The 124,749-nt window shown below is 41.0% G+C and overlaps 2 protein-coding genes across 4 annotated transcripts; one reads left to right on the forward strand and one right to left on the reverse strand.

The window, feature by feature from the left end:
* The first annotated feature begins 26,165 nt into the window (after positions 1-26,165).
* Positions 26,166-91,470, forward strand: LOC103462179 (semaphorin-4B-like). 3 transcript variants are annotated; one of them, XM_017304108.2, is made up of 15 exons: positions 26,166-26,797; positions 53,499-53,927; positions 68,599-68,759; positions 69,473-69,535; positions 70,817-70,915; positions 73,824-73,935; positions 75,037-75,153; positions 75,606-75,763; positions 80,862-81,043; positions 81,682-81,832; positions 83,327-83,537; positions 83,641-83,756; positions 84,493-84,650; positions 85,349-85,440; positions 86,137-91,470. In XM_017304108.2, exons 2-15 carry the CDS (start codon positions 53,807-53,809, stop codon positions 86,910-86,912), a joined length of 2,517 nt encoding a protein of 838 aa, XP_017159597.1. In that variant the 5' UTR covers positions 26,166-26,797; positions 53,499-53,806; the 3' UTR covers positions 86,913-91,470. The 3 variants fall into 3 exon arrangements, with proteins under 3 accessions (XP_017159597.1, XP_017159598.1, XP_008403023.1); XM_017304109.2 differs by lacking the exon at positions 26,166-26,797 and adding an exon at positions 26,847-27,086; XM_008404801.3 differs by lacking the exon at positions 26,166-26,797 and adding an exon at positions 36,692-37,073.
* A 3,520-nt stretch (positions 91,471-94,990) lies between these two features.
* On the reverse strand, positions 94,991-97,179 carry LOC103462178 (small EDRK-rich factor 2-like). Its single transcript, XM_008404800.3, has 3 exons — positions 97,022-97,179; positions 96,179-96,287; positions 94,991-95,424 (listed from the first exon to the last, which is right to left on the reverse strand). Exons 1-3 carry the CDS (start codon positions 97,026-97,028, stop codon positions 95,352-95,354), a joined length of 189 nt encoding a protein of 62 aa, XP_008403022.1. The 5' UTR covers positions 97,029-97,179; the 3' UTR covers positions 94,991-95,351.
* Positions 97,180-124,749: the final 27,570 nt, after the last annotated feature.

The raw sequence follows: 124,749 nt of genomic DNA on the forward strand, positions 1-124,749 counted from the left end.
TTATATGTAATTATTATTATTTTCCTTTGTTAGCTATACTTCAAAAGTTATTTTTTACTGTTTTACTGCGTTTCAATAAAAGTTTTCCAGTTGTAGTCAAAGTAATAGCATTCAGTTCATTATTATTATATATATTATACATTTATACATATAAATGTGGTAAATGTCATGACCAATGGTTGGATTATATGTACTAAGTGTCATTCAATGGTAATCAGTGATTTAATTTAAAAAAAAATTCCCAGTATTGATGTGAAAAACACTTTTGGCACAGTTTGAAGACATTTTTGGATAAATGACCTCTCCACCTGGGACATTTCTCAGAAAAACATTTATGAAACACTATATTTTTCAACTGAGTGAGTTCAAATTTGGTGAACTTTTACCCAACATGTAAATCTAAAAGTCTAAACTACTTTTTTGTGTGAAAAATAATATTTTAGTGATGTTTTGCAATGTTTATTTATAACAACATTTTTGTGAGGTAGAAAAATGCTACATTTATTGTATTTAATTCAGGCAGGGTAGACACCAGGAAATCATTCTTTGATGTCTTATCTTTACAGAGGTACCAAAAGTTTGCACTTTAATCTGATAACTGTGAGGCTATCAGTGATTTATTTTAGGATGTTTACAAAGCCCTTTCCACCCTTAGGGCTTAAATTTTTTTTTTATCTGCTCCTCTTGAAAATATGAACTCAGAAACTTTCAATTTCTTTCTTTCTTTCTTTCTTTCTTTCTTTCTTTCTTTCTTTCTTTCTTTCTTTCTTTCTTTCTTTCTTTCTTTCTTTCTTTCTTTCTTTCTTTCTTTCTTTCTTTCTTTCTTTCTTTCTTTCTTTCTTTCTTTCTTTCTTTCTTTCTTTCTTTCTTTCTTTCTTTCTTTCTTTCTTTAAGTCCTGTCCTGTTGTGCATACATTTTGGTGATCTATTTCATCAAATGTAACTTGCACAGTTTTACATTTGAGAGAAAAATAACATTAAACAAGTAAAAACAGGCTTTATCTATAGTGCCCAAAAATAAAAACAACTTGGATGTTTTACTCTTTTTAATGCAATGACAAATCAATCACAATCAACTAAATTTGGCTTTTTGGAAATAAACAAGAATAATAATAAAAGATAAAATCTTTCATCTTAAAGTGAAATAGTGGCAGTCAAATGAAAATAGGTAAAAGGTGTTGTATGCTCCATCATCTTTCCATTTTCAGATGGGGGATGAAGACCACACCTCTGCATTTGGTTAAAAAAAAAAACTCTGTAAAAGAACGAGCACAAAGCTTGTAGATCCAGTGGAAGGGAGGATGTGAGGGATGCACCTGTTTGGACTTTCTCTGTCCTACCCTGAAATGGGGCATTTTGTTGCCTCGGGGTGAAGAGGCCAGAACAGGTGCTGACTGTGTTTGATGTAGACGCTCCAACACGGGGAAATCCACCCATCTGTATCCATCCTGCATTTTTTTAAAACTCCCCTACTTCTTTGAATCTACAGTGAGGTTTTTTTCCCCCCAGCAGACATAAAGGATGAAAGTTTGGCACATGACAGAGAAGATGGAGACTTGAACTTTAAAGCGAGGATGTTAACCCGAGGCTGTCCTTAGCAACTATGAATTAGAGTTGCTCAGAGCTCATGGATTAGAAGTCTCTCTCGGTCAAAACGGCAATAGGGTTTGATTACAGCATGAAAAATGTAATTTTCACATGTACTCTAAGCTAAATTTAAAGGTGCAGTGTAATGTGTTTTCCAGTCACATAGTGCCATTTTTTTAGTACAATCAAATAACCATGTCACCTTCAGCTCCTGTAAAAATCCTTTTTGTACCAAATATGACTTGAAAGAATTATTACGTCCTGATTTAACATCTTGAAATTGGGCCTCTGTCTCTTTAAAAGCTCCTGCTCTTTCTGAAAATCTGCCTTCAGGAAATCATCGCTACATGGCTCCTCTATTAACCCTTTGACAACTTTTTTTTATGAGTTCCACCAGGTGTTTACTAATTGTTGCCGGCTAGTTTGAAGGAGCTGAGTGGGGGAGTTACAGGGGATGGGTGCTATGTGAGGCAGAAGCTCAAAAGCTTGGAAACTGCAGATCCATGGTTGCCATGGGAAATTCAAAATTGTCTCAAACATACAGTAAATGCATAAAAAAGTCAATGCAGCACTCCAGATATGGTTTTGACGACAGAATAACACAATAACATAATCTAAAGCTAAAAGAAAAGTTGATTTTACATAATATTATGCCATTAAACGATAAATAACACAAGATATATTAGTATATATCTATATGAAATAGCATTTATCTTCAAGAAAAATTACCTCTAAAAATTAGGTGCTATGACCAGTTATAACGATATGAAGAAATTATATTTTCACACATAAGTTACTTGGGACACCATTTCCCCCTTAAGGGGGCAGTATTACATAAACCCTAGTAAAAACGTCATTAAAGGGTTAATAAAGGAGCCATGTTGTGATGACTTCCTGAAGGTGGAGCTTCAGAAAGAGCAGAAGTTTCTTAAAGTGACATTGTCATGGCGTTAAATTACGAAGTCAAATTTCTTTTAAATCATATTTGATAAATGCAGTATAAATATATACATTTTTATAACAACTGAAGATAACATAGTTCCTTGATTGTGCTATTAAATGGCACTCTGTGCCTGAAAAATACATAATACTGCCCCTTTAAGTTGTTAAATCCCGTTTTAAACACTACATTTTGCATTTGCTCCACTTATAACTAACTGAGTGACAAACAGAAAAAAATTCACAAGGGGCAAATACATTTTGACAACATGATATGACATCACATCCTTGTCTCTTTCTCACATACCTGGAAAACAATTTGGACAACACAAAAAAACGTGCATTTATTCTTTTCAGTGGTGTGAAAAGAAATAACAGTAAAAGACTGCGTCTTGGTGGTAAAGAGTCAGTAAAGTTCCACTTACCAAGTACTGAGAGTGGATTTCCTTCTCAGACTTAATTATGTAATAAGTCAGAACAAGATGGAAACTCTCGCGAGTCACGCTCTCACTCATATAGTATATGACTGCGAAACATGTCTGTCATGTAGTTTCCCACATGCTTTCACGCACCAATTAAATCCAGCCAGTTTTATCCCGTGTTCTTCCACACATCCTGCTACCACAAAGTCACTTAAACTCTCAAAGACCTGATTGTAGTGCATCATGAGAGAGAAGTAAAAAAAAGGGAGAAAAACAAGTCCTCCAGGCCTTGTTGGTCACAATTCTCCGACTTTACTGTGTCCACTTGTTAGACTATCACTCTTCCCTCAAAGGTGCTCTGAGGTTTCTTTCCTTTCTTTTTTTTTTTTTTTTTTTTTTTTTTTTTTTTTTTAGGAGAAGTGGTTTTAGGAGAAGTGAGATGAGCATTTGATCTCAGAGGCTGTGTGAGGCTACAGTTCTTTAAAAGTCACTTTAGCTGAAGGGGAATTTGCTGGTCTAATGGGAGCGCTGCTGTTCAGGCTCTGCTTTAGGTGAGCTCTGCACACACTTACGACTATTTAACTGTTTCAAACTGTAATACAATGGGTAATGTTTACCACGTTAGCATCACAAAGCTCATCTAGCTAGTCCGTTTTACATCAGCATCAGTGCTGTCACTAAGCCAGTGAAAATGGGACAAAAAAAATCAAAATTTTCGTTATAACGGTGAAACTTTTATTAATTTTTATTAACTTAATCATTTCAGTCATAATACAGCTAATATAAGCCATGTTACAGAACAAAAAAAGACAAAAGAAAATACCTAATGCTAGAATTTAGTCATTGTTTAAAGTTATACTTAAAACTATGTTGGGTTTTAATAAAAAAATAATTGTAATATTTTAAACCCTTCAAATGTCTTTTTTATGGTATATTTGATGACATCTTGCTTGCTTTGGTGATGGTAAACGGGCAAAAGGAGAAACGCTGCGGCTGCTAAATCTTCACTCTGATTCGCCGTAGAGAGCAGGAGTTGTCAGAAATGAAAGTGGAGGGAAGTGACTGCAGAACACAGGATGTGATCAATGTCTCTGGACAAAGAGTGTGGTTAATGTCATGAATTACCTCATATCCTTCATGGGCCGGGTTGGGCTGGGCTGGGCCGGGCCCGGCGCTGATGACTCTGTCACTTCTCAGCAAGGTCAAGACTCAGCAGTGGGAGGGTGCGTTTGTTGTCCGCTCTCTTCTGGCTCTCCTCCTGCTTCTCTTTGCTTCTTCCCTCTCGGATGCGTCAGTCCATCAATGATTGATGTCTTCCCGCAGGACTTGACTCATCTTTCACCTGCAGCCCGTCTCACAGCTGCTCGGCGAGCTCGGCACCAGGCCCGCTTGCGGTCTCGCGACGTTGGAGCTGTCTGATTTCTCTTTTTTGTTGTTTTTCAGAAAGTCCAAAACCTGATTCATCTGCATCCAGTGTTTTTCTTCCTACTAAATTTCTTCCTCTGTATGCTTGTGTCTTTTGTTGCGGGGAGAGGGAAGGTTTCGGAGTGATAGATCAGTCCAGATGCTATTTTGTATGAGAATCAGTGCTTTCATTCGGTGTGCCCCACCCTTTATTGCCGTTCCCCGGAGCATGGGAATAAAAAAGCTACTTTTTAGCTGCAGAGGCTGTAATTCCATGTTGTCAGGGCCCATTGTACTGCAGAAGCTGCATCTGCTCTCGCCCTCCATTGTCTATTGTCGACGTGGGAGCAGCAGCCTCAACGGGCACAATTATGCATCTTCGCAAACAAGCGAAACTGCATTTCACTGCTACCAATGGATCAGCGTTTTCTGAAAGCCAAAGGTGAGGGAAGACTGCATAAATACGTTTATCTTCCTTAGCAACAGACCTCAGAGCTTTTCCGCTAACACTCGGTGCCCACGGTGACACATCATGGAAAACGAGCAGGTCCATATACCCTCGGCACCGGCTTAGCCGTGGCATCTCTCCGCTTGTTTGGCCTTGGCTCTTGGTTTGAAGCGGAGATTATGCTTGCAGAAGGTTTTTCTCCTTCAAGCACAACAGATCTGCATGGGTCTGCAGAGACACCAGCACAGATTCTGGATTGGACCAAAGAAGCAACAAAGAAATCATTTGGAGGACAGCAGACTGTAAAATGTTTTAGTCTGAAATGGCGAAAGATTGTCATTCCGAAACGTCTGAGCTCTGGGAAATTTAAATTTCATTATATTAAAATTTGAACGTTACACTACAGTGCCCTCTGAAGTATTAGCACCCCTTGAAATGTTTTTGCATTTACAAATTTAAGTGATGGATGAACACAGGATTTTGAAGTGGAAGGAAAAGAAACCTTTTTTTTTTTTTTTACATGTTTTTAACAAATTAAAATATGAAAAAATGTGGTATGCATGCATAAATATTTAAAGGGGCAGAATTATGTATTTTTCAGCCACATAGTGTAATTTTATAGCACTAGCAAGTAACTATTTTACCTTCAATTGTTGTAAAAATTATGTATATATCAAATATGACTTTTAAAAAATTGAGTTTGCAAGATAATGCCTTGAAATTGGGCCTCTGTCTCTTTAAAACTCCCGCTGTTTCTGAAACTCCACCTTCAGGAAGTCAACACAACATGGCTTCTCTATCAACCCTTTAACAACATTTCTACCAGCATTGCTCTGAGAAGTAGCTCATATGATGAGTTCAGCAGATGCTCAGTTCCACCAGGTGTTTGCTAATTGCTGCTGGCTAGTCTGAAGGAGCTGAGTGGGAAAGTGGAGGGCTGCTCTGTGAGGCGGAAGCTCAGAAACTTGGAAACTGCAGCTCCGAGAAGGCTGCCTTCGAAAAGATTTGTACCTCGACTACCTCATGTGTGGTGAGGTAGTTTTATTAAATTGCCTTACTATTAAACCCAACTCTAATTCTGTTTAAGTCACTCCAAGAAAGTGTCCAATTCCCGATTAAAAAGAAATACACTCAACAAACTTGAAAGTCAAGATAATTATAGAAGAATGAAGCTTTCTCAAGAATGACGTAGAATTAAAAATGTGACTTTCCTTTCTGGAACTCATCAAAAGACGCATCAGAGCTCTAAGCAGCCAGTGGTCCTGAATCCAACGCTTCCTGGAAAAATGACCCGATCCTCCCACTCCGGTCGGGAGGAAACGTTCTCCTGGGGTCGCTCTCAGTTCTCAGAAACTTGTAAGACAAACAGATAAGTGAATCGCTGCAGCACAGCTTCACGCTCCCACAGCACATGTCCTTCCAATGGGCTGTTTTCAATTCACGTTCCACCTTTAGCTTCAGAGTGTGGCTCTTCTCAGGGAATTGTGGGAAAGGAGGTGAAATGCGTCCCAAAAGATCGCTCCGACTCTCCTGTCGGCCAGTTTTACAATCTGCAGAGTCCCAGCGGACAATGTTGCAGCTGATTTTATAAGTTGTCTAAAATGTTGCAATGCCCGATGTCTGAGTGTAATATGTTTTGTGTTTGCTTTTGTTTTTCTGCCTCACTATTTGATGAAAAATTGAAAAAAAAAAAGAAGTATGACATCAGAATATGGAGCCTTCATGCCCTTTGAACTTCTTCGTATTTGGTAAAATTACAGCCTTACTTACAATTGTTGTTCAATCTTTCATCCAACAATGGAAAGAATGTGGCACAATATAGAAATAGTTTTTCTATACTGATGGAAAGTCTGATCAGCCATGGAGCTTCTTCATGTTACGGTAAGGTAAAGACACTGGCCAAGTTATCACATATTGAGATACTGACTACTCAAAACCTTTCTGCGGATTCCTTTAAAATACTTCAAAAATATACCAACAACAAAGATCTGGAGGTGAAAAACACCCTACACAGTTTGACTTTCTGTCAAAATTCCAGGTTTCTCGAGCTGAACCTTGAGTGAAAATCCCTTCCCATTAATAAAATCACAATTCAACTTCTCTATTCCTGTACCTTAAAAAAATATATACTGTGATTAATCTCACAAACAGCTTCTCTTTTTATCATTTAAAACATTGTTGGAGCATCTTGAGAAACTCGGTTGTAAAAATTCCCGGCTTTCAAAGGCCGAAGCCAGATAAACTGTCCTTCTTCATGTGTTCAGGTTTGCAGAAAGACTTTTGTTTTTTAACGTGGAAATAATGAGAACAGCTCGAAGAACGTCCACTTCCTGTCAAACACAAATTCAACACATACATTCCGTCCTGTTCCACTGAAGCATGTTTTACTGTGCTACAGTGCGGCGCTAACCAAACAATGTAGCGTTTAAAGACACATTTGGAAATTCCTGACATTGAGAAATAATATGTCTCCAGGTTCAAACTCTTTCAGTATTTTTATTTTTTATGTTTTTTGAAACAGAACATAAACACTCATTGTAAGAACTTTGCCTGAGCACATGCAATCTAGAACAGCAACAATGTTCACAATCTGTTCCCAGGAAGCTGGCCTCATCAAAGAAAAGATGGCTGACATCACAGGGATGCTTTCCGTGGCACTAACGATAACCCTTATAAAAGCTTCGTCACCCCCTCCCTTTGCTAGTATGCGTGTGTCTGTGTGTGTGTGTGTGTGTGTGTGTGTGTGGGGAGGCGATCTTCCCCTGATCTGATACATAAAGCTTGACGGTGCCTTGCAAAAAACAGGTGCTAACACATTCTTTCCACTGATTATCTGCCTCATGCCGTACTCCTATGACATGGTAACAGTTTTAACAAACATGGGGGGAAAAAAACATATTTTTGTAAAAGTTACACACTGCACCTTTAAAGGCCCAGCCCGATATTGTCCCCACAACTAAGAGAAAAAACCCTAAGCATCAATGAAATGAGGAGAACAGTGAATTCTTCGTGGTGGTTGACTAGCATCTTTCTTCTTGTTTATCAGTAAAGAGGAAGAAAATCCACAGAAGGAAAAACGAGTTCAGATTTTCCGGCACTTTTTAACCAAAGAGGAATTAATCAGCACTCAAAATTGATTCGGTCAGTCACTCACTCTCTCATTTAAAAGCGGTCGATTCGTGCCCCTCTGCAGCCCTGCTGAACTGTGTAAAGTGCTCCGCGTCTACGACAATATTAGCTGTCACCGAAAGGAATGCTTTCGTCAGCTTTCCCCCCCTCCAACGCCCCCCGTTTCCCTTATGTTCCCATCATGCCATCAGTCTTGCGAATGGCGGGCTGCCAAGCTGATTAATTGGCTGGTTGGTTGGCTGGCCGGAGTGCTTTCTGAAGAGGGACGGCGCAGGCTGCACTCGCTGTCTCTCTCAGGAATGAATGTACTGTTTAGCTGACCTCTGACCCAGGTGATCGGCCGTCCGGTGTGTTCGTGGATTGATTTAGGCCGTTGCGTCGACGAGCGTCTTAAATAACGAGGTGTTCTGCGGCTCGCTCGTCTTCCATATGTCTCCTGGAAAATGGAGATCTACGTGTTCGCGGTTTGAAATTTGACGTGGAACTGTTGTCGAATAAATGCCCAGAAAAAAAGTGTAAAACAAACTGTAGCTTTAGGCAAATGTGTTGATAAACATTTGGTTTTTCCATGAAAATAATTTGTATCTGTGAGTCTAGCAGGTCGTACGGGTGTGTAGTTAAGTTTGCTAAATGCATCTTGTATTACCATGTACTTTTCAATGACATTATTATAGCAGTTATTATTGTTATACATGCATATGTCATTTGTTGTTGTGGTTTCTCTGTTTTGTTTTGTTTTCTCTCTCTCTGCAGGTTTAGAAGCAGACCTCTAGGCTGTTGACTATCTCTTTGCTGCTTTGTCTCCTCTACTCCTGTCTCCTTTCCATTTAAACCTTTTCTCCTTTATTTTTCTCCTCTGTGTGCATTGCATTTGAAAAAAACCCAAAGCAATTTCTAGTAAAGTCTCATTCAGATATGAAATTTGGGCGTCATGGCTTTCGCCGTCAACAGTCGTCTTGACTTGCAGACGCCACCACGCTGCGGGGACACGATAAAAAAATAAAAAAAAATGTATCTGCAACACTGCATTGTTTGTTTCCTGTCACTGCAGAGGGGCACGAATCGACCTGTCACAGTTTGCTACACACTTTTTTTGCATTCATGTCAAATCTCAATAAAACGTTGAATTTCGATGATGTAGGAGGAAAAATAAAGTAAATAAATACATGCAGTATAAATATCTGCAAGGCTTCTGTTTACAAGACTTTGACTTAAACAGGAATCCCTCGCAAGCAGCATCGGCTCATCGCCTGTAGACTTTTTAAAGCGTGGAGAGGCTTCTGTTGTTTTTAAAAGATCTGTCAGCCAGATGGTAGCGGACGAAAGAAGACCCGACGGAGAAGATTACCTTGTTTTCATAAAGCCTAAACGCAGCACTTTTTCCGAATTATGATTGAATAGCTGTTTTTATTTGGCTGTCAGGATGATTTGTATCTGGAATGCAAAAAAAACCTTTTCCCCGTAGTTCAGTTTCCTTTATCAGTGGTGATTTAAACAAACAAACAAAATAATCTTCATGTCAATCTCCAAACAGCACCAGTTTTGACAAGCAATGAATCAAAAAAATGTTCATAGTCGAAGTTTATTACGAACCTCTTTCAGCATTAAGCTGTTTGTTTCCTGAGAAGCAAGAACTTCAGACTGCACCTGCTTTTTCTTCTTCTTCCTCCTCCTGCAAATCTGAAGAGGCCCTTGACCGGAGAGTCAAGGAGATCTCGTTAAGGAACGGAACATTTCGTCCCGGCAAAGTGAAAGCCAAACATTTGCGCTCTGAGAACCGTCTCCTGCAAGACAGAACCGGGCAATTAAAGCTGATGAGCTTCAGCCAACATGACAAAGTGATGACCGCTTCCCCCGCGCTGTGATTAAAGCAGAGCATGAGACAGCAGGCCCTCTTGGTCTGCTCGCATCATCGCTGTGTTGATGTTAAAGGTGAACGGGAACAAGGAGCCGTGAACAACAGCTGTGGAGATAAAAACCACATTTGCTTCAAAGCTAACAAAACTCGCTTTTTTTCCCTCTTTTGATTCCTACCACTTCTGATGGAGGAAATATGAGTTATGAACACCTTATAACAGGTAATAATATCTGTTTGTCATTACATACATTTTATGTTAAAATAATTATAACATAAATCATATTTATGTTATAATTACATGTAATTATAATTTATGTAATTACAACATGTTATAATTACATTTATGTGTAATTATAATGCATTTATAAGTGTGTTATAATTACACGTATAGTTATAGGTGTAATATAGCCATTTCCTTGAATGATGGAGCTCCTCGTTGCGTCCTGGTTGATTCTAAATTGGGCTGCCAGAATAAAATATATTCATTTTAGAGCTTTTTTTTTGCACATCTGTGACAGCACTGCTAATAAATTAAGTCAGTGTCTGAGTACCAGCGAAGAGCCTGATAATCAGAAAAGCCAGTAATACTTTATTTGAAGGGGCGTGCACATAAGACTGACACTGTCAAAAACATAACACCTGTTATGAACATGAAGGAGTCCTAATTAATATTTATGACTGCTGTCATAAAGTGTCATTCGGTAAACTTTTTTTGGTTTAGGACAGTAAAAAATAAAAATAAAAAGTCTGTGCCATCATGTAATTACGTTAGGTATAGGGTTAGAAACTAGAGATCGGGCTCAAAATGTGCATGTAGACTCAGACCTGAACATTCAGAGTCACATAAAGACAGTTACAAAGTCAGTCTTCTGTTACCTGAAGAACATTTCCAGGAATAAAATGTCTCAGTAAAATCTAGAGAAACTCGTTCATGTGTTTATCTTTAGTCACATTGATTATTGCAGTAGTGTCTTCATAGGTTATGTTCTCACTAAAACCAGGCAGATAGACCAGATCACCTGAGTTCTGAAGTCCTTCCATTGGCTCCCTGTAGCTCAGAGAACAGACTTTAAAATACTTTTGTTAGTTTATGCAGCTGTTGTTGTTGCAACCTTCCAGACAGCTCAGGTCTAAACATTATCTAGTAAATGGAACACACACACACACACACATATATATGCGCTACAGGGCTGCACAGTGGCAGTGGCGCAGTTGGTAGAGCGGTTGCCTTGCAGCAAGAAGGTTCTGGGTTCGATTCCCGATCTGGGGTCTTTCTGCATGGAGTTTGCATGTTCTGCCTGTGCATGTGTGGGTTTTCTCTGGGTACTCCAGCTTCCTCCCACAGTCCAAAAACATGGCTGTCAGGTTAATTGGTGTGAGTGTGTGTGTGCATGGTTGTTTGTCCTGTGTGTCTCTGTGTTGCCCTGTGACAGACTGGCGACCTGTCCAGCGTGTACCCCACCTTCCACCTGAAACATTAGCTGGAGATCGGCACCAGCACCTCCCAACCCCACTAGGGAGAAGGGCGTACAGAAAATGGATGGATGGACATTTGCTACATCAAATATGTTGATTTTGACAAAATCGCTGGTTTCACAATTGGTGACTGTATGATGTTGTTACAATGTAAAACACTATGAGCTGCCTTGTCGCTGAGACGCGCTGCACAAATAAACTGAATCTCATTTGTTCATCAGTCTGACGTAAACGCGATCCATATTTCTAACAACACGGTAGTGTTACAGTTTCAGAGATTTTGCCCAGCATCATGTTTTTTTTTTTCCAAAGAGAAGTAATCTCAGTCTTAGGCGACTGAAGCCTCAAGACGAATGAAAAACTAGCGAGGGGTTATCTGCTCCCTCACCTTCACTGCTAAACACTCGCTCAGAGGTTCAGCTCCATGCAGAATAAAAACGCTCACAGGAAGAGAAGAGAAGATGCTGCCTCCCGTGTGGAGGGGGGGATAAACTGGGTTAAACGTATTTTCACCGAACCCAAACACTCAGCTTCTCCTGCCTGCGAAGCACCGACAGTGGCTGCAGATTGAGCGAAGAAGATAATGCAGTTGTTATGCAAACGTAATGTCTTTCCAAAATACCACAGCATTCTCCACAGAGTCCTCCTGTTTTCCTCTACACACTTAAATGTTGTGGATCGTCAAATTAATGTAGTTGGCAGAAAAGAATTAGAGTGAAGGAAAAACAATGCAGATTTTTAAACTAATGTTTCATTAATTAAAAGGGTAGAAAAAGTCCAATCTCTAACCCACTTGAGACGATCCTCACATTGTAGACTGCACATCCTTTATGAAGTACAATGTCCCACAGGAGACAAACTATTAAAAAAAAATAAACAATCGATCATAATCAAACCTTATTGTATTTCTTTAGCTGATTTTATATATATATATATATATATATATATATATTTTTTTTTTTTTTTTTTTATTTTATTAAAATGGTAAGAAACACAAATTTTACTTGTCAAAAGCAATTATTCCACTCTGGAATCCGAAGGTGGAATAATTATCAGTTCATTTTCCAGTTAATTCCAGCTCATTTTCTCAACCTACTGGAAACAGAAATGTCTGAACCACATTAAAAGTAAGTATATTACAACAGAAACTAAATTTATCCTCCTCAGCCTATAAATTCCACCTGGTTTGCAGTACCGGACCGGATCGTTCATCCCAGATAACGGCTAACGTCGTTGACTGGAGCTGCGTTGTCACACTGTGCTGGCAACCTATTGCACTCAACACAGGACACAGCTATTTCCATTTTAAAAAAGCCCTCTTGTTGTTGAGCATGATTTTCTCTTTCAGACCAGAAAAAAAAACCCAGTTGAACCTCCGCAGAGTTCTGTTTTCACCTCCTGCTCTGCATGCAGAGTGAGGTCAGCACGGCTTCTTCTCTGTTGGAGAGTGCAGCTACTTTCCTGTTAGTGCTCGTGCGAGTGGATCACTGCTGGGGTAGAAAAGTAAAAAAGAAAAGAAAAAAGAAAAGTAGGGGGTGCATGTGCATGCACCTTTCTACTCTGCAGCACCTAGCAGTGAATCCTTCATCAGCTGCGTGAGGTGAGGACAGAAGTCGCTGTGTATCCCAGAGAGCGAGGCAGCGAGCGAGAGAGATGCCTGGCTGGCCGTAAGGTTGCCACAGCAACAGCGAACATTGCAGGCATAGTTGTGAAAAAAGAGGGGAGGCTTTGTGGTGGCGGCAGAGCGGAGGGGTTGGTCTTGGCTGATTGGGATAACGGAGACGCCAGCGGACACCTTTTGTGAATTAAGATACAAATGCTCCAGTTTGAAGGAGGGAAAAATAAAGAAACAAAAAATAGGAAAACACTAAATCAAACCACAATTAACGCTCTCTTTCTTTAGGGGACACCACATCATGAGAGCGTCAAATGTTTTTACAGTGACCAAACAACAATAAATGGCTTCTTTGATGGTTTCTTGTTTTGTTTTGTTATTTTTTCTTTCTTTCTGCATGGCGTGTTACGACCCGGGGAAAACATGCCCAAATGGCAAAGTGCATTTTCAGAAAGATGAATGAACGCGAGTATGAATGTGTGTCAAGGGCGAGAGCGTCCCTGAATGTGGTGCTGGATGGGGAATGCGTAGGAACTAAGTGGAGACACATAAGGCCCCATTTCTTTGACAACGAGTCCACAGGGAGCACCTGCAACCAGCAGCTGAAAAAAAATAAATAAATAGATCAGCTGACTCTCCTCTTTCCAGGGGACCAAAATCGCCGTCTTTGTGCAGTCCGTCGGAGACATCTGTTTCCTGTTTAACACGGTGCTTGAAAGGAAAAGCTGAGAAAGATACCAACTACAGTGCTTTGTCAAAACACATCCATCCTCTTGTTTCCTTCCAAAATCAAGTCTTGTTGCAAACTCAAACGTGTTTCGCTGGGATTTTCTAAACCAGGGGTGTCTAACTCGTTTTCAGTTTGGATTAGGCTGTACCAAGATATTTAATGTTCTCAAAGGGCCAGTTGTGCCAGAAAGTATTGATATAACCCATTAACAAATAGGCCTGTCACGATAAATGATAAATCAATTAATCGCACGATAAATTAAACACATCGACCTCATTTTAATTATCGGCTTTATCGTCTCTTCCTGCCTTTTTTCTTTCTGTTGATGACACTGAATGAAAAAGGCTCAACTCCGGTGCTCTTCACTGACCCTCCCTTCCTATTTCCTTAGTGTAATGTCCAGCGCACACTACACGTGTTGTCCGCCGATTGTCGGCCCATTTTCAAAACCTGAGAGACCACACATTAGCCGACAGAAATCCTAGGTATAACGGTTCGATCGGGTTCGTCGTGCCGTGTGGTGTCCAGCCACATGGGCACAAAATAATTTTGATATCAGGCATTAATCAAAGCTTTACTAGAATCTACCTGTGATGCATGTGGCTAGAGTCAGCGTAAAGTCCTGACTGAATGAAAATTATTGTAACTGAAAACTTACCGGGTTTATCAACTGCGGTAGCAATTTGGCTCCAACTCCTCCCCTTGTCATTTCTATATTCTATGTACCAAATGTTGAATAAATATTAATGTTGTTTCCACATATCATCTCCAATTTCCGCTGGACTTCGGGTCGCGCTGTGTCAGCTATTGGGATTCCCCTCCGTAATTTCCTCACAGAAAGCGCGGAGGAGAATCCGCGCTTTGTGATTGGCTACCTGTCACATTCAACAGGCTGCGTTGACTCTCCCAGTCGGGGAAAACCCCTGATTTAGCTCGGAGTGGCCACGACGATCTACCATAACACACCACACACTACAGGATGATCGGCTACGAAATCACTAGCGACAATCTTAGATCGGTCAACGATCTAAGATCGTCATAAGGGAAAAAATAGGGGCAAAAAAATTGTGTAGTATGAACTATTACATTAGGTAGTTGGATGTGCCCATCTTCTCTATTTAAATCTAGTGATTACTGAAGGACAATATAATACAGACTTCATAATCTGCACTCTTTTGGTTGAATGCAGTATTTATTTCCACTTTGGCTTTATGTTGTTTAGTTTTTATTCAAGTACGTTTTTTGTTAATGGAGACTGAGAATACATTAACACTGGAACTGATTTAGTTTATCGGTTCCAGTGTTATGTGTTCTTTTGAAAATAAAGTGCATCTATCCATGGCAGGAAATCGCATGCATTATTAGTCATTTCCATTAAATCAGTGTCAAAAGGTCTTGAAACAATATTATCGTTTATCGCAATAATTTTTTTAGACAATCGTCCAGCAAAATTTGTTATCGTGACAGGCCTATTAACAAACTTTAAATATTAATAAATAGCTGCTGCATTCAATAAGTACATCTTAAAGAGGCAGTGCTAGGTGTTTTTCAGGCACCTAGTGCCATTTTATAGCACAGTCAATAAATATGTGACGTTCAGTTGCTATAAAAATGCTGCATTTAAGTATTACTCAAAAAGAAATTTGACTTTGTAATTTAACGCCTCTGTCACTTTAAGAAGCTCGTCCTTTTTCTGAAACCTTCAGGAAGTCAGCACAACATGACTCCTCTATTAGCCCTCTAACAGCATTTTCCACTGAGAAGTAGCTCCTATAATGAGCTCAGCAGGTCTGCAGTGCCTCCGTGTGTTTGCTAATTCCTGCTGGCTAGTCTGAAGGAGCTGAGTGGAGGAAACTATAGGTCAGAGGAGGAGCTTTGTCTCGGCGCTCAGTTGAACCAAGTGTTTTTCAGAGCTGAATGGTCGCCATGGGAGATTACAGGATTTCTCAAACATGCATGAAAGAATCGAAGCAACAATCCAGACTAAGGAATAACATTATAATGTGACACAAAGTTAAAAAAAGCCAATTTTACATAATACTGCCCCTTTAAAATGAAATAATACTGAACATCTTTCACACTGATGTAATTTGGCAGTATACAGATAAAAACTGATTTGATTCGATTGATAAAATAGTATTTAAGCACACAATAGGTTCTTGTTTATGTGGGCCTCCGGACTCTAGGTGGCCAAATAAAAAGCACTGGGGGGCCAGATTTGGTCCCTGGGCCTTTAGTTTGACACGTGTTCTAGACCAACACAAAGTTGTACAAATAGTGCAACAAATATGATACATAATTTTGATTTGAAATGAAAAAAGAGACCCTGATCAAAGCATATTTAAAGGCCCAGTCAAAGTCCAAACCTCAATCCAGGTCAATCTGTCAGAAAACTTCAAAAAGTCAATCTGAGCAGGAGGTTTTTCACCGAGAATGAACAGCAGATCCAGGCTTGAATAACTTGGAAGGAATTGGAAAAACAACAGAGAATCCAGCAAGGATTTACCAAACAATATTCAGAATAGATTAATAAAAAAAGGTACTGAGGAACTGAGGTAAAAAAAAAAAATGGAAAGAAGCTTTTCAGTTAAAGGTGTTGGTTTATGGAAATAATAAGACAATCTAAGCCTATTTGTGCATTTAAAAGAAATGTGAAAATCATTATGATGACATAATTATGGCATTGAATAATCTGATACTTGGTTGTATATTTGAAATATATCTGTAATGTTCTTTGAGTTGAACAGCTAATATTCTCTCTGTATGGATAGAGTTGTTCTAAGCTTCTTTCTGCTCCTTTTCATAAATGATTTATTTGGCCTTTACATGAGCTACTCATATTTATTGAGTGAATGAAATAAAAAAAAAAAATTAAAATGAATGACCAAAACTTCAAGTGCTTCTGCACCAGGGAGGAGTGGAAACTGGGCGAGTAAATTAACAGAATAAATGGCAGATGTGAGACGTGATAGATGAATGACAGAGAGCAATTATAACAACACATGCCGACTCGGGATAATAATAAACATAAAATGAAGAAGTACAACTAAAAATAAATGAATGGAACTAAATAAAACAACAACACAAGAACCAGAACACAAAAGTCAAGGCAACACGGTACGTTACATTTCGAGGACAAATTCTTGTTTTTCTTTCAGATTCAACCACAATCACAACAAACATTTCCCATAATTACAAATTTAATTAGAAACAACAAAAAAAAACAAGGCCGCAAACATATCTGTAACACTTATTAAAGCCAGTGGGACTTTTTCTAATTAGTACATACCACGCTGCCATATTGATATTCCGTCCTGCAGCTCGGCCATCTGATGTCAGCAGTCCTAATTACTCCTTTAATTTCCACAGCCTGGGAACGCGGCCGCCATGTTGACTTTAGATGCGGTCGCTTCCCGTCGGAGCACGGCTGTGTTTTTGTGCGGCGTGGAAGAAGCAGCTCCACTGGGACTTGGTGGCAACATGCTGGTCAGACAGAGTTGAGGCAAGTGAAGCAGCAGAAACAGCTTCAGGCTGCTGTTTTAGCTGTTTATATATATTATATACACATGTATTTCTTTTTCTATGTAGGAAATTCTTGGTCTCAAAACTGCACCTAATATGGGTTTATGGGCTGAGAGAAAGTTAAACTGCTTCAAAACAAAACAAACAAAAAGACAGACACAGTCACAGGAGATGTTTTGCTGGCTTTCTACTTGTCTTTGTATCAAAAATGTAAAGGTAAATCTCACAAAGATTGTTTAGTACAAAGGGAAAGAGCTTGTTCTCTTGCACTACTTTTCTTTTCTGATTCAAGCCATTAGTTCTGCAGCTATTTTTTGCACCTTTTCTAAAAATCAGTACTTCAGCTTTGCTTTTATTCTGCAACCATTGTCCCAGGCGAAGCGCTTCCTGTAGCTTTCTCTTTTCTGCTTTTGTTTGGATGAGCCAATAAGCGCTGTTCTTCTAAAACTGTGTTTTTATTTTCTGTGGCGACACGCGAGAGTATTCACATCCTTCAGCTTTTTGTTGTGCTACGTCTGCAAACTTCCATGTACCTCATTAGGGTTTTATGTGATAGACCAAAACAGCCTAGTGGATAGTTATATATCCAGATTTGTGTGTGTGTGTGTGTGTGTGTGTAAAATTGTTTTTGCCCCTAATTATTCAACTGTTTGTGGAGCTAACGTCTGGAGTCATTCTGCGCCTGACTCCCAACAGCTTTACAAAGACGGTGACATTTTCTCCGTCTCTTTTCTACTGATTCGATGGCAGACGTCAGCGGACGTCAACCAGTCTACAAGTTTTGCCACAGATTCTCAATTGGATCAACGCCTGGAAATTGACTCGGCCATCTTAGAAGATCAATATGCTCTTGGTTAAAGTTTGAAGTCCGAACAACAACCCCAAACTTTCTGGTTATAACTTAACTGGAAAAAAGTTTATATGAATATTTCAATATTTCAAGGCGCTGTCCTTGTCATGTCGGTTTTAAGGTTGCGAACCCACATGCAAGAACACAGTCAGACAGAGCGAGTCAGAAACAATAATGTTTATTGAAGGATCAGGGAGCTGGTGGCGAAGCCGAATCGGCGGACCGGTTCTTCTACTGCCAACGGGAAAAAGCAGGGTTAGCGAGAACTCAGCGGAGTTTCTCCAGGAAATGACTGAGGTGAGCTTACTTGGCGTGGAGGTATTAGGGACGAAGCGGAGCGCGAGCCGAGTGTCCGTTGACGAGCGATGCTTAGCTCTGATGTCGGGCACGGCCTGGAGCCTGATCCGTCCAGGCGGTCCTCCGGGAAGTTCGGGCGTGGGCCTCCTGGCCCGTAGCGTCCCGAAGGGGAAATCCCGGGGAGGGATCGACGAGGGGAGATCACGCACACACACACAGGGAGTGGCGTCTGACCGGGAACACCGGCAGCGTCGGGAAATCACACAGGAGGGAGGTGATCCACAGCGGGGAGACAGACTTACACGAATGCGGGGGCAGCTGGTTTCCGGGAAACAACTAGAAGACGGCGGGAGAATCTGGCGAGGGAGACAACAAGGGTTAGACGAGAGTAATCACAGAAGGCCTCTTTCTGGAACGCTGGTTACCGTGGTAGGCAAACACTCAGGCGGTGAGACGGAGTGTAGCTGCTGCTTATATCGCAGGTCCACGCCCTCTAAACCAGCTGCAGGTGTGTGTCCGGGTTGAACCAGGACACTTCTCAGGGGTGGAGCATGGGTGACATCTGCTGGATGTCTAGAGAAGTGGTGGTTCCAGGGACAGGTGGAAATAAAAACTAACTAAAGGAAAACAAACTAAGAAACTAGGAAAAGGGGAGGACAAACAGACCCTGACAGTACCCCCCCCTCAACGGACGCCACCTGGCGGCCGAACAGAGGACGGGGTCTGGGAGTCCCTAAAGTCTCTAATAAGGGAGGGGTCTAAAATGAATGATCCCGGAACCCAGGAACGTTCCTCAGGACCATAACCCTCCCAGTCGACAAGGAACTGGTGACCCCGACCTCGTCGCCGAGTGGCGACAATCCGGCGGACGGAGAAGGCCGGATGGCCATCGATGACCCGGGCGGGTGGAGGGGGTTCGGCCGGAGGGCAAAGTTCACTGGAGAGCACTGGCTTAATTTGGGAAACGTGGAAGGTTGGGTGGACACGCAGAGACGGGGGAAGGCGGAGGCGTACAGCTGAGGGGCTAATGACTGCCAGCACTTCAAAGGGGCCAATGAACCTTGGAGACAACTTTCTAGACATAGACTTGAGGGGAATGTTGTGTGTGGACAACCATACCTTTTGTCCCACTATATAAGCAGGTGCAGGGGTTCTACGACGGTCAGCCAGGCGTTTATTGGTAGCGGAGGTGTTGTTGAGGGCAGTGATGGTGTCCTTCCAAATCTTATGGCTTCGTCGGATGTGGTGTTGTACCGACGTGATCGAGAGGTTCTCCTCGTCAGAGGGGAGGAGTGGTGGTTGGTAACCCAGGACCACTTCAAACGGAGAGAGACCTGTGGCTGCAGAAATGTGGCTGTTATGTGCATACTCGACCCATGGGAGGTATTGGGCCCAATCGTTGGGGTTCGTGGAGGTCAGGCATCGCAGAGTCGTCTCTAGCTCTTGGTTCATACGTTCTGTCTGGCCATTGGTTTGTGGATGGTAGCCAGAAGTGAGGGATACCTTAGCCCCCAGAGCCGAGCAGAACTGACGCCAGACCTGTGATATGAACTGGGGGCCGCGATCCGAGAGGATTTCCTGCGGGATGCCATGTAGTTTAAAGACATGTTTAATTAATAACAGGGCAGTCTGGGCAGCCGTGGGCAGCTTACGTAGGGGAACAAGGTGACATGCCTTGGAGAAACGGTCGACGATGGTGAGGATGGTGGTCATACCTTTACTGGTTGGGAGTCCGGTAACGAAATCTATGGCCACGTGGGACCAAGGGCGCTTAGGTATGGGTAGTGGTTGTAGGAGTCCTGCGGGGGTTGATTGGATGACTTGTTCCGGGCACAGATTGGGCAGGCTGAAACAAACTCCTTGACATCCTTGTGTACGGAGGCCCACCAAAACCGTCTGTTTATTAGCCCAATCGTGCGGCTAACGCCGGGGTGACCTGAGAACTTAGAATTGTGTATCCACTGGAGAAAACGGGATCGGACAGGGGACGGAACATACACCTTACCCGGTGGGCAGGACTCTGGGGCTGGTTCTGTTTGCTGAGCTTGATGGACGATGTCTTCGATCTCCCAGGTGACCATTCCCACGGTGCAACTGGGAGGCAGGATGGGAGCTGGGACCACCTCAGCGTCATCTGGGGAATAGACTCGAGATAGAGCATCGGGTTTAACATTCCTTGAACCTGGGCGAAATGTGATAGATAGGTTAAATCGAGAAAAGAACAGAGACCAACGAGACTGGCGGGGATTGGATTTCTTGGCTGCTTGTAAGTATGTCAGGTTCTTGTGATCGGTCCAGACCAGTACGGGGTGTTCGGCGCCCTCCAGCCAGTGGCGCCACTCCTCCAAGGCGAGTTTAATCGCGAGAAGCTCTCTGTCGCCCACGTCATAATTCCTCTCAGCTGGTGAGAGTCTACGGGAAAAGAAGGCGCATGGATGGAGCTTATGGTCGTGGGTAGACATCTGGGAAAGAACCGCGCCGACCCCGGTGTCGGAGGCGTCAACTTCCAGAATGAATTGCTTCTTGGGGTCAGGCTGGACCAGAATGGGAGCGTGTGCAAACCGGGACTTGAGCTCCTCGAAGGCGGCCTCCGCTTGAGGGGTCCAGACGTATTCTCTCTTGCTGGAAGTGAGAGCGGTGAGGGGTGAAGCAGTCTGACTGTAATTGCGTATGAACCTCCTGTAGAAGTTTGCAAACCCCAAAAAGCGCTGTAGTTGTTTGCGGTTTTCGGGTTTAGGCCAGTCGAGTACTGCCTTGATCTTGTCCTCGGATGCTCTAACCTGTCCCCTTTCGAGGATGTACCCTAGGAAGGTTACTGAAGGGCGGTGAAACTCACACTTTTCCGCTTTTACATACAGCTTATTCTCCAGAAGGCGTTGGAGAACCAGACGGACATGTTGTTTGTGCTCCGCGAGGGATTTGGAATATATCAGGATATCATCCAGGTAGATGAACACAAAGACATTGATGAGATCCCTCAGGATGTCGTTCACCAGGGCCTGGAAGAAAGCAGGTGCGTTAGACAACCCAAACGGCATGACCAAATATTCATAGTGGCCCATGGGGGTTTTAAACGCCGTCTTCCACTCATCACCCTCCCTTATGCGAAGGAGGTGGTAAGCGTTCCTGAGATCTAGTTTTGTGAATATGGTTGCTTCTTGGACGGGCTCAAAGGCTGAGGATAATAATGGCAACGGGTACTTATTCTTGATGGTGATCTGGTTGAGTCCACGGTAGTCAATACAGGGCCGGAGAGAGCCATCCTTTTTCCCCACGAAGAAGAACCCTGCTCCGAGGGGAGAGGATGAGGTGCGGATAATCCCTGCAGCTAGAGACTTGTTTATGTACTCCTCCATGGTTTGCCTTTCTGCTCTAGAAATGTTATATAGCTTACTGTTGGGTAATGGGGCGCCAGGCAGTAGATCGATGGCACAGTCATACGGTCTGTGGGGTGGCAGAGACAGGGCTTTGTCCTTACTGAAAACAGGAGCTAGATCATGGTACTCACGGGGAATGGAGGAGACGTCAGATGGGTCGATCTCAGCTGGCTCTGTAGGCGTAGTGACGACTGGAAAGGCGGAATGAAGGCAGGTACTGTGACACTTTGTGGACCACGACTCAATCTTGGTCTCGGCCCAGTCTATGTGCGGGTTGTGCTTGTATAACCAGTCGAAACCAAGGATGATGGAGGCACTGGCGGCAGGAAACACGAGGAAAGTAATCTCTTCTGTGTGATTACCTGAAGTGAGTAGACGCACTGGCTTGGTTTGATGGGTGATCTGTGGCAGGTTCCCTCCGTCGAGGGCTGATACCCGGAGAGGAACTGGAAGCGGCTCGATTTCAATAGACAGTTGCTCGACGATGTCTGAATTAATGAGGTTCTGTTCACACCCTGAGTCAATGAGGGCTGATAAAGAATATGGTTCGTTAATGATTATGGAGACAGGGATGATGAAGCGAGATCTTACTGCTGTAGTCTCCGGCAGTCTCCCCGTCCTTACTGCCGGACCTGCGGGTTTAAACGTATTGGACAGTTAGCGATTACATGATTGGGTTCACCACAGTAAAGGCAAAGCCGGGAGCGCATCCTCCTCTGCCGCTCCTCTGGGGTTAGCTTAGCGTGTCCCAGTTGCATGGGTTCTGGTCCTGTAGATGAGGGAAAGGTGGGTGGAGGTTGGACAGTCGACTGGTTACTGACCTGTGCGGAGCGCGGAAGGGCGGTGCGGCGGGATCGCTCACTCATCCTTGACCGAATCCGGTTGTCTAATCTTATGGCCAAGTTAATAAATTCATCCAGAGACTCTGGTTCATCTAGAGTAGCCAGTTGGTCCTTTATCTGCTCATTTAACCCATGAAAGAATGCGCTTTTAAGCGCAGCAGGGTTCCAGCCTGAAGCAGCGGCCAAGATTCTAAAATCGATGGCAAAGTCTGACAGTCTTCTGGCCTTGCTTCAATCCGTGTAGTTCACGGGAGGCTGAAGTCTTCTCAGCCTCTTGACAAAACACCTGCTGTAACTCCTTCAAAAACTCGGGGAAGGTACACCCATAGTTAGAGGCTGAAGAAAACCGGGCTTCGGCCCACTCTAGGGCTCGGCCCGTCAACAGGGATAACACGTAGGAAATCTTAGCACTGTCATGCAAAAAACTCTGCGGTGAATGATTAAAGATGATATTGCATTGGAGAATAAACCCCTTGACCTTCCGGACGTCACCTGAAAATTTCTCTGGCGCTGAGGGTCGGACGTCCGAAAACATGGAGCGGGCTGGTGGATCCGGAGCCACTGTCGGGGAAGGTTGAGAGCTGGGAGCCTGCTGAACTGAATTCCGTAGGAAAGTGGTTAATTCTGTTAGTTTATCGTTAGTCTCGGCTTGACGACTAGCTAACTCCCGTAATGCGGAGTCATGTGACTGGACTAGCGCGTGTTGTTCGGACAGCGCCCGTCTGATAGCGTCTGCTGAGGTTCCGAACTGGCCTGAGTGTTCTGTCATGTCGGTTTTAAGGTTGCGAACCCACATGCAAGAACACAGTCAGACAGAGCGAGTCAGAAACAATAATGTTTATTGAAGGATCAGGGAGCTGGTGGCGAAGCCGAATCGGCGGACCGGTTCTTCTACTGCCAACGGGAAAAAGCAGGGTTAGCGAGAACTCAGCGGAGTTTCTCCAGGAAATGACTGAGGTGAGCTTACTTGGCGTGGAGGTATTAGGGACGAAGCGGAGCGCGAGCCGAGTGTCCGTTGACGAGCGATGCTTAGCTCTGATGTCGGGCACGGCCTGGAGCCTGATCCGTCCAGGCGGTCCTCCGGGAAGTTCGGGCGTGGGCCTCCTGGCCCGTAGCGTCCCGAAGGGGAAATCCCGGGGAGGGATCGACGAGGGGAGATCACGCACACACACACAGGGAGTGGCGTCTGACCGGGAACACCGGCAGCGTCGGGAAATCACACAGGAGGGAGGTGATCCACAGCGGGGAGACAGACTTACACGAATGCGGGGGCAGCTGGTTTCCGGGAAACAACTAGAAGACGGCGGGAGAATCTGGCGAGGGAGACAACAAGGGTTAGACGAGAGTAATCACAGAAGGCCTCTTTCTGGAACGCTGGTTACCGTGGTAGGCAAACACTCAGGCGGTGAGACGGAGTGTAGCTGCTGCTTATATCGCAGGTCCACGCCCTCTAAACCAGCTGCAGGTGTGTGTCCGGGTTGAACCAGGACACTTCTCAGGGGTGGAGCATGGGTGACATCTGCTGGATGTCTAGAGAAGTGGTGGTTCCAGGGACAGGTGGAAATAAAAACTAACTAAAGGAAAACAAACTAAGAAACTAGGAAAAGGGGAGGACAAACAGACCCTGACAGTCCTTGGTTTTACATCAGATCTTCCACAATGTCCTGCTGGTTTGTGTTTCAGCCTTCAGGACTCAATATGTCCTGAAGGTTCATTTAGCTTCACTAGACGCTCCACAAAGATCCAAAACACTAAGTAAACTGCTGCGCCGATACGTCCCGTATGTCTGATCCAGCAGGCTGATATCCTGATACTTGCACTCCGATTGCATCATCCCCCCCCCCTCTCATCTCTCATTTGTAATGTTGCAATAACGAATTTGATGTCACTTTCATTCTTAAGGCACCAGAACAGGAAGTGGATCAGAACATTTTGTTTCCTAAATCATCCAACTCGACAGGACCGTTTATCTTTATCACATTTCATATTCCGTTATAAAATGATTTATTGTGGTTTCTGACGAGTGAAAGATCACAGCAATTAAGGAAAGGTAACAGAGTAGGAAGTGCTAAATCAATGATTCATGCAACACATTTCAGCAAAACAAGATATGTTTTAAAAAATGAGGAAATGCTTCATTTTAGGCTCCTCTTTGACTCGGCCATCTTAGCAGATCAATATGCTCTTGGTTAAAGTTTGAACTTCAATTCCGTTGTCTTTCTGACAATGACAATAAAATTATTCTGATTCATAATTATATTAAAATGCCAGAATTTGGTGGTATCAATATATGTTGCATCCATCCAACTGAAAAAAAGCAAAGCTGTCAGACTGGAAAATGTAAAAGTGCAGTGACTGCGTTGCATTTCACATTTCAACTAAGGGTGTTTTCACACCTGACAGTCCGGTAGACTCTGTGAGATTTGGGTCCAAAATCGCAACGTTTGTGACATTTCCAGCTGCTGCGGTTCTCTTTCGCACGACACTGTCAAACGAACCAAACTCTTTGAAAAACCTGTTCCTCCCCTCGCCTGGAGTGGCGCCACACCAAGAACGACTGAAGGAAACTACACCAAAACCTCTGAAAAAGACATGAGCCCAACTTCCTTCTTTGCAAAGTGTAAACAACAGCTGTAAAAAAAACAGATTTTAGCACTAACAAAAGAGTTTGTTTTGGTTGTATTTACCCAGAATGCCCTGTGCTTTGATCTGCTTCGTGCATTAGGAGCAGTCTCCGGTTCGGTTGGCATTCATATATGTATTCAAACCGTGCCAGAGTTCAGTTCAACCCATACCGAGACCTGTGTTTGTAAAGGACCAGAGTTACATTTTTTTGGGCAGCATCAGAGTTTGTTTGAGCATTCACACATCCCCAAACGAGTCAGACTTTCTAGGCAAACGGACTAAAGTTAAACTAAAACGGACTAAGCAGGGCTGGTGTGAATGCACCCTAAGATGTAACTGAATGTCCTTAGTTTTCTTTAGCAGGAGTCTATTGGCAGCCCACATCTTGACTTGGTGAGACATTGTACTCCAGATCAACTTGGGAGAACATTTTTTGTCCACAGATGAACCCAATGACTGTTTGAATTTGATCTAGCTATCGGGCATTGTGTCCTAACTAAAGTCCCAGCTAAAGCTTTTATTGTCATGTTAAGATGTTATTCTTACGTGGATTTTGACGTATGCTTGGACGTGCTGCAAAATAAAATACAAGGTTTAGAGTCCAACTAGTCAGAATTCACCATTCCGCCTTCTGGCCAGGCAGAGCCTATCATCGGCCGATCCAACACCCCCACACTTACCGTGACAGTAAATACGGGGAGGTTAGCGAAAGAAACAAACACACTGAAGAGCTGGAGACTAGCTTAACTTCTGAAATGTAACCAAGAGAAGTCACAAAGGAGTCTCCTTCATCCTTGTATTCCCGACATCATTTTCCCTGCTGCCTCGTTTCCTCTCGCCTGGGTTGGTACGCACAGACCAGTGATGTGAGGATATGACCCCGAGCTGTCATTGTTTTCCTGCAAACTCCTTCCCTCTCCCTCCTTGTTCGTCCTCAGGGATGTTGGGCAGCATACATCGGGTGATTTTTATTTATTTTTTAACCATAAGTGCAGGTACCGCATCTTCAATTTATTTTTTTTCTGAAAAGCCAGCAGAAAGTGTTTGGGATAACTCACCTGTAATGTGCTAACAGGCTGTCCATCACTGAGTTTTCAAAATGACAGGGGAGCCATTAGCCCGGCTCAGAGTGTGCGTAATGGGATGAAAATGGTTGGGCTTGTGATGTTTTGAGTGCGTCTTCTATCATCTTTGCACTTGAAAGATGTATGAGAACTTATTCATAGAGAGACCTTATGGTTTAGGCGCACAACACAACATGTATACCCTGGTAGTTTTTTCTTCTTTTTTTCCCCGTGCAATATTCGTAGTTTATAGGTGTGCGGATCTGAATTCATCCGGTGGGCTGCTGCATAGGGACACACACACTCACCTTCCCCCACCCGTAGCTCACCCTCTGCAAAACCTGCCATTCCCAGGTCTATGATGTAATGCTAGCACACACCCCCATCCTCTCCCTCCATCTCTCACACACTCCTCTCCTCTCCTTCCTTCCCCTTCTTTCGATTGGTTGCTTTCGTCTGCATCTGCTGGATCAGCTCTGACTCCTTTCCACACGCACACACACATTTACACATACACTAGCAAACGGGGGATTCCTCCGCCACTGCAGCCTCTGCTCAAGTCTCCACCTGGCTCTAGCAGAAGAAGAAGAAAAAAAAACACACACACACACGGTGAGTGCATCCTTCTTCCCTTTCAGACAGCAGGTGATTGTGGCTCTCAGTAAAAGACGAAAAGAAAAAGAAAAACGATGAGAAGATGCTGATTTTTTTCAAAGCGGCTGCAGCAGCCTGGGAGTTACGAAGTGGCATGAGGTGGAGGGAGGTTGGGGGGAAGCCGCTCAGTTACTACAGATACCGGTCATCTCGGCGCTCTGTGCCGTGGCAGTGCGGTGCTCGGGGTTGTTACGGCTCCGCGGATGTATCCGAGCAGGAAAGGAACGCCGGGGTGCACGTGCGTGAGGTGAGAAACTGCTTTGCTCGTTCCGGCTGAAATGGGAAGCTACAATGTCCTCCAGGGTGTTGAGTGAGGTGTCAGTCACCTTGCTGTGGAGGTAAGGAGGGGAAGAAAAGAGCTGCGGCGGCGTTAAGTTGCTTGCTGCAGTGTGTGTTTTGGACCGGCTCGGATAAATGCCCGACAGTCCCGTTACGTTGCCTGAAGAAACAGGGTGTGTACATGTGGTGTGAACCGGTGACATTTGGTCTCTCGCGCGGTTCTCTCTCTCTCTCTCTCTCTCTCTCTCTCTCTCTCTCTCTCTCTCTCTCTATTTTCTTCTTATTATGTGCGCTCCGCTCTTTTACTGTGGACTCGGTGACACTGAGCATAATAGGAAAAGTAATTCTATTATCGCCTCGGCTTTTCACTGCTGAATGACACATTAATGATAATGGAAGTGGGCGAAAGGAAATCACTGGTCCATTTCTCTCCCTCTCTCGCTCTTTCTCTCTCTGCTCACTCTGACCAATTTGAAACATTTGTGCGATGAAATGTTAATATTTTAAAACGGCGGCTCTACACTACTGCACTTGACATTTGGAAGCTCCCTTAATGATTTCATTGTAATGCTTTTCCATTTTCTTCGATTAGATTTTTTCTTTTTAAAAGTCCTACTTAGAAGTGCTTTGCAAGATTATTTATACATTAAAGCTGTTTGCATGGATTCATGTTATAAACGCAAACTTCTGTTTTTATACTTTTTTTTTTTTAACAAATTAAAGTTTGAAAATTGTGACTTGAATTTGCTCTCAGTTCTTCTGAACTGGGCCAGAGTTTAAAAAGGGCTTTCAGGGACATTTAGCCCAGGGCTTCATGTGCTTGGGGGATATTTTTTATACGATTTTATTTACAATTGCATGTTTAGCAAACAAACTCATAGAAAATTCATAGACCCATATCTAGTAAGGTATTTTAATATAGTTGGGTTATATCAAGTCGTTAAATCAATAGATTTTGAAGATTATGAACGATCTGCCAGACTGTTTAAACTAATAATTCATTCATTCGTGCCAACCGAAGTGTTTGTCTAAATGTCAATGTACTGTAATTTTCTGCAGTCACGGATTCACGTCTAAATAGTCAGATTTGATGGAGTGCTTATGTGGAACAGCGATTTTTACCCTAATGTAAAAAATCCCATAAAGTTAATGTTTTCGAACGTGGTTCCCATTTCTCACACATGATCAGGTATTTTGTTCATGTCTTCCATTTTCCATCTGACCTGTGATTACATGTGTAGTTATGTGGAGGTGTATGCGATGCACATATGCGAAAAACCATGTGAAACATGGGAATCACAAGTTTTTTTCTTTGCTTTCTTTTTATTTTTTTTCAAAATCCACATGCAAGCACACGGTTTTCACATGTGAAATTCGTGGGATTGTTCTGCAAGTGTAAGTCTTGACCCAGATTCTCAGTTGTTTGATTCTGGACTTTGATTGGACCATTATAACACATAAATATTCTTTGATCTAAACCCGGCTGGTCCTGGTTTTGGATGTGTCCATCACGCCTCATTCGAAGCTCTGTCAGGTGTCAAGCAGCAGGAAAACACACACAAACGTCCAGGACAGGGATCACTGAGGACCAGGGTTGAGTTCATGTGCCCACGTCTACATCATAGATCGTCCTGTTGGAATACACGTTTTGCGCGGCCTTGAAACAAAACTGTGTTTCCTTCAGGATTGTGCTGTATTTAGGTCACTCCACTTGCCATTAAATATATCCCCACAGTACAATATGAAGTGAAAACATCATTTCACCTCACATTATTCAGGAGCATCACAGTCAAGGTCCTGAATATGTATGCACACCACACGTTCTAGATTTGTAATCGCTAAAACAACAAATAAAGTCGTGAACGGCAGCAGCGCCAATCCACGAGACACCACCAACTCACTGGCTGCAGGCGGCACAAAAGCAAACACACATCTCACCCTCCATCATCTGCGTGCCATTTCTTTCATTACTCAATAAACCAATCAGCTCTGCTATGCCTTTCAACAAACTCGTTATTTATTGGGACAGCTGTTATAACCGTTCGCCCCCCCCCCTCTCCTTTCATTAGAGGTCTTCAGACTCAGCAGGCCTGATTTGAATAAGGCCCCTCATGAAACTGTGTGAGCAAATATGTGTGTTGATTTTATTTTTTCCAAATCAATGATTAGCACACGAAAAGACTCTTCCTGGAGGCTATTTAACTCTGACATGGACTCTGTGGGCGTAAATGGAGAGTAATTATGATTGTGGCCTCAACAAAACAAAAGCTAATAAAGCAACAGGCAATGAGGAAGAGGAGCTACATCTTCAGCTCCAATAGGCTGTTTGGGCAGCGTTTGGGCGTTTAGAGGGTTAGCGAGTGGTCATACCAAGAGTTTATTGATTTCTTGCTGTTTCAACCTCATTACATCTGACAACAGACAGCAGTGTCGCCTTTCCGCCCCACAAAACTTTAAAAGTGACTCCAGAATCTCATGTTAAACTCATTTGCTGTTGGTTTACTTGATTTTACATAAAATCTGAGCCTCGTATCTGCAGGGCTGCGTTCAGTACCCATTTCTTGCTAAATGAAATGGGGTTGGGTCTGCCCTGAAGTGATGTGAGATCCATGTTTTGGTTTGTTTTTTGTTCAAATGAACATGAACAGACTCGCTATGAAGTCTTGACAGAGTTACAAATGGAAAAGACGGATTATATTTCAAATCAGGACCCAGTCTGTGCAAGCTCTTCTTCCATATCAGCTGCTTATTTCTCCTCATTTTATCTAAAGATTTAATCGCTTCCTTCCACCTGACCTCGGCTCTGACCCTCATCAGAACATCTCCAAGAGAAAAGAACGTGCAGAGATTGCAAGGCCTCTGCGTTTGTCTGGTGCTTCCATTCCCAAGTGGCATTCTATAAAAAGTCCTTTTTCTCCGAAGCTGTTCTCGCAAATCTCATTCATCTTTGTTTTCATAAAATACTGTCAAAGGAAAAAAAAAAATCTCGACCATTCAAGTGCGCTGAGTTCCTTTTTTTTATTATTACATGACATTTAACTTTGGATGAGCTGATTGCAGATTTTCTGAAGCCGATACCCATTTTAGCCAATTTCAGTTTCTGTTTGGGAACTATAAATTACAAAACAGCTTTTAATAAACTATTTTAATGGGGGACTATGAGGGCCATTTTGTAGCTTAATCATGTTATTATTTTACCTTAAGTTGTTATAAAAATCAAATATAACTTAAAAGAAATCTTACTTCCCAATTTAATTCCTTGAAATTGGGCCGCTCTCCCTTTAAAAATGTCTGCTCCTTCTAAAACCCCGCCTTCAAGAAGTCATGACAGCATGGCTCCTCTATTAACCCTTTAACAACGTTTTTACCAGCGTTTCACTGAGAAGTAGCTCCTATAATGAGCTCAGGTGTTCCACCAGGTGTTTGCTAATTTCTGCTGGCTAGTCTGAAGGAGCTGAGTGAGGGAGATGTGGTGGAGGGCTGCTCTGTGAGGCGGAAGCTTGGAAATGGCTCAGAGGAGGAGCTGTGTCTTGAAGGCCGAGCTAGGTCCACTCAGGTGTTTTCTGTAGCTGAACGGTTGCCATGGAGATAAAAGGATTTCTTAAACATGCATGAAAGAATTAAAGCAACGCTCCAGGTGTGTTTTGATGAGGGAATAACATTAAAACATAATGATTTTTTTCATAATACTCTCAAAATCTGCACAAAATTTCATAGACGTTTATTAATAAGTGTAAATATGCTCAAATCCAGATTATGACAAGGAGGCTTTTTTTGTAGAGTTAAAACCAGCTAAACTGAACTAGAACACCTATAAAAAGTCAGATTACAGCTCACCAGCTGTCCTTTTCTTCCTTTAGCTCAGCTGAAAATGTTTAGTGTACCATGTCAGCATCATGTCTGTACAAACAAATCTGTGTCCGAGAGAAAAAAAGCTCCAATTCGCTATATGTAATATTGTTGAATAATTTATTCATTTATTGTATCTGTACGTGAGCTTTAGGAATCCATTCTGTCGTAGCAGATGAATAACTCTGTGTTTTGGGAGCAGAGGCAGGGATCTGAGTGCATGTAAGAGGCGAGGAGCTAAGAATAACCGCCATTCTGTTTCTGATCCACAAACTGACCTTCAAGTGGAACCCAACAGGTTCTGATTCTCAGGACCGTCGCAAAAAACTGCAACAGCTTGCACAAAATTCAAAGGCAAGGCATAGAGTGCATTCAGTTTGATGCACTCTTTCTTTTGACGCTCTGCAGTGCTCAATATGTGGATTAACTGAGTTTATTTGCCCTGGAAAGGGCTAAATTCATTATTTCCTTCTCGCCGCCTGAGGCGTTTCCTCAAAGCCCTCCTCCCCCGCCTCCTGCTCTGCAGCTGTGTAGGACCTTCACCTATGCCCTCCTGCTGGGTAGCCCACAGCCTCCCGTCTTCAAAAAAAAAAAACCCAGTTAAAGAAAGACGCGGGCAAACATCGGCTGTGCAAACACACCACTGACGAACGTCTTCATTTAAGCGGCACGGGTCGTCAGACGTCATCGCCAAACTGTCAGGGGGGAAAACGGAACCAAATTTAGCCGCATTAATCTCATAACCGCTCGCAGAGTTCACATCATCGCCACATCTCAGCCCTTCCCCCAGAACAGAGTGCCTTTCATTCATCAGGGGAGACGAAGAGGTGTGCAGAAGTCCGTCTTGCTGCATGTCAGAGTGTTTCCTCGTGCTTGTTTTACTGATTCCTGACCTCAGCAGGAGAAGCTGGATAATCTACAGACACCTGGTTGTTTTTTTTCTGATTCTTATCTTCCCCGTTCGAACATTGCTGCTGGGTATTTTTTTTAAGACTGTCACAATTAATCGGATTGATCATGGCAAATCGATTATCGAAATAATCGTCAACTAATTCAGTAATTGATTAAACGCTAACTTGAGTATACAGACTCAAAATAAAAAGCAATTAGCTGAAACAAACCAACAGCAGCAGTTAAGCCAAAACTGTGCAGACACATATACATATATATTTTGCATTTAAACATAAAAACATATTTTTCTGTAAATATGTTTTACCCAGAACTCCTCAAATGCTACAGTTTTAGCTTCATCCGCTCTATAATGCTATGTTACTGCATTTCAGGTAATAAATTGTTTATTTTCTTGTTAAGAAATGGAATTGAATTAGTTGTATGTTGGCATATTTTAATGGGTTTCTAATGTTGTATTAAAAAATCCCATCCCCCCCCCCCCATCTGATTAATCGATTCATCGTCAGAATAATTGATTCCTCAGATAATCGTGAGTTTTTATTTCATTTTTGGACCTTTCCTACAAGCTAGAAGAACAAACAGTTGGTTCCATCATCAAATCTGACCCACTGTGCTGCCATAACAGTGAAACGAGGATGCTTTATTTGCTCTGAAGTCTTCCACTGAGACCGCTTTCTGTGTGAAGAAGTGGGGATGATTAGTTACAGGAACCAAGGACCTTGAAGGAAAACACTCCGGGATAACCGAACATGAAAGTTAGCGCCAATTAAACCAGATGACATGATTTGCATCCAGTTTTTTTTAATCGTCTTTCCTGTCGCTGTAAAGACAGGCCGTCCTCTGACGTGTGTGTGTGTGTGCGTGGCAGAGGAAGAAAGGTAGCCACGACGAGGCAGCGGGGAGGGATGGGAGAGCAAAATAAAAACAGGGGAAGCCACTTCTCGTGTCTTTGATATGGACATGAGCTGCCATCTGCTGCAGCTGAGTGATTTTTACTGTCTCTGTGAGCAGCAGGTCGTGCTAGCTTGTACCAACAACCTAGCAGGCACTGGCTGTTACACAGAGTGTTAGATCATTCAACTGAAAAAATAAAGGAAGACAGAAAGAAAGTCACGTTTAGCGGGATAACGGAGGATCTGAAGCCTGTAATTTCAGCCTGTACAAGGTGTTTCTATAGTCTGGATTTGTGCAGTACTTGGGGAAAATAGGAGTTAAACTGATTCATATTTTATATGCCCTCCCATAGAGCATTTATTTGACAAAGATACACCTAAACAACGCCTAAATTGCCTTGGCCATTACCATAAAATATACACTGTAGCAAGTAATCCATATATTTCATGAAATCTAAGCGAACTAGTCTGCAAATGAAGTTCCTGGTAAATAAAGGGAACAAAACAGGAAATACAGTTTGTGTCTCTTCTGACCACAGGAAAAAAAGCCAAGAAACGAGCTGAACTTTAGCATTCCTGCTGCAATGTGAAAAGCAGCTTCAGTTGACCTAAAAAGGAGGAGTTCAGATGATCTAAGAGCAGATTTCTCTGATAAGCAAACAAATAATGCACTTTACGGCAATGACGTCTCGGTGTGCTAACTACACAAGACTCCACTGCTGAAGAACAAGCATGTTAGCATGTTGGAGTTTGTTGTGCCATTAGCTAGATAAGTGTGCAGGTTGGGATATAAGGATGTGGGCTGTTCAACCGCATGTGGTACTGGTAGACTTTATACCAGTACCATCGGAAGGAAGAAATGTACTGGGATACTCTTGATAAGAATTTGAAGATGAAACGTATGGATTTCCAAACAAGACAGTAGTTCCTAACACACTGCCAAGAAAGTTTTACATTCTTTCTTTGAAAGAATGTAAAACTCTATCAGGAAAACTACCACACTTCAAAGGCCCAGTCAATCACTTGACTTTTAGAGCTGAAAATCAATTTAAATACTCAGAGATCAGAATCCATAGAATCGCAGAAGAACTGATCACATTCTGAAAATGGGGTGTGAAGATAACTGTGGTCAACATGGTAGCGTTAAAGTTGTTTTTGTCCAGGATCACCGGTGGTCTTTAACTACACATCAGCTACAGAGCCAGCTAGCTTGATGAAATGCTATGAGACAGCAACAGTATATTCTGGGGTGGCCAAAGTTTTATTTGTAGGTTTCAAAACAACTTTCTTTGTTTCCTTATGTTTTTTTTTGGGCGACTAAATCCTCTCCAAACAACAGATTTCCAGATCTGCTGTTTGTCTGGTACTTAACCTGAATAAAAGCTCCGCGGGGGGCTTTGACCCGGATATGCATGAGCATTGGATGGTGCCGCAGTTAATGGATGATGACAGTAAGACATTAGTGGAGATCAGAATCAGATCGAGGGAGATGTGTTCAATATTAACAAAATAATAATAGTACGCTCCAAATAAACCCAGATAGACTTTTTAGGGACACACTACACATATCCAATCAAATGTTTAGTTAAAAACTACTGGAGTTGCAGAAACTGCAGCTGACAGAAAATTAGATTTTCTCATTTGTTAGATTGTAACCACAAACTATAAGATTTAAGTACTAAGCAAACACACAATAGTGCATAATTGTGAAATTGAAGTACAATATTACCAATATACACAGATTTTTTTGAGTAAATAGTTTGTAAAAACAACTGATTCCCCCATTCTTCACGGCAAAATAGTTCAAACTCTGAGACTGGAAGAGGACCCTCTGTGAAAATCAGTTTTTAAGTCTCAATAGGTTTTAGATCTGGACTTTGACTGAACCGTGCTGACCATGAGGCCATGACCGTGGCTGACCATGTTTGCAATCGGATCTTTTTCTCTCCACCTTAGGTTTGTTCTCGTTTGTGTTGGTCTGTCACTATACGAAACACCGACATTTATGATTATATTGTGATTAAATGTGAAAACACCTATGAATATTTTGCATACCTGCTGAATATTCATCCACCTCCATCTGCTCAAAGCCTGTTTTCAACATAAATAGGAGGATTCCCATCTCAGAAGTAAATCCCTGTTTGTATTTGAAGGATTACCAAGAGTCCCCGCAGTTAAGGAAGAGGAACTTTGAGTCAGTGCCGGCCTACCGGGAGGAAAATGTGAAGACATATACGATATGTATTTACTGGAAGCAGGCTTTCAGTACAGACATCTACCTCAACCTACTCTCAGGAAAACTGCCACACAAAAACCCGGCAGAGAGCGACAAGATTTTCAGAACGAGCCCTCACTCCTCCGTCAAGCCGAGCCCTTAGGATGCAGCCCAGAGCATTCTGCGCCTGCTTTTAGTTGTTGTCATCACATTTCTCAAAATATCTGTCAAATTCCCATGTTGCTTACAGACGCTGAAAGCGCAAAGCTGGAGATTAATTATAAGACTATATCTCCCTTGCAGGTCTTTAATTGCCCCCACCTCCCTGGGTCGTCAATAAAATGGTCTCTTCTGGGTTTTCTACGAAAAGCAGAAAAAGCGGAGAGGCCAGGACTTGCTGTTGCATTCAATTATTAAAGGGAAACTAGAAAACTTAACTTTCACAGTTCTCTTTATTCCTGCAACAAGCCAAAAAGAGATTACATGAATGGCTGAGTCTGGACCTGCCCAGGTCGTTGCCTTTGTACATAATCCTCCCTAATTCTCTTTGTAGTGGACACGCTCAGCTGTCAGTCATTGTTTAAAGCCTGCAAGGAACAAAGAGGATAACTAATATCAGCAGCGACAGAGAAAGAGGAGTTTGAGTCTGGAGTGGAAAAAAACAAGAAAAAGAAATTAGAGCTTCTTTGCTGTGTTTTGTTGCTTCGTGCTGCGAAAAATACATTGCGTACGGCACATTTTTCGGAAATAAGCGCAGTTCACACACTGAAGTGACATCTTGGTCCTTCTTTGACTGATACATGAAATTCAACACCAGACTGTTCAACGTTGTTTAACAAAATCTGTGGTTTGTGTTTGAACTATAATTTCACTTCATTTAATAACATACTTATTATGCAGTCTTGACACAATGAAATGTGCTTCTATTTTCTTTTCAATAAAAATAAATAGCATATGGAACATTTGTATTACCACACTCTGAAGTTGGGCATTTATCGTATCGTTTGTCATTTATCGCGATGGATTTGTTATCATGATAAAAAAATTTAGTTCTCGTTATAATAAACTCCAATAAACGATGTTGACAATCCGTCAAAACAGTCATGTTTCCATTACAGCCTACTGCTGTTGACGCGAAGAGCAGCCATTTTGAAACGCGAAGTCGGCCTTGAACATCTTAACTGGGAGTGGTCAGAGTTTCTCCCACTTTTCGAGTGGGAAGTTCAAGTTAGGCATTCCAGAGGATTTTTCCCACAGGAAAATCGTAATTTTCAAGTTTGGATTACAAGTGGAGCACCACTAATGCCTAAATCCCCTGAGTTTCAGTCATGTTGCCTGGTTGGCTGATTATGGAAGCAATCGATAATGTATCTAATAAAGTGGCTCCTAAAATATCAGCTGACAAACGAGTTCGCTGAACTGAAGATTTCACTTGGATTCTAATCAAAATGTGTTGATTGGATTATTTACTAAAAATAAGTAATTTAATCATCATTGAACATCACATTTACAAATTAATGTCTAATTAACATCCGGAGTGATGTTAAAAAGTAATATTCAGAGTTCATCTTTATAGTGTGCTTTCTGTATCTTAATCGAGATATTAAAGAAATAACACGTATCGAATTTCCTTTCACAAACTGATATTTTTAATGTAACTTTTCGATAATTACATTATGTATTTGTTTTTTTTTTTTTTTTTGGTGGGGCGGGGGGTTGGGGGGTCCTGCCATCAACCGAGTGAGGCGTAGGGCTTTCTGTGTTTGTTTAGGTGTCCATTAGTTCTTCCTCGTCGTTTGCGTGAAGAGCAGCAGCCGGTGTTCTGCTGGGCTCTGTGTCGGACTCAGGCAGCGTGTGCGGAGGGAGGAGCTAAAGTTTGGAGGCTTGAAAAGGGAGCAGCGTTCAGTTTGTAGCGTAGGAGATTTGCTTTCACACGCTGGGAGGATGTACGCCGCTTCCCTGTCAGCGCCGGGCGCATTTTGAGGATTTAGCTTTTAACTTTGGGTCCGTTTCTTTTCATTTTCTTTTTTTCTTTTTTTTTTTGTGGCACTTTTACCCAGGGACCGGGCGTTGTTCACTGTGGAAGGTAAGCGGCTCTCTCTGCCTCCGCTCGGTTACAGTTTTATTACCCGCAGACGCCAGGTTTTTGTGCTTAAAAATACAAGGGTCTAAGAAGGAGGAATTAGATATTTTATAAATGTTTGTGTGTCCGAACAGAAAAAAAATCACACCTATAGACATGAACTATTATTTACCTTAGTCTTATTGTTTTTAATAAGCTGTCCAGTCTTCTGTAATTTTTTTCCCCCGTCCTGCTCACCTCAAACCAGGGTTCCCCGCTTTCCATTCATGTCTGGCTGCTTTCTGACTAAATTACAGCTGCTAGTTCAGAAGAAAGGCGCAATCAGACTGAGATGATCAGCCCTGCTGTGCTAATGGTGCAGGTGGGGAGAGAGCCTGATGGACTTGTCCTCCTATGCTCTTCTTCTGGAGAAACAGCTGCTGTTTGCATCCAGCCTCAAACAAAACAACAAACGTCTCCTCTGCTGCCAGACAAAAAAAAAAAAAACACACACAGGGGGAATTGCTGCATGATCCATAATAATTCACATGTCAGAGCACAGGTCGGGATTGATTCTGCTCAACCTTTTCTCTTCTTCAGCAGATATGGGTTTTGTTTTGTTTTTAATTTCACGTCTACAATTTATTTATTCTTTTGATTATTTTTGCATGTTCACTGGTATTCAATCATTTATTTTTTTGATGCGGTCGACGTTTTTGAGACTGGAAGACATTTGGCTTCTCCTTCAATTCTGTCAGGACTCTTCACAAAAATGTTAATACTACTTCCAGTCAGATAATATAATTATGTAGTATTTACCGTATCTGCGCTCCATACTCCTCAAAACCAGCCGGCACTTGCTGGAAATCAGTAGGAGGGAACAGCATCTGCTTTACTGGAGGATTTATGATCTAAATCACTGGCTTCTAGTCGTCTTCAGTACAACAAGATCTTTTTGTAAAAATATATCCCCACTTGGAGTTGTAAATAGACATTATCTTTTTCCAACTGGCAACGAATGTGGAATATTTCCCAAATGTTCTGATGTTTTATAGTGATCCTTTTTTTTAATGTATAAATGACATCACAATGTTTATCTGCACAAGCGGTTCTGAAAGTCATTCCTTGTGGTTTTTTTTTTTTCTTTTATTTCTTCAGAACTTCCTTCCCAACAGTGTGGCTTTGTTGTGATATTTTAAACCCGATCTTTTGGTGCTTTTGCTGTTTTAACGGTGGAAACATTGTTCAAATTTGATTGAACCAATTGTTTACTGGAGCACACGAGAAGTATGTTGGAGTTTATCCCCAGTAAATGGGTTTGACGCCCCCTGTGTTGAGTTTCAGCCACTGAAATCGCACTTGTATTACACCTCTGCGTGATTGTGGTGCTAGACAAAATATTGTATTGCTGACAAAATCCCTCTATTTATCTGGCTTCATGTCTAATTCTGCTCAAAACAAGCAGTCAGAATGTCGACAGAACTTTAGCATTGAGAAATTTCATCACTTTATCCCCATCAAAGGACTTTATTAAGCTAAAATCTCTACCAGCGTACCAGTTGTTACACATTTTAAGTATTTATTGTTCATAAAGATCATTTCTGAGCAGATGTGCCTTTTTAATAACAACGAATTTGTCATTAGCGGTTGCAAAGTTGTGTAAGTCAGACTGATATTTGTGGTTAGCTGTTTTCACTCTTAATACAGTTCGCATGTCGTCATGCTAAGCTACGTAGCTTAGTACGGCTAATGCAAGTGTTTCTGTATAGCAGCCAGTTAATATTGCACATTTTATACAGAAATTCATTGTAGTGTTTACAACCACTACTTTAATTTATTTATTTATTTATTTTTCTGGCTTGACAAGCATAGGTCCCTGAGTGTATATTGCTTGTTTTTGTGTGTGTGTTTTTTAAAGTATTTACAGCAGCGACCACATTCGACGTCACATTGACAGGCAACCACAAAATAAAGTTTCAATAATTTTATACCAACCATCAAACATGCGCACGGCATGTTTTCTCAGCTCCGCAACACAATAATGATGCTGGCTTTAAGTCGCGAAACCTATAAACTATGTTAACACCAAACTTTGCGAATATTTCAGTGCGATCCTGACCTTCTGCTCTGTAGGCTTGTTTTGGTTTGTCGAGTCTGACGTCTGGCGCTTTATCACTACAGTTGTCTGTAAAGCAAACTTGACCCTGGATAAAGCATCACCTTTGCTCTGGATCTGGTCTCTGCAGATGACTCCTCAGGAAATCGGCTTCTTGCCTTTTTCTTTTTTTTTTTTTTTTTTCTTATCCTGAGCTTTTGGAGTTAAATCTGCTGATTGTGTCGCCTGCCTTGTGTTTGCGTTGGGCTGATAGGCCTGGTTGGGTTCAGACTGTAAATGGCTGCAGCCACTCCTTCTGATAGGCTCAGGCTTTCTTGTCGTAAACAGATTTTGAGGGTCTTTCTTTCTTTCTTTCTTGTAATTCAAGGATCAACTTGTTCTCCCTCACTTTTTTTTTTTTTTTACCCTTCTCTTTTGTGATTGCGCGGACCCCCACCCACATGTCGAAGCACTCAAAGCAAACAGCCAGTCTCCACCCACAGCTTCAGAGGAATGGTCAGCATGCGGGGAAGTTGTGGTAAAGAGTGAGTCGTGCAGAGAGACCCTAAAGAACTATGTGTCCAGAGGGATTTGGGTCACTCAGGGGGGGACAGACTGATGGGAACTTGCTTGTTTAGAGTCCCTCAGCAGCCTCTCTACCAGGGCTGGGATGTGGGAAACCGGTCATTTTTCTGGGTTGGGTCCAGGTCACACCCAGGGACGGAACAGCCGTGAACTACGCCGCCTTTCCAGTATGTAAACAGAAGTTCTCCTTTCAAACGATGGCTTCTGTCCATCCACAGCAGAAAAAGTTTGGTTTTTCTTTTTAGGGCATGCAGGGTTTTGTTTTTGTCTTAAGGTCTGACTAAAACATCTGGCGGCGATGGCTCCTCGTGATGGCTGAGGAATTTGTGAGAAGTCACACTTAAGTGAGAAGGTTTGCATTTGCATCCAGGGACTCTGCCTTTCTCTCTCTGCAGAGCTGCTGCATAGCTTTTGTCTGCCGGCTGCTCGGTCATTCATATTCAGCATAAACCTACGGATCCTGTCGAGCGCCCCCCCTCCCTGCCTCCTGGCCCTGCGGGGGGTTTAGGTGCCGGGCCAGAGTGGGATTCGGATGCAGATGACTTTCCAGGTGGTTCTGCTGGAGATGCTGAATTTCATATGCAAATGTGATGCTCCGAATTTCATTATGGCTGCATTGACATCCCCCTGCAAAAGTATTCGCACCCAGTAAACTCGAGCCACATTTTGTCATGTTCCAACTGCTAGCGTTTTATTTTATGTGCTATAGCAACACTAAACTGTTCAGTTTTTTAAAAAAAAGAGGCAGCACGACTGGTTGGAACATTTTTAAACCATCATATTTGTATTTGTGAACTTGAATACCTTTTAAATAAAAGGAATCTTAAACAGTCATCAGATTTCACTTAAATAGAATCCGGCATTTACAATGCGTTCATATCTGTAACATAGTTTCCCATTTGAATGGACTCTTATTGTCCACATTGTGTGCTTACAAAGTGGCTGATAATCTAAAGGTTTTGGAGAGCAGGAGGAATATTTCTGTAATGATTATAAAGGGAAAATGAAGGTTAATGATCATCTATAATGTTGTGGTTTACAGCAAATGTTTTGCAATTAGATATTTTGTATCATAGCTTGGCTACTCTTGGCGTGTTTTCACACCTTCCCAAATGAACCGGACTTTCTAGATGAACTACCTGGAGTTTAATTGGAGCGGACTCGGTGGGGCTGGTGTGGATGCACCCAAAGAAAACTAGCAATGAATCCTCCATTTACCTGGCTCAGTGAGGTGGTATTGTGTTTACTAATGTCTGTTTTGCACTTTATTTGTTTTAAACTGTAAAATCAGTGATGTTGAGCTTATCATTAATCTTACCATCAGTTCTTAACCTGTTTTAGTTCTGTTATATTTCTTCAGTACTTCCATGCTAGTCTTTAGCAATGGGGGCTTTTTCTTGATGAAGCTGCTTATTGACAGCTGCTGCTGTGGTGAGTCTCGGTTCACCTAAACGCTCTCTGTAGGTTTCCAGTGGAAGTGGGCTTGTATCACCGCCGTTTCTATTTGTGTTGAAGGTTAGACAAAGTGCTCTCAGCTGCGGCTCGCAGGAGATCCTGACTGAGGTGGCCAGCAGTGGATGGAAATGTGTTGCGTAACGAGCTCCTCTCCGGAGAGAAATGCAACATTTCCTCTGCTCTCCTTCAGTTTTTTTTTTTTTTTTTTTTTTTTTTTTTTTTTGAAGGAAAGCCAGAGAAAAAGAGAGCATGACTTCTTGGAATGAAAACACACCTGCTTTATATCTGGAATGTTTGTTTTTGTTTTGTTTTTTTGTTTTTTTCTTGAGAATCGGAAGTTTGCCCATTTTCCTGGAAATATGCAGCTGTAAAACTTTAGAAATCTGGAATTTTCCACAGAATGTGTGTGCGTGTGTGTGTGGTTGATGTATCAGAAGTTTGAAATGTCGACTCGTCTACTTCCAGTGATTTGCAGAAGTATTCATGCTAGGGGTGGGCGATACAGACTTGAAAGTTTTCACGATATTTTGGGGGGGTGTTGTGATATTTATTACTGCTTTGTTAGGTGACTGTCACGGCATTTATAGTCCCACAAATACTGCTCTGTAAAAACATTCCTATTTATAAAGTGCTTTTTAATGACGTCAACCTCATAAAGAAGTGTGATTTGTATCACTAAAATGCACAGTAACTGCATTTTATCATATTTTTAAAATTTTTCTTTTAGTTGACGCTCTCGAACAGTGGAGAAAAATGGTAAAGCTCACAATCTCATCGACAGACTTTTTTTGTTTTTAGGGTTTTCTAAATTGGAATAAATTAATCAGTGATGAACAATACAATAAATGTCCACCCCTAATTCATACTCCATAAACCTGTTTTGCAACCACAAAATTCAGGGATTTTATGGCAGTTTGACACAATGGCATTTAATTACGAAGTGGAAATAAAGTAGTAAATGGTTTTGAACTTCTTACAAATGGGTGAAAAGAGGAACGTTTAGTGTACATCCGTACTCGATCAATATCTTTGGCTGCATTTACGTTAAGTCTTCTATGCTTCATATATTCTCAGTTGGATTGAAGTCATCGTAACGCATGACTGAGGTCGGTCTGAACCGTTCCTTTGTATCTCAGCTGTAGGTTTGGGGTCGTTTACCTGCTGAAAGGTGAACCTTCACCCATGTCTGTGGTGTTCTGCTGACTTTATCAATTTTTGTTGCCGCTTGATGTGTGGTTTACAGAAAATACGTGGAAATTGGAAAGCTTTGAACACTGTTGTAAAGCACTCCATTCAGTTTCCTGTCTGGTTTCATGCTGGATGACATGAAGTCATTTTTCAGAGGTTGGTGCGAGGGCTTTTGGTAGAGCAGCAGAGGATCTTCTTACAGTGGACCAGTTTAGATAGTTTTTGGTTTGGCGAAGAAATTCAAAGGCATATTTCATTTTTAATCCACCTTTTATGAAGCAGGCTTTGGTGAGGGTTTGGCAAAAAAAAGTGTCCTTCTGTTTGACTTCTACAGCATAGAAAATGGGATGTTGAGATCTTTTTTTATGATCTGTATCTCCTGGTAGTCCTTTAAGCTTTTGGACTGACTCCATGCTAAGATTACAGTGTTGAAAAATTGCTCAAATTGCACCTGTTGGCACAGCAAAACCTGGATCTAGTTGAAGGATTTCACCTGCACACATGAAATGACTCACAGCAGAACAGGCCTGTGCTGCCACAGTGAGTAGGTGGATATGCAATCAGGCATGGAGTTTCTCCAGAAATCTGATTTCAAAAACACAGGAAAGAGGAATTTCAATTTTACCAAGGGGGGAAAAAAAAAAAAATATGGGTATTTCCTGAGAAGTAGATGTTGCCTAATTGTCTCCCAACCTTCAGTTCTATTTTTTTTCTCACCACAGGTGGTTGGTTGAGGGAAAAAAATGGTTTGTACTGTATTTCTCTGAAAACTCTGTGGGGGAAAAAACATCCATCCCCATTTTCACTATTCAGGAACGGGTGGGACATGTTTGTCATTCTGGACAGAGTTACAGAGCCATTCCTGGGGTTTTACATCTCTAGGGAACCACAGTGTGGACCGTTATCCACAAACAGAGAAACCATGGAGCAGTGGTGAACCGTCCCACTACAAAATCACTCCCAGAGCACATGGATGGTTTCCCCAGGAGGGCACAAAAGACCCAATACCCCTCCCCCCCCCCCAAAAAAAAAAAAAAAAAAAAAACAAATGTCAAAACAAAAAAAAAAGCTTTTTGAAAAATTTAGTGGACTGATGAGGCAAAGTTGTAATTTTTTATTTTTTTTGGAATGTCATTGTCCTGGTACATCTCCTGCACAATATTTCATGAAAAGATCATGCGAATAAGCTTTGGTGCTTTGTGACCTGGACCACTTGCTGTGTTTGATGGAACCATGAATTCTGCTGTCGACCAGAAAATCCTGAAGGAAAATGTCTGACCATCTTTAAGCTGAAGGGTTCTCTGTTATGCTGCAGGAAAAAGATCTAAAGCACACAAAGTCGGCATCGAAATGGTGACAAGAAAACAAACGAATGCAAAACAAATTTTTTGAACTGAGCTTTGCTAAGGCCTAGATTTTGATCCGATTCAGATGGTTTGTCGATCTCTTAAACAGGCCGGTAATGCTGTAAAACTGCAATGTAGCAGGACTAAAAAACTGTGAGGTAAAATACTGATTGCCAGTTTGCTGGCAGCTGCTGCACAACCAGTTATTAGAGGGGGGAGCTTTTACTGCACTTCTAACAAACTTAAAAAAATGTCAATAACACCATTTGTATTTGCTCATTTGTCCACCAAATTAATTTTGATCTTGCACAAATCTGAAAAAAACTCAGGGTAGAAAACACTTTTTCACAGCACCTGTCCCTTATTTTGGACCAACGGCTCAAAGTCCCAACCGCTGACCTCTGTGCACTTTTTTTTTTTTTTTTTTTTAAAGCTGAAGATAAACAGACAACTACCTTGGGGCGGCAAAACTGTCAAATGACTCATCCAGCCCATATCGTGTTCCCACCTCGAGCGAGCAATACCTGAACAGACTTGCGGTCGTAATCATGGAAATTTCTACCTGAACGCAGAGGTGGTTTGTAAATCTTTGGGCCCAACAAGGTGAAACGGGGGACCAGATTCACAATACATCTGATACACTTTTAAATCCCATTGCACTGCTTGTCAGATCACGTAAAGAAATGAGTCGTCATGTCGGTTTAGCCACAGGGATTAATCCTGCGGAGGTACCCCTCCCCTTCTCCAAAATTGACATGCAAGTCATGAGATGACTGGTTCACTACAGACAGCCAACCTCTTTTAGGTTTGACGTTGTAATTAACAGATGAACTGTGATGCTGACGCAATGCGTTTTGGGCCATCACGAAGGCCTCGGTCATGCGATTACACGACTATAAATCATCTGTCTTTTGTCACGCAAACGAGTTGGTCCACAGCGTTCCCTGACGTCAGGACCAGCCATGTGGATGACTGAGATGTCGTCCTGTTGCTCATAAAGCAACAGTTCATTGACATCTTTGACCGATGGAGAATGAAGCTATATGATCTTTAGTTCCTTGCGTTTCCTTTGTAAAGGATGTTCCCACCCAAAGCAAAATGTTGAGCTCTTATCAGAGGGATTTCCTGATTGGTCAGAGAACTTTGTTAGACTCGAGTAGGTCATTGGGTTGGAAGTGTGGAAAGCTTCTCAATCCAGAAGAACAGAATGAAAACAAAGGGGGATTAGTGTAATCTTGGTGTATACAGTGGGCTAATAGCCATTATATTTTATAGCTGTAAATATAGCTTCTTTCACATCTAAAGAGGCTTCTACAGTTTCTATAACGGGGCTTTGAGTCTGACGCACGGCTCATAATTGACACTTTAAAAGTTCCTCAAGCTGCGGCGTCCCACTGTTCCCCCGTCAGGCTCGAATAATTTGAGGCGAGGGCACGTCTGTATTAGAGGGGAGAAGGTGACCCCAGCTCTCCTTCCAGCACTTATCTTCTCCGCCAGCTCTGTTTCACTCGCTCTTTCTGAAACGATAATTGCCACTTCCTGCGTGGCGGAGCCGGGCTCTGATCTTGAATGTTCCTCTGAGCCCATTGGACAGTAGATTACAGTAAGAGCAGAGCGCCTATTGGGGTTTGTCACAACTTGCAAGGAGACTCTCAGGAAGTCCTGCTGCTGAGTTTAAAGAAGCACTCCTGCAGCGGTTAACCATTTCACTTGGAGCCGTTAGGTCATACGAAGCATATTTATTGTGAAGTACCACAAAAGAAGGCCTTATAAGGCAAATCAGATGCATTTATGTGCTTTCCAAAGGGAAGGTAATGGATTTCAGACTGCATTAGAGGTTCTTGTGCTGTGTTCTCAGAAGTGTATTATTGTTGCCCTTTGGACTGAGGACTCTCTAATGAAGCATAACATTATGACTACCTGCCGTCTAAAGTGATGCTTGCACTTTTTTTCCCCTGTAAAGGCAAAAAAGGGTAAGTTGCTCTCTGGCTGAAAAACTATCTTCTATAAGTTGGGTAGTTGAGGCTGCTTTCAGCAAAAATAAACACACGCACACTCTCTCTCGCACACGCAAAATTCAGGCCAATCACACAATAGTTTCATACGCAGAAGGAGGTGAAAAAAATTGCCAGGGATGTTGTGACAAGGAAGTTGACAACAAAATGTTGCAATTTTCTTCAGGCATGTGCGACAATGAGAACTGATTTCAACAGTTCAGTCTAACAATGTAGATCAATTAATTCTTCTGGACGATTGAAGATGCTGTAATGTCTGCCTCCAGGATGCTGGAAACTGTGATCTTCATCCTCCTTGCATCAGATTTGTTTATCCACCTGCAGGTGAAACAAAGGCCAAAATATGTTAGCTGTGGCAAGAACTTTATCCTTCTAAAGGGCCAGAAATGGAGATTCTCATGAAATGATGTGAACATGACCTGCAACAAGGATAAGGTAGGAGGTCCGTTTCCAAGTAACATCCACATGGAAAGCAGAACCCAAGGTTTCCAAGCAGAACATTGCCAATACCATTCCTGTACGTCTGCCGGCTTGTCTGCTTTACGTTGCTGCTTTTGGCTTGGGGTGGGATTCAGCACGGGCACCCTGTCTGCTCTGGCAACGGACTGCAAGAACAAACCTTTGGTTCTGTTGAGACATTAACTTTGGCCAGCGGTGAGAGCTAGCTTGTCTGTTGGCTCAAACCACAGGGGCCAGCCTTTGCTCCCCATGCGAGTCCATTCCCTGGCTCACAGCTGGTTCTTCCTTGGACCGCTTTTGATTGATATTGTCTGCTGCGGTCAACTTTTCGAGATGCATGTCCACTTCCAGGACTAACTCTCCTCTTACTGCCCATTATATCCCACTAATGAAGAGACACTGCGTTTTTCCACTTTGCCTGTCAGTGGTCATAATGTCATTCCTGACTGATGGAAATTCACTGCAAGTATTTGAATTCGTGGCTCTGCTTCTACTAATCATGTTTCCGTCGTTTAAACTGTTAAATTCCATGGATTTGCCCAACTTTGCAACTCAAACCTCGCCGGAAATTGAAGTTTGAAAAACTCCAAAGCATTCAGTGACAATTTAGGATATGATTTTTATTTAAATTCACGTCTGCTGGGCAGCAAGATGAGCCGCCACCTGAGTGTTTCATCACACATTCAGGTTAGTACTTGGCACTATTCTTCATAATCAGAACCAATCTATTGGAACCTCATCATCATCGTATGCTGAAATGTTCCAGGGACATGACGCAGCAGGATGCATTACAGCCGGTGATCTTCACTCGGATAACTGTGTGAATAATTAATGGTACATGCATGAAAAGCAGTCTTCCTCATGCGATCAATCTGGCATCACACGCATAAATAATTGATTATATAAATGAATTTCAAATTTCAGTTTTTTATTTTATTATGAATAATCCTGTTGTCGAGGAAGTAACGTCCCAGTAGATTGAAGGATGAGGGAAATATGAAATGCAGTGTATTAAATAACTGGCCATTGATTAGTGGGGAATACTGCTGCTGTCTGGAATCATTTGTGCATACTTGTGATTATTATTATTGTAATTATCTTTTTTCAGAGGTAGTTTTGCCTTCGGGCCTCAGGATCCTGAACCTTCAGCCTGCCTCTGCTCAGAGTTACACCCATAAAAGTTGACGCATGCATGCTGGTTTCTGTGTCATCCTGGGTTAAACTCTTTACTTGCTGCGTGCCGACGCAGAGGCCGTTGTCGGTTTCAGATCCAAGATGAAGCGGTACCTGCAGGGGGAAAGTGAAATAGGAGAGTCAATATTTTTCTCTGAATATATTACATCTTGGGTTTTGGGTTTTGCTTTTTTTTTTTTTTTTTTTTTCCCCCTCTTGTGCGGTGTAATGAAGGAGCGCCACTGAAACTAAAACTAGATTGTAGGTAATTCTATTCTTTGTTGTTCTCACTAGGAGTATTTACTTTAAATAAGGATTTAATTTCCTGCAATGTGGGTTTTTTTTTTTCTTAAAGGTGAAAGCTGTTTTCCTTTTCTCCCGTGTCTTTGTTGTAGTCTGTTTTTATGAATGCAGGCCATATTAAAAAGCACCCAAGGACTTCGGTTGGAGGATATCCTGGAGATTTGTGTCTGATATACCTGTCAGCAAAGAACCCATTTAGCACCGCTGCACTCAAGAAGCATAACTCAGAGTGGACTTCCTGTTTTCTAAAGACTTTTTCTTTTTTTTTTTTTTTTTCTAACCTGTTTTGCAGATTTACTGTTCAAAGTGCTGACTTTTACAATGATGCATATTTGGGTTAGTTGGTTCAGTTGGAGAACGCCAACATGCAGATGTAGACAACACTGGTAAAGTCGTGTAAAACTAAATGCATCTTACTACTGCAGCATAATCTCTCAAAATTCTGTAAAAATCCAAAAAGAAGCGGACTGCTCACATTCAGTGATGCAAAATAACTATAGACACTTTCAAAACAAACTAATAGGCACACAAAATGTTAAAATTTAATGTTTTCTTCTCAGGTTTGATATATTGAACACCTGGTAAATAGTTTGGGATAAACTATCATCTACGTGGTCATCTACAGTACTTCCTGCCTGTGGTGGTCTTCTACTTGATGGGGTATTTTTGTTTAAAGTTGGAAACTCTTAAAAAAAATCATGAACTCATTATTCTTAACAGAAAAGTTGAGGATTTCTTACCAACCCCTTCTTCAAAATCCAGCATGGCTGCTCTGAATACAAAGTAGAGTTTAGAGTAAAAGTTTAACACTTCCAACATGTAGTTGGCATTTCTGTTCAGATGTTTGTGGCAATTTACTCTGCATCAAAGTTAATTTGTTAGGACAAACCTTGATCATAATAATGATGCCAAACTCTCTTTACCCAGTTCAGTTCTCATAATACAACTAAAACAAACATTTCCCAACATGTTTTTTTTTTCTCTTGTATTTATAAATACAAAATTAAAGACTGGCTTTTTCTTTTAAATAATAAAAAAAATCAGAGTGAGATTGTGCTACGACGGCAGAAAAAAGCCAGAAAAGCGATTTTTTTTTTTAAATTTATTTATTTATTTTTATTTATTTTTTTAACACACATCTTTAAGGCTGCCAATAAACTGGTCCACATCTGTATTATGACTCAGGGAACATGGTGAGCAACATCTACGTGCAGGTGTGTACTGCATCTGCAACCGGTTACGTCATGCCAGTCATCTGTTCCTCATCGTTGTCTTGCGCCTCTCTCTCTCTTCCCTCCATCCAGACGTGCTGATTCATGCTCGGGTGTCGGGTAAACTCGGAGTCACACTCGTTCGCTGTGATGATGAATTTACGATGAGTCCTGCCAGCTTGGGGAAACAATCGCTGCAGTCTCAGCTGCTGCACGGGGGCCCTTTGGAGTTTATTTTTAACCCAGACGTGATTTATTTAGCAGTCTGCTTTCTTGGTTTGTGTGAGCAGTCTGCTGAGCTCAAACCTGCGCCGCGCTGCTCCGGCTCATCTGTCCCTCCGCTGTTATGGTTCATTGTTTGTGTGCCGCGGCCGTCAGCCAGCCACTTAATTTTGTTTTCCATCGTCCGGGGCGCATATGGCTGCTTTCTTTATAACTGCTTTACAGCAAATAATGTCCGGTGCCACATTAACCATCTGTGAATGCATTTACCAAATTGGTGTCATTTTTCATTAGGCCAGATATTTAAAACTGAACTACTTTTGAGTGAAAATAACTTTATTCACCCCGTTTTGCTTTATTTTCGTTTGTACTTTTTTTTTTAATGCTGTGCCCTCATATGTGCAGATGTCTGATTTATGCTTTTTATTTCACATTTTCTGCTGCATTTTTACCTGTGCAGTGCAAATTAATGCTGGTTAAAATTCAACACAATGACAAACTAAGCATGGGCTGAATCCCAACACCAAACTATACCAGACTTTTAAAATTACACTTCAGCAGCTAAGATTTCTCTCAAAGTGCTTTTTTTTTTTTCCTTCCTCCCTTCTGTTTCTTAACATCTCCTTCACCAGCCAGTGTTGCCAGGCAGGATGGCATGTTTTTGTGTTGACACCAAATTCTGACTCTATGATCAGATTTCTTACGCAACCTAGCTCAAAGTCTCACTGTGTGGGCTTTCTCCCATTGACTTGGATTCCCTCTGGTAGATCTTCAACTCGGCCAATCGACGAACAGAAGAAGTTGTGGATGATGTCGATTTTCTGCTTGTAGTTGTAGCCATGGTGGCGGAGGAATTGAACAAAGCCGTCCAGTCCGTGTCGGCTACTCTTCCAAATATTGAATTATTATTAACAACCATTTTATGCAGTTCTCTCTTTGCAGTGGAGGAGAGGTGTTTACAGAGCAGGTAATTTCCGGTAAGCTTCATAGTGTCAAACTGGCGCATTGCATATGTCACAGACGAACGTTAGTGAGTCCTAACATAGTCCACGCTACCAGGAAGTAATAATTACTCTGTAGTTCTCATTTATTTGAGCTACATCACCATGTCTATATACACAAATGCATTGAATTCTTTTTGGAGATGTGAAGTTTTTGACGGGCAAGTCAAAGTCAAGTCTCATTGTGTTTTTGTTCTCATAGCTTTTTTTTTTTTTTTTTTTTATAAAATATGGCAAGACTCTTAATTTCCAGGTGGATTTTCGTAGAACAAACATCAAGCCTAAGGCACTGAATTGTATTCTCAATAAAGTTATAATGCTTTTCCAATGGGTAAAGAGGCCCATCACCACCAATCGTGCATTGATTGGCGATTTTGCACCCTTCCTATCCTCCCCCTAGTTGATTCCTGAACCAAGCCAGGACTGCCGCCCGCACTAAGCAGCCTGGCATAAATGTGAATTATAATGACAAACACAGCAAGGAGTCTCTGTCTTGTCAGGCTCCCACTGAGGTCTTTTCTGCTCAGTATAATGGCTCTATAAATCTCATTGAACAGCCAGCTGAACCCAAGACATAATGTCATTTTAAGGGTCAGACACCGAAAAAGACAAATTTCACAGTTCTGCAATATCAGGACATTTATCTAGTCCAACGGAACAGATTTTTCTTTTGAGTTTTTTTTCTTTTTTTTCTTTTTTATTCTCTTATCGTGTAAATTGCTGATGGATGTGTTAAATCAAGTTTATTTGTACAACACATTTCGGCAACAAGGCAGTTCAAAGCGCTTTAAACCATTAAAAACGAATAACAAATTATGAAACAAGTACTGAATGCAACATCTTGTTAAATCTTAACATCGAAATCAACCATGTTGATCAATGTTCCATTTTTTTTTTCAATCAACGGCGACTATAAGCTGGTGGATTTTTAACCTTGATTTAAAGGAACTCTGTTTCAGCTGTTTTGCAGTTTTCTGAAAGTTTGCGATGCATAGAAGCTGAATGCTGCTTGTGCATGTTTGGTTCTGGGAATACAGAGTAGACTAGAACCAGGAGACCCAAGTGATGTGTAACGCTTCTTGTATTTGTAAGAATTGATTTCAGAGATGCTGATTAATTGAATTAAAGTTGATCTATGAATGGAGATATTGGAATCTTAATCAAGGATCTAAGACTCTAAAGAAAACCTAATATTGCTGTTGGCTTGGGGGTCTTATTAGTGCATCTCTTTCCCTGATCGCTTTGCAGACATTGCTTACTTGACACCCAGTCCTGCATGTGAAGCTGGCCCACGTCACATGAACGCATGGTGTTCCCCGTCCTCTGAACTCGACGCGACCCGGCGGAGTGTGTCGTCCTGCTCATCCGTCACATCTCATCCGTTTCTGAACAGATGCAGATATTAATGGAGTCTCCGGAGAGGTTTAGAAGGTTAATGAATCTGTGGCTTCAGGCAATATGGCAGCAGCGTCAACCTTCACATATAGGGAGCAGCAGACCCTCGCCTAAACAAACAGATGGGTCCTCTTGGACCGAACATAGCTGGTCACTTGAACTGTATTAGGAACAGACACGTTTCATGTGACTTTATGGTTTAGCTGTTTTAGAGTAGAAATGCAACATGCATGGCTTTATATTTCATACGCTCTTGCAGTGTGGAGATTCTCTGGCCTATATAAATAGCCAACTCGCTTTTCCTTTTATCCAAGTCTGAGGAATCCCTCTGAACAACATCCTGTAGTATTTCATTAAAATTTTAAAAGACCTGAGGAGTTGCGTAAGGAAGCACCCTGGGAACATTGCGACCTGCAGATTCCTGCCGAACGGCTGCTGTGCATGTTGTCCCAGCAGGCATGAGGGGGACGACGGGAGGAGGTGGGGATGCAGCCAGCGGAGGCTGAGCTAGCGTCACTGAAGCTGCGTGAAACAAAGAGCCTGGTATTTGAGAGTTAAGGGCAGCGGTGTTCACAGATATTTTAAGGGACGTGCGCTCAAATGGGGGAGAATATAGGGCACCTTGTGCAGCACATGGAACGGCCGACTGCGGCTTATCTTAAGTGCAATATGTATTTTTTATTTATTTTTTTGCACAGTTGTGGCTAACTAGATGACCTTTTTTGAGTCTGTATGCTCCAGTTAACTAATCGATTGATAAATTGGTTGACGATTATGTCAGGTGCAGTAAGGTGCATTCAGAGTTCAGCTCCTCCGCCTCCAAACTTTGTCGTCTCAGGCAGCAGAAAGGCTCTAGATATCTTTCTGAACAGTGTTGTTTTAGCACATGCTCAGTCTGATTGTCTAAAATGGGAAAAGCTCAGTGGGAGCCCGTCTGGCCATGCCCTTGTTCTGTCGGAGGATTTATTAACTACCGTAAATGTTTGAAGGAGGTCACCTGGGAGTCGCTGTAATGATGCAGGAGACGTCATGTTCTCCTCTGTGTTTACGTTTTAAACTCTACCACCTTTTGCTAATGGGCTGCTCCAGCGGCCTGCACGGGGGAGTACAGGCTTATCACAGAAGAAGAATCCTCTGGTCTGTTCAATCAGCTCAAGTGTTTGTGTGGTCATTGCATCATATTTGTAGATTAATAATGAGGGGAAAAAAAACAGTTTTTATCTAACAGTGTGCAGCTGGTGGGGTAGGGGAGAGTGCTACTTCACTACATTTACACAACCTGGTCACTTTGGTACTTTCTCTAATAACTTGGTCACTTTAAAATACATTAAATTCACTCTTACACCCCCATACAACTTATTTATTCATTTGTATACATGTGCGTTTAAAAATTCCAGGCCTGCTTGTTCCAGCTCTTTCTGACTCCCATTTTCTTAAGAAATTCTGAGTTAAGCTGTGAACAAACATTGAATATAAGGTGGAGGTTTTTTAAGAGAGGCGTTGGTTTTAAATCAACATTAAAAAAACCTAAACCCATTGCAGTATTATCCATATGTTGTAGAGCAAATGGGCCTAAACTTTTCCTTAAACCCAACTTAAACTGAATAATTGAATCAAATCAGAAGTTTGTCGTTTGTACTTTAAATAAATATAATCTTGTAATGCTTTCTTTTGGATTCTAAAGGATTTCTGCTATTAAAAAATCTGCAACGTATCCTTAAGAAAAAGCAAAATTGGCCTCAGAAATCGGCATCAGGAAAAAGCCAGTCGGTGCATCTCTGCTTCAGATGACGACTAACATTAATTTCACCTGAAGTAGAGTTGAATTAAAAATTTCCCCACAAATTCAACTACATCGTTTTTAACTTGACTCCCACTCTAACAACCTTTTTGCTTTTGTCTCATCTTCATAGCAAAAGGCTGGATTTGGAAATTGGCAGCATCTTACTAAAGCGTCTTCTCATATCCAACATAAACGTTTCCTCTCCTTTCTCCCCACAGATCCAAAACGATTATCACTAAACGGCCACTCGTGTGAGTTCATCACTGACCCATCAGCTTTAGGTGCAAGAAAACAAGCAGCCGTTGAGCCAGGAAGGATTCCTGTTCTCCGCTCTAACTCTGGGACCTCTGGGAGCACAAGAATCCAGTCAAGGACACGTTCACTCCCTCCTTCGCCTCCCTTTCTCAGCCTGCAGGAAGATGGGAGTGAAAACATAGCTGTGCGGATTGAAGAGGAGCTCTTAATGAATTCCAGGGAATCCTGAAAACAAACTGAGTATTTGTCAGTGTGTCAGAACTCGGCGGCCATGTGCTCGGTAGCTGTGACCATCCGGCGTCTTCTGGCTGCCGCGCTGCTATTGGCTGGAGGCCTGGAGTCGGCGAGCGAAACCGAGGAGGACGTCACGCCACGCATCAGCTTTTCATACAGTGAGTAAACGCGTCCACCTGCTACGCTGTCAATAAAACATGAATTGAACAGTACAACAATTTGTATACTCATAATAGGTGGAAAAGTCATTGATTTACACATTTTAATTGACACATTTTTCTGCTCCTTTTCTGACTAATGTACAACAACTTCAGTGAATCTTAAATACATTTTAATTTCAGTAAGGTTGAGTTTTTTTTGTTTTTTTAAAATCAAAGTTCATTTTAATTTGGTGCATGCACTTAGGTCAAGTGTTTAAATATGCCTGCTGGAGAACAAACATCCATGACAAATGCTTACTTTTCCAACCAATTCTTTTTTTTTTAAATTTATTTTAACAATTTTTTTTATTGTATAATTCCAATTTTTCAAGTGAATCGTTGACAAAAAAAAAGATTCTTACTGATGTGTGTACTTGGTACTATAACTGAAAAGTACTACTAAATATATAAAACGGAGCTTTTTAGTAAATACACTTTACTGAAAGCAAAAAAACGGTGTTTTTTTTCCATCAGTGGATTCTTATGACAAACTTAGAGCTAAGTATTTCCAATTTTATTTTTTCTGCTTGTTGAAACACATCAACTTGAATAGTTAAAGTGCATGCAAGCTGGAAATGAAAATGTAATGCCGTGTAAAACTGAAACAGGAAGTGTTGGGATCTCGGGTTTTAACTGCGCTTGTTTTTCTTTTAGTTCACTAGATGTCAGGTCTGTAACATGGGTGCAAACAATAAAACAGCTGTTAAACTAAAGTTACAGGGGAGTTCATCAAAGGTCCAGGTCTTCCCAAAATGAAAGCAATCAGGTTTGAGGCTGGCAGCAGGAGTCTTGAGGGATACCACAAGGCCTGGGGGGCATGCATGCCAACTCAAAAATCAACCAGGGAACAAACGCCACATGTTCATAAATACATGCAGGTGCAGGTTTTTTGTTTGTACTGTGCATAAGATATGTTGCCTCTGTTTCATTTTGAGCTTTTATGGAGAGACTGGAGGGGGAAAAAGAGCCTGGAAGCTTCTCTGCAGCTTCAGTTCATTGCTGAAATGTTTACATACCTGAAGTTTTGATTTGTCTCCTCAGAACAACAAACCTCAATTTGTTTTATTGAAATTTTATGTGCTAAAACAACACAGTAGTGTTTATTTGTCATATTAAAGGAAAACAATGCATTATTAAACTTTGGATATATAATAATATTCAACACAAATTTCCACTGCACATCCACATAAAAACGCACCATCTCAATTGTACCACAACTGAATGTTAAAGATTAGTGCTTGTTCTTAAGTTGGCATGGTCTAGTCCAGGGGTGTCAAACTCCAGTCCTGAAGGGCCGCTGTCCTGCAGTTTTTAGATGTGCCACAGGTACAAAACACCTGAATCAAATGGCTTAATTACCTCCTTCTTGTGTAGGTAAGTTCTCCAGAGCCTTGCTAATGACCTAATTATTTTATTCAGGTGTGGTGCAGCAGAGGCACATCTAAAAGTTGCAGGACACCGGCCCTCAAGGACTGGAGTTTGACACCCCTGGTCTAGTCAAAGCCCATATCTAAATTTAATAGAGATGTGATGAGACCTGAAAATTGCTCTTCACAAACACACTCCATCCAATCTGACTGAGCTTGAGCCATTTTACAAAGAGAGAAGGGATCGTAACCCACTGAAAACCATAGATCACTTCATAACTATCTACTTTGCCTTGGCCTGTGACCAAATGTGAAAAATGTAGGGACAGTACACTACAGAGCGTGTGCCAAGTGTGAATAGATTAACAATTCTAGTTTGTATGACTTAGGACTTAGTTCTGAGGAGACATGACTCTAGCTGTAAGACACTGGATGTCCAAAAGACGTTTGGTTCTTCCTCCATTTTCTCTCTAGTTGTCCATTTTTAGTAATATGCAGCCATCTGCTACCCAGGAACTTGACGTCTAGCTGCTGATTTTAAATGGAAAGCCTTTTCGCAGCTGACTGCGTCATTAAATGCAATCACACTGCATAAACTATATATGAAGTGTGGATTAAGCTGTATAACCTAACAGCAGGCTGCTGTGTTTTCAGCATTCATTCAGCTGACAGCCTTTTGGTAATGGATTGATGCTCTGTGGGAGCTTTTGACAAACAGGAACGCTGTTCAGATGTGGCTGTCAAGGGAAAATTGACCGGTTTTTCTTTTTCCAGGAAAGCCTCTCTTTACAAACCATTTGTGAAGCAGACAGTTGTTCATAAGCAACAAGTTGCTCCTTAAAATCGCCTCCTTTCTTTCTTTTCAACGTTTCTCTGTTCTCATGCTTGGAGACACTCCGGTCTAACTATAGGCGCGACGGCTACACACCGGTTCGCTTCTCAGCCAACTGCGTGAGGCGTCAAACGTACCACCCTACTTGGCATCATCCACCATTAAGAAGAGACTATTCTCCTTTTTTAGCGTGAAGGGACTCCATTGATGAAACTGACTGGTTCCCAGCAAATTGGTATTTTTTCCACTCTCCAAAGTTTCCCCTTCCTCTGCATTAGTGATCCAAATTCCATCTGCTCTGACACAAAACACGTGTAAGGCAGCACATTTTGATTATATCGGTATAAAATGTCTTTGGCACACATTGCACATTTTTCATAAACAAAGTGTTCAACTTTACTGCCTTGCTGAAAGTTTCTCCTAAAAACCAGGATCTCTATTTTTGGTGTGTGCTGCCTATAAGAACAAGGGGTCCCTGGATATTTTTCTGAGAGGGGATCCTTGCCCTTTTCCTAGAAAAGCATCCTTTATTTTTTTTTTCCTTTCCCCCTCCATTCCTCTTTTCTTGCTCCTTCCTTCTCTCCTAATGAGCAGGCTAATCTCAGATGTGCAGTGAGTGAAAGGGTTTTGTGGCAGAAGGAGGGCTTGTCTGCTTTCCATTATGCCTTACAGGCTTCAGGGCAGTACATAGAGTATCAAGAGGCTTGAAGCAGTAAGTGAGTAAGTGTTGGTTAGGCAACCATGCAGCACGTATCCCTGTTGGTTGTCAGGAACCTCTTTGGCAGCTTGTCTTCCTACAAAGATGCCCAGAGAAAGCTTTTTCTTCTTTAAAGCTGCTTTTGCCTTGAGAAAATGGACATTGACAAATTATGCATTAAAACCAAAGTATGATGCAGGAAAGCGATGCGTCTAAAACACCATTGCAAATACTGCTGCAGGAGGGGTTTAGGAACCTGGCACACTGTTTCCTCTGGACTTTGATGGTTGTGTGCGAAAACAAACGTCACACAACCACGTGACCAGGTGTCGACTATTTGAATTTGGCCCAATCAACCTGGATCCTTGAGTCTTCCCAAGTGAGGCATTGCTCTATAGGGAACTATAGGTTCCCTTCTCCAGGTGAGGCACTATGTTTTATGTAATCCTGTGCTGTCAATGACTTTGAATCGCTCATTGTTTGATTTTGCCAGGACCTTAAGTCTTGACCAATACAACCCCCAGAAAACCAGATGGGATGATGATGATATGTTCCCCTTGGTCAGAGGCCAAGGTTCTCAGTAGCAGACAGGTTGACTGCTTCCTCAGGGTTCAGGTCGAGTCTCTGCCTCAAACAAAGGAATGCAAGTATGTTGATGTGTTGTTTACGAAGAATGGCAGAATGGAACATTGTGGACATACTGGGGCTTTACTCCTGAATCGGAACACAAAGTTCTCCATTTTCTGATCTGCCTGTCAGCAAGGCTCTATCTTAGAGATGGGGTTCTTCCCTCTGTCAACTGGAGAGAAAGCACAGAGCAGACTGGCTGCTCTGGTGGTTCAGGAAGCCTCTCGTGCCTTGTTTCCACCCACTCGGGTGCCACTTTTACAATTTTTTCCATTGTAAAGCCAGCCCATACAACAGACCCGTACCACACCATTCCTGGTCCCTCTTCAGTTGCAGGTCTGTAGGACAATTGGGATGGAGCTACTAGCTTCACATAACTGTGTATTTATTGCGTGACAGAAATGTGTCACCACTTGCAACGAGCACAAGACATTCTAGCTCATCACGCTTGTTGTTGCACTATAAGACAAACCATTAGCTGTTTGGGTTCAACCCGGCCTTCCTATTGAGAGTAAAACTGAGTGGAAAGGCTGCCCTGAATACGCCAGACCATAAAATAGGGTACCGAACCATACCGTACTGTTCAATGTAAGTGAAACTTTTTTTGTTTTTGTTTTTTTTCTGGTGAAAACCCAGGGTAGGCCCAGAACTCTCTGAGGAGGTTGATGATGGCAAAGCGGTAGGTTCAACAGGTATGATCTGAAAACCAACATGATCCAAAAATCACTTTGTTGTATAATTGTTTACTTTTAATTGAGGTCTTAGTAGGAGACTTTTCCTTCTAAAAGGAAAAATATTGGTCAGTTCTGCTGTAACGACTTTCACATAGACGTCCTGTAGGAAACAAATGATGATTGGTGCTGATTAATGGATGCCCGGTGTGCACCATGTCCTTTCTAGTCTCTAAGTTAATGTTTAGCGGATATTGTGTGCCCTCTCTCATGCATGCTAATCCACTGACCTTGGCAATGTGTGGACCACAGTTCAGCAACCAACAGAGGAGGAGTTGAAAAAAATATGTGGGGGGGAAGAGTGTAGAGTTGGCTGGGGTCAGATAAAATACTCATGGGGTTTTAGACATGCTCCGATGCCCACCTAAATCCCAGCAGAGGACACGCCCACTGATCCTGAAAGAAAAGCAGCCTGTGGCTTCCAGCAGAGGTGGCACTCACAAGTGCCTGCACATAAAACCGCAACGGGTGCAACAATGGAGTATAATTACAGCACATCAGCTCCGTTTGTTTCAGACATTTTAATGACTTTGTTGCTTGCACGCTCCAGGGAACGTATAGAAGCGCTCAGTCTGCACAGATTTCCAACAGCAGCCTTTTGATTTAAAGAAAATGGCAGGCGATGAGAAGTCTTTGTGTTGCCGTTAATCGAGGAGGACGGAGAAGAATGTGAGGTTAGAGTGTAATCGGGTTTTTTTTTTTTTTTGTATTGCACCGATGAAGGGTCCAAGAAAAATGTGGTTTATTTTCCACCCATTTAAAAAATAATTTTTTTTTTTATGTGGTGGGTGGTGCTAGGTGTTCATCACCCTGGTTGCTTGAGTCTCTCTAACAAATGTCAAACTTGTTGGATTCATGTGGATGTCAAGCAGGATGTTTGCTTTTTCTTACCTTCCTCAACATTAAAACCGAACAGAATATGCTCCATTTATCCCATGTTCTTGTCTGACAGGCCGTTTATGATCTTGTCGATGTTGTATGAGTTTATGCCAGGTTTAAAATCGACTCTGCTGTGCAAGTAAATCCTACTAGAACATGCTGATCCATGCATCCTTCAGCTGCTATAGTTATGTGCACTATGTACGTGAAAAAAAAAATTAAATAAAAAATCAAACTGTATATGGAAACAAGTTTTGGCATAAAGTTTACTTGATGCTTTCAGATGTTGGCTGACGCTGTCAGCTGCTTTACAACACATTCTGCTCCCCAATTTCTGTATTTTGTCAGCAAGGGCAAAATGAAAAAGCCCTTCTATGAGTTGGCAGTATGCAGCAACAAGTGTGGGAGGGGCAGAACTGCATTACTTTGAGTACTCTAGTTATGACACAATTTCTTGTGCACATTTTCGACCAGACTTTTTTTTTTTTTACCACTCAACTTTCCATGAATTCTTGGATGCAGCTCTTTGTGAACAACCGACTTCTCTGTTAATAAACTTACATTTTCCATTTAGGGTGTGTTTTCAGCAGTTTTCACTGTGATTGTTTAGGCCACAACATAACACATGTTTGGAAAGTCTTTAGGCTTTTTATGTTTATATTTTATTTTAAATATTTTTAATTAAATATTCACATTTTCAGACATTGGGTTTAGGATTTTGTCAGCAATAATAATAAATTAAAATGTGCTAAAAGAGACTCTTGAATTGCATCAGCCGAACAAATGTATACAATTTTCTCTTTTTAAAAACAATTAAATCACTTAAACATATTAACTTTTAATAATAAGCTGAAAAGACACACTTGTCTTAAAACAGTCCAGTGCATTACAATTTGGACATTTGACACCATTTTTAGGATTTAAATCTTTATTTTATCAGGATAAAAGTGCATTGAAATTAAAAACCTCCTTTTCAAAGGAGTTCTGGCCATGAAGCACCAACAAATACAAAAAAGATAGTTGGTAGAAAAGGTCAAGCTATAACAAAAAAACTGGTACATGTCATGGAATCCACCTCAAAACATTTTAGTTTAGATTTAAAAGCACTAACTGAGATAAATTCAGTCAATCATGACACAATCAGTTTTATTTATGAAGCACCCTTCATCCTAAAAGCAGCTCAAAGTGCAACGTTTCACATAACGGTGTGATCGAGTCCAAGCTTGTTTATGCAGTAGAAGAAACTTAACATTTGATTTGAGTCACATCTGGAAGGGTAGCACCAGGCTTCTCATGCGTCCCTCATTAAAACTTTCTTGATCCTGTTCCAGGACGTTAACGCGCTCCACATGCCTCGTTCTGATGAACAGGCATGCAGAAACGGTCTTTCTGGGCTTGCCTGAGAAGACTGGAGATGCATCCAAAAGACAACATTAATGGGGCAATTTTTCTTTAAAGTGGCAGCAACTGGCCTTCCTTTGGAGAAGTTTTGCTGCCATAACCCACAAATACATTGACTAATCCAATGATCCTTCGCTCGTTTGGGTCCTCATAGCTTCATGACCGCAGGAATTAAATGCAGCAGGGAAAGGGCAAGAGTTAAAACTGCCATTTAGCTAAACCTGTATGCAAGACGAGGTAAACCGTCAGCAAAGAGTATAAATCCATATGTTGGGACACTTCTCCTCTGTCAACGCTGTGGGTGAGTGGAGAGATTGAGCAACTTCAGGCTGCTCTTCTCATCAAGAGCCTCTCCAGGGACTTCACATACAGATGGAAACATGGCAGAGGACTGTGTTTGGATGATGTGGCACCACTTCAAAGACCTTTAACATGCCAGTCCAAAAGTGAGGGGCTCTTCACAAACTGGAAGCCGAAAAATCGACAAGTGGGCATTGACTTGTAGAGTACAACGAGGGGAGTCCATGACTGCAGAGAAACCGTCTGTAATGACGTTTAAGCCAGCTGGGTTTTTGGTAGACATGTGGCTTTATTCCCCTGCTCTGAAACACTTGGCTGAGCTATAGAAATATTATGTCATTCATTAAGCACAATTCTCAAGTGTCCTCAGTCATGCCAATGGCATTTTTCTCCATAGATGCTGCTGGTAAAACAATGAATTTGCGCTAGACATACTTCCTCAATTGTTGAATATCTTTTAGGATGCATTATTTGTTCATCGAGTGAGTCTTTAAGGGTCCTCTTGTGTTTCAGTCTCTGCACACACTCTGGCCTCATTGTTGTGTGGACATTTTGGGCGGGGTGGTGTGACAGGGATGTTCTGGGACTGACTCTGGCAGGTGATCCATTTCCTTAGCGCGGCAGCTAAGCATGTTTCTGTTATCAGTCTTAGCCTGACGGCCTTCCTGCTTAGTGAGAGTCAGTCACACTGGGGGGGAGGAGTTGGACAAATGGCGTTGGCTAGGTCTGTACAAAATAAAAAATGGTCATAAACCAGGTGCTACACTTTCAAAATAAAGAAAAAAAACTTTCTTGGAACATCCAAATGAATACTGGCAGCCTTGGATTTTTAAGGAAATGACTTCATGGCTGGAGTGTAGAGGTGCGCCAATCGATCGGTCACCGATCATAATAGGGCCGATTTCCGTGAAAAAGTGAATGATCGGTGATCATTGGCTCTTGTTGCCGATACCGATCACCTGCTTGTCATTTCGCAGCCTGCCTGTGCAGCTGGTCTCCTCTTTCCTTCACACTGCGCAAACGCGCAGCAACAAATCCTAAGCGATGTGGAACTGTAACGCACTGAGTGACTGGGGAAGTTTGCGTGTTGGGGCGGAAAATTGAAGCACGTCAAAATGCATCAACACGACAAATCTAATATGGCATAAAAACAATGCCATACTTGACGGAGTTTGGCTACATCGAGGCTCACTGCAGTAAAAAAAGACATACAGAGGATCAGATGGCAGGTAAAGCAGCGCACAGCTACAAACACTCACCCGGATTAGCATGACTGTCGGAAAGCTAAACAAATACCCCGCAAAATTATTTAAGTCTTCAAGCTGCGATGCAAGACACTGGTTCTGCTCACACTGCTACAGGTAGTAATATTTCACAGACGGAGCACCGCTTCTGCTCCACCTGGTAGTGACTCTCACACCGAACCTCTGCTTAAAGCTGCAGCATCTAACCTAAAAAAAAAATACATTTTACATACGTATTAACTTTCGCTGTCCTAACATGAGACAGATGATCTCTGAAAAAATAATCGATCTCCTCCCAGTTCTGCATAATTACTCCGCTCAGTCAGAAACAGCCAATCAGAACTAGCAGTAATCAGCTAGCCGCCATGCTATCAGGAAGTTTTCATTCAGTAACTCTGGATTGTTTATTGTAATGGATCCTGTATTTGCCTTTGAATGTTAAGTTTTATACTTGAATTTTTTGGCAATGTTAAGAGGTTTTATTTTGGCTCTTTGCATTATTTAGCCTCTTCAGAGGCTTCAAATGTTTTCAGTCTGTTAAAGATGGTATTACCGATAGCAATACAATTTGCAGAATGCCTGTTTTGTTTAGTTCTTGGAAAAAGTTATTACAAACAAGTTCTTGTCTAAATTAAGGTGAATTTATGGTTCCTTTTTCCACATAATGTAACCGGTAGTCTTTGATAAAAAATAATTATGCGATCGGTATCGGTGATCGGCCTTGATGGGTTATCGGTATCGGCAGGAAAAAACCTAATCGGCACATCTCTACTGGAGTGGAGTCCAGTCAGGCCAGTAGTTGGTCGTTTACTGGGCCCAGGGCTGTTTGTCTGCTAAATAAATGCAGATAATTGTCAAAGACCATCAGGGAGGGTGTTCTTGTCCCACTTTAATCAGTCCAAGTTGGCATCTTGGTGGCAGGTCTAAACGGCTACTATGTGACTTCAGAGCAGATTTTTTTTTTTCCTTTTGGACATTTATCTAACTGCATGTTCATCACCAGTTACCTTCTTCCGAAGTCTCCTTTTAGCAATCCTTGCGTTCTTCAATTGGTCCTATTCTCTGCAGTTGACACGTCGTGTTCTTGGCTTCACAAAGGATGGAACAGTTTGTTCTTTGCTGCCATAACTGTAAAGCAGGACTTTCATTGAGGCAAAAAAATCTTTCAGGACAATATTTACCAGACCTTGTGAAAAGATTTGACAAAAAATAAAGTCTGAGGAGTTTCCCGACACACAACAAGCACAGACGTGTTTGTTATGCATTGCTAGTGAGAAAATTATACCATCTATCCATCTTTGTATCGTTAGGGTCGCCATATTTGTTTAAACGGCTCACCCAAGACAACACAGAGTGACTCTCTGTCTCACCAATGTTGTATCTAGGATTTTGTAAGCTTTCAGGTGCAGTGTCGCGTGGGTGCATGTCGTCTTAGGATGCATCAATGAGATCTGAAAGCCTTTAATTACAGAATATCACACCACATGCAGGATGTGTCTTCACCTTGTTTTGATGCATTGACTTCATGCTCACTTTAGGCTTTAGGTCTCTTAGACGCCATAGCATTTTCATCAAACACTTAATTCATGTTGTTTTTTTTGTTTTTTTCCCCCAGCGGTTGCCTTGATGGAGTTTCTACCCTGGTTGCCCTTTGGCACCATTAACACATTTCTGAAATATAATCCTGTTAGGAATCACTGGACAAAGTTCGCCCTTGGCCTCTGCTTATTATCTTCAAGGTGCATATGTCTCTTTATTATGGCTGGCATAAGTTCACACGCTATCACATATAAATGGCATGGAAACAAACTTAAATGTTTTTATATTGCAAGCACAAGCGTCAACGTATTTTATTAGCTTTTAAAACTAACATAGTTGTGCATTATTGTAAAGTGAAATGCAAATGCAAAGTTGTTTTTTTGCTGATTAACAAGAAGAAAACTTCAGCGTTCTTTAATATTCAGCCTCCTAGAGTCAATAACTTGACTTTGGCTATTTTTGTTTCAGCATAGCCCATCCAAAAAAACAAACAAACATGGGACCTGGGTAGACGGGTGCCTGAGGCTGCAGCCCTGGGAAGCGCTGCCCTTAAAGAAAAAGTGTCCGCCTTGAGAGAGCAGGAACATCTGTGCTCATCTGATTTTTTTTTTTTTTTTTTTCACTCATGTTCTTTGCAAAGTAGCTTGAGCTCTTTCAGACGAGATGGAGATGGTCCTTCCCAACATTTAGTTTTTGCAGCCACCTACACGTTTTCTTCCAGGATTTATTTCCATCAATCACACCATCAATAGATCAAAATACAGAAATTTGACTGATTTAGGTCATTTTATTTGGTATCTGTTAGATTTAATTTAGGGGTATCAGACTCACTGGGGTGTAGTACATAAGAGACCATGCATCATTTTTCTTCCATTTCACTTAAATTATGATAAAATGAATACAAAACTGACTTTTATGCCTACTTTTATCTGTTTTGACATTATTTTTATTTAAGTCAAAAGGAATAAAAATGCACACCTAAAACAGTTCTGCTTCTTTGTATCGTTTGCCAGTACGCCCTTGATGTCCTAAAGTGGATTCACACTACGACTGGTATCAGGGTCTCTCTCTGCCTCCTGCACTCCCCAACAAATGGCAACAATGACTTGATGGCCTTGATGTTGGCTTCTTTCGTCAGTGCTGTCGTCACATCATGCGAGACTGAGCCTGTGTAGGCCATTGTAGTCTTGGATCGCAGATTACCAATTCTTGTATATTTTCTGTCTTCCCGTCTGAAGGAGTTGCGTTCTGGTTCTGGTTTTCACAGCCTGGCTCGAAGTGAACCTCTTTGCCCTTGTTACCCAGTTGCCTTGTGACTCGGCTCATGCTGCCCTAGTAAATCTGGGGCATGTTTACACTAGGCTCTTAGAGTCCTGGCAAGAGTAACACCAAGGCTGCCAAGCCATCACCCCCGCCTTTTATGTGCTGTTAAACTCTGGAAAAGGAGGGGGTTGATCCTGGTCCCTTTTTTTATTATTTTTTTATTTTATCCTCACACTGCTGTGTGTTTGCATGCATTTATCTGCAGACTGCTACTCTATTATGAGATGTCGGTTTATCTTAACGTTGACACTCTAGAGGCTTCTAGCTGGGTTGGCTTTGACCAGCTCGTTCTTTTTAAACCAAAATGAGGAAAAGGTACGAGTTAAAATTGGTCTCGACGTTTGAGCCACAATGGCATAAATGCAGCTTTATATATATATATCACACAAGGTTAGTTGAGACACTTATGTAATTATCTTTTCATCCTTTCTATCCCATCTTGGTATATACTGGGGAGCATGCGAACATTTAATCCTCAAAAGTAACATGTTGGAAGATAAATTGGGCAAACGCAACGGGTCCGATCACCTCCCAAACCAAACCTCTGGAGTGTTCCAGCTCTACAGCGTATCGGGGTTTGTGACCTTGAAATTTCCATCCCAAATTTCTTCAACTAATTTTCTTCCGTTTGACGCTCGCGTTGTATTTTGTAGGGCTGGTGGTGCCTGCCAGTTTACTACATAAACACAGACAATAAGGCAGCCGTGTTGATGGTAGGTGCGATGATCCCTGGCAGAGAGCCTGACCTGCTGACAGCCAGCTGATTAAACCACCGGGTGATGAATGGAAATCAAGTTTGAGTGCGAAACTGTTTATATCCGTAGATGCTACATTGAGATACTCCACTCCATCATAGCGTGGAAAAAACTCGAAAGATAACCTCTTGAAATGGCTGCATCTTGACATTTGTTACTGCCTGACATTCAGGTTTTTTTTTTTCTTTCTTCTATTTTTTTTGTCCGGTGTGCATACTCTGCTTTTCATAGGTCAAGCTCTCGGTCCAATCATCCCGGTTACCACAACTCCGTCAGACCCGTCCACCCCCTGATAAATACTCTTTGTCTGCCCTCTGAGTAAAAGTTTCATGAGTTTGCTCTCCAGTGCTCGTTATTCCATTGTCCGTCTGAGAGACTGTCACCGTGATTTATGTCAGAGAGTTTTAATATGCCGAGGAGAGGCTGCCGTTTGGTTCCAGCGAATGTCCCAAACCCTTGGGAGCCTTGACAGTCGGGCCATGATATGTCCCCCTTTAGGGAGGAGAGACGGGCCTCCTTTGTCTGCCGAGTGTCCGCAAAGTCTTAGGATACACATCTTTATGAGCATTTACGAATACTTTAATTGGGTTACCTTTACCTTTTTCCCTTTCTCCATGCAGGAAGACTTGTGTCCTGAAGGACCCACCAATGACAAAAGGGAGTTTTTTGTTTTTCTCTTCTTCTTTTTCCCCCCCCCGCTCTCTGTGCCTTGATTTTTAGTGGCAGGCCCTGGTCCTGATTGACTCCAGATGTCACTGCGTTTTTAAAAGAGAGTAATGTGGAAAGGGCCCAGCGTTTTGAATCTGGACGAGATGCGGCTGCACAGCTGGCTTTCACTCCCACAAGGGGAAGGATGATCATCTGCCAAACTGCCTCGAGTGCAAGATGAACCATTTGTGAGCACGTTGAGAAGTTTACGTCGCGGGCTGTAAACATTTACTGCGGTTTTCTGCCTCTATTTGCATTATGGCCCAACGCACCACCTGGGGCGTTGAAGCTAAACGTGGGGCTCGGTTCCTTTTATTTATTTATTATTTTTTCTTGCCATCAGGATAGTTGGGATGTGAACTGGTTTTCTGGTTGTTCACTGAGAGTTTGGGGGTGTTGGGTGGGAGGGTTGTAAATGGCTTAATTGTGGCAGATATTAGCTTTTACAGCCCTGGCTAGAAGCTCGTAATCTTGTGTGGATAAACTCGTAGAGTTTGTGACCACCACTTTTTTTTTTTCTTTTTTTTTTGGCACAGAGAGGCCATGGAGTGCATTTCGAATGTTTGGAATAAGCAGGAAGAGACAAACATTTACAAAGACGGCCCTAAATTGCAAACAGTTTAGAAGTATGACAAACAATAGATGGAGAGACGTAGCGTCCTGCTCATTTAAAGCCTGAATGACTAAAATCACCCATTGCAACTCTTGGACAAATAATTTTTTTAGGACTCTTGTGACACCATGTTGGTGTTATTATTTAGTCTTTTTGGAAAACCGCTTGCACATTAAATGTGACTGGGCGTAATCTAAAGGTAAACTGCTTGCTTTCAGTAAAACAAAACAAAAATAATGTGGTTCAGAAATGGAGCTGGAAATGTCAAGGATGGTTAAAAGTGTGGAAGAAGAAAAAGATAGAAGTTGTTTTACTTCTAAAATTCAGAATGTGGACTTTGAATTTATTGGCAGTGCTAGTAAAGATGTGTAAAAAAAAAGTCTTAAGATAACTATCTTTAATTGCAGTGACACTCAAAGAATAATTTAACAAAATCACAGGTTGCACTGGTTGTTGGTGCCACTAACTATCTCTTAAAAATAAAGTTTACCAGAGTTTCTAGCAACTTATAATTGGTGGTTCCTGGTTGCCTGGGGTATATTTATTACGCCACACAGGGACCCAGGTCTTTGAGCTGCATGGCTGCAGAATGATTGGTACTTATTCGGCTCCCGTGCACTGATGGCTGGATGGAGACTGAGACAAAAAACAAAGGGATCACTTTTGGAGAACTATTGTCCCAAAGTGCATTTTTGTTGTCGTTTTGTTTTTCCATTTCTTTTTTGGAGTGTGGGGACATTTAAAAAAAAATTTTAATAGTAGTACATTATTGCATTTTTTATAATGAGGTTTTTTTCAGGTGGTTTAAACTTTGGCAAACTACAAGGTTCTGTAAAAGCACTCGGAAAACAATACAACGACGTACTATTACAAAATATAAGTTGTACTTTTGAACACTTAAGTATTAAAAGTAAGTAATTTGGTATTTTAACTTTGAGTTGTGACTGAGCAACGTTTACTTGTAGTCGAGTAAGGTTTGGCCATCACTATCTGTACTTTTACTTAAGTACTAGGGTTGAGTACTTTGTCCACATTGGTCTTTTACCCAGCAAGTTGTTACCAAAACGCATTCATTAGTCGATCCTAAATTAGCTCAAGGCTAGAGACTCATATTGCCGTCTATTTGAACATACCAGCCTTAAATGGAAACTAAAGGAAACGTGCTTCCATGGACGAACAGTGAAACATGATGCTCCGACTCTCTTGTGCTTCCTAAATGGAAAAACAAGAACTGGTTTTATCAAAGTAGATCAACAAGCTCTACAAGTTTCAGGAGACTTGAGAGGTTTTCTCTCAGGTGTCATTCCATTCAGATTTGAGGTCATTTGATGGTCATTGGTGGGTGGAACAGATGGGCATTATCATGCAATAATGAGCACATAAGATTAAAACTAGTCAAAGGAAGGAAGCGGAAGGACATCTTTAATCCTTTATCCCCTCTGAAGAGCAATAAAACGGACAGCGTTTGAGTTCTGGTTGTACTCTGAGCATCAGGACATGTTCTGTACCCTTCTGTTACTTTTCGTTCTGCCCTTCTCTCTGATAATAATCTTCTGTCTCCTCCTGTGTGTGCGTGCGTGCGTGTGTGTGTGTCTGCTTTCTTCTCTGTCCAGATGCAAAGGAGAGATCGGCCAAGAGATTTTCGGTGGGTGGCGTCTTCAATTACACCTCTCTGCTGCTGAGCCAGGAGGACGACATGCTGTACGTCGGAGCCAGGGAGGCGCTGTTCGCCCTCAGCCTCTCGGACATCAGCAAGACCAAGCTGCAGAAGAACGTAAGGGCAACAGCGAGCAAAACGGGTTAACAGTCAAAACTAGAAATTCACCAGTCTAGTTTTGACTGTTAACAAATCTGGCCAACCCAGATTTGTCTTTTTTTTTTCCTCCTAATTGATTTAATTTACTAAAAAGATGGGCATTTAACACTGTAAAAGTTTTTGTCTTTAGCTTGTAGATTCCAGTCTCAGGCCATTTGATTGGTCCATTTTTAGCAGAGTGTTTGTGCATCCTTAAAAAGTCTTAAATTAAAATTAAGTCTTAATTTAATTAATACTCTTTAAGTCTTAATTTTAAAAAAGACATTTTAAGGCCTTGTTTAAAATTAAGGCCTTACCTCACTGCTAACAAACACTACCTGGCTAACTAGCTAGCTCTTTTGCATTTACCATTAAGCTAAAATTTATGGCCAATTGGCTGGACAAAGTTTGTATGTTTGAAAACTGTGAAGGAATGGGTCTTAAATCCCATTCATACTGGTCTTGGTTGGTCTTTAAAAGTCTTTAGGTTTGATTTGGTGAAACCTGCAGTCTCCCTGTTTAGTCAGAACCTCCGTGTTTTTTTGTTTTTTGTTTTTTTTAAGAAACTGCTGAATACATGTCCTGAAGATGAGCCAAAGTTCAGTCCACTTGATCCATCCATCTATTATCTCTCGTTACATTTTATTTTATTTGACTTACTCAGCTTTTCCTCCCTTTTTTTCCCATTTCAGCTGACGTGGGGAACTCCAGCTGGAAAAAGAGACGAGTGCAGCTTTAAAGGAAAGAACTTGGAGGTAAAAAAAAATCAGTCACAAGGAACATTTTAGTTTTTTTTCTTTTTTGTACCCTTCACCGTGTGTTCGGTCTCCCCTTGCAATCTGCTATTTGTTTCACATGTGAGGCAATAACATGAGCAGAGAGCTGACAAACCTTTCCAGCAGATACAAACAGACTCATCAAGTGTGCAGGCTCCCCGGGGGAACGGCTTCTTCTTCTTCAGTCTGACTGTTAGCTTGTTGTCATGCCAGCTGTTGTGTCCCTGGGTGAGAAGCCTCTGTAATCCTCCTGCTGCAGTGCACAGCTCTGTCTGTATTACACAAAGCTCTGCAGGCAAACTGCTATGTACAGCAGACAGGTTTTCCCAACAGCGTTTGAGGAACAGTTTCTGTCAAACGGCCTGCGAAAACGCCGACTCGGATAGAGAGTCTGCAGAAGTGCAGGATTTAAAGAGTTTTCTGGGTTGGGATTTGCATGGAAAGTTATTAGCATTTTATCTGTTCATTCATTCATCATTCTTTCTTTGTTGAGACTGTCTGACGGTACATTGTCCGGATGTCAGTTTATCTATCCATCCACGTAGTTTCCATCCGTCTGGTTTCCATCCATCACTTTTTTATGCATAGATTGATTGATTGAGTGATCACTTTTTTTTTATCCAACTTCGTCCATCCATCTATTCCTCCGCCCATTACCTGTTCACTAGCAATCAGATGTTTTTATCCATTCATCTACCCCTCTATTTGTATCCATCATCCTGTTTTCATCTATCCCTTGTTTTATCCGTACATCATTCCTCTTTTATCCATTCGTTTATACTTCTATCCCTCTTTTTTATCCATTCATCCATCCAGCCATTCCTTTTTTGTCCTTGCATGCATCCATTTGTTCACTCATTTGTCCATCATCCCTCTTTTTAATCCATAAATTCATCAATCACTTTTTTTTTCATCCACCCACCATTAAACTGTTCAGTATCTATTGGAGTTTTTTCTTTATCTATAACTCATCTGTCCATCCGTTTATCCACTCATCCATTCTTTCCTGCCTCTTCATAATGGCTTGCAGTTTTTGCGGTTTCCATGTTTAAAGCCTGTTTGCTACATTTAAAAATCAGACTGAGGAGGACTGGAAACATGTCTGTAGAATATTGATGTAAAGTTACGGTGTGTGAAACATGGCCGTATCGTCAATACCGGCTCTCAGATGGTAACTTCACGATCAAACTTTTCAGCGGCTTGTTGAAATGTCTTTTGATTTTCTGCATTTACCGCTCTCTCCGTTTTGTTTTTATCCAGACCGATTGCTTCAATTACATCAAAATTCTCCTGCGGCTCAATAGCACTCATCTCTATGTGTGTGGTACCTACTCCTTCAGTCCCGTCTGTGCCTACATAGTAAGTATTGATCTCTCATTCTACCCTTTGTTCACATCCAGAAGTTAACACATCTGTTGTATAGCAAAAAAAAACAACTTTTTACTCCTTTCACAATAACCCGCTTGAAGTTGGACTTTCTTTTTAAAGATAAATTCAGTCCCTTTTATCCTCTTAGTCCTTGTTGGATTTTTCTCCACATGAAAGTAAATCCTGCTGAGGTTCAGAAGCTCCTAGAAAGAAAGAAATGGATTTATCAAGTAAGTGAAGGTGACTATCAGAAGACATGACATCAACTTTGACTGTTAGCACTTGAGCTAAGCCTGGAGGCTGCTCTGCCTTTAAACAAGAGGGAATTAACCTCCAGGCTTTGACGTCAAAGTGGAGGGAAAACACGGTGCGGCTCGGATTCGAGATGACTTGGCAGGACATTGGGCCCTGAACTGGGATTCCAACAGCGAGTATGTCCTCTCTGGGTCTACAGAAGCACTCGACAAAACCCTCCTGTGTGTGTGTGTGTCCGTCTAATCATTTCTAACAATATAGGCCCCGAGATGCCGAATATCACCACTGATAAATAGTTTGTTTTTGAAGGCGTTCGTCCAGACGGACCCGGGGGAGTTTAGGAGAAATGTAACAGGACACTGAGACACTAAACAATCAGGATGACGGACACGAACTAAAACAAGCTCGGAGTAAATCATCTGATATGGAAGAGACGGGAGAGGGCCGTCCCGAGCCAGGGGCGCCACTTGTATGTTCCTGTCAGACCCCATCATGGGAACAAGTTGTTGTTCCTGCAACTTACCCACATCTAAGTGCTGTTTCAGTGTAACTTCATTACCGACAGCTATAACATTACTGTAACCCTTCCTCACTTTGCTGAATTTTCTGTTTCATTCTAGCTGAATGAAGTTCTCACATTCAGATGAGATTGGTGATTAAATGTCCAGTCGTACCATTTTAACACAAATAAAAGGTCTGGATTTCTGACTGAGCACTTTTTAATCTGTTCTGTTGTGAGTTTGTAGATTTGTTGGTGTGAGTGACTCGGCTTTAAATTATTTTTTGAAAGAAAATGATTTTTTTGTTTGTTTTTTTGCTAGAAAATCGTTTGTGCAAGCCACCTGCAGATGCACTTAGCAGAACAATAATGTCATTTTGTTTTTCATGAGTGCTCACTTTATTCTTACCCCATGCATTGACTATGAAATAAAAAAATGTGTTCTTCAAGTAGGGTTGGAGGTTTGGACCCAAAAAATGCAAAGCGATTGAACGATTCCCGACATTTACGCGTCTCTAACCAGAGTTATTGTTACTGAACTCGAGACAAAGTTAATCAAAGAACAGACTGTCTAATGCGTTTATTGCCTAAAAAACAAAATAAATTGCCATCAAAGGATCTCAGGATCCTTTGATGGCAATTTATTTGACATCAAAAATCTGGAGGAAAAGGACTGAATCACGATCCAGCTGGTTAGCTGTATGTTCAACCATCAGACGTTTTGTCTTTTATCCATTTGTGAACAGTGTCCAGATCACCGGCAATGTGCTTTGAGCTGTCGAATCGAATGCAGACGAGAGCCGACGGTAACGCAGTGCTGCCCCTCCCATACCTGTTGCTGCACGCTGTCATTGACTTGGTGAAAGAGGGGAGCTACGCTTCTACCTCTGATTCAAGAAACATTCAATACTGAAAGAATGCCAACCTCGACTCCTATGACTGTAACTCTATAAAGTATATGTGAAATATGTGTTGCTACATAACAAGACGGCAAGGATCGTTGGCAAAATGGTTAAACCGAACAGGTGCGATTAGCAAAAGTAGGGAAAAAAAGTCCTCTTGAGTCATCAATAAAACCAACTAAACAATGTTATTTGTGGAAATACTGAAGGTTGGACATATCGAATCCTTTAATTTGTTCTTGGTGATGGCAGAAAAAATTGATTGCATAAATCTTTAAAAGACGAGTCTTTAATAGCAATAACAGCTGGCTACTGTAGCTTTAAGCAGATGGCACTTAAACGACAAAGTAACTCGAGATTAGTTTACGTGAAAGATTATTTCCCATAAGTGAGGATTTAGAGCAACCTGACTTCATATGAGGAATGAAGGGAAATGTAGTACAGCTTTTCAGATGGCTAATGATGAGTTGAAGAGCTAAATGGATTCTTCCAGGAATTTGTTGATATAAATTTAGAAAATGAGTCGGGCATGGGCGAGTAAGAAATGTTCGCACTATAACAACCGTGAGTAAAAATGCGACTTGTGATCACGATCTTATAAAATGTTGCCATCAAATGAGTAGGAGTGACATATACAACATAAAGTTGACATTAACTGAAATTGAGAAAACATCTTTGTTTATTCAAATAAATAAAAACTAATTAATGGGGAAAAAACAACTATATTGTGCGTTTATAAAACCGACTAGAATATACTGAAATTGGAGATGTATCCTTCATTTTTGTGTTTACGAATCTATTAGCCTTTTGGCAAATTACGGCACTCAATACGCCACCTAGTGGCAACTGCGTTGTTCTGCAACATGGCGATGGCAAAAGTTGAGAGAAAACGCCAATCAGTTAGTTGTTCAACAATAGTTGAATCAATTTTCGGCACCTAAAAATTGCCAAAATATGGGGGGGGAACTAAAACTGCTACTATAACTAATAAAAACTAACAAATTGGATAAACGGAACTGATTTATAATAAAAAAATTGGAACTATTACAACCCTGCATAGTTCCTAGGAAGCTGAAGCTGAGCACTGAACCAAAGTGTGTAAAATGTGCAGATTTCTACTCTGCCAGGCGTGTATGGTGTGTGACCTGGTGGAAGAAATGAGCTGGACGCCTCAACCTCAACTCGCTCATTTCGCTGCCGCTCCCTGATCACGTCTTTCTTTCCCACCTCCGTTCGTCCCCAGAACACGTCCACGTTTACGCTGGCGAGAGACGAAGCGGGCGAGGTCGTGACGGAGGATGGGCGGAGCCGCTGCCCTTTTAACCCGGAGTACAAATCCACCGCCATCATCGTGGGTATGTAGTAAGACTCGCTCCACCTGAACGGCTTCCTCCCGGGAGCAGGCAGGAAGTGGCTTTTATGCGAGCGCTGTCATTTTGACTTGCCAATGAGTCACGATGGGGCTTCTAATGTCTGCCTGCGTCAGAACGTCCAAGTAGCTGGAAGTAAAGAGTAAGAGGGGTTTTTGTTTTTGTTTTTAGCAGGCGATTGGTGAATAATTAACCTTGATGCTGTGGGTGTGGGAGTGGGTTTTATTCCCTCAGTCCCTGCTCTGTTACAGAGCTTACAGTGACTTAAAGCACTTGGACTGTTAAATTGTGCATGGCAGACACGTTCATCTCTGAAATGGTTATCTTTGCACCAGAAAAATGCATGTCTGGGACAAAGGAGGCAAGCATCGGGTTCTTTAACATCTGAGGGATCTCTCCAAGCCAATTGCCATTGAACTGGGAATAATTATTCATGCTTTTGTTTCCTCGCATTCGGATTATTGCACTATTCTCATGTCAGGTCATTCTGTTTATTGGCACTCAGACTCTATAAATCCATTTCTTTGAATGTAAAGTTTTTTGGTTTTTTTTAGTTTTGGCACCCTTTTTTGGTCTTTAAAAGTACAGTACAAAATAAAGTTTTACTTTAAAGTTTAGTAACGGTGGATATAAAGCTTGAACATCTTTGTTAAATACTTAGATAATACTTAAATCCCAAAAGATTAGACCAAAATGAATACATTTTCTACATTTAATTTTCAGTTTTAACAATCAAATAATGTGCTGGGAATGATTGGAGAGAAAAAACTTCAATAACTTGGTTACATAAGTGTGCACACCTTTTCTAGTGTTTTGTTTTCATTTACAGTGCTCAGTCTTCCTGAATATATGCCGACTATGTATGCTGTAGGCTACAATATATGCAGAATATGCGTCACAGTATTTGTGGGAAACATTTTGAGTTGACTTATTCCGAAAACCTGCATTAACGGAGCTGTTCACACTGTTGAGAGCCACTTCTAATCAGGAGGAAATTGGTCTGTTCTGATCACTTGCTTATTGATTGGTCCAACATTGGTTAAACGATAATTCTCCTTCAATGCTTTGTTTGTTCTCTCCTTCCAGACGGGGAGTTGTACACCGGTACCGTCAGCAACTTCCAAGGGAACGAGCCGGTCATTTACAAAAGTCTGGGTCAGGGAACGGCACTGAAGACGGAGAACTCTTTAAAATGGCTTCAAGGTGAGTGTGTGTTTCTCATGTGCCCCATTAGGTAGCAGCCACAGCAGATAAGCTCTGAAAAGCAGCTGTCATTAGTGAGGCAAAGTCACTAATGGGAGCAAAGACGAGCCTCGGTAGATCAGTCCTATCGGCAGCAGCACTTGCACATCAAAACGGCATCAGACGACCACTGCTGGAGTTTTTTTTTTTTTTCCCGTGCACGCTGCACACAATTAGGATGGCTCTTGTCTTTTGATCTCTTGGTAATCTGTGCAGAGTGGTCCTGATGAGGCATCTGAGTGCAATTACACAGAGCATCCTGTTTCCTCTACTTTCTCCGGACTCTGAGATACGACTTTCCAAACTTTTTTTTTTTTTTTCCTCCGTCTTAAAACAAATATTCCATGTTTAGTCCATAAGCAACCAAGGCAGAACCCCCTTTGTGCAACTAAATGTCTGTCTGTCGTGGACAGATCCCGTCTTTGTTGGGTCGACCTTCATTGAGGAGAGCCAGCCGGCGGGGAATCCCGTGGGCGACGACGACAAGATCTACTTCTTCTTCAGCGAGGCGGGGAAAGAGTTCGACTTCTTCGACAACACCATCGTGTCGCGGATTGCTCGTGTGTGCAAGGTAAGGCGCGGGAGTGTTGCATGACTTTTAAAAAAACAAAAAACAGACTCAAACTTCCTGCCTGTAATCCTCCAAACAAGCCGGGTCCACTCCCGTGTCGGAGCACGTCCGTCCATATTTAACAAGACGTCACGCTTGTGTGGACAACGGGGGAGAAAGGACAATTGTTGGTGCATTGAAGCTTTTTCTGTACAAACATGTTTTCAGCAGATTTCTGTTCCTTCTTGTCTGAATCATCATCGCCACCCCTCTCCTCCTCCTCCCTCCTTCCAGTTTCTCTGCAATGTCATCTTCCCCTCTCCTTCCATCTCCCTCGCAATGTCAGCTGCACTCGTCCATCCCACTAGGCTCCTTGCCTTTCACCAGCAGCCCTTTGAGCTTTGCAGGAGTTATTAGTATTCAAGGGTGCTTGCAGGAAAATGAAATGGGTTTTTCTTATTTTTTCCGTCTTTCTGTTGCAGGGAAAACATACAAACTGGCTAACCGTTCCCCCCCACCTTTTCTTTATCTGTTTCTTAACCCTCACTATGTTGATCTATCCACCTGGACAGACTTGAACTTCTTGAAGGTTGCAAAATTGCTTGATAAACATCCGTTCAGCATCCCTTTTTCTGACTGATGCCTCTTCTTTTTTTTTTTTTTTTTTTTTTTTGTGGCGGAGGCGGTAATGTGAGGAATCAGGGAGACAGCATGTAATCTCAAGTGACAGCCTAATGACTTAGTCCTGCAAGGCTCTGGTAGTCAGGGGCTGCGACACCTCCAGCAGCAGAGCACCTCCCGGCTTCTATATATGGAAATCATTGGCAGACTGTGGCGACTTGCTGCAGTTCAACTGTGCGATGCAGAGAGAATAGCAGCTTTCTCTGCTCTGTGAAGCACCTTTTATTTTGCTGGAATGCAGCTGCTGTCTTTTTTTTTTTTTCCTTTGAATGACGTCTTTTCAGATGCTGCTTTATAGCCGTACTCTAGGCCTGCTTGGTTTGCTCACACGTCTACGAGTGTTGTTTAAAAAAGATGAGTCATGAAGATTAACATGTTTTTGTCAACTTTTTTTCAGTGCCTCCAAAGGCTCAGCTGGGTAACAAAGTATACATTTCAGTCTTTGCAAAATATAATAAAGACACTCAAGGAAAATGGCTAATTTTTATTTGTGTGTATTTGAGGTGACAACACAAGAGACAAAAAGATGGTGGAGCACCGATTCCCAACAGAATTTGATAGATTCTGACGCATGCTAAGGAAATGTGTATGATGAGGAGTTAATCTAAATATAGTTGATCTTATAGATCAACCAACGATTCATTGATAAGCGGCCATTTTCTTAAAAACCTGAGTTTTTCTTGCATCAATCCTTGCACGCCCAGGGTAAAAAAAAAAGGTTCAATGGATCGGTTTGGTTCAGGCAGATCTAACTGTCCGATGAACCAACGCGGATTTCTCTGCAGATGCGACCAGGAGGAATTTGTGAAGCTGTGCGTTCAGACACCAGCAGGTGAAGTAATTTAAGTGGAGTCGTTTAATTTAATTATAACTTATTGGGGCCACAGATGGTGGTTTCTGTCACTATGGATAAAAAGTTAGATGCATTGTTAACACTTTATTTGAAGGGGTGTGCATAAGACTGACATGACACTGTTGTAAACATGACATAACATCTGTCATGATCCTTATGAATGTTTATGACTGTTGTCATGAAGTGTCATTCGGTAAATAATGACACTCTTAATGCAAAGTTGCTCTAAAAGTTGCATTAAAAGTGCCAACTTTGTATGATTTTGTAAATAATGACAATTTAATGCAAAGTTGGCATTTTTAATCTACTTTTAACGCAACTTTTGGTGCAACTTCGTATTAAAAGTGTCATTATTGACACTTCATGACAACTGTCATAAACATTCATAAAGATCATGACAGATGTTATGTCATGTTTACAACATTGTCATGTCAGTCTTATGCACACCCCTTTAAATAAAGTGTACCGATGCATTTATCTGCTCTGTGTGTGATGGGATCTGGATTCAGGTTTAACTGGATGAATATTGACTAAACCGCATAAATATGCGGCTAAATAGCAGATGTTAATATGATTATAATTTGACAGGTAAAAATGGAACATGACCGATAATCCTGTCTGTCAAGATGACGGAGAACAAAAAAAGTCTAGTGCAACCTTTGATACTACCTTACAACCTCCCCCACCTTCCCCGGGCCGCAGCAAAATTTCCAAGTCTTTACCGGTCCATGGTAATAAAAAGGTTGGGGACCACTGCTGTAGCTTGATTTTTAAAGAGATGTCCAGTAGCTTTTAATATAAAAATTATTTATTTAGATATTTTAAGTCGGTTTGCCAGCTGAATTGCTTCCTAATGCCTAGCCAATGCAGATGAACGAATCATGAAAATTTTTGATGACATTTTTTTAGATCTCCAAAACTACACACAGATTTGTTTTGTGATTTTATTCCTAAGTTCAGATTCAGGTTATGTTTGTCTCGGTCATTGGTGCAGCAGACATTTGCATCACTCTTCTGTGAACAGGCAGAAAGCATAACAATCCTCCATCTCCCTCCGCTTATTAGACCTCGCTGGGTTGGAACCTGGTTTCATACGTCGTCTCACTCGCGTCAGCATGCGCTTAGAAAGAAAAGGAGTTTCTTGTTGGGTTGTATAAACAAAAAGGGAACTTCTACTACTTTTTTTCTGACGTTATTCCAACTACCGTTTCAGCAGGCAAACTTTCCAGCCCAGTCGGTCGTTTTCTCTCTCTTTCCCCATCTGTTCCCCTCCCTTCTCCCACTCCCTCCTTCTCGTGTTTATTCAGGTGCGTTCACTCAGGAACTGTGAGGCGGGGTGGGGGAGAGCAGGCTTGTGCCGGGGAGTGTTTCCTTACGGTATGGAAGTGTTGAACACGCCTTCGTTTATTAAAACTTTTCAGAGTTGGGCAACGCAGTGCTTTTCTTTTGTTTGTTTGTTTGTTTTTGGAGGGGAGCTGCCAGAAGGGCGTGGCTGAAACGAATGACGAAGCAGAGCGTTGTAACAGCTGAGAGAAGGAATGCAGTCGACTCGTTAGACGGACAGGCTCTTGATTGGCTTCCGGGTTCTGTAGCTGCCAGATGGTTGTTGTTGTTGTTTTGTTTTTATTCCTTTGCATTTTATTATCTCATCTCAGGTGGTTCACTTCTCGTAGCAGGAGTAGTTTCTCGGATTTGGAGGCGATTGCTCATATGCTCTCCCTGCTGGCCGTGTTTGTGGAGGAGTGTCCTTCAGGCTCATGTTTACAAGCTGAATCTGAGAAGTGCTGATGGGAGTATTTCATGTCAAACTAAGAGGGAGTCGGTGTTTCATCTCAGTGTAGGAGTCGTCGTAAGTGAAAAACACCCAATCACTTTCAAAGCTGTAAATATTAACTGTATTTTTTTTCTGTCCTCCCTAAGAAAAATAAATACAAATTCTTCAGCATGACACTGTAATCTTTTTTTTTTTTTTTTTTTTTAAGCCTTTGTAATTTTGGTTTCCACTTATTAAATTCCATGAAGCTCTAATCCATGTCCGTCCCTTTTATTTCATTAAAGAGCCCACAGTAACCAAAGTTTTCAATCATTTGACCTCAGCAGCACCCGCTAAAGGAAAGAGGATGACTTACACAGATTTGATCCAAATGTTTTATAGTCATTTGTTCCAATCAGGATTTTACTGTTGATGGTTTTTCAGTGGGAGGGGCTTTCCAATAAAAATCCAAACTTAATTTATTTGTTTGACATCAAGACGCATGTCTGAAAATGCAACTATAAATCTCTCAAAGCAGCTGAAGGATTGTGTAAAATACAGAGGCAGGGACTGGAAGCACCTGCATGTCTCACCTTGTGTTTCTCTTCAAGGTTTAGCTGAACTGCAGTAAATTAGCTGTAACAATATAAGACTGAAGATGTTTCTGTTATGACAGTCAAACTCTGATTGTCTTCAAACTATAGCTGCGTATCTGGTGGATGGGAAGGAAGTTGTCATGTTTGTCGTTGCTGTGATGTTAACTGCGTTGTCCTTTAACCTTGGCTTTGGGTTATTGCTACCCATAAAAACCAGTTAAGTCGCAGACTCTCTTTCATTTTTACTTGGTGATATAAAATCCATCATCTTTGTATTTTCACAGATTCAAGGTCATCTGCGCTCACTCCATTCCTTTTTCTCCTCTTGTTTCCAATAATTCATTTGACATATTTTAAACCTTTTTTTTTTTTTTTTGCGGTGTAGCTTCAGTATTGTGCATTTTTGGCCCTGGCTTCCTGCTTTTGAGGCCTAAATCTTAGAAATTTAACAGATTGTGATTCATTTGAGTTTTAGATTTATGCCTCAACATTTTTTTTTTTGCTTGTGTTTAGTGTGGATCATGTGAACTTTATTGGTGGTCCAAGGAAGGACTTTGTTCTCAAGACTGTTGTAGAGAAAAAAGTGTCTTCAGTTAGAGGCTTCTTCAAACTCTTTAATTAAATGAGTTACTTTATTGATCCCAAAGGGAAATTAAATATTGTATTATTGAGTTAAATTTGAATAATTTCTAAGTTGTTTAAACATACTGTATTTACTATGAAGTAATATTGTTTATGATGGACAAATATCCCTTTTGACTTGTTTCTTTCCCTCCTATAAATGATTTCATTTTGTACTTTTGCAGCTTTGATTTCCAACTGCATTTGCTAAACCTGAAATCACCTAAAGCCCTTTAGCCTCTACTAGCTGAGCTAATGAAAAGACAGCCCACACCTGTTCATACAGCTACTTTTAAGTCAAGTGTTCAATTGTTTTTGATCTCCTGAAGAGCTGTAATTACTCAACTTTAAACTCTTAAATCTTAAGAGTCTGCAGCTTAAGCCCAAACTCGGCGGATTCAGAGGCCAAGACCTGCTGCTCCAACTGCGGCAGCTACACCGTCTCCTGCTGGTATCTGATGAGAGTTCAACTCTAAGCCTGACACGACGTCTCTCTTCTTGACCTCCATCCCGTCTTATCGCCGACGGCTCTGCAGACCTCGTCAGAGGGAGCAGAGATCAGGCGCTCTCCAAATTAATAAACTTCCAGTGATATTCCGCAACTTTTCCTTCCAGGGCGACAGGGGAGGTGAGCGGGTTCTGCAGAAGAAGTGGACCACCTTCCTGAAGGCCCAGCTCCTGTGCTCGCTCCCCGACGACGGCTTCCCCTTCAACATCATTCAGGACATGTTTGTCCTGAAGCCCACTGGAGACAGCTGGGAGAGCACGGTCTTCTATGGCGTCTTCACTTCCCAGTGGTGAGACTCGTGATGCGTTCAGTGGTTCTGTGCTTCAGCTTTCCTCTGTTTGAAGGGCAGTATTACGTAAAGTATTACGTAAAATTGAAGGGTTTTTTTAGCTTTACATCATGTTGTAATGTTGTTTCCTCATCAAAAACATTCTTTCATGCAAGTTTAAGAAATTCTTTAATGCAACCAAACCCCTCGGTTTGCTCCGCCTTCAAGAACGAAGCTCCTCTTCTGAGCTTCCGCTCTGCCCCTTCAGACAAGCCAGCTGCAATTAGTAAACACCTGGTGGAACAGTCCTTCTGCTGAGCTCATTATAGGAGCTACTTCTCAGTTCAAATTTGTTAAAAATGTTGTTAAAAAGTTAATAAAGGAGCCATGTTGTGACGACTTCCTGAAGGCGGAGCTTCAGAAACAGCAGGAGTTTTAGACAGAGAGGCCCAATTTCAAGGCGTTAAATTAGGAATTAAAATTTCTTTTAAGTCATGCTTCATATATGTAGCATTTGTATAATAACTGAATTTAAAATAACTAGCTTGATTGTACTACAGAATGGCTCTATGTTCCTGGAAAATGCATCATACTGCCTCTTTAGATCTCTTTAAAAAAAAAAAAAATTTTTTTTAATTATTTTAAATTTTTGTTCCCAGGTATAAAGGGGCGTCGGGCAGCTCTGCGGTGTGTGCCTTCAGCATGGCTCAGGTGGAAGCTGCCTTCAACGGCCGCTACAGAGAGGTCAACAGGGAGAGCCAGCAATGGTACACCTACAACCACCCGGTACCTGAGCCGCGGCCCGGGGCGGTGAGTCACTTTAGTTTAGAAACTTTTTAAAATCACAGCAGTAAGTACGAAAATCCAAAAATATTGTGGTAGTAAATAACTCAAACGTACCAAATATTGACTGTTTAGACCACGTTCTTTAGGAAATGAGTAGATACAGGCTCAAAAGGAGCACCAAAGGGTTGAATTAGCTCCTTTTAAAAATTTAATTAATGGCACCAAAATGGTTGAATGCAACCAAAAGCCACAGGCTAATATATTTTTAGCGTCTCTGTTATAATTAGTTGTGGCCGAGCTTTTAGGTTTTTCACATTCTGTCCCATTGCAACCACATATTCAGTCCATTTTATTGGGACTTCATGCCACCGTGTATAATTAGGAAGTGAGAAAAGGACGATACGTCGTCTTAAAAATCTTCATAAATAAAATCTATAAATATGGTCTGTGTGTATTAAGATCTCAGCCACTCTAAAGTCGCTTCTTGAGCCATTGCAGGTATAGCTGCCATGTATTTGCTCATCTAGAAATGTGTTTTTTGTCCGTTTTATTTTATTTTTTTTGCAAACCAGACAAAGCTAAATCTGATTGGACGGTTGGCAATCTGTGAACTTTTATTTCCTGGCTGTATGTTCAGAGTCCTTGTGCTTCTTGAAGCCCAAACCCACCAACCCATCATTTTCATCAGATGAAATGAAGTGTGACCTCTGAGACACTTGCAGTTTTGATTTTGTTTATAACTTAAACTCTGAGGCCTTTGAAGTCTATTTATGAATTAGCAGCTGTTAACTAAAGTTAGCCGTGTTAACCCTGAAGCACTAACATTAGTTCTGCTAACGCTAAAGCACTACACCAACACTGTGTAGCGGAAGCTAATGCTAAAGCGCCAAAATTCAAATTATATCTGCCCTTGAAAGACTACAACCATCAAGCTCATATTTAATTTTGACTGTGTAATTTTGTGCCCTTAGATATACTGTATATTGTTCTCTACTGTTTTATTTTGGTCATGTTTCTTATTGTTTGAAATAAAAATGGAGAGAACTTGAGAGGAAATGGAGCTATGACATAAACGGTCTTCACCCACTTCAAAATAAGAGCATGAATATAAACGTCCAACTACTTTTGAATTAAGCCAGTAACCAAACCTTCAACACGGACGTCAACCTTTATTCAACTGTAAGTTTAGAAAACAGCCAAATAAATCTGTGCTTCAGAATTTATCTGCAAAACTTAATTTAGGGAAAGTCAAGTGTGCAAAACTTTTTCAGATTTAGCAAATGTGCTAGACGAAACATTAGCTCTGCTGTTAGTGGATTAGCGGGGCTATTTCAGGGTGTCAGAATAGAGGAGGATAAATAATTAAAAAGCGTCTCTTTTTCCTTCTACTTGATGATTACGCACAACTTTGTGTTGAACTCTCTTATAAGTTTAAGTTTCTAGCTGCAACATGACAAAATTTGAACGCTTTTGGAAATCACTCATAACTTTTAACTTCTCACATTTCCCTCTATGAAGTGCGTGACGAACCACGCCAGGCAAATGGGCATCCAGTCGTCCTTGCACATGCCTGACAAAGTCCTCAACTTCGTGAAGGACCACTTCCTGATGGACAGCGTGATCCGCAGCGCCCCCCTGCTGCTGAAACGCAGCGTGCGCTACACCCAGATCGCCGTGCACAAGATCCAGGGGATGGAGAGGGCTTACGACGTCCTCTTCATCGGAACAGGTGCCCCTCAGAGAGGAGACGATAAACGGGCTCGTTTGAAACCATCTCCGCTTAACGCCTTCGTTCTCCTCCTCCTCCTCTTCCTTTTCTTCCTCTCTTCCAGATGATGGAAAGCTTCACAAGGCCATCAACGTTAACGATAAGATGCACATCATAGAGGAGATGGTTCTGTTCGCCGAGCCGCAGCCGGTGCAGCACATCGAGCTGGACTCTCAGAGGGTACGTCGCGTTGCTAATATGAACGAATGAAGAAAGTGGGTAAAATGAAACCGTAATAGACTTGTATAAATCTCTCTATCAGTTTATATAAAGTGTTTAGTAATGTTTGTGTTATTTTTAAACTGATAAGAAGGTGAAATGACTCCAGATATGGACCCGTCACGGCTGCCTTTCCCGTTGAATTTGCTGTAAGCTAAAGCACCGCCTGGAGGAGAGTTTGTTGCACTCTGAGCTAAATTTCATTACCTGCACTCTCCTTATTGCATAAAGACGTCTCTCCGGGTCAAAGCTGCCAAACTGCAATCTTATCTGCAATTATATAATTCTAATGAAACCAAGAATATTTATCATGAGTAAATGCTCAACTGAGATGGAGAAGCTGGACTGCAAGGAGCGTGAACCGAGTTGGACTGAGGGAAACTAATTTGTTTTCCATTGCTGATATGAAAACTGTCACTGCTGCGAACAAAGAGCTTTCCAGCCCCGACATCGCGAACATGCACGTCTGGAAACACGATCGCGGTGTTGTGAAAACTGAAACCAGATGGCCAGACTCGATTCGTTAGCCAGATTAGGCTCTTCTGTTTATCTGGAGTAATTGTTTCAGTACGACGTTCCTTTTCGGAAATCAGAAACCCATAACCAAAAGCAGATTGCCTCCTCTGCCCTGCGTTTAACTTTCTTGTGTCACGCACACTCTTAAAGCTCTGGTTTTCCTCTCTCCCCTCCTCTGCAGGGTCTGCTGTTTGTGTCGTCGTACTCGGGCCTGGTGGAGGTTCCCGTGGCCAACTGCTCCAACTACCTGAGCTGCGGCGAGTGCGTGTTGTCCAGAGATCCGTACTGCGCCTGGACAGGGCGGCTGTGCCGGGATGTCAGGATGGCGCCACCCGACAGGTGAGCACAGACGGTCACTTTAAAAGAGATAAAAGATGGAAGCATGTCGTCTCGATGAACAGTCACTCCAGGAAGTTGTCACTCCTTCTAATTTAACCTCATGTTTCATGACATCTGTCGAAAGATGAGTCTGTAAGATAAAAGCGTGTGTGATGGTAAATATTTTCAATTTTTGTGGTGTTTTTTTTATTTTTTTTATTTATTTAAAAATAGCATTTTTGTAGTGATTACAAAATTCTCGCACACAGTGTGACATCACCTCTGCTTTTAACATGGTCAGTAATGACTCACAAAAGAAAAAGTTGGGGGGTGGGAATTTGATGTTCTTAAATCATAACTTTTGAAAAGAAAGCAAAGTTTAATTTTAAAATCAAAGATCAGAAATCGGAGTCGTTGCGTCTCTAAATGTCACTTAAAATAACTAGATGGTTTCAGTTTATGGGACCAGATCAGAATCACATGATCTTGTCATTGTTGTGAACCTTTCATCCAGATATTTTTATTTTATCAAATGTTCAGTCATACACTTGGGCGGGGGGGGGGGGGAGCTGCTTTTAGAAGAACATCGTGCTCAGAGTCGTGATGTCAAAGCCATAAATGTGGCTCTTAAACTGAAAAACTTGGTGATGAAATGTTACCTCTTACTCCAGGCTGCTTACCCTCACCTTGTTGTTGTTGTTTGGTTTGTTTTCTCCCAGCCACTGGCAGCAGGACGTGGAGGAGGCTGACACATCAGCGATTTGTAACTCAACCGTTCCCTTCCTCAGATCTGCCAGACCAGCAGCTTCCCGTGAGTGTGTTCTGCCCCGACCAAACGGCCTCTAATTTAAGTCCTGCCAGTCACTTCACAAACTCCACAAACAACCTGCACTTAGACCTGAAATAACGTGTCAATCCTGAGAACAAAGGCGGCTAACAAGCCTTGCGCAAGTCAACAAATGCTGCACTTGTGAACAAATCAACCAGCTGAATAATTTAGCATTTAGAAAATATTTGCCGAGTTACATTTTCTGACTCCTGTTGCTAGAAAAACACAAGACGAGTCATTAATTGCTTCCATTTTTAAGCCGTGAGAGACCTTTTTTTTTCCTCCAACTCGTCAAAATGTAAAGTTAAATGTAAAGTTAATCACTGGTTTTCTCAAGTGTTGACTGTATGTTGTTTTTGTGACTTATTATTCTTGTGTTTTTGTGATGTAAAGCACTTTGAACTACCTCGTTGCTTAAATATAAATAAACTTGATTGATTGATTGATTGATTGATTAGGCCAAGATTAGTAAAACTATTTTTAAGCAAATTTTGGAAACTTGTGCAACAGGAACAAATCTGGTCATAAATGTGACATGGAATTACATCAGTTTTAGTTTTTCGATTGATTTACTGAAATAAGTTGGTCGTCTCAGCAGTATTGTAATTTATTGAAAGGAACCTGACGTATTTTGTGCATCACGATTACAAATGAACCTCCTTCTTCCTTTCTGCCCAGGTGCATTCCGCTGTAAGACCATTACAGTCCCGGCCAACACGTTTCGCGTCCTGCCCTGCAAGCTGCGGTCCAACTTGGCTCAGAGGAAGTGGCGTTACAGCAAAGACGCCAGCCAGTTCCTGTATGAAACCCCGGAGGGGAACCTGGTGGTGGTGGCCCAGTCCGACCGCACCGAGACCTACGAGTGCTGGTCGGAGGAGGAGGGCTTCCGCCAGCTGCTGGCCAACTACTGCATCAGGGCGGAGCCCCGCCAGGAAAGCACCACCCTAATCGGTCACTCGCGCACGCCCCACGTGGCGCCGGACGAGACCATCATCCTGCCCGGCGAGTCCCGCGCCGAGCAGGCCCACACCAAGACGTACTGGAACGAGCTGATCGTGGTGTGCGCCCTGCTGGCCTTCTCCCTCGTCGTCTTCTCGCTGTTCGTCATCTACAGGAACCGGGACCACATGAAGTCCATGCTGAAGCAAGGCGAGTGCCCCAACATGCAGCAGAAGAAGCCGCGCATAGTGGGGAAGCCCACGGAGAGCTTGCCCCTGAACGGGAACAACATCCCCGTCTCCACTTCGGACCACAAGGGCTACCAGACTCTAAACGACAACTACATCTGCAGCACGCCCACGCACGAGTCATCGTCGCCGGAAAACAGCAAGAGCTTCTCGGAGGCGTCCGACCGGCGGCCGCTCAATGCCAAGGAGAGTCACGTGGAGTACTCCCCGACCTGCCCGCGACCCCGAGTCAGGCTGGGCTCGGAAATCAAGGACTCCATCGTATGAGGAGCGCCACTTTTCTGTGTGTTTTCTTTTGTTTGTTTCCCCAAATACGACGACATCCTGCATCTCCCATGAGCGATACGGGCCACCGAGGGAAGGAGAGACCACCCTGACTTCCTCCCTGAATCACAGCACATCCTTTTACTTTCAGCCATGTTGGTTCTGTGATCAGTCGCGGAGGTCGTCTCGTTTTCCACTCCGGTCTGGTTTGCTGCGGAGGGCACACTCCAGGTTTCCACAAGGATAACAAACCATGGCAGCTGCTAGGATCATACACCATCGTATCTTTTGAGCCTTTTCTGATGGACGCTCACAAATTCTGAGTGTGCAGGCTAAGGAGTGACGTGAGGTTTTAAAAACAACGGCATCTTTTCTGGTACGCGTCGTTAATCATCACCGATAGTTGCCCAGCCTTGCACAACTCCTATTGTTATGCACACAGGACCAGGCTACAGCTACATGGTGACCAAGAGTTCAGGATAAGGTGGATATTATATACAAGTACTTCATTGTCATTAAGTTCACCGCGCATTTTGTTCCCTTTTTAATGACTGTTTGAGGAGAATCCACTACGTGACAAACGACTGCAAAGTAATGAAGAGGGATCAAACAGAAGCGTCGGCCTTGACGCCTAAACGCTGTCGTTTACCTCCTGGATGTACGTTGTGGCGAAAACGCGGTCCGTCTCATCTGGAGCGGCTCTTTCTTTAAAGTCTAAATAAGACGCGTTTCACATGTGGGTGAACGAATGGACCTAGATGCTCAGTGTTTCAGACTTCACATTGAGAGGCTAGTGGCAGAGCGAAACGGGGAACATCTCCACCTCTCCATACATTCAGGGCAGCACTGAAACCATCATGTGTATTGTGCCAAAAAAACAAAAAAAGAAACGCCAACCCAGAAATAACTTGATTGTCTTATCTAAATGCAATAGTGCCATCTTGTCATGACCATCTCATGGTTCCTGTTAGCATTGATCAATGTCAAAGAGCACATGGTGACGGACCCAGGGTCGGGGTTCCACTGAAAGTATTGCGGCACTAATAATAAATAAATGTGAAGATCCACATTTTTTTAGGAGAATTTTTCTCTGAGACTGTTAGCTCATAGCAAACTGTGAAGAATGTGTTGAGCAGAATAAGCGATCTTCATGTGAGGGGGGGAAAGGATTTGACGGGGCGTGCGTTACTTGCCGTGTGGTCATCAATCTTTTCCATTTTCCTTCTGCCTTTGTTCTGACAATACATGTGTTAGCTACAGCTAAGCTTGGCTAACGATACAGACTTTTGGGTTGGTTTTAGCTTTGCGCTAACAGCTTCTAAAATGATGTTCCTGAAGAAAGAGATTGAATCTGGCGCCCTACTGGTCTGAATGTAACTACATGATGCACGGTGTTTTTACGCCCCTTGAACTTTGTCATGTGTTTTCATGTTGCAACCAGAAAACGGATAGCTTAAGCTCTATAAGTGGACAGAGTATCTGACTAGAAAATTTAAAGTCTTGCCTCAGATTTGTGAAAAACATTCGAAAACTTAGGAATCATTTTCCTTTCGTTTCACAACTACGTGCATACCTGAGTTTCCACAAACTAATCCCAATACATTTCAATCAGGTTTGCAGTTGTAGCATGGCGTGACAAAGTCCAAGAGGCGCAACTACTTCTCCAAGGCACAGTGATTATGTAGATGCAAAGTTTATACACCCATAATTTTCCAGGTTACATGTCTTATCCACATGGCATTCACCCCACTCATTCAAAAGCCAAGGTAATGCTAATGTGAAAGCACAGGTAATCAGGGTTAAAGATTTGCACATTTCACTTCACTTAAATCACATGGATGTAAATCCAACTACTGCAATTAGAACTGCAGCTGCTAAGGACAATAACTATTTTTTTGGGGGGGTGATATCAGTTGAAACGGGGACCAGTGCAACCATCTATAAGCACTGTGTCTCACACGGACCTTTTGAGACTTACAAAAAAAAATAACATGAAAAATTTCCAAAGAAATTGAAAGCTGATGACGTTGCCAGTCTGAGTGTGAATCATTTGCGATGTGGCGAAGTGTCTTAGAATACACAGTGACTTTAATATGTTGAACAAATAAGAATACAGTATATATTCCAGTATTAAATGACCTATTTTCAACACTAAGCAGATCTGAAGCTGCTCAAACTGCTTCGGGTTGACAAAGTAACGGCTCAGCATACTGCACAACAATGGTCAGCGTTTCCTCTTTTCCAGGTTGTTTCTTGTGTAAATACAGTGCCTGTGCTAAATATTGTGTGTCGTTACGGGACGTTGTGCAAGATGTGTCGTAGAGGTAGTCTTAAACTAGAGAGTGAACACTGCTGAGTATTTTATTCTTATGTTTTTCTTTTTTCTGTTTTGTTTTTACATAGTGCTTTACTGCCAACTTGAGCAAATGCACGTTTCACCACACTATCCGTTCAGCACCTTACCTGGTTCTAATCAAGCACCTCAAAACAGGATACTTAGTTTTAAGAAAAAAGTTACATTTTATATATATATATATATATATATCATTGGCTTTTAATTAGCCTTCAGAATTGTTGAACAAACCTTTATTGTTTAAAACTCAAATTTTTGAATGGCTTAAAAGAAAACTTAAAATTTCCAAATTAGTAACTGTTGCTAGCTTCTACCTGTGCTAACTTGTGAAGCTAAAACAAAAACTTAAAAGTTGAATAATATTTCACACTGTATTGAGTTACTAAAAATGTCTAATTTTTATGTTTGCGTTCTGGTTATAGTTTTAAATTTCATTACTTTTCTGTTGTGAACACCCACAAATTACCATAGTTGCTACTTAGCTTAGATTCCTAGCTGTCAGTCAACAAAATAAAATTTAGGCCAGAAAGAAGTCTTTATTCTTGTCTTTTTATGTTTAATACTTCACTACACAACTGAAAATGCAGATTATGGACATTACATTCATTTTTATGCTTCCCCACCCCAATAGTATTTAGTTGAACTACAAAAAGCATCTCTAATTAGCTCACGGATGCTGCTTGGCGTGGTTTGCTAGGTTTCTATAAAGGAATTTAAATTGAGGGCAGAGAAATTACTTTTTTATATTTAATATTTTACTTGACTAAAAAGTAAATATTTTAATATTTGTGTTCTAGTGGTATATATTCTATTTAATTTATTTCAATAATCACTACAAAAATATTTAGCTAATTAGCTCATAGCTACTCTTTTGCGTGGTTTCTTAGCTTTTCCCGGTTTGAATCAAGCTTTTTATTTTTATTTTATTTTTTTTCTGTGTTTATAGAACCATTTTTTTTTCTTAACCTTCTTGAGATGGTGGTTGGACCTGGAGCTATTTAGAGTATCCATGACAACCGCTGGCCTAAAATCATTTTATTGTAATTATTATTTCTTAAGCTTAAGTTAAACCTAATAGTAACTTCTCTGGTTTTACACTTGCTAAAGCAAACACTACTGTAGTGTAGAAACAGAAGCTAGTTATTTGCAGCTATTAACAAAGAAGTTGCTCTCTCAAACATTGTGTACTGCTAGCTGAAACTCAACCAATTTAAAGAAACAAGATTTTATCAGAGCTACACAGTAAAATGAATTCTACAAAAAAATGTTTGCAAACAAATTGTCTCTGTAACTTGTGTTGAAGTGCTTGATGGTTAACGCCGCTACACAAAGAAATGCCTTTAGCGTTTAGATGTGAAGATTTTCTGCCTTCAGCTGTGTGCTACACTGTACACTACCCAGCAGTGACCACATCAACAGAAATGTGGTCAATAGCGTGATTGTAGCCCCAGCGGGCACATTTAGCTCCACTACACAACACGGGTCGGTAGCAGATTTACATAAGCACCCATGCCGCTTTTATGTTTGCCTACAAACGGAACCGAGAGCTGCTCCATTCTGCAGCCTTGGGTTATGTCAAAAAATAAAATAAAGTTGAATACAAATGGAAACATGGAGACAGTCAACAGCATCTTAAGCAATCAGCTGCATTACAAAAAGCTACAAAATGACTTCACTGGGTCCTATATGATAAACCTGTGACATTAATGTGCAAACCACACTTCCTCAGCAATGAAACATACTGTACTGGATTTGAATGTAGCCGGTTATCTACAGCAGTCTTATTTTCCTAAAAATCCAGGTAATATATGGTTCCCTTTTTTTTTTTTTTTCTTTCTTTCTTTCTTTCTCAGGAGTCACCTAAAAAAAAGTCTGAACTACAAAAAGAAACCACTTTAGGAGCACTGGATCCTTTGTGCTGCATGATGTAGTACAGCAGAAAATGTTGCAAAGCACAACTCCAAAACCCTCAACCATGAGACGAAGCATTGGCTCAGCATACTGAACACCGGAAGCTTAGTTGACTGAATAATTAGTAGACAAATGTGGTCTTGCCTGCATGATTTAATTTTTTTTTTAACTGTACAAATTTGTGAACTGTATTTTTTTGTATTATCGAGATTGTGATTGTTGTTTTTATTGTATATAAAAGGCACTTTATTTTAATTTTTTAAGATAAATGAATAAATTACATGTTTTTGACACAAATGTTGAACAGTCTTTTATTCTGAGATATTACCGAGTCCAGACTAATGAGTCTTTTAAGGTCACCAGATCTGAATGAGTAAGCACAGAAAAATTAAAGTGAACTTTAATTGAGAGTCTAACCTAAATCAAAATCCAGGCACTGAAACGCAATATTATTTTTGATGTCTCATTGCTATATTACACTGCTTGATGGAGGGCATCAAACAGTGTGGTTCCAGTTTGCACTCTGAAAAATCTTATTCTTTTCTGCTTGAAAAAGAAATCTCTAAACTCTGAATTCCAAGTGAGAAAGCGAGAGATTTCTCAGCCTGACCTCCAAATCCTATATGGCTCCTGCATCTTTAAACCTAGCAGCAGTGATCGTGTTTGTATCTCCCTGAAAGCCGTCTCTCATTTGTCAAATCTCTCTATCCGGTTAGTGTCTGGTTTGGTTCTGGCCAAGTTGAGTGTGTCTCCATCGGCAGTGTGTTCCTCAGTATGTGGGCTGTACGGTCTATAGACTTATGGTAATTTTGCTTGCGTGATCTTGGGCTGCTACTTTCTCCAAAGTCTCAATGCATATTTGTTTGTTGCGGGTTGCACTGCCCAGTTGACACTGTTTGCGTTCTTCTGCAACAAGTGATTTTAAAAAAAAAATTAAAAAAAAGGGGGAAAAAAAAAGATTTGGACTTCGCAGTTTGACCATCTATTTTCAGCTTGCCATCTACCATGGTCTCATTGCAGATTGAACAACATCTCAACTATTTCCAAGGAGCCTTTGCTCGTCTACTGATGCAAATCCATGGGTCAGTCAACGAGTGAAGTCTGCTGCCAATCAAATCACTTAAAAATTGGGGCGGGGAACCATGCAGGATCTGCAAATGGAGACGAATCTGGCCAGAATCGACTGGGGAAGAACCGATCATTCCAAGGCCGTGAAGTAGGGCTAGCTAAACTCTTTCCATCACTGTATCACCAAGCAAGTGAGTGTGATCTGTGGTCTACAGGATTTGCTTCTGTCATAGTTTGATCCTAGATATCACAAACCACTGTTGATACCCAATGCTTTAATGTGTTAGGAGTGTCTTTTATGGCATAAAGGGGGGTTAGACAAAAGTGATGATCAAAGCACACATAAAGACTCAGCACTTGTATATCTAGTGATACTCGAGGTTCTTGAAATTTTAGAGGCAATTTTTTAACTCATTTCACTCTTTCTAAGCCTTTGCGTTTCTCGTTGACGTCCCATTTTACATCAAACACCACTGGATTATCTGCTGTCACGACGGACAAGAAGAGTAATCTGCGATTCAACATTAACACATCACTAGCCATACTAGCCTTTGAGAATAAGCAGCGTTTCAGTTGTGATTATGTTGTAAAATTCACTAAGCAGAGTTTATATTCAGTCAGCTGAGGGAAACTGCACATCCTCGGTAATGTGTGAAGATTTACACGGCCCATGGTAACTCTGGAGGATCAGTTGAGTGGGGAAAAGGAAATTCTGGTGGAAAATAATACAACTTATTCTTGAGGAATGTGTTAAAAAGACAGCAAGCCATGTTTTTGTCACCCAGAATGTTTCAGCAGTAAAAGAAGGAACACTTGTATTAGATCAAATCGGATGACATCGCTTGAAGTCTATCAGGCGCACATATTAAAGTTCTATCAAAAACAAAGTATTTTCTGCACTTTTAAGAGATTAGAAAATGAAATGAAAGGAAAAGCTTGATGAGAGAAGTCTGTTTATGATTTTAATCAGACTGACTGCAGCTTTTCTTTGCACTCTACACTTCTCATGATCACTGAGCTTCTTGCTTGATGCATAAAGAAAAAGACAAAACACACACACACACCAGGCCAGAACCCACACGCTGCTGTTCGTCTTCCTGACGCTTGAATTTAAATGAGATCTTATGCAAAAGCGCTGAGCAGAGCAGCGGATGATAGCGGATCAGATTTGAGTTTTCTCCCATTTACGCTACTGGCTGATGCTGCATTTTGTCTCTCATCACTATGCAGATCCTCACCTGCTCTCTCTGCTTGAGATTGAGAGAAGATACATTTGTCACTCTGCAATCTGAAAATGAAGGACACAAACATGCTGGAGAAGGGATTCATATGGTTTTTTTCTGAGCAAACCTGATGCTTTAATCACATGTTCCTGCTGTTCTTGAGATGAATCTTTCGATACTAAATTTGCCTTTAGCTGTTCCTACTGTTGTGTTATTTATTATGTAAGCACAGAATGAGTGGTTTGACTTCTGTAGAAGAGCATTTAATAAATGTCAACCAGTTTGCTGTTAAAACTACTTGTGTTTATTGCAGCGTTTGTCTCCACCTAGTGGCCATGTGCTGCCGCTTCAGCTTTAATTTAATGATCTATTTTACATCTCCCTCCCTCACAGTAACGCGGCTTCACGCTTTGATATATTACCTGAAACCTTAATTGGTATTGATAAATATTTCTACTACTATTATTCTCATGCTTTTTATTTTTCAAAACTAAACTTGGCTGGTCCCGTATTCATAATTTTTACATCGTTTTTGTTATTGTTGATTGTAAAGTCCATCTTCAACATGAAAAGGTCTAACTAGCTAAATACTATCCCATTTTCCCAGCATGCACCGCGCTGGCGTCTGAGTGAAAGTGGACCCATTCACCTATTACTAATATTGGTTCTTGTGATGTTGTACTACTAACAATAAAACATCAATGCCTCTGATATGATCTGAAATTTCCAATGTTTTGGGAAATCTTTTTGCATTTTAACTTTTTATTATTTTTACTGGCCTGAAGTGCCTGAAAAATAGAAAAAAATAAATTAAAGTACACTATCGGCTGGTGATCATCCTAAGCTGCACATCCCTTCACTACATGAAAACACTTGATATGTGCAATTCAAGTGTTTTCATATGTTTAATGCAGCTTGGAGATTGTCAATACGCTTATCAGTGTGTTATTTGTAGTACTTCAGATCTAACCTAATTTTCAATCAACATTTGTATTAGAAAAAAGTTAACTGTTCTGTCAACGGGAGCAAACAAATGCACCCAATATCGCTTTGCTTTTTCTTTTTAAAAAAATACACTATAGTTTAAGTTCAAAAAATGATGTGCACAAATAAAATTGGAATTTGTCGCAATTACAAAACTTGAAAATTATGTTTTAAAGTTCCATCATCTGTACCTGCAGAAGGACTCTGGATGGAGACATCTTTTTTTTTCCTCCACATTTCATTTTGTTTTTGTTCGATTAATCTTCATGCCTGTTTTTTATTTTTATAGCACAAAAAAAATCACAGATAAACAACCTTGCATACACACACTCACTCAAAGGGGAATTTAAGTGTTGGTACGTTTATTTATATTATGTATGTAAAAGAATAGTTGAAGAGAAAATAGGTTTTCTCTAAACGCAGCTTATCAAAGGCACCTTTAAGAAAATATCACTCCAAGTACATGTTCATTATATTATATGAATGAGCTTAAGTGCTACACAAACTCCAACCACAAACATTCAGAATAAGTAAGCATGAACTAAAAAGATACACTTTATTTGAAATCAGAAAGGGACACTTTTTTTTGTACAAAAATACACAACTGTTACACAGATGCTTTTACATCAAGAGTTGCTCCACTTCATCCTGCTTACGCCGCTGATGGTGCTCTGCACGCAGCACCGCTTCGGGGGGGTAAGGCTTAACCCATACGTTTGTTTAATTTAACCATGGAAAGTAACTCCGACAAGCAATCGTTTTTGCCACAGGTAGATTTGGTGGATCCTGGATTCTCAAGTCTAGACAAAACTGACAGATCCATTCTTATAAATATCAGAAAAGAATGCTGAACGAGTGATGTTCTCAAAAACAGTGAGTTTAATTCTTCTTCCGTGTCATTTTTCACTTGGACTTCGAGCTTGCTTTCCCTGCTTCGTTTGCTTTTTTCTGCTTCTGTTGCATAATTTCTGCATCCCTACGACAGAAAAAAACCATCTCCAATTAGTTGAGGTTATTAAGAGAACTGCGATACATGAATCAAATAAGACTTTTACCAATTGTTTGAATCTCTGCTTTCAAAGCCAGAATTTATTAAACATACAAGTCAGAGTTAAGTTTAAGGCAAATGTCTGGATTTCAGGAAATCAAAACTAAAAATAATCCCATTTAAAGAAAGTAACAGGCAAGTCAAATACAAAACAGAAGAAAAACAAAACGTCTGTAAAAGAGTGTGCAGCACATTCTGTTACAAAAGTATATATCTGATTAAATAAAAGATTAAAAAATTGGTTGTTTATTTTGTTCAATTAGTTGGACCTGAAATAGTTTATATCTATCCATCTAACAATGATTTTTCAACGTGCCATTATACCCAAAATCTTTATCCAGAACGATAACATACAAAACAAAGTGCATTTCTAACATCAAAATACTGAAATTCCCGGCAAAAACAATGACAATAATTCTCCGTATTTTGTAGATTCAATTGTTATTTTATTCGGTACGTTTGATTTTAACACCAAAACATTGACAGCGTGGACGAATCTACGGAAACAGATGGTTGTGATGGCGTTTCTTAGAAAGCTACAACAATAAATTAATTTCGAAAAAAAAAAAAGTACAAAAGCAGCAACTGACTTCCAAATTTAGGACATAACTCAAGTAAATATACAACCTACACTCATTTTGCGACACATAAAGTCCCGAAGCTTGTTGCTCCCGGTGCTCACCGTTGTTTCCTGGCAGCAGCGGAAAGCCCGTCCTCGTTCCGCTTGCCTTTGCTCTGCTCGGTCTGCTTCTTGGCAGCCTTCTGGCGTGCAAGCTCGCGCTGGTTGCCTCCTGCGGGTCGGACAAAAAGCAGCGGCACATCAGTAACACTCACCTCAGGGTGTACGGTCCTTTAAAACGCTAAGGGAAAAAAAAATACATAGTGTTCTAAAACTCTTTAATAATATGTTTGAATAGCATAGAAAATAGGATAAAATATGTAATGGGGCTTCCAAGTTAAAGCAGCCGACGTGGCAGAGCGGCGCTGCGGAGCAGCAGCCAAAGAACAGCGCCTAAGGAAGAAATGCATCCACCAGCGCTTTGTCGCAACCAGCGGGGTTATTAACGAAGGGTAACAATGCTAGAACCACTCTAGAGCAGTTTCAAGATCACCTCTGCCCACATTGCTGACGTCCTGTTCGCTATTCACGCCATTTGCTTCTAATGAAGCGAGAAAACATTAAACGAAACCCGTTCGTGCTGTAAGCTAGGACTCGGGCTAACAACCGGAACAGACATTCCACTGACCCACAGACAATGAAAGACGCCTCTTATGTAACACACGGTCAGGTGGAACACACTTTAAATCAAGACTCGCTTCAAGCAAACTAATCATAGACAGCACTGCATTGGCTTTAAATATAAATAAAAACGTTCAAACAAATATCATGACAGAACGTCAGATACACTGATTCGGGTACGTCTATTTTCTGAAATAGACGGAACCAAGGTCGATCAGTAGCCAAACAGAGACCACATGCAGTCCAGAAATTTGCCTAAAAGTGGAATTATTTGTCGATACTCACTGGTCATTTTAGCACCCTATGTGTCTTTCGCCCAAAATCCAGATAAGCTCAGCCAAAGGGCCGCTAGCTCCCTTGTCGTCGTCCACTGGCTTCCTCCGCCTGTGGTTGCGCCTCACTGTGGCTGCTAACTGTCACACAGACGCCAGAACGTTCCATACAAAACACGACCGCTGCGCATGCGCCAAATCTGTAATCGTGTGGGTGCGCATCATTTGTCATCCGGTGAGGTAATCGGTGCGCTGAGGGTGGTGGGAATTGAAACAACCATATTGTTGTTTCAACAATATGGTTGAAACAACACACTGGACGGACACACCATCCAGTGTCCGTCAACTCCTGTCATATTCTTACCTTACCCATTCATTTTATAAGACATTACCATCTTTAATGCGGACCAGAATTAACCCATCCTCCTTATTTCTCCGTCAACTCATGTCACATGACTTGAGTTGACCAACAATTAAAGACCTGCTCCACCTGTTGATCTACTGGTTGTAACAGATTGTGGAAAAGGTTAGGACATGATGATGACTTGATTAGAAAGTCACTTTCAATCATCTTTTATTAAGACAGAGATGAAGGAATGTGTGTCTTATTATGTGATGATTCTCTAACATAACTGAGACAAGACAACAACACTGGGCCAATCAGGAAAGAGAAGACAAAAATGATGGAGGATTCTTTATAAAATTAAGAAAATGGGCAACTGACCATCCTCTTCATGAGACCATCTTGAGAAAACATAATATCAGTCAGAGGCTTCTTCAAGTTTGCTGTAATACAGACCGCTACAAAAGATCTTTCCTGCCAACATTAATGAATTAATGAGATAGAACTACATTTCATTTCCCTTTTTGAAAGTAGTCAGGGTTCTCCGCAGAAAACTCCTCCCACTCCTATATTTCTACCCGATTCGCCTCCCGGCTGATTGTTAAGGAGTGCTCCCTTTGACACATCCACAGGTTTTTCCAAGGGCCCTGTTTGTTGTTGTGTCTGACGGAAATGCACGTACCAAGTAGAGGGGAAAGCAGAAGATATTTTCTAGTTTTAAGTAACAAACTGAAACGTAGTGTTGAGACGCTTTACCAAGGTCGAGAAAGAGTCACACGCTGTTAGACAAAGGGCCCATAGTAAAGAGTTACATGTTTGATTCTGTTAGACACCAAGGTTCATTTCTCACGAAAAAGAAACGTTTTCTCAGGCCACAGAGACATGATGTGATTTCAGGGAGTGTCTTCAGTCCATATAATCAGCTCACCTCCTCTTTCTCCTCAGACGCTGCACAGACTTTTTTTTTTTAGAAACTCTTCTCGGATGTAATGGTTAAAGCGTCTCCTTTCAGCGCTGAAAGTGAATAAAATAAGTCTGAATGCTTTTCTTGGCTGATTTTATGCTCCGTGTGTCAATACAAATTCTGATTCATCGATCGGGATTTCCATTCCCAACAGTAGGTATTTCATTATTTAGTGTTATGATGTAATGACGTCAACTTCTAACTATTAAAAAAAAAACATAAAATCGCTCACAAAAGGTAACCTAACCCTTTGAGTCCTTTATTATTTATTTATTTATTACTTCCCTGCTAAAAGAATAGCGATCCACTCACTATCACACAGAAGTAATCAAATAAATACACAAGTAGCCCTTGTAATTACACCATGCTTCCTGTAGATGTAGCGACTGGGTCACAAATGGTCCTGGAAAGTGTCAGGCAGTACCGTCCTATGAAAAGTATTCACCTCATTGGATGATCTTCCCTTTTTGTGCCTTTACAAATCATTCATGATAAGCCAAATTTGGCTGTTTTGGTGGGAAAAAAAAGAAAGAAAACTTCTAAGGGATAACTGATTTCTACAAAATTATGAACTTAACTACACGACAGAATAAATAAAGTTCAACACATGAAAGAGTCCAGCATCAGTCCATGGTTCATGGAAAATGTCCACACTAAAGCATCCAGTCCAGCTTAGAACCAGACTGTGGTGTTTAGCCAACCCATTTCGAAAACAGTCTTGGTTGCACAGCAATGAGTAGAAATTTCAAAATAAAATTGGTTATGCATCACGTATTCAGCCCACATTCTGTGGAGTGTAAATATATATATATATTAAACGGCCACCAGGTGGCGCACTTTACTCAAATACATTTAGAAAATAAGGGAATAAACGCACCGGAGCGTCTGTATTTTAAATGAACTTCTGAGTCATTTTACAAATAACTGGTTTACAAATAGCATGAACAAATGTTAACGCTATTTGTATTTTCATAAACACAAATAGCAGTTATCTGAACCCATCTGGTAGGAAGCAGAATGTTTCCATGTTGGTCCTCAGGATTCAAGAGAAAATGGGATCTCTGTAACAGGAAGACAACAGGATGTTTCTTACCACTCTTGGTATCGTGTTATTATTTGCTGTCTGGCTCCTAAACTGTCAGACTGAGTCAATATTGTAATAAGCCACTGAAGCTACGAATGAAACACTTTGTGAATTTGCATCTTCATAGTTTGCAGAGCCTTGCTGAAGTATTCATACACCTTAAACTTTCTCACATATCGTCATGTCACAGTCATGAACCTCGTTGTATTTCATTGGGATTTTAGATGACAGACGAACACGAAGCAGTGCGTACTTGTGAAGAAGAAAGGAAATCAATGTATAGTTCCAAATGTATTCAAAAAGATATTTGTAAACAATGTTCTTTGCATTTGTTTTAATTCACCCTCCTGAATAGTTCATTTGTAGAACCACATTTTGCTGCCATTGCAGTTGCAGGTCTTTTTCCTTTTGGTAAGCTTTACAAGGCTTTCTCCACTCTTTCCTCTTTGGAAGCTCAGTCTGATTTAATTGTCAAGTCTTGCCCAGGATCTATGTTAAGCTCTGTATGTTTACATCCAGCATAAAGCTGAATCTACTTCTATTTCAGTCTCTCACTGTATTCTACCACGATTGCCCTGTATTTAGTGCAGTCCTATGCAAGCCCAAAAACTTGAATTTTGGTCTCATCTGAGCAGAGAACTTTCAACATGGCTTCTTACTGCTCTCTTTCAACTGTGGCGTCCCTCGTATGGATTAAAAAGTTGATGGGTCGTAAAATCTTTAGCAAGTCCTAAAGATCTGGAATCAGAAAAATTACCACATTGTGAAAATGTTGATATTTTGGGGCGCCTTCTCCAAACACACTTTTTCCTTCCACTCAACTTTCCTTGATTATGCTTCGATACGGTACTCCACTGTGAACAACCAGCTTCTTTAGCTGTACCCTCCGTATGTAGGTTGTCTTTTTCGAGGCATTCTAAATTTAAGAGATGTTGAATTTTAGATTTTTTAGTATCTGTAAGCCATAGTCATAAAATAATAATAATAAATTCTTAAAATATTTCACTCTGTCTAGTCAGTCTATATAACATACTGTACGAGTTTCACTTTCTGGAACAAGTGACAACAAATTTTTAATCTTACACTTTTTTTTTTTAGATGTGTGTGTGCGTGTGCGTGTGTAAGTGTGTAAATCTATCAATCTAAGCGATAGATGGAGGAGAGACTGACTGAAATCCACTCCACATGTCTATACAGTGGCTCAGGCGAAATTGAAGCCTTAAAATGTAGCTTCAGAGGTGGAAGTTATCTGTAGAAGGAGAGAGAATGACGGGTTGGGTTCCCTTTTGAAAGGTGAATACTGTATTTTAAGGACGTAATTGCTGTGTGAACACAATGAGTAATCAAACTGCTGCTGCAGCGGTGTTGCCAACGGGCTATTTGAGTGAAAAACGCCGTCTTCTCAGAACGTAATTATATGCTGAAAGCCCGCTCTGGTGAGCAGCTCTGTGTATCCCTGATGGCTTTTGGGTTAAAAGTCCCAAATTATCTTTCTTTTCTTTTACGTTTTCTTTTCGACGTTTCGAGGTCAGAGTCTTTTTCAAACAGTCCATACCGTCCTCACGACAGCCGGTTGTTGATCAAGGTCTTATAGAGCCTAATTTTTTAACAATTCAACAGATTTGTGCTGATTTATGGTGCTCATGCACTGTTGTCAAAATATCTTCTGCAGCATGAGACACAAAACCTGCAGGCAGTGAAGGCTTTAGTGGAATAACCAGATTTACCAGACTTTTTCTTGTATAAAGGCAAGAAAGATATGCAATTTTTTTTTCAGTCGGAAGTAGAGGTGCGATACTTTTGTTTTTGTATCGATCCGATTCCAGATAAAGGTCGATATAAATACAAATTCTGACCTTCTGCTTTTTTCTGTTGTTTTTCCTTTGAATTATTTTTGATCAATTCAAAACTATTTTGAATTTAGACAAAGTTTAAAGGTGTCCACAAAATAAAACAATAACACATTAACATTATAAACAGAAAAAAAGACCAAAAATAATTTGTGTTCATTTTTTCCTAAGACAAAGTGCAAAAAGTATATAATTTGAGAGAAAATCAAAATAACATTTTTGCTGAGCTTCAGAATCCCTCTTGAAGTTTCCATTTATTTTATATTGTAGTTCCTCAAAAGTATCAATTTTCCCAAAGTGATATCAATCCGATCCCGATACTTGGTATTTTGAATCGATCCACCCCCACTTCTAATCTGAGGATAAATAGACTAAACTTTTCTTGTTTTAGGTCAGTTACTATCACCAAAACATTTTCTATTTGCTAAATGCCAGGAAACTTAGCAAGAGATTTTGTATCTCTCAGCTTCTCGCTGGAGCTGTGAAAAGCCAAAAGTCGTCAAACTCTCCCAAATCTACTTTCCGTCCCTCAGAGCCGCCTCGGCTGCGTGGCTACACAACATCCCAAATTGCCTGGTTGTTTTCCTGCTCTCGGCACATGGTTGACATTTCACTCCTACAATCTGGAATGGAGGTTGTTTAAAAAAAAAAAAAAACACGGCTCCATGAAAGCTGCTGGAGCCTTGAAAGGTTGCAGCTAACGCCTGCAAACTGTGAGGTTTTTCTGACAAAACAGCCACGGCTTGTTGCGTGCTGAAGCGTGTCAGCTGCAGCAGCCTGTTAGAGCAGCATGTCAAACAACTGCGGTCACTTTATTGGGCTGGTGGCGACACAGGGCACCGCAGGACGTCTGCCCATGACTTGTTTTCCCCCCACAGCTGCTTTCTGTGACAACATCCTGCTTAAAGCAAGCTATTTTCGTCCGCCAGCGGAATTATCACCACCTGGTAATTTTCACAATGTTTACTGCATTTTCTATTATTTTTTTTTTTGGGCTCTACACAGGCTGTGTTCGTGATGGCTGTTCTTGCTGTCGGCCATGTCTGCAGAAGGTTCAGACGGCGCTGTGTTTTTCCTGAAATATTCGGCTATACTTAACTGAGTTGGGTTTTTGTGTGTGTGTGCGTGCGTGTGTGTCAACACTTCCAACATGTTGTTTTGGCCTTCTTGCCAAATCAGTTTAGCTTCAGTTGTAAAATGGTTGTGTAAATATTTGGCTGTTCCCAGATTTCTGGTAATTACTGTAATTACTACAAGAAGGACCCTAAAGTAGAGGAGAAGTCCAGTGATAGCTGAAGATCACAGTCTTGTTGAAAGTGAAGGTTTGTGAAGAGGGGCATGGCTTCTGCTAAGGCTTGGCCCAACCAATTGGGTAAAATTTGGATCCAATATTTGATTAAATCTACCCAACCCGTGACCTAACAGAATTAGTCAAGCTGTAGAGTTCTGGCATATTGTTGACCCAACTCTTGGAGTTATGATTTTTGACCCAATGTTTGGTTAAACTAATCCAATACGACCCAACGGCTTCCACCCGGCAGTAAGCGTACAACCAGAGCTACAATGGAATGGTTTAGTTTAAATCCTATTCTTGTGTTAGGATGGCCCAGTCAAAGTCCAGATCTAAATCAGTGTGTAGGGTGTTTGCAAGTCCTTAAAATGTCTTAAAAATAAGTCCTTAGAATGTCTTAAATTCATTAGAAATTATCAACACATTCCTAAAATAATGACCCTTTTTTTTGTCAAAAGTGATTTTTTAAATTTTTTTTATCCCTTTTGGCAAATAATGACTTTGGCCATTTTAAAATTTTTTTTATGGCTGGACAATCTTCTACATTTTATGTATTTTATTTTGTTCATGAGACTTCTCTGTCAGGCAAAAGACTGAGACGCCTCCAGACATCTTTATTACATTCTGTGACTCCAGGCTGTTGAGGCTACAACCAACTAGCTGTTAATGCACCCTTGCTAGCTAGCTAACCTTTTTGCGTCTATCATTGGTAAATGTAAGTTACCTGGTTATGCTGCCTACCAGTGCACTCTGTGCAAAAAAACGTGGCTCTACAACTAAACACCAGTTTTCTTTTGCACATTCCTGTTTTGATACAGGTCTTAAATTTCATTCATGATGGTCTTTAAAAAAGGTCTTAAAATATCTTTAACTTGTGTTGGTGAAACCGACAGAGACCCTGCAGCGGGACTTAACAATGGATGTTAACAGAAACTCTCCATCCAGTCTGATCGAACTTGAGCTATTTTGGAAAGATGAATGTTCCGACATGTCGTCTCGACACATGACGGATGATTCATGAGCTGGCAGAGAGGCCATCGGTAAAGTGAAGGAATGTTTTCTCCAACATTTGAGTCGCTTTACAGTGGCTGCACCGTCGTCGACGCCGATCATGAAGACTTGGAAGCGCTGAAGTGAGACGGTAGATGCTAACGTGACAAACTGAACGTGTGCAACATTTCTCTCAGTCTCATTTCACCGGCATCATCCATCACAGCGCCAGAGTCCCGCCTGCTGTCGTCAGCGACCGATGGGGCGAGCTCATCCGGTCTTGTGCTCTGATAATTCGAAGCTAATTTTGACACGAGTCCGTGAATGTTCACGGACTCGTGTCATGAAACATGACACATGAATGTTCCTGCAGTCATTTTGGTAAACATGCCATTTTTTTCCCCCTGTCATACACATGTGTATTTACAAAATTTGTTTTTTTGACAAGAAAAACAGAACAAAAAACCTTTAAGTGTTGAAGTGAAGACAGAGTTTAGTGAAAATAAAGACAATTAATTAAAAATGTGAAACAAAATATAGGCGATTCCCCCCTTTAGATAAGTATTTTGTGGACGCTCCTTTGGCTCAAAGGTCAACTGTGAACAACCTTTTTCAAGTCCTGCCACAAATTCTTTATTGGACTGAGGTCTGGCCTTTGACTGGGCCACTCCAGAACGTTGTTGTCTGCAAATGTGAAAATTTTTCAGAGTTCTTAAGGTTCACTTTAAGATGAATCTCTTTAGGTCCCAGTCAAAGGCCCAGAACCTCTTTAGTTCACTTTAAGGATTTTCTTAAGGATTTCATTGTATGGAGAAAGCCAAAGAAGATCTCATTTAGTCTTTGCTGAGTCATTTCTTAATCTATTTGGCAATCTGCTTTAAATTACTGTCCCTCTGAGAGACTCAATGAGAGTTCCTTTTCTGGTGCAGTAAAACCCAATATTTATTATATTAAAAACATATTCGGATATTTAATAATTTTACGTCCTCTAACAAGTCCAACACCATAAAACTCCAATTGTTTCAGATATTTCAGCTTTGATTTTAACTAGAACCACTTGGAAAAAACTCACTTCTTTTCCTTCTTGCCAAACCATGCTGTCGCAGTCAAAGGCCCGGTAGAGTCATTACATTACGGGATCTTTTTTTTGTTGTTGTAAAGAATCCATGATTTCAGCCTTTACTTGAACCCCTCACTGGCACGCCTGTGAAGAAACAGTCGCCGGGCCAAAAGAAGACATGTGAGAGCTGAGATCACTCCTCTAGGAGTGCAGATGTTTTACCCGGTCGATTGCAGAACAGGCCGTCCGGCGAGGGTGGAGATTCGGGTGGGCTGAATTTCACTGACATGCGGCTGGGTGGAACTCAGTGAAAACAACACTGGGTTATTGATTTTAGAAAGTCAAAGCAGGTGCGAGTGAATTTTACGACTCCAATTCGCTGTTTCTTTAATGTGACCTAAGCAGTTTGATCCCTGAGGATCAGCTCTGTTGTTCCGAATTATTTGTTTAGACTCTGATGTCAGCTTTGGATTGTAAGCTGAGACCTTCTCCTGTTATTACTTTGGTTCATATCAGAGCTACAGAATCCAGATTCTACAGTCAGACCCGCGTCACGTCCAGGAAACATCTTTCCATACAACTCTGCGTCTGTCTCATCGACCCCAGATTTACTCATTGTGTTTTTCTAAATAGCTTGTAAATTTCTTTATGGTTACGAATGTAGAGCCAAGAATCTCCAGCCAATAAAATTTTTACCCATTCGTCAAGTTTACTCTTTTGGCAACCGATTTGGCAACGTTTTGGGTGAGAGGCGGGGTACACCCTGGACAGGTCACCAGTCTGTCGCAGGGCAACACAGAGACACACAACCATGCACACACACTCTCACACCTAGGGGCAATCTGGAGAGGCCAATTAACCTGACAGTCATGTTTTTGGACTGTGGGAGGAAACTGGAGTACCCGGAGAAAACCCACGCATGCACAGGGAGAACATGCAAACTCCATGCAGAAAGACCCCAGGCTGGGAATTGAACCCAGAACCTTCTTGCTGCAAGGCAACAGCTCTACCAACTGCGCCACTGTGCAGCCCTCTTTGAACATTAGAACACATTTTATATAGTAGATATAGCAAGAATTATAATCTGCCTTGTTTTCAAAAGGTGATCAAACATTTCCCATCCTAAGTAAAGTTTTATTTAGTTAGACAGAAACAAAATGACTGTTTTCGACTGAAGGCTGCAGGGCCTTGGACTAGGCCATTGTAGCCCTTCCAGTGAAGGTCGTTGTCCTTCTGAGAGGTGGATATCCACTCCACTCCCAAATCTTTTGCAGGTTGCTTCCAGGATTATCTTGTATTTAGCTCCATTCATCTTCCCATCAGTTCTAACTGCTCCTGTTTCCCGCAGCATGATACTGCCTCTACCACGGCGAGATTCGTTCAAACTATTTTCTTCATGCAGGTTCAGTTTTTGTCTGATCTGGAAAGATTCAGTTTTTATTTTTCTTTCACTCACAGCTATCCGTTACGTTGATGCTTTTATGACATAAATTCCCATTGAAATACATTGAAGTTTTTGGTTGTGGTATGTACAAAAAATGTAAACATGCAAAAAAGAAAAAAAGAAAACAGTATATGGTTAGTTTCGCAGTTAACCATATACATTAGTTGCACATTGAAAACACACTCATTATGTTACTTTAACTGAATCTAAACCTAAGCTGCCAATGAACTCTTGAGGTATTTCCATTTGCAACGCTGACAGAAAACCAACATCAAATCTGCTCTTACAGCAACAATTATTGAAGAGAAATATGACATTGTCGGGATAATGTGTTTATGGCTGCGGTTGCCAAGGCAACGGGCTTTATTCAACTAATGCAGGACATTCAGAATAAGGTGGACTACAAAACAGTGGATTGTGTGTTGGATCAGGCCAAGTACCTCCGACAAGGTTAGATGGTCCCATCACAAATTCAATTTGGACAAGGATAATTGAACCAGAATTGCAGTAAACACACACACACACGCACACACACACACACGCACATATGAATTGTTTCCCCCATTTCTCCGCCACAGACTTACACTGATTTCATTTTTTTTGCTGTTGTCATTGTTTTATGTTATTTTATCTGTCCTGTCTTCATCCTCCCGCGGCGGATGAGCTCAGCCTCACAGTTCCTGACTGACTCACATGTGAGCTGCGTCCAGACAAAACGATGCCACCACTGACGGCTTCCCGCTCTGCATGCGGAGTACACCGTATTCTTTAATCTCTTTGGAAAACATCGCAGACTCCGGCGGGAACACTCTGTACGCACGTGAGGGCCCCGCGCAAAATGTAGACGGGGCGGAACAGAGCACAGCGGGACGCCAAAACAAATTAGCTGTATGCAATGTTCCCATTTAAAACGTGTATTATGTCTAAAAAGCTCGCACAAAACAAGCGGCAAAGCCAAATCTGAAATGTAATGCTTTCATTATCTCTGGCAGCAGAGGCCCGCAGTCATTTGGTCAACTCTTGAACTAATGCTTGCATGTGACGATGAACTGTAATGGCTGCGACAGGGACACGAGCAGCTGATCTTTCTCAGGTTGGGAGAAACAACATTTTTCCTCTAAAGCTGACTCAGGCATTATAGTTGTGATGAAAAGTTTTGGTCACCAGCTGAAACAGTGTGGGAAAAATAAGATTTGGGTGCACAGCTTTCACTTTAGTCCATTGAAGTTTAATCATGCACATGCAATCATTCTGAGTACTTGTCCACAAAAAATGTTCTGGTCTTATTTTGGCTGGATATTTGACTACTCGTTACTGCGGAATAGGCAGAATTCTTTTTTTTTTTTTTTCTGGCACAGAGATGTGACTTTTAAGTATTGATTAAAAAGTCTTCAAGGGTTCAAGTAATGGGGGCTTTCCAAAAGCTTAATGGTAGCCTGCTGAACCGTTTCAAAACTAATTTGGTTGGGTGTTTGGGGTCATTATCTGAGTAAAATGAAGTGTAATTGGTCAAGATGATCAGGAACAATCCAAGAAGCAAAGCACATGCTTGGCATGAACTGGAACATGCAACAACACCAGAATCCCCATCAACTGGGAGGTTAGTTTTTGAATCATCATTTTACATCATCACCATGGACAAGAATGTTTTACCACCTGAAAGTCTGGCAGACTCAGTTCGATTCGGGACCAAAGTTGCAACATTTCTTACATCTTCAGCTGCTGCGGTTCTCTTTCACGCTGCAGTGTGTCAAACGAACCAAACTCTTTAAAAAAACTCTTCATCTCCTCGTGGCGCTGCACCGAGAACCAGAAGGAAACGACAGGAAAACCTCAGAAGAAGATATGAGCACAACTTCCTCCTTCACAAAATGTAAACAAAGATGGAGTAGCGTCAGATTTCAGCAGTTGTAAGATTTCTCTTATGTCTTTGGTAAAAGACTGCGAGCCATTGCTCCCACTAGCACTGGACACAAGCGTTTGTTTTGGTTCTATTTACCCAGAATGCCCTTCACTGTAATCCGCTTTCTGCTTTAGGAGCGGTCTGCATCAAGAGTTAACCTCAGCCGAGCCGAGACCTCGATTAGGCAGACCAGAGTGTGCTTTTTTTTTCTTTTTCCTTTTTTTTGGTCGGCATCAGAATTTTACCTCCCAAAGCGAACCGGACTTTCCAGGCAAACAAACCAGAGTTCGATTAAAGCGGGCTAAACAGAGCGAGCTTGCTGCCAGTGGTACTGGCTCATTCCACAGGGTTGTTGAAATAATGAAGAGGGTAAGCTTCCAATTCTATTTCACCACAAATAAGTAGATGGTTAAAATGTGACACAAATGGGTGTTTTGTCAGGATGACATTCAAAATCACCCATCAAGACCAGCTGTGGAGTGAATAAAACAGGCTGACATCAAGGGATGTGCGTGAAAATTAACACAAAAAAAAAACCTCAACTCATGTTTTTGAAATTCCTTCATTCGTTCTGGAAAATGAACAAACTGTTATCGGGGCTCAGTTTGGTCCCTTTTTATGGACTTAGCTTTCACATTTAACATATTCTACAATGTCCATTTAGAAGCACTGTCTTCTTTCCAGAACCAACCAAATCGCTCTTAAGGCCGTAGAGGACCCAAACAAAAGCAGGAGGCAGGCAGAATCGCGCAGAGAGTACGTAGATGATTGTTGGAAGGCAGAAATGTGGACCAACCAAAACCAAAAAGCAAAAAATCCAACAACTAAAGAATTGCTTTTGCCACATTCTGTGCGCACATTATAAATATAAATGTTCCTAACCACAGCAGTATTCTCAAAAGAGGGACACTAAAAGTAGCATATCACACGTGAGAGTCTCCACCGTGGCAACTTGCCTTAACTAGCCCTCAATTAGCTGAGAGGGAGGACACCTGGGAGCCCCTCACCCATCTTGAGACACGGCTCTGGGGACCAGAGAGGAGGTCGGAGAGAGCAGAACACCGGTTCTGTGCAGTGAGGCCCATTACTGTCAGTGTGAGGTGTAACAAATATCCACAGTGCCTTTTCCCAGAGAGGACATGTGGAGACAAATATTATGAAGGGTGGAATTAGATGCAGCGAGTAACCGTGGTCCGTCTCCATCTCCCAGGTCTCTTTCTCCGCAAAGAAACCGGTCTAATGCGGATGATTTAACCCGGGGTTTCATTTTGGTTCAAACGGCACATAGAATATCCTTACTGAGAGCTTTTCAGTAAGAACATCTGGAAATATATGGCGGCTTTTATGACATTACGTCCAAGATCGATATGTGGTGAATTCAATCTGTCGTCATCCGTACCAACTCTGCACATGAGTTTCTCTTGGATTATTTTTTAAAAGATGTTTTTTTTTCCTTTTTGACGCACCAGCAAAAGTAAAATTTTATAATTGTTAAATTCTGACAAAACCAGAACATTTTTGTTTAGAACTCAACTGAAGATGGTGGCTCAATCAGCTTTTATTCTGCTGCACCACGTGTGGCGATTAGCAAAAACGAGGCTGCTACGTTTCAATGTGTTCAATTATGAATGGATAGCAACTTCATAAAAGTTAGGAACTTTTGGTGGTGAAGGTTCCTTTTGGGGAGATTTGTTTTCTGTCAGCTTTACATCGTGCTGTAGCTAGCTTAGTTAGCTGCAGTATTGTCATGCTGAAGCCAAACTTGCTAGCAAGGTGAGATTCTTAACCCTGAGGCAGTTTTTCCCAACAGACTATCTTGTTAGGACAAATACAAATTTTCAGGTTACTTTGTTAGGATATATTTAAAAGATTTGTGACACTTTCAGTAATGTTTAATGTCTTATTTTCAAACCACTTTATTTGTTGTTTCTTTTTAAAACGGAGGACAGACCAGATGTACAAAATAATTGCAACTGCTGGTTAAAAATGAGCAATGTAGTAAAGCGTGTTTTAAATGTTCATTTGAATTCAAGTGATTGACTTAAAGGTCTTTTATTGAACATAATCAAGTCTTGCTCAGAAATACTAATTCGGTTTTACATTTTACTGGTTAAAATCTAACAATCTATCAGCAATTTTTTGTATCCCGAACTGTGACACTGTAGACATATTTATGTAAAAAGTCATGTTTTAGTTTGCAATGTGAGCCATTAATGCACATATCTTTAGTTTTTACATGCCGCAACTTTTTCCTGAATTTTTAGCAAAAACCTAGTTTCCAAATTGTTTTCATGTAGTAAGAAAACAATGATACCACATACTTGCTCCCCAGGTGGGAACTTTTCATTTCGTAAGCCTAAATAGCGGAGTGTTAAGACGCCAGAACAGTTGGTGAGCCCAAAGTGCGGTTTTCACTCTCCTCTTGATCAGTGCAGATGAGTGTATCCACAGTCATCGGAGTATCATATGGTGAGCAGATTTCATTTCAGCTCTCTTCTGCTCCAAAGCCAGGCTAACACATCTAAGGAAAGGACTCACTCTGTGAGTGGGCGTGGGTCTTGTACCGACATGATGCCGTTGCCTTTGAAGGCTGATTAAAGTCATCACCTTGTCAGGAGCCGCATTATGTGTCACAACAAAGGTAATCGCACTTGAAAGCCAAAGGACTTGAAAGTTCAAAATGAGCTGGCGAGCGACTTATCTCGGGGAGTTCAATGCTGCTCATTTTGCTCGCACCGTTCAGCTGCAGGGTCGGAGCTGCCTCATCCCGAGCTTCGTGGCAGGGAAAAGGATGGTCCGGTTCTTTCACAATGCAGTGGGCTTGCTGTGAAGTCTTGGTGAGTCATCAGGAAGGCAGACATTATCTTATTCAGAGTGCTGCCCAAACTGCATGACTCCTCTGCAGCGCAGGATAAGAGAAAATTAAGGCAGATTATTGTAGAAAACAGAACAGGACAAAGAATCAAAGCCAGACAAAAATTAATCCTTCGATTAAAAAAAAGAATAGCTTGTTTAGGATATAATTATATTCTTTTAAAGCTTTGTAGATGAGAAAGAAATGCAAAGTGTTAATAGTGTGTAAAGAAGGGTGCAACCTGTGAAAGTGCACAGAGGAGTTAACTTTTGTTACACTTAGAAAAAAACCATTTTTTTGACTGAAATGGTGTCACTGGTGCAGTGACAAAATACCGACTTATACATTTATTCCAGTATTTGGTCACATGTTTCAGATATAAATCTCAATAATCATTGAGCTGTATTAGTGGGATTTTACGTCATAGAACAACATAAAGTGGTGCCTCAGAGTGAAGTGGAAGGAAAATGATGAATGGTTTTTCAAACGAAATTTCTCAACTTTTGTCTCAGATTTATGTCTAGATTAAGGTCTTATAGCTCCACTGGTTTCCTGTGTCCTCTGCCTGACTGTCTCCCAAAGTCTTTCTTGGTTTGGTTGATCTTGGTTTACTTGCAATACTGTGAGGAAAATCCAGGCATGAACTGTGCAAACATTTGTCATTAAAATTAAATTTAGTTTTCATCTTTTATAGACCTAGATTAAACACTGGCAGCAAATGACTCACTGCTAAAGGAAGAGGAAGTTTCTTGTTTCCTGACTATTAATCACCAAAGCACTACCTACCACTCACTACGGTATTGTTCAAAATAGTCAATACATTGGGAAAAATAAATAATTTAACTTATGAAGCAATGACTCAACTTTATAAAGAAAAGCTATTCCTTGTTGCAGCACTGTTGTTTTCTGAGTAGGCCTAAGCAGGGGTGAAAGTAAGGGGGTACGGCAGGGTACTGCGTACCCCCAAAAGATTTAGCGGGAGTACGCAGTGCTTGCAAGAGAGGAGAGCGGCTGTCTGCTGTAAAAAAAATTAATGGGTTCACTTTGCAGCCGTGAGAGCGCCCACTAATCAGCCAATTAGTTTTTCAAGAACAATCTAAAACGGACTTAATCAGTTAATAAATACCTTTTTTCTCATTTCATATAGTTGCTGAACTGTTCGTGCTTTGCTAGAGCAGCGGTGCAACATGTCGATCGTGGAAGGTTTTGAGTCGATCTCGGCATTAGGTGAGAAACTGAACGCCGCCAGGACGTCCTCCTCTGGCCATTGTTGTTGTTCTTTCATAAAGAACAACAACAAAAATCAATAAAACGTGTTCAGTGATTATTGTTTCAACAAGGTGTTGCGCAATTCTGTGCGTTTCGGTTCCATTACCAAAATAAAAGAGCAGGAGTTTAAAATTAACTAATCAACCACCGCTGTGTTCAGGGAGCGTTTATTAATGATCGCAAAATAAATATCAAGCCTGCAAATCTAATATCGTAACGGACTGAATGTTATATTTTTAATCGCGGGTCGGCTGTGCTTAAATGACAGAGAGAGACTGAGAGTAAAAAGGTGCGAGTGGTTTAGAGTTGATCACCTGTTCAGGTTGTTTTACCTTTGCTGTGGCTCATTACAGCATATAGTTTCTGAACATTCAATAAACGTCAAACTTGGACTAATTACCTCGTTCTTTGTGAGTATACGTCATTTACAAACATCAAACACGGTATATATGTTTCATTAGGTATTTCAAATGGCTTCTACAGTGATAATTATGTGAAATTAAATTAATTGTCTGATATAAAAAATAGTTTTTAATTGTCTGATATAAAAAAAATTGTTTGGTGCTGTTAGGCTCAGAGTCTGAGAGGATTTTCCTTTATCAAACAATTTTGTTTTTTGCCTCTTATTTAGTGGAAATATTGATGTTAATGATACTTTCTCCAAAAGGATAACCTTTATCAACCTTTATAGCTCCACTGTTGAAAATGAGGAGCTAACATTCACAAATGGACTGAAATAAAATCCAGTCCAACATCTGGTTTGAGGTGATTCCTCTGGGACCAGTTGGGGGAAAAACATCCCAACTTCAGAAGATGAGCTTTAACCTATCAGAGCTCTGTGGTTCCTCCTGTCAGTATGAGAGTCAGGGTGAGGAGGCGCCATGTTAGGAAGAGAAGAGGAAGCTGCAGGATGTTCAGAACAAACAGGTCATGATGCTGGGCTACTGATTATCCCTCTGTCTGGACACAGGATCAATATAACCAGTTTAAAAGATAAAATGAATGGTTATATGCCAGACATGGAAAATTGGGACGCACTCCATGCCATGATGTTCAGGATTTAGGCTCATGGCATCTCAAGGTGTCAACATTGCAGCCAGTAGGCTGAGGGAAATACAGCTTTATTTTGTGTGTGCATATATATATATATATATATATATATATATATATATATATGGGGATATTGTCATAGTACCCCAAGAGTTTAAAACTACTTTCACCCCTGGGCCTAAGTCACCCTCAATATACTTTAACTAGGTCAAAATGTTTCTCTGCCCTTTTGTTTCTTCAAGGCATGAATGCATGCAATCAGTTCATTGCTTATTTAAGACAATAGCCCCCAAACAACAACCATACATTTACCTTGGTTTTTTTATACCGTAAACATTTGGATTTTAGATGTGAAAAATAACACTGCGGCTTCAGAAACAACTGCTTTCTGATCTCCGTGCATAAAAAGCTTGAGTAGTCTGGCGTCTCGGTGTTATTGGGTTGTTCTTTCTTTCTGTCCCTGTGGTTATAGGAAATTGGCTTCTGCTCCCAGTTACCCAATCCTGTTCCAGGAGGTGGCCACCATTTATTGTTGTCTAGAGTGTGTGTTGGCAGAGAGGCTGCTTATTTCAGACCAGACTGACTTTTCCATCAGAAATGGGGGCAATTATGACATTTAAGCTGTAAATAAACAGACACCAGTCCGTCTCACCTCCAATGACTTTTCTTTTTCTTCCTTGCTTTGAGCACAACGTGGTTGGCGACAGAGTGACGGAAAGCAAGAGAACGTGAACAATCAGACTGATTCAATCCAGACGTTTTTCCAAAGCGGCAGCTACAGTCGGAGGGAGGCGTTACGAGAGTGTTTACGAGGTCGAGATCGACCGCCGACCACGAGCCTCGTCTCCCCACACCTGTGCCTTGGCTGTAAAAGTGGTGAATGCCGAGAGCCTGGTGTACTCTCAGCGAAACGGTGAAAACACCTGGGCCCGCTTGGCGACGAGTGCCTGGGATGGCGTGGTCCCAAAGAGATGTTTGGAGGGAGAAAAAGCTTATTCCCCATGTGCAATTGTGTTCCTTTGTGGGAACGTTTGCACCCGGCGTCACTTTGAAGTCCCTGAAAACAAATGCCCCACTCCCACGTGTGAACCTAAGGGCAGACTTGCTGAATGAGCACGGTATTTACATTAGGCTATTACTAAATCCAGATGTTTTTCTTTTTATATACTTTTAAATAATCATTTTAGAAGGGCATCCATGCTGTTGTCAAAGCCACTCTGCTTTGATTAAATCTTACCTGCAGTGGTGGGAAGTAAAAAAAAGTACAAGTGCTTCTTCACTGTACCAAGTACAATTTTCATGTATCTGTACTTTACTTAAGTAGATTTAATCATGGATACTTTTGACTTTTACTCCATTACATTTTACAGTAAGTATATGTACTTTTGTACTTTCTACTTCACTACATTTCTACAAAATCGTCGCGTTACTTGTTACATTTAAGTCGCATTGCGCTGCTTTTCTGTTTTTTGTGGGGATTGGGGGGTCGTTAAAATGTGAAGTGGTGGTTTTGTCTGAGCGGGAGAAGATGTGTCTAGTCGTCAGTAATAGAATTCCGCTACATAAATCATAAGATTTAGCAACATGTAAAATCAATTTTTATCGTCACTTGGAAAGGAAGCTTAAAGAAAGGTAAGCTATGTGGACGTGATGTTAGAAAAGCTAGCTGTACAGAGACACACGTTACATCTGCGATGAAAAAAATGCGCTGAATTATTGTGTGAGGGTGTTGACTGAGGTGTCGCATATATGGGACAACACTGACACAAGTCTGCTATATAGTGATATGACATTCACGAAGGATCCGATTCTTCTGGACGGATCTTTACTATAAGTATTATAGGACGGAAGCCTCACTGAGAGACGTTCTTTGTTCCTGTGATGCTCTGCGTACACTGCAGTAGCTATTATTTTATTTAATTTAAAAATATATAGATTTATCTAATTGGTGAATAAATAAAACAAGAATGTAAGAACACAGAGCATGCTCATTGCTCTTTGATTGTTTTCGTCTCCTGTCATGGTAGCAGACAGGGTGAGAACAGTTACGGTTCTCCTTCCGCTTGGTTACTTCTTGCTTGTTGCGCCTTGGACAGTGTTCATAGTTGAGCGTTGTTTACCATCAATGCAATGCCTTAATTACTATGTTTAATAGCACAGACAGGTGTGGTTTCTGGCATGGACAATATGGGCAACCGCCCAGGGTGTTATCTTTTTAAGGATGGCAGGAGACCTATGCAGATTGTGGCACAGAGATGGAAACAAATCAGAATGAAGAGTTTGAATTGATAATGATATTGGTTACATTTATTTCAGCTCTAAGTATTTAATATCTAGGTGTTTCATGGGAATGTACATCTTTCAGATCAATTTGAGAAGCAGTTTTGATAGGTAAACTTAATTTTATTGTGTCATGTAGAGCAGGGTGCTGGTCTTGGTCTTGATTTGGTCTCAGGTTTGGTGGTCTTGACTCCAACTCTGCTATGTGGCTCCTTGGTTGTATGTCGTCCTCCACCCACCTTCTTTCCATCCCCTTTCTGTTGGATTTCTTTCAAAATAAAAGCCACTAGTGGCAAAAAAAAAGTGAAGTACATGCTATGTTAGGACAGGAGACAAGATGTTTTCATCCCTGAAATTATGATGCATAGAATCACATATCTAAGTCTAAACTATGTTACAGAGAGTAAACACAATAAAAACATGCTTTATCTGCTCATTAAAATCTCACATTTCTGATGTATTAAAATTAAATATGATCGGTACACTTAATGATATTAGCGATTAGGTAATGCATTCAGCAAATACTTTTATTTTAATACTTAAGTATTTTAAAAGCCAGTACTTTTTTACTTTTACTCAAGTGAAAATGTTAATGTGGTACTTTTACTAGAGTACATTTTTGTCTGTGTATTTGTACTTTTACTTAAGTAAATTTTTTGAGTACTTTCTCCAAAACTGGTCGGCGTTCAGACGGGTTTACAGAGAGCTGGGACCATAAAGTGTCATAATCCAGTGGAAAGATGGCTTTACATCACTGACCACTTAAAAATAATAATAATTTAAAATAAGCTTTCTGAGAGTATATATAATATACAATAGAACATATCATATATATGATATATATATATGTGTAATGTGTCAGGTGAGGCAGAGCCTCAATATCTGTGATCCAGTGGTCAGTTATCTGACATTGTGATTTAGAATTTTTTTAAATATTTGTATTATTTCTTTAGTTTTGATTGCATTCAAGTCTCCCGACAAGACTGCCGGTTAAAGCAAACGTGACTCATTTTGTTGTGCTTAACAGAGCGAAAGATAAAATCTCATCACGTTCTGCAAAACAACAAAAAATTTTTACGTAGACACATTTCCTTCAGGCCGTAGAAATCCCAGAGGAGGAGGAGGATGGAGCAGGCGGCGTTCGGGCGGGGGCGCAGACACTATGAGGTCGTGACCCTGCCATACCTCGCAAGTAAACACACGGCCTTGAAATTCCTCTGCTTTCTGACACACAGAAGCCTTGAGGGGAGCTTAATGTAACAATGTTGGGATACTTCACTGATTTCTGTTGAGGCTTTGCGTGTTTGGGGAGGAAACAAGGACAGGACTAATAAAGAGGCTGCAGCAGTGCTGAGACACTTCAAAAACACAAAATCTTACCAAGTTTTTTATAGTTTCTAGTGCAAATATGTTGAAATAAGGCAACACTAAGCTACAACTATAGAATCTTGTTAAATAAATCATTAACAATGATTTTAAAAACTTTCACTTATTATAAGACTTTTTGATAGTGTATTTTGGCCAGTGGAGGTAGGAAAAAACGAGGAGTAAATTTCCATGGAAATTTATGCGTTTGAAAAAACTTTTAAAAGTTTACTTTTTAAAGTTTTTCTAGAAAATTTCTGAGATTGATCTTGAACTTTTTGAGCATTTTCTCACAAATTTTTGACTTTTCGAACTCAGAAACCTCCACGTTTTTTCTTGAAGGTTACTGAGATTAATCTCAAAATTTCTCAGTTTTCTTGTGGAATTTCACTCATCATTTTTGTCTGTCTACAGTAGCCCTTACACACCGTCACATTTCCCCTATGTTAGAAGTGAATAAATAATTATTGACAGGTTCATGTATCTTTCTGAAAAGTTCAAGTTAATTTTGTCTTATTCCAAGTGTTAAGACCATATTTGCTCTAGAAACTAGACAAAAAAAAGGTTTTATAAAGATTTTACCAAAAAAAAGGAAACATGACTTTCAACTTTTTTATAAATTCTTTTTACTGCAATTTCAGCCTTTTACTATGTAACTCGATCAGCTTTACACAAATAGAGACTGAAGTTTTAACCCATTGTATTTTAAATAGTTTTAGAAAAGTCAGTCTTTTTTTAAATATGCCTAAACTTTAACCAGACCCTTCTAACACATAAATTTTCTTTGCTACCAACTGTTTCCTCACCTTCCAGGACTTTGCAAGCTCCCCTGCAGAAGAAAACAATCCCAACCGCATGATGCTTCCACCACCGTTCTCGTGTAAGATGATGCAGTGTGTTTTTTTTCTGTCTCTCTCATCTGAGCAGAGCAGCTTTTTCCATGTTTGCTGAATTCCTTACATAGTTTTTGGCAAACTGCAACACAGCTCCACGTGTCTTTCTTACATCAAAGGCATTCTGTGTGCCAAACTTTCATAAAAAAAACAAACAAAACAGATTTGTGGTGTGGGGTGCGTGGCTGAAAGTCGTCACATTCTCATACCTGGGCTGTTTATCTCTTCAGATCCTCAAGAGTCACTGTCTCTAGATTGATTTTCTTGCTAATGCTCTTCTTTCCCAGTCTGTCAGAATAGGTGATCAGCCAGTCGATCCATAATCAAACCTCTGTAACATCTATAATTCTTAGGATATTGTTTGCTAGCACAGCCCTGCTTTAAACCTCTCCTGTCTGCACTGAACCTCAGTCTTCACGACGCTGTCTGTTTGTTTACTTGTGTTCTCTAATAAACGTCTGATGCCTTCACTGAGCAGCGGTAAACACAATTAGGTGACTTCTGAAGACCATTAATTGGACACTAGAAGGTGCAAGAGTACATGCTGTTTTTCATCAGGACAAAAAAAGTGCCCATCTGAAATATTTTTTTCTTCTTCTTTTCTTTTTACTGTGTATTGTTTGTGACCCAAGACAGCAATTATTTGAAAAAACAAATGATATTCAAGCTACACCTGTAAAGAAACCCAAAACAAACAAAAAAAATCCCATTACTACTAACTCAGCTGGTGGTTCCATGTGCTGCACAGCTTTCCCTTTTTTCCACTTGAGGACCTGAACCCCCAAAATGTCTATGGATTCCACACTGATGTTTATGTTTTTATGAGTAAATGAACAGCTCTGAAAAAAAATTAAGAGACCACTTAAAGTGACCAGTTTCTCAGATTTAACTTTTTATAGGTCTATGTTTGAGTAAAATGAACATTGTTCTTTTGTTCTATGAACTACTGACATCATGTCTCCGAAATGCCAAGCAAAAATGTAGTATTTATTTGCAGAAAATGAGAAATGGTCAAAATAACCAAAAAGATGCAGTGCTCTCAGACCTCAAATGCAAAGAAAACAAGTTCATATTAATTTAGAAACAACAATACTAATGTTTTAACTCAGAAATCAATATTTGGTGGAATAACCAGGAGGTTTTCGATGGGGTTCAGTGTTGTGAGCTCTTTATTTTTTCCGGAGCTCTATATGGAAACTGTTTGAATTGTCCTTCCATTTTCACATTTACACACCACTTTGTGTTGGTCAGTAACAGAGAACCCCAGTAAAATACACTGAAGTACGTGGTTGTCACTGTGATTCATTCAGTATGAAAATCACCTTCTTCAAATCCACATAGTATTTATCTCACTCTCCTCTACTGCAATCATCTGACGCAGCACTTTTGTTACTTTCATTAGAGAAATAGTAAATTCTTCAGTCGGTCTCCTTGCCTCTGTCGTTCGGTAAATAAGTTGAGACGCTGACCACATTAGAGAGGGCGTGTCAAGCATCTTGACACATTTGATAAAATTTCTCAGAGGCTCTGCAGCGTTTTATCAGCTCCTCTTTTGGGCCGTCCTGAATAGCAGATATGTAAAAGAAGTCAATGCGACAGGAGGACGGGGCTGGCATCCATCGTCTCAAACGCTACGCAACGTCAGGAGGGCTTCAAACCTCTTCTTCATTTTTTAACGAAATAAGTTAGAAAAAGAAAAAAGAAAAAGCTTACCTCCCTCTGCAGGCATGCTATTTTTAGCATGAGGCAAATTATTTTCTTGTTTAAACACGTGGATTAACAGGTAATTTATGCTCGTTCGCTGTGCTGTAGAGAAAAAGAGGCGAAATACAGTTTAAAGACAATCAAATAGAAAATGGAAAGTACTAAATGACAGACACAACCATGATTTAAGAGGCCGTTAAGTTAGAAATATGTGCCCTTTTCGCAGCACAATGCCGTCTTGTTTGACAAGAAATTGTGAAATTTCGTTTTGCAATTTCTTGTTCTTGTGCTTTTTATGAGAACGGCTCCACGAGAAAACAGACCCAAAGCTTGTTGGTGAAACGCAGAGAAATGGACTGGTTTACACAAAAAGGAGGAAAGAAAACTAAAGTATGACTCAGGATCGTAAAAATCCATATTCTGGTGTTCCAAAAAACCCCCCAAAAAACTAAAATCATCAACTTTCCACCTGGAGAAAGTACTCAAAAAATGTATGTAAGTAAAAGTACAAATACACAGTCAAAAATGTTCTCAAGTAAAAGTCAAAGTACCACATTAACATTTTACTTAAGTAAAAGTAAAAAAGTACTGGCTTTTAAAAATACTTAAGTATTAAAAGTAAAAGTACTTGCTGAATACATTACCTAATGGCTAATATCATTAAGTGAACCGATCGTATTTCATTTTAATACATCAGAAATGTGCCATTTTAATGAACAATGCCACAGATTAAACATTTTCTTACTGTGTTTATTCTTTGTAACAGTTTAGACTTAGATATGTGATTCTATAAATCTTGTCTCCTGTCCTAACATAGCATGAACTTCATTAGTGACATTTATTTAGAAAGAAATCCAACTGAAAGGGGATGGAAAGAAGGTGTGTGGGGGAAGGACATGAAACCAAGGAGCCATGTAGCAGAGTTATAATCAAGACCACCGAATCCGAGACCAAGACCAGCGCCCTGCGCTACATGACACAATAAAATTAAGTTTACCTATCAAAATTGGTTCCCAGATTGATATGAAAGATCCGCAGTCCCATAAAAACACCTAGATAGTAAATACTTAGAGCTGAAATATATTTAACCAGTCTCAATAAAACTAATTTCATTCTGTTTTGCTTTCATCGCTGTGCTACAATCCGCAGAGGTCTCCTGCTATCCCTAGAAAAATAACGCCCTGGGCGGTGGCCCATATTGCCCATGTCAGAAGCCACAACTGAAACATCGCAATTAATGGTAAACAATGTTCAACTATGAACACTGTCTAACGGCGCAACAAGCAAGAAGTAACAAGCAGAAGGAGAACCGTGACTGTTCTCACCCTCCCTCCCACTGCAATGTTTGCCACCATGACAAGAGACGAAATCAATCAATGAGCAATGAGCATGCTCTGTGTTCATACATTCAACTTTTACTTATTTGGCGATTAAATAAATGTGTGTGTGTGTGTGTGTGTGTGTGTGTGTGTATATATATATATATATATATATATATATATATATATACACACACACATATATATAGCTGCAGTGTAGCTATATATATAGCTACCGCAGTGTACACAAGAACAAAGAACGGCTCTAAGTGAGGCTTCAGTCCTTAGGACTTAGTAAAGATCCGTCCAGAAGAATCGGATCGTTCCTGAATGTCATATCACTATATTGCAGACTTTGGTCACAGCTTTGTCGCATATATGCGACATATCAGTCAACACACAATAATTCAGCGCATGAGTGACTTTTTTTTCATTGCAGATGCAACATGTGTCTCTGTACAGCTAGTTTTGCTAGCACCCCGTCCACGGAGCTTACCTTTCTTTAAGCTTTCCTTCCAAGTGACGCTAAAAGTTGGACCAAGTCCCACCTTCTGTGAAAGCGAAGCGCTGCTGATTTTACATGTTGCTATATCTTATGATTTATGCAGCTATTATCGATTAGACAGGCATCTTCTCCCCCTCAGAGGAAACCACTGCACATTACTTGGAGCTCCGTGGAGTAAAGGGGGAGGTGATGGGTGACAACAGACATGTAAGTCACGTTATGCTTGGATTTTACGGCGCCACCTTAAGTCCCTGAACTTCACATTTTAACGGAAAAAAGCACAACGCGACTTGGATGTAACGAGTAACGCGACAGTTTTCTAAAAATGTAGTGAAGTAGAAAGTACAGATACTTACTGTAAAATGTAATAGAGTAAAAGTAGAAAGTATCCATTATTAAATCTACTTAAGTAAAGTACAGATACACGAAAACTGTACTTAAGTACAGTAGGGTAGTACTTGTACTTCGTTACTTCCCACCACTTCCACTGACTAATAGTTTAGGATTTTTGTGCTGAATTGGATTTGCCAAATTTACCATGAGACATCTTCGTTTAGCTGAAACTCTGCAAACCAAAGCCAGCTGTGTGATTCATAGGGACAAAACGCTTCCTGGAAACTTTTCCTAAGAAGCCAGACTTGGACAGACTTTGTCTAATCACAATAAACAGCTAAGAGTGTCCAAGACGGACAGTTTAAGTTTATTATCGTTTCTCTAAGTGCTGGATGACCTGAATTTTTTTTCTTTTTACTGTCGTACCTAACACCACCAGGAAGAAAACTACCAAAAACATCTGTTTGGACAGAGATGCTCACGTTTGTAGATGATTGCACAATGTGAATTTTGCTTTTTACTGCTAAAATTTAAATTCACCCACCTTTACTCAGATATCCTTTAACAAACCCAGAGCAACTAATGGCCTGTAGATGCAATTAATAAATAATTTCAGTATGCTTAAACTCTTTCGTGAAGTTTTCATAAAGACTCAACTTTCTGGTAAACATGCAAAGCATTACGACTGAAAAAAACAACAACAACAAAAAATGGCAAAGCTCGTCATGAAAGTAGAGCTAAAATTAAAATGGGAATTTTGAAAATGATTTTAATTTTTTGTCACTAATTTCAGAAAGTAAAACATGTAGCTTCATTACAGATAGAGAAAAAATACTTCAAGTCTTCTGTTCTTGTAACATTGAGGATTCTGGCTTACGGATAATGAAAATCCAAAATTCAAGGTCTCAGAAAATTAGGATATTTATAATGTTTCTAATTTAAATGCAAGCTGTACTTTCATCCGACTTTCAAATGCTCATTTCTGACATTGTCTCTGGTTCAGGAGTTTCTTGACATGAGGAATGCCTATGTGTCGGATTTGTCTGTGTTCAGCGGTTATTGATGCTCTGACTCCATCCTCAGTCCATTCTTTATGAGGCTCCCCCAAATTCTTGACTGGATTTGCTCAAAAATATTGTCAAAGCTGCAGTTTTTCCTGTTTCCTGCTACCGGTTTCCTTCCACTCAACTTTTAATGAAGTCAAGTTGTCATCGCAAATTTGCGCAAAACTTAGTCAATATTCAGCTAATGTCAAAAAATAAACTCAATTTCCCTACTGCAGTGTTTCCACTAAATAATAAATGCAATTAAAATCGTAAGTGCGATGAGTCATTATAAAACAGCTGTACCATGATACCCCAACTACTTTCTGTCGTCTTCTTTGTGGTTTTCGCCAGCGGCAACATCTGGTTGTTGACCATGTGACTCATTGTGTGATCCGAAAAAAGTGTTTCGATTTCAGTTTTGCGAAATGAACCAAATTCAATTACATTTTTTTTAAAAACCACCAGATTGAACTTTGTGTCAAAAAACGAGTTTATTTTTTAAATTGCTGTGTTTCCATTAAACAAATGTATTTTTGAAATGTCAAACTGCGCAAAATTATGTGTTCAGTGGAAACGCAGATGGTGTGTAATAAATCCATATTATGGATTTCACATTCACATGAAGTGAGTGAACTTTTTTTTTTTCCATATTCAGTTTTATTTATCAATTTTTAGCAAGATTTCTGCTCAGCGACAAAATCCAGGTTTTTTTTGTTGTTAAATTTCATTTTAATCTTTCAGTGGAAACCACTGCTGCTCATTTTCAGCTTTTTCTCTAAAAAGATAGCATGAAATCAGTTTGCTTTACCTCAAAAGCTGTTGCTTGAGCCAACATCAGCTGCTTGAAATCCTCCAGAACAGAGATGACAAGTTAGGGGGGTTACTGGGGGTTTGACAGAGGCGAGCTTAAAAGACATCTGTTGTTGATTTCTATCTCAAGTGGAGGTTAGCTGCCCCGGGCTTCGTTACAGGGACAATATCTGACTCACTGGAAGAGCTGCTGCATTGTGGGAACTGATGTTATCTCACGATTCTTCTGAAGTGGATTTTGCTGAACTGCACTTTCTGGATCTGACCAGAAGAAACCCTCCACCCCCCTGTCTTGGAGAAACTTCCAGATCAACTGATACTTGCAGGGTTTAACAGCGAATGCATAACGTGCGTGTTTCCAGATTAGAACGTCACGTCGTTCTCTCTTGTTTCTCCATTGCTGGTTTTTCCTCACTGGGACTTTCTGAAGGTGACTGCAGGTGTTTAAGCGCTGCCACCGCCGAACAAAAACACTGCATAAATAGACTGAGCTGTGGGCTTGCTCCAGGTGTTGTGTGAGTCACCGACCTCAGGTGTGGGACGTTGCTCTCAGGGGGGTCGGTGTGCATTAGTGGTATGAAGCAGATGGCAAGCCAAGATGAGACAGAACAAGGCAGGTAAATATGACGAGGAAGGAAGGGCAAAAATGTTCTGATCTCCTATTGTACGTATCATGCAGCATAAGCAGGGAGCAGTACTTCAAAATAAAAATAATGTATTACATGTTCCAGACTTCCAAAAATAAATATTTTTCAGAAATGCAACGTTTCCAAGAATACGATACATTGCCTTGCAATATCTTATTTATGAACTGAATTTTTGTAATACACTTTCTCTCTTGAAGACAAATGTTGGTATGTTTAATAAGATTTCAAGTGATTGACCCACACAAAGAAGTACTGAACATGACTCTGAAAACACAAGCTCTAAACTGAAACATGGTGGTGGTGGCATCATTCTGCGGCCACGCTTTTCTTCTGCAGGGAGATAAAAGTGGGCAAAAAGTAACAATTGAATGCTTTAACTCAAGGCAAAAGTTATAATTGTGCATTAAATGGTCCAGTCAAAGCCCAGATATAAGTCTAAACAAGAAGCTGTGGGAAGATCTCTAAATACATGTTCAAAGATGATCCTTTTTTTATTTTTGATTCACATGAAAACCCCTGCAAAGGACCCAAAACGCTGTTTTTTTTACACCTCCACACCTGCAGGTGGCGCTAAACAGGGAGAAGAGGACATAAAGCGAGGTTAGCATAAACAGTAAAAAATTATTGAAAATTAACTAATGACTAAGATATTACTTATTCTTATATTATGTCTATGTAGTCTTTTGTGAAATATTTTTTGCAGCTTATTATGCATGTAAGTATGATGAGTTTGGGGT

The sequence above is a fragment of the Poecilia reticulata genome, chromosome 3 (assembly GCF_904066995.2).
Source record: "Poecilia reticulata chromosome 3, P_reticulata-male-v2, whole genome shotgun sequence".
Taxonomy (NCBI): Eukaryota; Metazoa; Chordata; class Actinopteri; order Cyprinodontiformes; family Poeciliidae; genus Poecilia; species Poecilia reticulata.

Excerpts from the sequence above, each read along its gene's own strand:
- LOC103462178 (XM_008404800.3), bottom strand. Across the intron at positions 95,425-96,178 it reads GCTGCTGCCAGGAAACAACG|GGATGCAGAAATTATGCAAC; the intron begins GTGAGCACCGGG and ends TTTCTGTCGTAG.
- LOC103462179 (XM_017304108.2), top strand. The coding sequence starts at position 53,807 with ATGTGCTCGGTAGCTGTGACCATCCGGCGTCTTCTGGCTGCCGCGCTG. Across the intron at positions 69,536-70,816 it reads TTAAAGGAAAGAACTTGGAG|ACCGATTGCTTCAATTACAT; the intron begins GTAAAAAAAAAT and ends GTTTTTATCCAG. Across the intron at positions 75,764-80,861 it reads GGATTGCTCGTGTGTGCAAG|GGCGACAGGGGAGGTGAGCG; the intron begins GTAAGGCGCGGG and ends TTTTCCTTCCAG.